Genomic DNA, 144,179 nt, shown 5'->3' on the forward strand with positions numbered 1-144,179 from the left:
GAGGGTCTGGATACTTTAGTCCTTTAGCAAATCAATTAAATGGGCAGAGGCTAGATACAGCTTCCTCTGTTGATACACTGAGGGATCTGACCCTTACAGGGAAGCTACCTTCCACCTCCAGCTTAGCCTCAACAGGGTGTTCAGAAAACTACAACACCAGCAGTTTGCCGCCGTATGGGCCTCTCATAGCCCTCTGATAGCCCTCGTCTAATGACCTCCCATAATGGAGGCTGCAGCACGCTGAGACCAGCGCGGTTACAAACACCCCTTAGTATTGGCCTCGCTCCCAACCCGACGACCTTGTCTCGCTAGCCACCTCAACCCATGCAACACACTCCCGGTGGCATTGCTCTGTGGGCTGAGTGGCTAGATGTCATAGTGTTTGTGAAGGTGGATCTGTATGGGCACCCAGTTCTGGCCAGCCACTCTACTCCTTAATGTCAAAGGGTGTGGCAGTACCCAAGAAGTAGGGGCAATGCCTGTGTGTAAATTCTCCAAGTGGTGATTCTAGTCATCTACTTTCTGGGGGCAGCCCCAGTTCACGTTCATAAACATGACTTAAATAAATCATCATTAAGAATGTTTTTTTTAAGTGTCAGCCTACAAATACCTTTGCATTTTTAAATTGGTGTAAAGAATGACTCCAGGGCAAAATACTTTGCAGAATGGGTTAAGAATAGCTAACATTCACACACAGACAATGAATATTACATAAATAATATCCAGCATACGTGATACTGTTCAAATAAAATATTCTATGATTGCAGAAACGATCAGAGTGATAAAGTGAGAAGAAAACCCAACACAAGTTTATAAAAAAAGCTGAATTGTAGTTTTATTTGTCACTGCTGATAATCAGCAGTCTGAACTGTTCAGCTCTGCGAGTGGTGCCTGTTAATGGCACAGCATGACAAATGGACCACAGTTACTCATCCATCAAACCATGTGAGCAGGCGTCTGTAAGCCACCATACACGCAGACACTCGTGGCCCTCAGGCTTGTTAGTGGAACTGTACTGTGGCATGGGAAACAGAACCAGGTGTCACCTCACTGTAAAGTTATGCTAATTAGCCCAGCAATAAAAACAGTCAGGCTAATTAACGAAGAAAAGGCATATAAAAGGAAGGAATGTCAAATAGAAGCGGAGGAGGGAACTCAAACGGCGGCTCACAAAAGGAAGGAATGTCCGAGACCAAACACCAGCTGAGTGTGTGCTGAACTGCTGAACGCGCTCCTGTTGGTCTTTAGGTTTCTGTCTTTTTTTCTTCTTTTTTTCTTGCAGAGAGGTTGGGGGAAATGGGGATGTGGGGTTAAGGTGCACTTCCATGTGGTCTCTGGGGTTTGTTTCCTCATTAATGCCTGTCATGGCAAACAGATTATTCATTTTCTTCCTCAACATTAGTTAAATTATAAATGAATCTACAAGACACTTAAGGGACAACAAATGATCCCAAGATATATAAAAATGAATTTAAAGAATACAAAACAAAATTTAAATAAAAATAAAATTACAACAGTAATTTGAGACTTTTCCCCTTATTTTTTAAAAGCACCTTTTCCCCATAATTTGATCTAAATTTGATTTGTGCCAGGATAAAACTGGATAAAACTAAGATGCTAATGTGCATGTAACCACTGACAAGCAGATATACAATGCTAAAAAAAAAAAAAAATTAACAATGTTAAATATTGGTAATTAAATGGATCATGCTCAGCATTACACATCATGTAGATCATGTGAAATAAAAATAAAAAATCCTGCAGGTCACAGCAGCATTCATCTTCAGCTTTATTTCAGTCAGCATATGTTCTTCCAGGTCTGCGGTGGGTCTGTCACACTATAAAGCAGCAGCGCAGCTATGTGTGGTGGTGGTACGCGTCTGTGCAGGAAGCTCCCTGCAACAAAACCTTAAACCGAACAAACCCAGCTGCAACAATGTGAAGCAGTAAAACGGACTAGAAAACGAAAAACAGGTAGAACTTCTGGACTCCAGCACACGTGTGCAGTACAAGCATTTATAACAGCAGCGTAAAGGACCCACACACGGGTGAACAACTGCAATTAAGATGACTGATTGTATGTGTGTGTTCCAAAGGGAAAAACTGGACACATGATACCTCAGAAATCAATATATTTTCCCATAAAATGAACAACCATATGGTATCTTTTCACAGGTCACGTAGTTTCAATACATCTTTAAAATTAATGTTCCTAGACCAGTGATTTTCCAAATCGTTTGACCTGTTTCTCTATGAAATGAGGGAATATCAAAGGTTATAACTACAACCCACATGCAACTTTGTAAACTGTAAACAGGTCTGTTTCATTTGGTAGATGAAGAGGTAAAACTGCCTCGTATTTAGCATTAAAATAAATTTATTAGAAAAACGTTGAAAAAACAAATGTTTTCAAAGCTTATTTTTAGTCTTGGTTATCGCAACCAGTCAGATTTCAATCTAATCCAACCAAACTACTAAGGCTCATCACCACCACCAGCAAATTCTAAGATTAAATTAGATTAGACGTTATTAATCCCACAGTGGGGAAATTTAACCATCACAGCAGCATATACACAGTATGAACAAATTTACAAATACGCATACAATAAACAAAATAAGATAGATAAAAAAATAATTATTTTTGAAAAAAATAAGAGCAATAAAAGAATAAATATACACACACAGACAATATACACAAAAATAAATAAAATAAAATAAAGATAGATAAATACGGCTTGGATGATGAATGGAAAGAGTGAAATTTAAAGTAAAATCAGGATCAATACATCTCAGTGAGGTGATGGCGGATTCAGTCGGATTCAATCTGTCTCGTGATGCATCTGTGGTAATCTTCAACTCTGGTGAATTTTAACTTGGCGAATTCATGCAGCTGACAAACTAAGATCTTGCTATAGAATCGAGGGGACCAACTCCTGCTCTGTGGCATCAACCGGTCCACGAAAAAAACAAAGTGGATAGTTATGAAACAGTACAAATTTATATAGCTAGAGGAGAATTAGCAAAGCTTGCTTGACAACTGAAACTTTCAAGCTTACAAGCTTTGTGAGTTAAAACTTTCAACGGTATTAGCTCACCATATAGTTTACAAACTACTCTAACGAGTAACGACATGCAGATTAACACAGTTTTGACACTTTCTGGTCTTTAGACAGGACAATAATATTTTCCAATGTTTAGAGTGAGATAAAATACATCAGGGAATTTGTAGGTAACATAATGTTGTTTTTGTAAAGACACATTTCGATGAGAGCTTCCCACAAGTCTAATAATACAATGTGTGACAGAAAAAAAGGTTTGATTATTCTTTTAAACTATGCTAGAGCTTGTATTTGAAATTATTTAAATAGACACACCTGCACTCAGTTGCCATGGTTGCAGTGGTTTGCCTGCAGGTGTTGCCTTCATATGAAGCTGTGTGTTTCCTGCTCTGTAAGCCAGTGAGTGTGTTGGTGATTTATAGGACTTCCTTCAGCGCCCTAATAAACAATCACAACCATCTGGTATGAGATTACTATGCTCTTACAAGCAAATCGTATGCTGAGCAAAATGTAGGAAAACCTTTTATTTACAATCCCTTAAACGGCGGCGCTTTGAATGTGTTTCATGGTGTATTGGCGTCTGCAGGATGTTGAGTGCTGCTGGGAAGCAACATGTGATTCAACCAGAAAACACTGCAAATTGGATGAGAGCCGTTTTTACAATGAGCACCATCCGCTCTCTTTTTCATGTTGACTTTTTCCAATGCTTCCTCCAGCCCGGGAGGACCGTGGAGTTGTTTAAGATGTAAGAAGAGTTTAGTCTTTTTATTGTAGAGAAAATAACTGAAGTAAAAACCCAAACAAACATTAGTCCTAATGAGGCCTAAAACGGTTAAAGACAGAACAAACACAACTGTTGAAAATGGAGCTGGGAGTGCGGTGATGTCATTGCTAGTTTAGGATAGCTGAGCTTTTAAATACATGGCTGCACTGCTTCAGCTGACTGGAATTTGTGCTCTTTTGTCAAATTTGCATTAAGTGTGACTCCTTAATTATACACCAACTGATTCCCACAGGTCAGATATATGTGTGTAGCTACTAGCTACACAATGTAAAACATCTCTCTCACCGAACAATATGTGCTGTGTCCTACAGTAAAAGACAGAATCAGGCAGATTGTTGCACTGGAATTAAGAAACATGACACTTTTGTCTGTTTTAAAAGAACAGACGTTGTGGTGTAGAAATGGTTTGTGAATGTTTGCACATTTGATTTGTGTTCAAACATTGTACAGTCAGACAAAACCCTGTGTAAAACTATTGTTTCGTTGCCAAAATCCAGTTCCTAAATGAGCCACTGCCTCATCAGTTCAGTGCTTTTTTCAGTATCTTGACATTTCCAGACCCCTCACCAGCAACCACTAAATATTTAAACAGTCTACAACATTTTACATCCGTGCTGTATTTGTAAAAGGTTGATACTTCAGACAATCAGTTGTAATTTAATACACATCCCTACAGAGTTTGAGTCTGGAAATTTCAACTCAAGTATGTTTGTTCATTCCCTCAGGAGAGGAAACTTGTGACCTGATGTTCCAGAAGCTTAAAGTGCACCTCAAGTTGAAACCTACGAAGACAGAAGAAACCACACCACAAACTTGGACAGAGTGACCATGTGACCATCATTGTAAATACTGAAGACAACACACTGAATGGATAAGTAGCCATGACTGGAAGTTCTGGCTGTTGACAACCCTACAAATCCTGCGACGATGCTTATTCTTAAAGATTCTTGTAACAAAAGAAACATGGACGGCAATTGGAGGCGTGTAGTGTTTGTATTCAGGACCATTTTCCCTGAGTTGGAGGATGGAGAGGCCTGCACTGTACAGAGGGTCATGGAGGTGAGGCAACTTTGAAAAATGAAACTAACTTCAGATAAAGCTGGTAATTTAATGGTACGTCATTGGGTATCAGTCCTAAATATCAATACCGTAAACATTTTTGTCAATGTCTTTCAGAGACTTGATCTGAACACCGACGATTAGACTCTTTACCCCCCCCCCCCCCCCCCACACATTCCAGTGTACGACTTTTATCTGATGACTTTTAACACCAACTGAACCAGATGGAAACAGATTCATTCTGCCGTCGCCCCCCTAATCATATTCATACGTGTCACATATGTGCATTGAGGAGAAATGCATACAGTGCATCCGGAAAGTATTCACAGCGCTTCACTTTTTCCACATTTTGTTATCTTACAGCCTTATTCCAAAATGGATTAAATATTTTTTTTTTCCTCAAAATTCGACACACAATACCACATAATGATAACGTGAAAAAAGTTTGTTTACATTTTTGCAAATCTATTAAAAATAAAATGAAAAAAATCATACATAAGTATTCACAGCCTTTGCCATGACACTCAAAATTGAGCTCAGGTGCATCCTGTTTCCACTGATCATCCTTGAGATGTTTCTACAACTTGATTGGAGTCCAACTGTAGTAAATTCAGTTGATTGGACGTTATTTGGAAAGACACACACTGTCTATATAAGGTCCAACAGTTGACAGTGCATGTCAGAGCACAAACCAAGACATGAAGTCCAAAGAATTGTCTGTAGACCTCTGAGACAGGATTGTATCGAGGCACAGATCTGGGGAAGGGTACAGAAAAATGTCTGCAGCATTGAAGGTCCCAATGAGCACAGTGGCCTCCATCATCCGTAAATGGAAGAAGTTTGGAACCACCAGGACTCTTCCTAGAGTCGGCCGCCCGGCCAAACTGAGTGATCGGGGGAGAAGGGCCTTAGCCAGGGAGGTGACCAAGAACCCGATGGTCACTCTGACAGAGCTAAGGAAAAAAATGAGGAAAAAAAAATATTTAATCCATTTTGGAATAAGGCTGTAAGATAACAAAATGTGGAAAAAGTGAAGCGCTGTGAATACTTTCCGGATGCACTGTATGCATTTCTCCTCAATGCACATATGTGACACGTATGAATATGATTAGGGGGGCGACGGCAGAATGAATCTGTTTCCATCTGGTTCAGTTGGTGTTAAAAGTCATCAGATAAAAGTCGTACACTGGAGTGTGGGGGGGGGGGTAAAGAGTCTAATCGTCGGTGTTCAGATCAAGTCTCTGAAAGACATTGACAAAAATGTTTACAGTATTGATATTTAGGACTGATACCCAATGACGTACCATTAAATTACCAGCTTTATCTGAAGTTAGTTTCATTTTTCAAAGTTGCCTCACCTCCATGACCCTCTGTACAGTGCAGGCCTCTCCATCCTCCAACTCAGGGAAAACGGTCCTGAATACAAACACTACACGCCTCCAATTGCCGTCCATGTTTCTTTTGTTACAAGAATCTTTAAGAATAAGCATCGTCGCAGGATTTGTAGGGTTGTCAACAGCCAGAACTTCCAGTCATGGCTACTTATCCATTCAGTGTGTTGTCTTCAGTATTTACAATGATGGTCACATGGTCACTCTGTCCAAGTTTGTGGTGTGGTTTCTTCTGTCTTCGTAGGTTTCAACTTGAGGTGCACTTTAAGCTTCTGGAACATCAGGTCACAAGTTTCCTCTCCTGAGGGAATGAACAAACATACTTGAGTTGAAATTTCCAGACTCAAACTCTGTAGGGATGTGTATTAAATTACAACTGATTGTCTGAAGTATCAACCTTTTACAAATACAGCACGGAGGTAAACTGTTGTTTAAAAAACTAAATATATTTAATCCATCTTGGAATAGCACTGAAACATAACAAAATGTGGAAAAAGTGAAGCGCTGTGAATACTTTCCGGATGCACTGTACTGGACTCCAAGATGGTGCGCTCTCATAATGAAAACTGCTCACGTGGTGCATGTGGCAAAAACATTTCAAAGCTTCCAGATTTCCTTCCGAGTTCCACATTAGTGTTTCACTGCTTTGTCCATTGATGTTATACTGTGATGATGCAAGCTCTGCCCTGTCTAAGCGTGACAGTTACACATTTTCCTGTAGTGGACGAAAATGAAATCTACTGCATGCGTAGAGCTATTTACAGGAACATGAAACTTATAGCTAAAACACATGGTTGGCGTTACTTTTTCAAGTTTTGCTGAAGTGGACTGGATTGTCTATTTCACGCTTTGCCATCATACTGGATTGGATGATGTATTGAAAATATAACTCCCTTTGTAGGTGTTGGGCTGGTTTTACAAATGCGAAACCTCCATAGATTCAAAATTCATATTAGAATAAAAAAACAACACAATAATCTGCCACAAGATTTCAGGTGTGTTGAGAAATCGCAGATTTGGCTGATCAGTCAATAAAGTAAATACCTACCTACCTACCTACCAGCCATCTCAAAAACTTAAGTTTTTGACACTCATGAGCTGATGTTGATCAAGTGATAAAATACTTTCAAAGGTTAATGCTTCCCCCTGCTCTGTGCCTGTCACGATACTGCGCTCCGTTTGTGCGCAACATAAACAGTCTCAGAACGTTCTGATCCATCCTCATACTTCCTTAAAGCACAAAACATATTATTTTTAAGTGAATGAACAACTTACAACCAGCCGCCACAGACTTTATTCCCTGAAGACCAGTGACTGTTCCAGTTGTTGCAGTAGTTGTACTACTTTGTACTAATTACACCTGGGCAGGGGTCGTCTCTGCAGTGACTGGTTGTGTGTTTGTGTGTGTCTGTGTGTGTATGTTAAAGTCCGTGTTGTGGAGCTGGCCTGTCTGTGAGCTGGCTCCTGGGATCCCAGGCAGTTACATTGTTGAGTGTAAGTGTGTATCTACATAAAGTAACTGTGTAAGTGTATGTGTGTGTGTGTTCCTGCATGCCAGGTGGCCTCCTGAGGCTCCGGGCTGGGAGAACACCTGCCTGTGCACCGCCTGCAGCCTCTGTTGTCCCCTGTGTTTCAGCTTGTTGTTGTGTAACAGTTACTGTAACATGCTGCTGAAGGCGGACTAAAACACTGCTACTACTACTTTTACTAGTACCTCTGCCACTACTACTTCGTATAATAATACTATACTAAAGCCTCCATTAATTAGCTCAATTCCAACACATAAAAAAAAATTCCTCTAGAATTTAGTCACCACAGGACAGCGAGCGCCCCTCCTCCAGATCGTGTCAAAGCCTGCCGTTCTGTCACAGCCATGGCATCAGGCGTCTAAGACATACGCACACGGTACCTAATGTCTTATGCATTGTGACAAGCAGGTAGGAAAAGGTCATGTGATGAAGTAAAAAGGGGGAAAGGTCTGTACATGGAGGAGGTTGGGGATGGTTGGATAGAACTAACTCACATGGGAGACAAGAGTTCAAGTCCACGATAGAGCAAAAGTCAACATGGATTTCTTTAAAGTAACCCAAACCAGGATCTTTTCATAACCATGACGACTTTGCTTTAAGAAAAAGCCAGTAGGTTAGGTTAGGTTAGGTTAGGTTAGGTTAGGTTAGGTTAGGTTAGGTTAGGTTAGGTTAGGTTAGGTTAGGTTAGGTTAGGTTAGGTTAGGTAGTTACTTTATTAATCCCCAAGGGAAATTTTTTTCACTACAGCAGCATACAGGAAAGCAATAAAATAATAATAAAAAGCAATAAAATAACAGTAACGAATATATATATATATATATATTAAATATAAAATGCACAGTATATACAGTACAGTATATATATATATATATATATATATATATATGTTATATATAAACAACCAAGAAACACAGACAACAGTGTTATTGTTGTGTGATGGATTTTGCCAGAGGTGAGTTATTGTACAGTCTTATTGCGGTGGGCAGGAATGATCTCCTGTATCTGTCCTTGTGACAGCAGAGCTGGAGGAATCTTTTAGAGAAAGTGCTCCTCTGTCCCTGCAGCAGGTGGTGGAGAGGGTGGTCAGGATTATCCAATATGGATAATAGTTTGTTCAGCGTCCTCCTCTCCACCACCTTTTCCAGGCTGTCCAGTTTGCAGCCAATGATGGAGCCGGCCTTCTTAACCAGTTTGTTAAGTCTGTTGGTGTCGCCGTAGTATTTGACGTACTGAGAACGTACTGGTCAAAGCAGGGGTCAATGTTTTCAACTTCAATGAGAGGATGAACTTTCTTTCTGGTCACTAAAAGAGAGACAAAAAACAAACAAAAAAAAACACCATTAGGGTGAATTGCTAGCCTGGTTTTCTTTGCTTTGAATACAGTCTGGGAACTCTGCCCGTATTAGCGCTTGCACAGCCACTGAAGGGCGGACCAATCAGCGACCAGTGTTGGTGGTTAACCACGTTTGTCCCGCCCCACCTTCACTTGGACGGCTGGTGAAAGTGACCAGACAGCATTAACAGTTTTCAACTCTCGCTAACTGGAAAAATTGCCGGACGTTCAGCGATCAGCGCAGAATAAATGTTCAGCACCTCGTCACACTACTGGGGTTCATTAAACAATTTGAAAAATATGCTGTATTCAGGAAAAAAACACTTTGGTGGACACGTGCTGTTGGAAGTTGCAGCGGTAACAGTTGGAGTGTCGGCCGGTTTCGACACATGCTGATTCGTTAAAATGAACTCGAGGTCTACGCCAAGTAGGATGGAACAACTGCAAACGATTCTCTATGGAGAGTGGCCATGACCCCTTTCCATGTCGGTAAAATCACTTCATGAAAATGGGTCTGCTTTGCACCAGGCTAATGAATTGCAGGAACACCTATCAAATATACTTATGTTCTCATCAAATAGCAATAATGTTAAATGTATGTGCTTGCATCTCTCTTATCTGTCTCTCTTTGACCTATCTCAGCAGTGCATCTCTTGATCTGTATGTTGCATGTTTGGTTCCCAGCTACATCCAGCTCTGTGTTCTGTTCTGTCACTTTGTGCATGACAATGTCAAGACTCTGCCTTTTAGTTTGTTGGGTCTCCTGTTTTATTTTGAAATCACTTGCCTCGTGTCTGTTTGTTTTACTTCCTGCTCTTGTGGGTTTTTTTCCGAGCCAATTCTCGTGCTCACCCGTGTTTCATTATCCCATCAACACTCTGCGTATTCAGCTCCCGATTGTTTGTGCTCATCCCTGTAGGTTCACAGTTATCCAGCCGCTCTCGTTGCCTCATGGATTACTTTAGCCTTTTTAGGCCGTTTTCTTGCTCGCTCCATGTCAAAAGAAATGTGATATAAATACAATTATTAATTATATTTGATAGATGCCGGTGGACAACAGTATTTTATATTTAGAACTGTTTAAGAGGAAATCTGGGGTTGCCATTTTTAGTTTTGTAAAACCAATCTAGAAAACTAACTCACTAGATTTGTGTTTTGGATGCTATGTGCTTGAATGTCATTCGTTGGACATTTCATATACCGTATTTTTCGGACTATAAGGCGCACTTAAAATCCTTAAATTTTCTCAAAAATTGACAGTGTGCCTTATAATCCAGCGTGCCTTATGTATGGTTACTTGTTGTGCTTATTGATCGATTTTATGTGGTACAATGCGCTCAAAAATCTGTCGAAATGTGTAAGTACGACTTTGGTAAGCAACGAAGCCGCTCCGCTCAATGGATATTCGGAGCATTACAGTACGCTGTGTCACGACCTGATCGGCCCCGTAACAGGAATGTAATGTCTAAACTAAAAGTGCATTCATGTAAGGCAGCCCGCGCCCGGAGTTTGATTTACCAGACTGTGTTGTTTTGCTTAATGCGCCTTATAATCCGGTGCGGTTTATGTGTGAACATAGACACGTTAATTCACAGTGCGCCTTATAATCCGGTGCGCCTTATAGTCTGAAAAATACGGTAATTATACACATTATATTTGGTTGTTTTGCTTCACTTATGAGAAAGAGACCTTTATTTCCACATTGTATGAGGCTTGAACATCTAGCCCAGTTGTTAGCGTTGTTGCTTTGGTAATTGTGAGTCCATGAATTTGGGGGAGGCGGAGCATCTGAGGGAGCACCAACGGGAGGGTTGTTTGTTGGGTTATAGGGTTTAAATATGAGTAGTCTTTCGCCCAGAATGGTAGACTCCACCTTTAAACATGTTCCCACCATCCACACCCAAGTCTTCACTATATGTACAACTTGTATTGAGTGTGTTGAATAGAGGGCACATAAACACGTTAATTTCTGGGTGAAATAATTAAAGCTGTAGATATTTTGGCAGGTTATGTATTCATGTGTTGAGGTAAGTGCAAAAAAGCAGTGTGCGGTTTACTCACGTAGCTCTTGGACAGTTTCATTTTTCTCCAGGTAGCTCTCGGAGGAAAAAAGGTTGGAGACCTTTCAATCCATTCTCTTTCCTTTTGGTCTACTTAACAGCATCTGTAAAGCCGTACTGTATTGTACAGTTTGAGACGTGTTCAGGCTCCAAAATGTTTAAAGGTGCTTCAGCCTACAACCATGACATCAACTGATACTAAAAACAGCCACCGCAGCGGGACGTCCTGCTGGCGTCATTTATGCAGAACTTTACAGCAAAGGCTCGGTGATTTAAAATAACAGTTATTATTGGTACATGACACAATACATAACACTGAGATCAATGACAGATGGAATAACATTATTTGGGTGCTGTAATGTAGAGAGGAATAACTAATGATCAATCACAACGTTCTGTACTGAGCTGCAACAAGACGCCATTTTGGAAATATAGATTCTTTTTTTTTTTTTTTTCTGAAGTGTCGGCTCTACCATGCAGACCTGTATGTCTCTGAATAATAGATTCAGCCAGTTTCAGTGGCCTTGAGTCAATCACAGTGCCGTACTCTGTGTTTTCTCTGGCTCAGCTCTCTCCTTTCAGAGATCCAATTCAGCTCTGAGCCAGAGCTGAGAGCGATGAATATGTTCTATTCCACTCAGTCTTTATTTTTAGGTTTGAGTAGACTTACAGATGGCCTACATAAAACTGAATAGGGCTTCATTTTAACAGCAGAGCAGAGAATTGGCCTCCGTGCTATTGTGTGGTCTTTATTATGGGAATACGGGGGAGTTCAGTAATACAGCCTGTCCTTTACTGTCCGCGCACATGGCCAACATGATTTTCCATGATGATTTCTGAAATGAGTTTGTCCTCGGGGTTTGCGGCTGCGCTGCCACGCGGTCGAAGGTCGGCGATTCTGAAGAGGGGCTGCTGATATTAACGTCTCACTCTCCCAAAACGATTCATTTACTGCGGCTCGTAGCCCCTTTCCATCTGCTCCAGCCTTCAGCTAAATTGAAGAGGACAGGAATAAAAGTTTAAAGAGGAAGCGTTGAGAATTAAAGTGGAGGTATTAAGGGGGGCTCTCCCGTGAGATAAAATTAACACATGCCTGACGAGATGTTCTTAAGAACAAGACGACAGGAAAATTAATCAGGAAAATGATGGGTTGTGAATTAGGTGTCGGACTTGTAACCTACAAGTCTGCATGCTGGATATTAAGCACACTCTTGCATCTCATTTCAACCTCACTGCCTGTCAACGTATCCCTCAAACCCTGATTTATTTGATTCTCGAGCACATAACTCCATCCTGAAAACCCACATCTTTCAGCTGTCTGTTATTTTGTCCCCCATTGCCATTCATCTCATCAGACCACATGATATTTTCTTACCTTTAGAAATGGAATGTGTCAGATTAAGTTATAAATTTTCACTGTGACTCTGCTGAGAAACAAGAAAAACGTCACTGTTCCATCTAAAAGCATCAACAACCAATGTTTACATATGCAATCACAGTTTTATGACTGAAGGTGGACCTGGACCCATTCATCATCACATGGCAGTGAAAATGGATTCTGTCTTTTTCTTTCCAAGTCAGGAGGAAGATGTTGAGTGTGTGGATGCACAGCATTTATCTGCAGAGGCTGATGTTGTGCTGACAAGTGTGATTAAGTTTGATATAATGCTCCTGACCAATCAACAACTGCTACTACATGTTTTTACCACTTACTTTATGGTTTTCCTAATAACAATAAAATCTGTAAAATTTGCCTAAAATGCCTTTCCAAGGTGAAGTAAACTGAAAGCTGTTCTTGAACTTTGTAGTGCATGCATGGTCGTGGTCTCTTTTAACCCTCGTCTTGTCCTCGGGTCAAAATGACCCGCAGCTGTGTTCAACCAAGTTCTATTTTATTTCTATATTTTTATATTTTTTTGGGATCATTGGTCATCATTCTTTAAAGAAACCCTCACAGCCTCCTTGTCACCAATGAGCCCAAAAAAATATGAAAATAAAATAGAACTTGGTTGAACACAGCTGCGGGTCATTTTGACCCAAGGACAACACGAGGGTTAAAAGGTGACACTTGTTGCTGTTATGTTTTTTTCTTTTCGTATTCGTGATTTGCACTTCGGGACTGTCAGTTTTTGTTTTTGTGTTTCTTCTTTTTGTATTTGTTATTTGCACTTCGGGACCGTAAGTTTTTGTTGTGTTTTTTTTATTTTTGTATTTGTGTTTTGCACTTCAGGGCTGCTCATTTTTGCGGCTGTGTTTTCTTTTTGTGTTCTGCACCTCAGGACCACAGGTTTTTGGGGAGTTTTTGCAGGGTTTTTTTTGTATGTATGTGTTTTGCACTTAAGGACTGCTAACTTTTGTTGTTGCGTTTTCTTTTTGTTGTTGTGTTTTACACCTCAGTGCCACCATACTTACGTTATAATTTGGTGCTAAATTAACAACAATTTTGAAAACAATATACTCCACTCACCACCTCCAGCGTTGAGGCTCTAAGGGTTCCTGTTCTGTGTCCTACACCCATCTGACACATCCCTCTACGAAGCAACCTCTCATCATCTAACTACCAAAACTTATAAGTCAAACTGCTATTACTTCAAGAAATAGTTTTCTGCTCCTAATGAGCGCCCCTTATTGAAATATAAAACATAAAACAGCCCAAACATGTATGGTTGAAGATATAATTTATATAAAACAGAAGCACATTCCTGTTGGAGATTTTAGGATTTCTCTTTAATTGAACTAAAAGGCCTAAACCATGAAAATCCCACCTGTACCAAATGTACAGTAGATAGAGTTCACATAATTTTGACCATGTTGTGTATCTTTAAAAAACAGAAAAAGAATCCCACTGAAAAACTCCACTTGCAGCTGTTATGTTGATCTTCATTTAAGCTCTCGTTCTGAGACCAAACAAACAGCAACCAGCAGACTGAACTTCCTGCGGCGGACTTTGTCTCAAGGTGGCAGGTTTCTTCACAGCTAAAATAATGAAAGCGACACGCCTCACACCTCCTGCTAAGGCGTCTGCTGTGTGAGGCGAGCTGCAGATGGAGAAGCTGACAGGAAACAGCTTCAAGGCCTTTACTGCTTTAAAGAAAATGATGAAGTGGGCTTCTCATTCAACAACACCCTCAGTCATTGTCTCAGGTGGTTTAATGCAGAACTACACACAGATAATCAGCTGTGAACTCAGGCACATACTGTATCACACTGCTGTCCATTGGAAAATCGTGCATCTCCAAAATAGGTGATTTTAGGAAATATAAACATGTCCCCAGGGTAATAAAACATTTTACAAAGGCCCCGCTCAGACATGTCATTAGTATGCATCTCGGAAAATCTGACCACAAGTGGACAGATCTAGTACGTCCAGACCCAGGGTGTCAAATACGACTGTTTTGTCACAGCCATTGCTGTCAGAGACATATGCGCATGGTATGTTATATCTTATGCACTGTGATGAGGTGGGAGAAAAAAGGTCATATGACAAAATACAAAAGGGGCAAAGTGAGTACAGGGAGGATATCTGGGGTGGTTGGAGGGAACAAATCCAGGACTTCCACCCAGGAGAGTGGTGTCCAAACCATGATAAAGCAAATGTCAATGTGGATTTCTCAAACCATTATCTTTTACTAATCGTAGCCATGTCACTTTTGTTGCCTAAATGTAAGACACACATCGATATGAGACACAAATGGCTTCAATAAATCAACATTATTATTACACACTGGGAAAGAGAACGTGTTCAGTCTGTTCACCTGGCATTATTTTGAATCTCCAAATGCCTCTTGTGATCAGCTCTCACTTTCCTTCTCTATATGCAAATAAACACGTACATCACGTACAGAAACAAGAAAAGAAGAGTGGCAACAACAGGCCTTTAACACAATGAGACATCTTAGCTCATTAGAACCTCAATTTAATGCACATTTAATCTGCCTTTTTATAATGTATTTTATGTTTATGAATGTACAATCACTAGAGTTTGTAATTTGTGACCCAATCAGATTGGTTCATCCTCAGATTATTTAATTGTTAAAAGTTGGTTTTAAAGGGTCGGGCTTCGCATTGCAAAGATTAAATGAACTGTACAAGGGGACAAGTGCTCTTCCAATGTTGTAGGTCTGATGTATGTCAGAAATGATGAAAAAAAATAAAAAATAAAAAAAAGGTTTTGGTGAAATAGGCCTCAGGGTAATAAGCATGTGTTTTTTCAGTAAACAGGTTCTTCAGCTCAGTTAGCAGGTGTCCTACTTTATCTACAGCTCAGCTGCACTCGGCAGAATCACGCATGATGTTTTCTGTATTGGATATCATTTTGCATGGTTTTCATAGAATGTCAGTTGGGTAGGTGGTCCCTTAATGTGGCCCAGGATGCATTTGTATTCACACTGCAAAAAAAAAAAAGACCATATGTGGCTCAGACCATCTCCAAATGTGGTCTGACTAGATCAGATCTCAGTGCGTCCTGTGTGTTTACACCTTTGAGCTGTCCAATTATGATCCCATAAGACGATTGTTAATTCCAGGTGTAAACGGAGCCAAACCCCTGTTGCCTAAAACAAGGTCATTAATTCACAAAAAGTTGATATACTGGAGGTATAACGATGAGTTGTAAAGAAATTATCCCTCATAATCATCAGATTTTCCAGTCTTAAATTGATCCATGTAACAGCGGAGCAAATACAGCGAGTCCGTCTGTAGCTAATCCTGCTGCTGTGAACATATTCCTGGAGTTATCCTCCATAATCATTCAATAAGAGTTTAAACACGAGGAATCCCTTGGCCTTAAAGACTGATTACATCCTCCAGAGAGAACTATAAAACACTGATTGCATGTTTACGTGTTGACGCTTTATTCATCCAGTTCACATAATCTCAGCACAGTGAGAACAGGAGGTGGAAGTGTCTGACAAGTCCCACAACACAGATAGCAGGAGTCTGGTTATCAGTGGGAAGTCCAGTTTGAGACATTCCCCCAATCAAGCATTTGCCAACAGGAGGTAGACAAAATAATGGAAACTGCTCACGGTTAAAGTGCGACAGGTACAAATCTGTCTGTAACGGTAGGTCATCACTGCAATAACAAGTAGCAGCAACATTCTGTAGGCTGTAAAAGAGATCAGCCAATCAGTGATTTGATGAGTTTCCATAACAATGGGAGGCAAGAGCTCAAAAAGGTCAGGATCTCGAAAGTCTGACGTGCAGGTGCATCAGTCAAAAACATTTTAAAGGTGTAAAATGTAAAAGGGAACATTTTGTTTTTCTTTTGTTTTTGATTTCACTTCACATAAAACTACACTGAAAAGGTGAGGACGTGTTTACACACTTTTTCAGTGATTTTTGACTTTGTATGCATAATAATTTCTTTCAAATTTATACTTTGCAAAGGTAAATTTGAAAGTCCTGTTTGTGACAGTTTGCATTTAGTGTAACTTGATTGCAACAGGATGATGAGTTTTTGTTCTACTTTCTGTCTTAAAGTCCTTTTCGTTATTTCTTGGCTCACTTGTCTTTCCTACTCGTAATGCAACAGCAAACTCTTCCTCACTGTGAGTACTTTGTACTTTTGTAACAGTACATTTTGTCTTGTTCACTTTTGAGTTTTAATTTGAATTAAATGGTGACATGTATTCAAAGGGACAGTTCACACATTATTACACGTGAAGTTCAGTGTAGAGGACTTGACAGGTGCACTCAGTACTGAGGAACAAAGACCTGACCTGCTACCCGGATCAGACTGTACTAATTCTACTCATATTAATGAGGTCAGCTATCATTTTACTGTTGTATGTCTCAGGTCTGTGTCAATATGTCCAACATCTCAGGTCATATTATATCTGACACTCACCCTGGGAGAGAATGGTGTGCATAAATTGATTTTATCAATGACTTTGTCTTTGAACCATATAAAATAATGATTTTGTTTTCAGCTGCTTGTTAGTTGATAGAATGAATTGATAGCTCATCCCGCTGCTGGTGTTGGTGTTCTCTCTCTGACCACATTTACAAGTCTGTTACACTCAGAACTAATCGGGTTGGTCCCTCTTGGCTCAGGTTACTCCTTTTTGAACATTCATTCATGCTCTTTGGTTTCGGGAAGTTACCTACAGGTCCATCTCAGATCAGATCCAACATTTTGGACCTGTTGATAACTCAGTGTACAGATCTATGTAAGACTGTGGTCAGCCTGTGAAAATAACTGTGATGTCCTCCAAGACTTTGAAAGGAGCTTTGATGGGTCTAACATTTTAACCCTGATGAAGTCATAATGGTCCTATCATCTTGGCTTGGATTTGGAGACAAATTCATGCACCTGGATCACAAACTGGGAGAATGGAGTTTGAAAAGTGTGGGCATTTTCCTGTCAGGGAAGGTCTCATGAGAGCTGCTTACATTGACTGTGACTACATTTGACTCTTTATCATATAGCTGGTGAAGTTTCTACCTTCACTTGCAATTTTTGTCAATTCTCGCAATTTGACTGCAAAAAAAATCACATAAAACTTTACAAATCAAGCATTTTTTATCACAGCATGCGGCAAAAAAAACCCAACCAACTGCAATCCTGGAGGGACTGATAGGAACCAACACTAAAAAGCTGAAGTGTTCCTTTAAGTGAACGATTTTTTTCACAGCTCCAAATCATTCAATGACGAAATCTTTGAGATATTTCAGCCAGTGATATGCTTTGATTCAAACAGCTCAGCAGCACCTCCGCTCCTGTTGATTTAACTGGTTATTATGTTTGGCCAAAAGAAACCAGCATGTTCTTGACCTTTTTCAGAAAATGTCCCATCATGATTTTGTTCCGAATGCTGCGGAATGCCATCTTAAAGTTTCTGCAGCAGGTTGGTAAAAGGTGCTAAAGTCACTGCAGAGACAAAGGAAGGGAGAGAGAGACTGAGACAGACAGAAATTGAAGCAGACAGCAGGAGAGGCAGAGCGGAGCGAGGAGCAAAAGAGCGTGTGAGAAGGAGTTTTCTTGGCAGAGCTCCCCGAAGTGCTGCACATTCCCGCAAGATTAATTGAAGCTGTTTCTGTTTTTGTTTTTTTCAGACTGTAAATTACCTCCAGATTATAGAGAAACAGCTGTTCACCCACTTCCCCCGGACTCAGCCTGTGTGATTATGCATCGAGTGACAACCAAGACAAACATCGAGCATTCGCTTGAGCTGCTCCGACGAAGCTTTCACGCTTTTTTGATGTTCTTTCCATTTCACACATTTGCCACTCATTTACATATCAGTTAGTAAAACAAATGAGACACGATCAGTACAACGACAGAGAAATATTTATTAAATCTTTTTTTTTTGTTGGTTTTAGTTAGTCATAGCTGCTCCAACACGTGTATTTACAGAGAAATGGCCTTTTTGTAGAAAAGTCTAGTGAGGGATTGAGCAGGAAACAGACTAGTTTAGATGACTACAGGAGAGGATGGGACTCATAGGCACAAGGTACGGTTACAACAAAGTCAAAAGAAATGTGCAGTTTTGTGGCACATCCATGTCTAGTTGGGGAAAGAACACAGTCGTGGCTAAAGTAACAAAAAGCTTCCCAACATTGCGAGCATCCAGGAACACAGTGGCGTTAGCTTCAGGCTACATGGTACCAAAACCAGGTGAAGAAGAAGAAGTCCTGCGAACACATTGCCCTCCCTCCTCGTTTGTTCAAAAAGACATGAAACATCAACATTTGATGTGGAAAACAGACTCTCTTCTTCTGTCACAAACACATCGAGCTTTTACACCAATACAAGTCAATCGCATCAGTCGTTGTTATAGCAACCTCAACCGCAGCTTGGCTCGGAAGCAGCTGAAGATAAAGCGAAAGACCACAAATAAACAACATCCTGCACCTTAAAGACACTTTGGATGCAACAATACAATGAACACGACCGGTTGAACACAAAGAAGAGGAACACAGCTTTTCGAGCTCTCGGAGATCCGTCTGTTCTTTCTTCAGGCCCTTTGATTCATGATTGTAGCCCGACCATACTGCATGTTTGATATGTGCCACACTTGCACAAACATATTTACAGACAGACGGTGCAATGTTGATCCTGTTTAGTTTTTCCTGTTTCATATAAAAGACATATAAAATGAAATTCAGCATTTTTTTTTTTTTGTATCAAACTTTTTTTTTTCTTGCTAAGAACATTAATGTGTCAGTTAAATCGCCCTTCAAAAGAGGTGTGGAAAAAAAGAGAAAGTATCTAACACTGTATGTTTCAACAGACTAACTGTTGGATACACAGTATCCACAAAGCGAACTGATTGGTTTTTCTCATTGTGGTGTGGCTGGAGATGATTTCGGTGACAGCGGGCTTTAAACGTTGACTCAACTAAAATGTACGGAGGCCGGTGGGTGTCAGGAGTAAAACCTTTTCGATTCATGTGCTCAAACTACATAATTTGTGGCCTTACATTAATAAATTATCATCTCAGATTATACATTTGTGGGCCCAGACTAATGAATCTCCTCCAGCTAATAGCGTAATCCTATCATCCTCCGTTCTTGTCTCCCTTGCACTTTCAGCTTGGATTTAATAACATTTTTATTTAGATTTTTCCACTGAGATAAGTGAACTACAACATGCCAATGGCTAAGGGAGAAAATTATGTAATCACAGATCATTTAATACAAATTTGTTTTTCAAAGTAATGAAATAATGTTCTGTCAGAAGTAATTAAGCACCGAGGGAAGAAGGTGATCATTCTACCAAATTGCCAGAAATAAATATCAGTGCTGAATATTGTAATCTGACAGATTTACTTGTAAACTGAGAGCATTAATTACTTTTTAAAGGGGCACTCCACCAATGTTTCTAATCAGGTTCAATAAACCAAACAATCTGAAGGAGTGGAATATATGTTTGGGAGGATCTGATGGAAAGCTATACTAGACATAATAAATCATTGGAGCAGTTCCTGATAAATATTTCTCCTTGACTCATAGCTGACTCTGTACTATGACCAAGTATTAGGGCCACTGTTATGGGAAATAAAAAACTGAAATTTCAATAACAACATTGTCATATACTTTCATTGTTATGGATATCGATGTATAATGGTTTTATTATTATTATTTTTAAATGTACAACTGTCAAACATTGACTTTTTTTTCGTGTAAAATAGAGTTTATTCATGTCTTTTAAAATATTTTGACTTTATTCTCCACGATTTTACTTTTTCTTGCAAGATAAAATTTCACATGCTAATATTTAGAGTTTTTCTCAAAAGATTATAACCATCTGATTATATTCTTACATTACTTTCTTGTAAGGTGTTATTTATTTATCAAATTCTGAAAAATTGTATTTTCAAGTAAGACTCAATGTTCCGACCTAGTGTAACATTTAAAGTTTAGTTCTGTGACTGCTGTTTTAGAATTCAACTTTAGATAGACGTGAAACTTTAGATTCAATCGATTTTTATTTTCTCCACAAAATAACAATCTGATTCCCCATTTGTTTTTTCTCCGAGAGTGGCCCTAATACTCCTTTGCACTGTTCCCGTGAGCAGGTACTACAGGTGTTTGTTTGCAGCAGTAAAACTAGTCGGGCTGTTTCATTTGGCGCCCAGTGAATGTAAATGTAAAGGTGCTTCTGAAAGTGACGGGTGGAGAAGATATGTTCACCACATGTTCCTGCTGGAAAAGCAAAAAAAAGAACAGGACTATTCATCTCAGCAGGAGCACTACATAGCTTCACAACTCACTCTCCGTCTCTTTCCCCTCTCAGGTCCACCACTAGTGGAGTCTCAGTTTGCCCCGAGAGAACAGGACACCTCCCTCTGTTTATTCCACCTCTCTTGGTGGTCGATTTTTCATTCCAGAAATAACCGGTACGCGGGAGCCCCCGGTGTATTTTCTGTACAGACGCCACTTTACACGACATCAAAGAGGGTGACTGAACCACAAAACCAACCGCCCTACATGCAGTACTTCCACCTGCTTTTGTAACTCACTCACTGTCTCACTGAACCATCTTTTATCCACGGAAAACTTTTGCTTTATTCAAGGAAGAGAATTCCCCGATTTTTTTTTTTTTTTTTTACCTCATGTTAGGCATGGACACATCCCTGAACTCTGTAGGAAATTTGCCTCTATTTACAATAGTTGTGTTATGACAGTGATTCACAAAAACAATAGTGTAACAGTCAAACTACATATGTGACATTTGTTAATGACAAATTCGAAACACAAATATTCTACGATCTCTACACCCTGATAGCACATCAGACTTTTTTTCTTCCTGGACTTTGTATTAAAAACAATTAAAATCCACCATCAGCGATCAGTCCAAACAGATACGTAAACTGTGGTTTTTTTTTTGTATAACTGTATCAAATGAACTGTCATGTGAACTAACTTAATGGTTAAGTGTATTTGTTTTTTATTGCCTTTCTACTGTACCTACCGACTAAACCGGAACAGAAAAAAGCACAAAGACTTCACAATAAATAGGAAAATACATTTTGCAAAATACCAAATCCACTTCTACGTGCCGTTCAAATATTTTACTGTACACCCGTGTTGGCTGCTACAATTGAATTACGTGATTTATTTAAAAAAAAAAAAAAAAAAAAAAAAAAAAAATACATTAATCGATCATTAAATCGCTGCTATCCAAACACTAAAAGACGAGTGCTTTTCTTTTTTTTTTTTCGCTCTCAACAAGGGTCCTCGACAGTTTTAGATGATGCTGCTTCCTTTTTAACCTGAGAGGAAGGTTAAGTCCTCAAAGGCCCACCCCGTACCCCCAACAACCTTAACAACAGTCTCCTAGCAACAGCATCCTTCCTTGTTTTTCCTTTCTGTTGGCCCGTATGAGATGCGTCACTCCCGGATCTTCTTTGAAACTTCTTCCACTTTGATGTGGGATTTAATCATGTTTACATGTGAGGGGTTATGTGATGTTCCTGAACACACACAAAATAAAAATGGTACATCTGTAAACTTTTAAGGGAACCTGCTGTGCTTCTTTGCCATTCAAGCTAAAGAGTGTACTGATTGTGTAGATTGTGTTCTGTGTGTTTATATGTTTAAAAAGCATGTTTGTGTGCTTGTCTTCAACACAAATAAATGGTATAATATCTGTATACTGTGAACGGTAGCGAGGCGAACAGGTAAGAGACGTTTTCACCTTCAGGTGCCTCGACGTCAGCACCTGCCAGAAAGTCAAGAATCACACTAGTTGGCATTTTACAAAGTCAAAAAAACAACAAAAGGCTTCTGTGTCGAAGTCCGTTTCTCTCTCTTTTCAACGAGAGATTGTCAGTGTTTCTGTTTTTGAAAAAGTGCTCCTTGAGGGGATGGGTTGCAGGGTAGAGCGGCCTGTGGTCCAATCAGGACAGTCCATTCCTGTGGGGAATTTCTCAGACTGGGCGCTATAAAGACAAGATGGCAGCCAGGAGCATGAGGGCAGAGCTGAGCAGGAGGACTGAGGTCTGGTGCCGACCAACAGAGTTCACGTTCCTTCTCGCTGGCTCTGGTGACTCGTGACTGATGCCATCTGAAGGAAAAGGGATACAAATTTACATCAATAACATGGAAATATATAAAATGAGGTGTTGAATTTGAATTGTCTGTGTGTTAAAACAAAAATGACAGACACTTTTAGAAAGGCCGTTAGTCACACTTAAGTGAACACAGGTAACACATACATATACAACTTCCGTCAGACATACAGGGGCCCCCAAAGGCTTCACTTTAAATCTGTCAGTTGGTTTGTGGTAGACTGAATGATGGCAACTTTGCTCGGGCATACGAACCACCAGAGTAGTTTATCAGTGGAGACATCACGGTCCTTTTTGGGCAACACAGTAATAGTTTTCCCAGGTCCCTTTTGCATATTAAAAAAAACCTGTAAAAGTTGACATTGCGCGTCCTGCTAAAATATATTTATTTGCTTTCTTGCTGAGAGGTAGATGAGAAAAATACTAGTAATAGTAATACTACTAGTTTCATATCTCTAAACATAAGCTATACACCAGGAGGTAATCAGCTTCGCTTTGCAGAAACACTGGGTTTTTTATATGGGGTTATGTGTGCACTGTTTCTTGGTTGCGCACGGTGACTTCCTGGTATTTTCTTGTCATATTGCCTCGCTACTGATGAATATAGGAGGGGATTGGCCATGACTTATAATATTAGCATAACTGATGTAAAATGGTTCAAGCCTGGTTAAATCTGGTACACACTATAATGAAATGAGTCACGTCATGATATTTTTGCTGGAAATAAAGTCGTGATTTTCCTCATGATTCTTCAATTCTTAATCTATTCTTAATGTATATTAATGAATCATGATTTACAAAAGGAAAGAAATCAGCAGATGTAGAAGTCATAGGAAATCTAGATCCAGAATAACCTGTGCTGATCCCACTTTATTCTGTGTCTAACACACGTGACAGATTATATATTCCCACCAACCTCTGGGTTCTAGGGAGTTGTGACTATTGTCGTCAAAGTCGACTCCTTCCTGCACGCTCCCAGAGGTTTTCACACAATTGTCTTTGAAAAACAAAGAGATGTGAAGATTAGACAAGTCAAACGTCACTCGTCCGCAGCCTGATCACAAACTGCTGCACAACAGATCGGAAAACTGGGCAGAGCAGTCAAAACAATCTGCGACTCACTTTGAGGCCTGACGAAGACTTTGAGTCGAAGGCAGCTCCTTCTTCCTTTGTCGTCAGTGATGGAGGCTGTGGACACGTCATACAGAGTTAGGAAACAAAAACACTTCAAACACATTAACCTTCAATGTCACATATCAAAATAATTCCTTCATCCAATCTAGAGCAGCACGTTGAAGGAAAATGTCATTACAAATTAAAATGTCAGTTAAAATGTCACTATTATTACTTCACTTGAATTTTTTAATTTGACAAAAGACATCATTACCCTTTATAATCTAATTGAACAGTTTCAAGAATAAAAGCACCAGAATTTCACACCATCAGGTTTTTTGTTGTTGATTCCAGTAATTCTTACACCGATTGTGAGTAACTTCCCCTCAGACTTCAATATCGGGGTAATAATGGGTATCGAACACTGGTCTTGAATGGGTTTCTGGTTTGTACGAATTAAAAAGCAGTACGTTCCTAACCGGGTCTGGCAAACTCCATTCAGGATTGTTTTCTCGTCGTTGTGTCCCAATGGGTGTAGACCTTGGGTTAATTTTGAAACTACTGGAGCAGCCTTTAACCAATCAGTATTGATGACCATATACCCCATGTTGTGCATCAAAGCTCTACCACCACTGCCGCCCCCCTGGTCCTTGATTGGTCCATGTTTCAAGATGACTGGGCGAATCTTAATGTCATCAGGGTTTTCAGACTATGGTGCTTCTTTAGTGTTTGAAAGTCATTAATTTAACAGTAGACATTTTCAGCTCGCCAACTGTTAAGTAAACCTTTCCCCCATGTCTTTAGCAGAGGGTCTTCATGAATCTTACATTTTTGACCAAAAACCTGACACACATACGTTTTTAAAAATCGGAAAAGGATCTTGCTGGAGTACATTAGAATATACAAGAATAATTAGACTGAACTTGGAGCGTTTTGAACTGATTACACTTATTGGTTACTGGAAACCAGGTGGACCCAAGAAGACCACTAGTCCAGCCATCCTCTAATGATGACGTGTTCGTAAGTGTTCGGACAGATTCCAATAGACAAAAGAGTGGCCTTAATTCTTCATAATTTGATCAATAATCAGTAAATGCTGGAAAATCTAAGTTCAAATCGGTTTCAACATTTTTCCAATTTCACCAGCACTGCTGTCATGTTGGCCTGGGTATCAAACCCCAGTACTTTCTTGGCTTGTCTGACTAAAATGTTTCTGTAGCGCAGAGTATTGAAGTGTATAGAGCTTACGTCAAATGTCTGGTGTAATTGTATTTTGGTAGAGTTTTTGTACCAGTGCTTTTATTTTATATGTAATGAGTTTGGCTTCTTTTGTCACATGAAAAAATGGGTTCTATAAAAAAGAAATGAAAGTAAGCTTTTGAAAAAAACATAGTTTTGGTAACAGTAGAGTAGCTGATAAAACTTCACAATAAAGGTACAGAAAATCAGTGTCAGGCTCAACAGATTCTTGTTTTTTTTCACAGTTAACCTTTAATAGAAAACAACTGATTCAAAGATTTTAATCATCCACCTAAAATAAAATATTTATTTGCTTTCTTTGGAAAAAGTCTGAAAACCTCACAACCACACATGGTTCACGGAGGCCTTTGTATGATCACCTCATCTGCATCTAGAAAGGCAAAAACATTGTGTAGCCTGATTACAGAATAAGTTTTCTGATCCGACCTCTGCCAACCCACTCAACGTTCCCCATTTACATTCACGTCACAACTTCACCTGAGACCTCTTCACTCTCTAAATCTACCTTTCATTCATAAACATCAGCAACGCCGCAGAAACGAACAATCTGACAAGGTCGATTGTTTCTTCATCAGAGGTATTCCACACTTATATTCCTTTGAAATGCAGTCTAAAGAGCTCCATCTCGCTGTCTGAATTTCCCTCTCATCCTGATGTAAAAGCATTTCGGCTCCATATTTTATGACAATGTCACCCTCGTATTTCCAAGTCTAATTTGACCACGGCCACTCATTTCTGCAGATGTGTGGCATACTGTTACATTCACCTACAAAATCTAATTTCCTCTGTTTCCTGATTGTAAAAGGCAACGATTAAAAACATTTTTTGGTGCTGTGATTGTTTTGCAGAGCGAACAAAACTAATTCGTTTTCAAGTAGAGCTGGGGGCCGAGTGCTAACAGAGCGACTGAGGGTTTCTCCAGCTGTGACGAATTACTTGCACTTTTTTCAGGAGTATTTTTATGTTTTGTCCGGCCTCATCTTCATCCCACAATAGATGTTCTCTTTTCTTTTTCTTTCTCTGACATTCGCCTCACATGTCTCAATACCGTGACCTCTTGTCTCAAACTGCTCTTGATCTGACCGCACAAACACACACACAACCTTGAAAGTGTTTGGATATTTGTAACTGTGTGTTGAGTATGATTGCGTGCATGTATGTACGTTGTGGTTTCTCGAGTATGTGCATCTGTGCATGGACGTGTCCACAGTTTGTCCCCAGAGACTCTACTACCCCGTCGCCCAGACGCTCCGTCTGATGGATTCTGGCCGAGCGGTAAATTCCTGATAAAAGTAAACCATGTCAGTGTTTCCACTGTCGCAGATGACTCGGGCTCTTATTTCAAACAGCACTTTATCAGATGCCGTGCAGCTGTGAGAGGAGATAAAAATCATCTTTAAACTTTATCATGAGAGGAATATTGGAAGCTAAGCAGCAGAGGGTGGAAATAAACGAGAGAGAAACGTTGTCAATCATACTGCTTCCGTCTGTGTCAGCGGGTATCAAGTAACTTACCTCACACCCCAATGGTGGCTGGAACACAACCAGACTGAACTGAACTCTGACTGGCCAAACTCTGTCTCTTTATTTATTTCTCTCTCATGCTCCTCTTGTCTACTTTTTGCTTGGCTGTTGTTATCTCGCTGACTTTCTTTGACTCCAATAAAAAAGTGCATTTCTGCACTCTGCACGTCTTCAAGGAGGAAAAGAAGTTCTCCAACTTTCCATTCAGAACATTTGAACAATTTTATGATATTATTCAGATTAGGGCTGCAACATAGAATCATTTTGCATATAAGATCATTTCTAGATTAAACAATCAATTGTTTTGTATAAGGGCACTTTCACACCCACTTTGTTTGCCTCTGACCACAGTCCAGACCAAAGGATGAACATTTTATCCGCCTAAAAGAGGTGGTCTTGGTCCAGATTAAATTGAGCCATGGTTTGGTTTATGTGCAGTCTGAAAACATGTTCTGACCAATTAATGTAATTTGAGGCAGTGTATCATCTCTCAACAAACAATAAATAAAATAGGAAGTAAAATTGGTAGCAGAGGGGGAGAAGAGGAGAGTAATTAAATAAAATGTTGTCCATCAGACAAAGCAAAACGCATAAAATTCAGAAATCTATAACTTTTTTTCTGAGGGGAAAATACGTACGTTGTTTCGCTATAATAATTATAATAATATAGTGGCAACTAAATGAATCTGTTATTAATTTTTCTCCATTCAAACAAAATAAATTCAAGATGATGTTCCACTAACAGTCCACATCCCAAATATATTCAATTTACAATGATGTAAAACACACAGAGGCAGCAGATCTTAACATTTAAGAGGCTGAAGGCTGCATCTTGACTTGATCAATAACTTTTACATTTTTCTGACGAGTAACCATTCGATCATTTGAGCACTCTTGCAGATGTGTTTTTCAAGGTCTGTGTAAAAATCCATAAAATATTCCAAGGGTATATTTACCACAGTCACTAATCAAACAGTAACATACAACAAACTGCAGGTAACCATAGAAACAATACATATGCTTCACACTACATTGCTAATGAATTCAGTGTAGAAATAGACACAATTTAACCCGACTACATAGCATCATACTGACATCGCAGTTATAAGCTGAGACTGGAGAGTGAGAAAACACTGCCGCTCTTTGTTTTCCTTAGTTAAAGGACCACAGTAAGAGCCTCATAATGCACCCTGAGGTGTCATATATCAATAAACTTTGTCCTGCATTGTGTTTTATGTGTTGTGGACAACTTGTTGTTGCTTTGACGTGTTTTTTTTTTTTTTATGTTTTAAAGGTAGAAACAACACAAATTTATTTTTTATTAGTTGTTTTCTCCTTGTTGCAGAATCCTTTCTTCTTTCCTTCTGTTTTTCCATTATTTCTCACTCCTGTGCTTCATCTTTCTCTCACGTTGTGTCACACTGTCCCCCCCCCGCCCCCTCACCCCTCCTCACCCCATACCACCTTCACAGATTCCGACACACACGCAATTACCCAATCGTCTCTCTCCCTTTCTCTCGTGTCTGTCACTGAGGTCAGAGTCTGGGTTTTCTGTCCTCGAGCAATACAGCCGTGCTTCACCATGACTGTAACTCCAGCTCTGCCTGCAACTCTAGACTGCAGCGTTAGTCAGGTCATCCGGACACCGCCTCGCCGTGACGACGAGAAAGCTCCCGCTCACACGCTCAAACACACTTTACACGTTCAGTTATGTGCTGTGAGACTTGTGATTGTCGCATTCGCACAGTCGGCACCGGCAGCACATGTCACAGATCACTAAACAGGCCGGGATGCCGTGTAAGGCTCGGCTTTGGTGTGACCGCGTGGTGAATTAGACAGATCCTGGTAAAAATACTGTGGGATCAGATGTTTTTCTTGTGATGATCGGTTTATCTTGGGGAACAAAGCCTTTTGTCTTTGCTTCTGCCACGAGAAGCTGAAGGGGAACTGTCGGGGCACTGTGCTGCCGGGGTAATGTCATTATCGATGTAGATCTGCGCTGGCTGTACAGAGCGGGACCCGGCGTTTGAAGCACCAGGGCTTTACAGGGAGACAGTCATCTCTCTCACACAGGGAGAGCCAGACTCTCAACTGTCTCCTCTGAAAATTGGATTTCTATCCCCTGAGATTAGGATCAGGCTTCCCCCGCTCTACTGCGGCTCTATTAGAAAAACATGCCGCCCTCTGAGGCCAAGAGAAGCTCACAGCACAGACCTGGGCATCATCTCGGTGACCTTTGACCTTCTGGGACCAGTTGCAATACTGATCCCACACCAGGGCAGCTTTCCCCTCGGTGTCTGTCTGTCTGACACAACAACCCGACTGCAGGTGTCATCCATTTGACGTGGCCCCGCCCCCTCTTCCCCCCACACTCGGGGCTAATGTCGATCACCACAGAGGAGGACAAAGACGTTTCTGTCTTCACTGAGACAAGCAGACATGACCACCCTTTAATATGTCATTTACATACCCACTTAACAGATTCTCCATCCGTGTTATATGTATAACACTGGTATGAACTATCAGCTATTGTTAGGCATTGTTAGAGCAAGACCCCGTCAACACAGAATACGACACTGATACCAGCAGCTGATAAAACAGCGTTTACTGTAAGACGGCTGGCTTTTCTGGATCTGGGAAGAAAAAAAAAACAGCAAAAGTCCATCTGGAAAAATATGTTTCTCATGAGTTAACAGGAAAGTAATAGTTTTTCTGGCATCAGAATTTCAAGGCTTGCAGACAAATTTTAAAGTCATTGGAGTTTTGGTACATACAAGTCTCCATTTAAGTTTTTAGTTTTTTTGGGGGATTGAATGGACATCATTAAAATATTTAGTTCTATCATAAAAAAAGTCAAAGGTACAAGCCTGTGGACATCTTGTTGTAGACCTTTTGGAAACACAACATTCAGTCAGCAAGCTTTTTTTTTAAGCTTTAGCCTCTGAGCTTACAGTTCTGTTTTGTTTATTTTTCTGGCTCCAAATTTCTTTTGTTCACTCTAATCGCTTTCAGTCTCACTGGCAGAAGACGTGAAAAGCTCTAATAAACTGATTTTACACGACCTCCCCTGCAAACAGCAGAACAAGTGTAGAAGCATTTAGAAGCTAAAGAGAAAGATAACTCCCTCTGAGCTTGGTGGGAACCAAAATCAGAGCACTCTGCTGTTTTCTCTTAGTCCTGAGAATAGGTGCAGTGCTGTCAGAGGGCAAGAAAATTACTTTTATTTTCCCCCAAACTCAAACATTCTCATTCTATTTATTCGATCCTGTTGACCCTATTAAAGTTACTGAATTACAGTTATTACAAACTCCACACTTCCTGTGTCTGTTTCGAATCAAAAGCCATCTAGCTTTACAGTCGACAGAAACCTTTAATTTCTTAACAAGGCTTTTACTCTGAAACATTTGCAGGAACATGTGACTTAAATCGGGCAACAACACTTTAGGTGAACAGTCCAGAACAGCTGTTGAAAATAGCGTGATTATATTGTTGACTTCTCAAATATGATATTAAAAATAAAGGAAGACACAAACTATATCTTAAGATGCTATTTTCTATTAATTAGTTATGCATTTTTATTATTATTATACCGGGAGATATACATTTTTCTATGTTGAGGAACATGGAGGAACATTAAAAGTAAACAAAACCTCTGAAACCTGCATCTTCCCCGGCGACATGAAATGCTCTGACTATATGGCCTTGGTATGTTCCTGGAGGTGTCTTTGCCATTTGTTATTTAATCCCGTGATCAGACCCCGTGTTCTTAGAGAAAAAAAACACAGATCCGACAGATGAGTCATGAATTTGAGTCAGCCACAGATAGTCCATATGGCCTGAAACTGCTCAAAGCCATATGGATTGTCTCCCTGCCTTTCTTTGGACCATCAATCATCATCAAAGTCTACAAGAACCTCGCCAATGGAACAAATGAAGCTGAATTAGGCAATCTATGACTTTTGTTATCGACATCCAAGGACTTGCAACAACATCAACAATTGTCTGGGAGATCTATCATTAGACCGCAATTTCCCTAAACAATACAGCCACGTTTTTTTGCCACAGAGTCGAGCAGACGAGCCAATTCACACAGAGATCCAAGAAAAACATCTAGAGACGGGTAATACATCATAGTACGAAATACTGCAATAAAAATACAGATTGAGACTTAGTTAGACTCGCAGGAGGACAATCTTGATGATGTTGTGATCCCACAAGCTCACAGGAACGTCATCCAAGATGAGTGAGGAGTACATTTAAGAAGCGTTCAAACCCTTTAATGAAAAACTTTGACATGTGTTTGGACTGTTTGCTATGACATTTGAAATTTAGCTCAGGTGCCTCCCAATTTATCTTGATAATCTTTTAAATATTTCTACACTCTGCTTACATGTGGGCTACATGTAGTACATTCAGCTGATTAGACCTGATTTGAAAAGTCACACAATACGTATCAGAGCAAAGCCATGAGTTCGAAGGCATTACCTGCAGAACTCAGAGACAGGAATGGGTCGAGGCACGGAGCTGGGGAAGACCACAGACAAATCGGATATATTGAAGGTTCAAGTTGCCTCCATAATTCTTTCGTGAATGAAGTTTGGAACTGTCAGAAGTCAGGAATCATCATTTAAATCATTGACCGGCCAACAGATACCAAAGCTCTGAGATTGATCAGATCAAAGCCAAATGTGTGATTTTCAGTCAGCTTTTTCAAACACCTGTTCTGGGTCTGGAGGCAACAAAGCTGCACCAGCACGGCAGGGGACGTATGTGTGAAAAAAATAACTTTTAACCCATTCTCTATGGGACAGTTATCTTTATGTTCTTTGTTCTCCTGCCCAAACAGTACCACCTTTCCACTGACTCTGAAGTTCCTACCTGACGTGAACGGTCATTGTCAGCTAAATACTGCAAATCTAGAGTGGCGCACACGTTGTCTCATTTAGCTCATCCCTTCTGCCCCCGCAGGGCGGCGACTTCACTTATGAAAACATGCAGCTTGTTTTCACGAGTCTTCTCACGAGGAGCAGAAAGCTGAGATGAGCCAATCAGCAACAAAAGACATTCCAGGCAAGACCTCAACAGTGGAGATGTTTTGCTCCCTCTGGCTCATGTCTTGGCTTAGCTTTCAGTTCAAGGCCTTACAAAACAAAATCTGAACACTGCTGCTGTCTTTTCACAACTGTCCAATATGACAATGATGTTGATCTACTGACGAAACTTCCTAGTTGGAGCTTCATATTGTTGTAAACACTTTGTACTTGTGCTCAGACCTGAGTTTCAGCATGGATACAAAAACAATACTTTCTTGGTGCCTACCATAAGGAAATTGGAATTTATTTTTTTGCAGGAGCCTTTTTTCATTCAACAATAGAAGCCAAAGTTTTGAAATAATAAATGTTGCTTAAACACATGCAGCCATACAAGAATGTAGCTAAAATAACGAGATCTTAAATTGGCAAACTTCTTGCTAAAACAGTGGGAAAAAGTGAAAGGACTCCAAATCTGACCAATTCTTCAATGCCAACATTCAGACTGAGGTAAGCGGTACTCACAGATATAATAATACTCTCTGCCGGGGCGGAACTCAAAGCCCAAGGAGAAGGGAGTAAAGAGCTGGAACTTCTCGGAGAACTTGAGTGGTCCGTTCGGCGACAGCGGCCGGTTGCACTCCCAGCGTTTGAAGCCCTTGGCGGTGTGGTCGCAGGAGCTGTAGCCGTCGTAGTTCACCATGTAGAGGACGTAGCGCTCGGCGCGGTCGTCAGAGACCGGGCTGACGTAGTGCGGACAATAGACGTCAAGGTAGTCGTTGATGCAGACGTCGATGTGGTAATCGCCCCGGTAAAATCTAGACGGAAAGAGAGAAAAAAATATATACATTAATATATTGTAAGTGTTTATGTTTCTAAGTGTTTGAAAATTTTATTGCAGTTGTTAGAATTGCATTTATCATTTTTTTTTTCTGCAGGTGACATGAGAAACATATTCCCACCAACGGTTTTACACTATTCCAAGGACTGACGGTAATGCATCAGTAAAGGCAGAAGAGACTGTTAGCAATGAAAACACAGACGTAAACAATGCAGGTTTCAATGCAGAAATAAATGCATTTTGGTGACACACTAACGGTGAACAAAAATGGTTTACAAAAATCAAGACATGGCAACTGACTGGAATCCAACATGAGGTTTGTAGCTCTGAAAGCTACATGACTAAAATCCTGTTTGCATCTACACCAAAGAAGCATGTGACCACTTACAAGACTGCATTCCATTGTGTTCACGGTCAGCAGCGAGGGCAGTTTTGTGTGTCAGCAATAATAGTAACATTGAATATTCTACTATTGGTTTAAGGTGATTGCTCTGCATGTTTACATGTAAAAACAATTGCCAAGACACCATCATGTACAAAACATGTTCACTGGTGATGACCTTTCTAATGATTTGTTTACCCGATGAAGATATGCTGAGTGTGCATGTTCTGCAGCAGCCCGCTTCGTGTTGTTCTCACTTTTAAGATTCAGATGCCCTGAAGCAGTGCTTTGCTAAAGGGTACATCAGGAGCAGCTATGTAAATGTGCAGGAAGTTCTTCATTGATTTGTTTGGGGAGTCTCTCGCCATCATGTCCGGCGATGATGCGTTTTCCAAAGATGGAATGAATACTGCAACACCCTGACGACAAGAGATGATACTTGAGGTAACTCAGCAAGGCCACAGCTGAATAAAAAGTTACCATATGTGCTCGGAAACGAAGGTCGGGCTGTGAAAGTCGCATCCAGGCTACGGCTGCTCTGGTTTTGTTTACAGGATCTCATCACGTCAGTCTCAATCATCCTGAGCCTTTTGTGAAACTCAACCGAGTCCCCCTGAAGCACACCAGCCTAAGCAGAAACCTCTCACGACCTACGCTAGTCAGTCCAAAGCCATATATCAATGTTAGCGCTCAGCAGCGATGACTTATGCTGGTGCTGAAATTAAAGTCCCTGAGTGTTACAGGGCTAATCCCCTGGTTAGCATGTGCCGTTAGCAGCTTTAAGAGGATCCCTCTGTAGAATGAGATTTTCATTAGCCCAATATGACAGCTTGATGTAGAAGCCCCTTGTGGAATCTGTGAGTCAGGGAAAATGAGGCCTGTTCTCAAGCCTCGCCTTGAAACTGCCCTGAGATTTTTTTTTTTTTGCCTGGTGTTTACTGTAAACCAAGCGGACAGGAGAAAGGGGGAGAAAAAGTGCAACGGCGAGATATGCCAGGTATTCATTCCTGAGGAGAGTGATTGGAAACACATATTCCCATAGGCGCCGTATAAGGTTGCATTTGTGAGGCTTTTAGCGCAGACAGATTAGGCTTGGACAGCCGGCTGCTTGTGTCTCTGTAGCTGCTAATGGCCCGCGGTTCAGTATCACTGACATACTGCGGATGTCTTCAATACTCCACCTCTGTTCATTGACACAGTGAGGGCCATCAGGGGAGACGGGGCCAAGGACCGTGTTGGAGCATGCGGCAGGCTCATGATCCGATACGGGTGAACTCGCCGGATCTCCACAGGGGGTTCTGCTCTGAATTCTAACTGGGCTGACCACAGATCTGATATTAATCCGACTTCTGCTCCTTGCTGAGGGACAATCAGCTGATCTGAAGCCAGGTGGGGCCGAAAGGGAGGGGTCGGGGTGCAGCTGTTGCTGCTGACATGTACATGTCCGGGAGGCATGAGTAGCATAAAGGGAGGTGTGTGCTCACCGCGGCCTGCTGGGGGTATCAGGTTGTCGTTACACGGATTATAAATGTGCTGCAGGATTAGTGTCCATCCTACCGGGTTTGTGAGGGCCGCAAATGAGCGGATGTGTGTGTTTGCACGATAGCGGGGCGTGTGGGTGTCGTGCGGCATCATCAGCTATATTCTAATCTTTTTCTCTCTCTAATTATAGTCTGGTCAAATGTGAAATCAAAGCCCTTGTTTTCTTTCCTAGTTTTTTTTTCTCTCCCCTCCAGCACCAGCTGAGCGCTTTGGCTCCAGGCAGGCCCAGCATGGCCCCTCTTTGCCTCGGTTTCAGTGTGGCTTGCTGATATTATGACTACCGGGGTCAGCCAGCTCCACAGTATCATGTCCTCAGCCACAGGCACTGTGGGAGAACCTGCTTTGTCCTCCTGTGTCTTTACTAAGCTGTAAATGTTAGCAGCAGCCTCGTAAGTATCAGTGGCTGTCAATTAAACGTGACCCAGGAGTAACAGCTAAGATTAGTCCGGATTAAGAAGAGTTTCTAACTAATGCCTTTGTGAGAGAAAGGTGGGAAAAAGTTTGTGAAAGTTACGGTGACACCACTCAGACCTGGATATTTGTATTCAGATACGTCCAGACGTGTGTATGTGGAGTCGGGCAGCGTTTACTCCGAACATCAACAAGCATCTCCAAATGAGTCTCCAGTGACTGATTAGATTTCACCTCTGCACTTATTGGAAAGAAATACGTACTATCATCACTCCCTCACTGTTTCGGGGCAAGAAAATCAAAACAATAAGTCACTGCTGCAGTCGTTAACTCAGCTTTTTAGATTCAGCTGTTTTTCAAAAAATCGTGGAAGAAGTAAATAAGTTGTTAGATACTGGAGCTACTTTCTACCAAAGAAACAGTTATTATACAGAAATAGTGGCACTTTCGATGCAAAGACAGGTTGCTCTCGTACTCTGAAAGCTTTAAACACTGAACACATCACCTCAAAATCTGTGCAAACAAAACCAAAACTATTTGCACTGACGGATTCCACAAGACGTATATGAGAGAATAAGAAAAACATAACCAGGGAGAGCAATAAAGACAAAACTTAATATAAACTCAAGAAAGAAGAATTTAAGAAGAGGTTTAAGAAAGAGAAGTGAAGTCAGTGAAAGATCTACAAAAACAATAATGTGAAATATTACAATATTGTTAGTTTTATTTCAACAACATATTTTGATGGGATTCTGTGATTCTTTGATAAACTGGTGTATTTCAATTTTATAAGAGCTGCTCACATTGCATTCTGATTATTGTGATTTTCTTTCTGAACCTCTTCATGCATGTGATACAGCTGTAATTTAACCGATAAAACCACAGCATTGCAGTTACATGTTTGCACAAAAGACTCGCGCCATAATAAATTACAACTTCACAGCACCATGTCAGCGAAACAATGTAACAAAAAGAAATAGGCAGAGTATGAAAATGTACTTCAGTCATCATAACCACACTGACAGAAAAGAATCGTCTCTCATGACAAGTTTCAAGTGCTGCTGAGTTGTATTTCAACTGTTGGTCATGCTGTCTGAATCCCGTCCAAACCTTCCAGCCATAACGGATGAGTACAGACATTTTACTATACAGAATAATAAAGGAAAAAAATATGAAATGTTCAGAATTAATAAAGAGAAATGTGGGGAAATGTTGGTTGTAGTGTGACAAAAGCAAGAAATACAGTCCCAACATTCCCCAGACACATGGGAGTGGGTGTTGTTGCAGCACCGTCTCTACCGCAGGTATCACTGAAGGCGACGGGTCTCGGTGTGGAATCCCTTCAACAACAACGGCGGCTCATATGCACGACACATGATTGACAGAGGTCAGTGAAACCATTCACAATAACTTGCAGCATCCCTGTCTGTCTGCAAATTCTGTGATTCTTATTCATGTCTTGGGTACTTTATTTTCGCCGTCTCTTCACGGTCAGACCATCAGACGTGGAATTGAATTGCAGGGTCAAACATGGCCGAACACGTGCAGCGGAGAGGCTGCGTGTGGATTGTAGGTGTTTACTGGAAAACGCTCAGTGAGAGTAGCAGGAGCGACAACAGACGAGCCAGATGTTTGCCAGATGGAGAATATAAGGAGGTTCTTGAGTGGCACAAGGGAAATATTAGTAAGAACACAGATTTGTAAACACAAAGCCTGACTTAAGATGTGGAGAAATAGATGATGCCTTTTGGTTTCTCCTTTTAAGCTAAATACTTTCTCCTGCTGATCTCTACTCTGATCTCTTCACTGAGACTATGAAAGCATCCGTCATCCCACTGTGGGCTGGACTGAAGCGTGAGAAAGAAACCTTTGTTCGTTTACCCAGCCTATAAACCTTCAACGGAATTTGCAATTTTCTTCATTTTCATTAACAGCAAGATTTATTAATGTTTTTTTCTAAATGCCTTTGTTGTTATAGGCTATTTAGTGAGTCCTTAAGCCCCCACCCTGGGCCGTTGTTCGGAGCTGCGGGAGGTGGCGAAGCCTGATCGAGAGTTTGGTGGTTTGATAGCGGGAGCCTGAGAACGATCAGACTTTGGCAAAAAAATAAAATAAAACGTGGTTCTACAGTTCAGTGTCAGTTATAAATGTGTCACAATGAGCCACTAACAAAATAAAAGCACCTCAGTCCATTTGTCTTGGGGATTAATGATCCCTGATTGGCTGAATTACTCAAAGCCAGTTAGAGGGGCTTATCAATGAATCAGTAACCGGAGCTCTTGACAAACCACACTATGGATAATCCCTCTTTTCAGTCAGCTCCCACACTTGTTTGCTTTCTTTATCCCCATCTGTTGTGCTGCTGTTATTCTGAGGCCTGGCACAGGTAAAACACGGCACAGCCAGTTCGACACAGAGAGGTTGGAGATGGAGAGGAGAGAGCGGGAGTGAGAGGAAGAGACAGAAAATAATGTTTGTTATTCTCTATTTGTGGTTTAATTTGATTTTTTTGCAAGTTGCCTCTGGTTATTAACAAGTGTTTATAAACCCAATACAACTCACTGAACTCTGTAAGAACTTTGTCTTTCTTTGCTCTCTATTTGGTTCCAGATTACAAAGCTCTTTCAAGGAAGTGTAAATAAACCGTAACACTTTTGTTTCCAACACAACGCTTTAAATAATGTTTCAAACCTTCTTCAAGCTGTCAGGAATTACATTCTTCTGGAAACAAAATTCTGCATGTATTTACTTTTTCATTGTATTGGCATGAATAAAAAAGGGAAGGCAAACACGTCTGGTTTAGCTTCATCAGGAAGTCACATGTTGTCATATTTAAACATTTTGAGTCGGAAATGCACTGGCATCGGCTTAAGTAAAGACATTTACAGAGCTGATTTAAAAAATAATAGCTTATGTCAAAAGTTTTTTAACTACTTTTAAAAAATGTAAACAGAAATAAATAGGTAAATTACTGTAAAATGCACGGTTTGTAAGTGAATGGGATCAAACATGATTTCATAATACAAGTGGGTGTTTAGCTGATATCTGAAACTGTCCAATGTAAAATCACCCAAAGTTTCTAAAAACACACAAATAGTAAAAATACCAAGTACAGCACCTCAGTGTTCTCAACATAGCTACAACCCTGAATGAAAATACGTTTTAAGTGTTCTAGCCTTTCAGAAATTCACAGATGATTAAAAAAAAAAGAAGTTCTGAGAGGCAAAGATAGGAGGAGCGAAGACGAAGGAAAAGAGAAAACAAGACAACAAGGAGGGAGCGAGTTAAAAAAGGAAAAGGAGCCAAATGAAGGGATGAGGAGGAGGAGGAGGAGGAGGAGGAGGAAGAAGAGGAGAGTAGAGCACAAGATGGTAGAAGAAAATAGAGAGAAAAAGAAGATGGGAGCAGAGAAAGGACAATAAAAGTGAGAACAATGAGAGGAATGTAGTGGACGAGAGAGTAAACTGGAGGAGTGACCAAAGAAACAGAAGGGAGAAGAGGCGGGAAAAAAAGAGGAAGAAAAGAGAAGAGTGGAGGACTGTAAGGTGGAAAAAAACAAGAGAAGCGAGCAAAAGGGAGAAAAATTATGCACAAATAAAGAAAGGGAGAGAATGAGAGAGCAGCAAAAAATGGAAGATGAAGAATGTGGAACCAACAAGAGGATAGAAGAAGGTAAAAAAGGAGGAAAGGAGGATAAAGCCCTCCTGTTGTTTTGGTCATGAACACAGTCGGGTCAGTCGAGGGGCAGCTTCCCAGGGTTATTCCACAAAGAGAGAAAAGAAGAGATGCTTTCAGCCCACATGAAGCACACATGAAGCTCCTGTTGTAACACGCGTACACACACACACACACACACACACACACACACACGCACGCACGCACGCACACACACACACACACACACACACACACATATATAGTGATAATGTCTGCACTGAAAGATGCAAACACACAAACCACAGACTGCATACTTCATGCTGCTTCTATATCAAGCCTCTCAATTTCCACAAACACACAATCAGAGCGTGTAGTTCCCCATCACAGCCTCTAGGGGGAACTCTTAATGGGGCCACAGAGGGGTGATCAGGTACTGCTCATGTGATGTGATGTCACCAGATGGGGTCTGTCTATGCTGGTGGCCTCAGGGTCGGGAGGTCTCCATCACCCTCCCTCCACCTGTCCCATCATTCATAGCTCTCCGCCGCTGGCAAGTTAAAGCCATTATTAGTTAGTTTGCTAATTATATACACACATCTGTCGGTGGACTCACAAACACGCACATACATACAGAGCGCATTTTAAACACATAATGTGTCTGCCAGAGGGCTCGGTCCGGCCGGGCGCTGACAGCAGAGGGATGGGAAAAAATGGAGCCTGTAAAGTAGAGACAGTTCTCTGTTGCAGTTTTTTTCTCCTGCTGGGAACAAAACCAGAGGTGGTGAATAATTGGCCTCAGATTGAAAACACATTTGCTGCTTGTGGGGAAGGCCCCTCGAATAGTTAAAAAACACAACAGAGGCTGGAGGGGGCGAGAGGAAGCCGAGTCAGGAAGAATGAGAGCAGACGGTGTGTTTATGGACGCTGGTGGTCCTGACTGTGCCAATCGCTAACGCGTCCTTCGGTGCAGCTGCAGTCGCTCTGCTGCCAGGCAGACAGACACACAGAGAAGGTGTTATACAAAGCCTCATGTATATTCTAATCTCTATCTGTTTGCAAATACGGGTCCTGTTGTCTGTGTACCTTGTGTGCCAGTACAAACTGAGAGAACTACAAACTGCCAGAAGTGATGCTGATACCAAAATTATGCCTTTTGTTTTCTAGAAGTTCAGAAATGCTGAATGTTGGTTCAACACAAGCACTCTGGGAAAACTTTAGTTTTCAGGTTCAAAACTTCCTAGAAAGAACCGCCTATCTTCGTTTGAAAGAAAACCTGTTCCATCCCAGCAGGAGTCACGCCTACATTTCCATTATACAACACAATGTCTGGAGTCTTTCATTAGCTCTCTCCTTTCCTGGTTAATGACAACTTCTTTACTGTTTAACACTCCAAATTTATAATTCAGGTGTTTTGCAGAGTCTAAGATTACCCTGGTGACATCACTATGATATCATCAGGGTAATTTTCACTTTACAAAGCACTGACAGAAGCGACAGAAGATGTTGTACAACTGTTTTAATGCCAAGTACATTGATTTTCATGTGTACAAGAAGTTAAGTGTCCCTTTTTATGCAAGTAATTATTAATATTGGATATGTAATTACTCACTATACATTGTAGGTTGAATTGTATTAGACCAATCTATGCATGTTCAGCTGATCCACTCTTCACTGAATGAGACATGTACAATGCATACAATTGAACAGAAATGTTTTTTGTTTTTTTATCTTGAGCATTACATTAGTTTCCTCATTTACATCACTTAGGCCAAAAGTGGAAGACAACGTTCAGAAAAGTCACGGAGAGACATCTTACTTTACGACTATTAAATAAATGACACAAAAGAACATGGCAGGAAAACAGACTGAGAGACTTGATTTGAGTGACCTGACCGTTTAAGATGAATATTTCTGCTGTCAAACAAACTGAGTGAGACAAGTGATTCTCCTCCCGTCTTCCATGGATGAGGCAGGTTAATTACTGCCAACGCTATTCTGGCGTCAAAGAGGTCAAAGCAGCAACAGCAGCATGGGGTTCGTGTCAGTCAACACACACACACACACACACACACACACACACACACACACACACACACACACACACACACACACACACACACACACACACAAACGCCCACAAACACACAGCAGGGCTCTGTCATTCAGCCCGCGTAAAACCCCAAGGGGCCGACAGAGCGACTCATAAACCCACTTCGTTCTAAAGATGGTTGTTCAGGTTGCCATGACGGCAGTTTACAACAACACAATGTTACAACCACAGATTCAGTGCTTTTGACAAACACATACCTGGGAGTACATGCAGGCACGCACACACAGACACACAACCACTTCCAATGCCACATGACTCCAGGAGGCCGACAGCAGGTCCGGTTAAAATAACCTCACCAACACATGTCCCATCAGCACCTGCTGGAGAGGACTGAGGAACAATCTGCAGGACACTACAGACCGCGATGATGTGTTTAACTATGAGTGTATTTACATGCGAGTCTGGTGGTGATCGTGCAGCACATTGAATGAACACGGTCGCTCCTGCAGAGCACGGTGTGACCTCAGAGAGCGGCTCAACATCCCAGGATGCCTCCCGTCAGACGAGCTGCTCGCCGCGCTCGGCTGATATCGATCTGACACTTTAGACTCTGAGCTGAGGTCAGGGGTTAGTGACAGCCCATTATTCAGCCCGAGAGCCAGTGTTTGGTCCGTGTCTGAGGCCAGGGGATGGTCTGACCTCGCTGTCGTTCATCTTCGGAGCTGCTGAGCGATGGAAGGTTACGTTTAAAAAGTCTCTTAAAAAAAACTCAAATCCCCATGAAATGCTGTATGCTTCACTCACTGCCGTAGTTTCTGCATGTGACCTGGATTCCTGCCGTCTCTCAGCCTTCCTCCTCAGGGGGCATCTCATCATCCTCTTTTTGATTGTTGGTTTTACTGTACTTATAAACTCATTTGATTGTTATTACTTTTTTGTTTCTTTCATTTATTGTCTTTCTTTTAATTACCGAAAACTACCCAAATAAGCTGCCCAAATATTTGTTTTTAAATAACTTGATTGTTTTAAACTTTAGTGGACGATGTAGATAACAATCTTTAATCACAATATAGGTCTTTTTGTTTCACCTTTCATTTTATTAATCAGTTTTGTGATACCATTGAAAAAAGTTAAAAAAAAAAAACTGATGGAAAAATCTCTTTTGGCTAATCCAGCAAAACACAGCTGATGTAAAAAAAACAAAACATAAAAATCCAATCAAATAATCGGACAAAAAAAACAACAATAAAGTTAGAGGTGGACATAAAAAGTTGGACACATTTGCAGTCATGCAACAGTTGATTTCCTGTAAATTTGGGACATTGTTAATTTTTTTTTTTTTATTGTACTCTATTAATCCCCGAGGGGAAATTCTTTTGCTACAGCAGCATCCCGGGAGGGAGCTGCTGCAACAGGCTGCCACGACCGCGGCGCCAACTAACCTGAGGTGCATGTTTTGGGTGTTGGGAGGAAGCTGGAGAACCCGGAGAGAACCCACGCAAGCACATGGAGAACATGAAAACTCCGCACAGAAAGGCCCAGGACCGGATTCGAACGCGGAACCCTCTTTGCTGTGAGGGGACAATGCTAACCACTGCACCACCGTGCCTCCCAGAAAATACACCGAAAACTACACAGAAAATAAAAACTTAAAGTGTCAAAAAGACTGACATGATTTTTCTCCATCTGCTTTTCTTGTTATTGTTTTTCTAACTCTTTTGAACAAATATATTTTTATGCCGTTATTTCTGTAGTCTGCAGATTTTTTTCCTGCCATCTTTCTGTACTGTTGCTATAATCAAGGGTAAAGGGCCAAACACAGTGAGACAGACATAAACAGCGGATGCTTGCAGTACGTCCCTGTAGGCAGATGAGCTCCCACACATGGTTCCTTTGTGCATTCGTAAACATGTGCTGATGATGAATTTCACGCCTCATATGCAAAAACATAAAAGTCAACACATGTAGCTAAAGTCAGAAAAACCCTAACTTATTTTGCTATGCAATTCAAATTCTTTCCTTTTCTAATTTTATTTATTCAATGCAGCACATGTGTGATGTACACTGAGCTGTAGATGTGGACCACATGAGCACCACATGAGCACATGTCATGTGTCTATTTAATTATTTATTGACTGAAACAACTTTTGAATATAAAAAAGGAGTACAAGTTGAAATACACTGAGAGACACACACACACACACACACACACACACACACACACACACACAGAGAGTGACTTAAACCCAGATGTGAGTTAGCCTGAGCAGGAGTGGATTCTGCAGGAAGGCCCCACCTGAAGCGTGTTTGAGTAACACGGCCCTGATCCTCACACGGCAGGACCGATACTCTGACCTCTGACCTCCCTCCCCTGGGGCGATCCTAGCCCCCCTGTGCAGGCCTATCACTTTACTGCACCCCAGGGAGCCGTGGCCCCGCCCGCCCCGGGCCCAACACACTCTGAACCCACAACCCGGGGCCGGGAAGGAGGGGCAGAGGGGTGAGGGGGGGGGCAACAGTGAAGAGAGGAACCCACAACGTCTGGACTCAATCACACGCCCATGACATGCCTGCAAAGCTTTCACACACACCACCACCACTGCATGCACACATACACACACCAACACCAGCACTTATCCACCAGTGAGGTCTCACACACATCAAAGTGCGGTGCAGCTAACTTGGTTGAGTAATAGGCGTTCTGTGGGGAGATGGTGAAACGCTAAAAACTTAGGCTCGGAAAAATTTTTTGTGTTCAAGGTTCTGAGAAGAGTGGGTGGAGAAGGGGGAGGGATAAAAATGGTTTGTATTCAGAGAAAGGAAAAAAATAGAAGTGGCAAAGTGAAAGATTGACTAGTGAAAGAGGAAGCCAAAACTGACGTGAGAAAAATGTAAGGGACGTGAAGGAGGGAGCGGGGAGAGAGCACATCCCTGATTTAAAACTCCCACAGGTCCTGTACACCAGCTAGGAGGTCTGTGTGTGAGCGGGCTTCTTTCTCAGTTTATTTGTTTGGCCCAATTTCACATACAATGTCTCAACGGGTTGTACAGGCCCAAAGCATTGACGGTTCCCATCCCTGAACAACCTTTTGAATGAGACAGACTGAAGAGAGAAATGATTGCAGTCCCTTCATGCAGCGCTGCGACACTCAGGAGAAAAAACACATTTTATGTATTTCAATGAAAAAGTGCACCTCAGAGCGTTCTCTCTTTTTTTTTTACCTCGATAATTTTTCTGATTGTTATGATTATGATGTTGCAGCGCTACCGCAGGACTCCGCATGACAAAAGTTGAAAACATGGTAATGCTTTATCTTACCGGTCCCACATTTTCCAGCTAATTTCTTGGAAACTTCTCAGAAATCTCAGAAACCAGCCGGCATTTCGATGGAAATTAGAATACTTACTATGAAATGTGCAGCAAACAGAAAAAGCTACACAACAGTTCAATTTTAAAAAAAGGACATTTTCTTATCACCGTTGTTATCCATCCAAGTATCCTCGAAAGACAGAAACAAAGATTGGATACGGTAGATGTGCTACACGGATTCACTTTATTTTAGTCAGTCAGTATATATTTCTGAGGTCCCGTTGAAATGAATCAGGGGTCCGACATGATGCTAGACCGAACGCAGTGAAAATATGGGAACAAGATGAATGAAAAACAAAAAGTGAAGAGAAAGTGATGACGATCTATAGTAATTGTTCACACATTGTGAGCTGCTTCAGTTTAGGATTGCAAATAAATCAAGATATAAGAAACTGAGCTGAATAATTAGTTCAGTTGTAGTGTGAGTTGTAGAATGTCAAACCCAATTATTTCAGGAAAGGGTAATTATGTAGTTCAAAAGTCGAATCAACACTTGTTCAGTCAGATTGCCAAATGTTAACTATTAGTTTTGTGAGACGCAACAGAAGTTTAACCATCTGAATGTAGTTAAAATATATATTTTTTCTCCATAAACAATAACATTTTCTTTAGCTCAATTCATATCAATTTAATTAATATACAGTGACATCAATTATTCCCCCACACAGATCAGATCATTAATTACTTTCATTGAAATAATTCCCTAACTTTACATTGGTAAAATCTAGATGTCCAATAGATTTATTTTATTTATTCTTACTTTAATTTGACATTTTCATAATTTTTGACATTCATTTTGTCGTGTTATCTAAAGAGTTTTTCCTGAGGTTTCTGGAGGACTAATATTCAGAAAATATTCATAATTTAGAATTTTCCTGTGAAAACGAAAATTCAGTTAACTTGAAATTTTCATTAACTCAATATTTTCATTAACTTATTGATATATTTCTGCAGTAAGGTTTACAGTGTAGCGGCTGTGATAAGTACAGCAGTTTCACACATACTAATACTAGTGTTGTAAAACTAATGTAAAAGTTGAACATGTCCATCGTAAAGGATGGCGGTGGGAGAACCAGTTAGGGGACACAACAGGCCCAGAAAAAACAGCACATGTAACATCATGTAAGGGCTAAACATAGAAGCACCCTCTGAGTGCCCGGCATGCCAACGCAGAGCTGCACCACCTGGCCCCCTCAATCTGCCCCCGCCTCTTTCCCTTGACACAGAATGTCTGTCAGAGTCTTGTCCATCAGAGTCCATCTCAGATCTACGCATGCCGTCTTAAGAGAGCGCCGGCTCGGATTCACATTCGCCGCCTTCAGAAGTGCCGGACTCAGTTTCGCCAGCTCCACCTTAAAGAGGCTGTATTTCATATTCACACCCGCTGTAGCATTCCAGTGTCAGCGCCGGCGGAGGCCATGTTCCTCATTCACATATTCGGCGCAGTGAGAGTCGTACACTCAGTGAGGTAATGGCCCGTCGTTTGGGACTTCCACTGGGCAAATTTCAATGCATATAAAACGGTTTCCCACAGCTACGGAACATAAATGGAGGTGAGAAGTGCTCACAAAATTCAACAACCACATGTGAATATATACCTATTGATGCGCATGCACACAGAGACTGCAGGAGCTAAAAGTTTAGAGAGCCGTTTTTATGACCGGGAAGAAGAATAACAAACACACCCTTTCAACAAACCTTCAGCCATACAGGTCAATCATTCTGTATCTAATCTAAAAAAGCATCGTATTTGTTTTACCATTCAAGATGACAAAAGTGATATGATGAAAAGAGACAAATAAAGACAAAAATGAAACTTTTTCCAGGCATCGTTCTGTCAATAGTTCTCATCAGGATATTTTATTTGGAAAAAAGTAGTTCCAGTCCAATCTGTGTGAGCATATAGTGTACGGTGGATTATCCAGAGAAACTGCGATATTTTTCCATTGTTTTTGAGATTTTCAAATAAATGTTTTGCACTACAAATGAAGCCAGGTTCACCTCTTTGATGTTTGGGTCGAGACAAATGTCTCAAAAGCAGAAGAAATACAACTACCAGAACTGTCTTTTTAGCTAGAACCACAGCAGGTAAGAGAAAACATGTCTCTTTGTTATGTGGGTGAAAAAACTGTTGAATGATTTTGAATATTTCACTAATTTGGAACCGGATCCAAAATACAGCCCGCTCCGAGAACCGAGCACCACAGTTAAATACTGTTGGGTAGAAAGCGGCAATGTGGCTAACTTTGGGAGCCTAAAGCAGGGCGTACCAACAAAAAACCTCCCTAGATAAATAAGTTAAGAACAAAATAACACACATCCGCCCACATTTACACGCACTTTGCAGACACAGCTCGTATTATTCTGGGCAAAAGGCCGCAGAGAGCACCAGAAATGTGGCCCGGGACGAAGCAGACCGGTCCGATACGGTGCGCTGGCCAAAAAAAATATCACCAGCTGCTATCCAACTGCTGATCAGTATTAAACCAAACCAAGCCCACTCTGGCCCAAAACATGCCTCTCAGATGTTAGAATAAACTCACATCCAAGAAATATGTGCACGTCTTCCTCAAATCTTTGGCAACACCTTCATCAGATCTCTCTCTGGTCTACTCTCTGAACTTCACAACTGACCCCAGATCAGCTATCAGTGCGTTTCTCATTGCGATGAGCGTCGCTTCGGCTGAATCCAGTGCGGTTGTGAAACGGCCAGATAGGAACCACATGTCAGCAGCTGCACGTCCGTTTGAGGAAGGATTTACTGCGTCTATGTGATGATGGAGTGGGCCATAAAGGAGAGATAGAGACCCTGTTGATAGATCGCCTCACCGCGGGCCAGCTTCCATCTCTGAGAACACAAGCAGACGGCTTCTTCACCTCCACACTTTGCCGAAGGGAAGGAGACATAAGACAGATGTGTATCTCTTTTTCGGACAATCTCACCGTTAAAAATGTCCTTTTTTCTTTCCGTCCACGTTCCACCTCTGTGTTTCTACATGTACAGTATGTGCCTGGGTTAAATTAGGCATTTGACGGCAACCAAATCCTCCCCTGCGCAGGTCATTATTGCTGTATTTTAGGGAGCAGACTGCAGTGATTAGCCTCAGCCTCTGAACCGTGGGCCACCTCATTTAACACACCACTTGGATATAATTGTTATTGGAGTGGAGATACTAGCCTGCTGTTCAGACTTCAACAGGCAACAACTCTCTTTCTCTCCACTGTCTCACTCTGACACTTGCCAGCTTCCTGCACTGGTTCGATGATGAGAGGAAGAAAAAAAGAAAAGTCAAGATTTGGCCGAGCGCAAACTGAAATGAATGATTGAAGTTGAATAAGTTGAAGAGTTGATCGGTTGGACGCTAAAACATGGAGAAAGAGATATTGGTGCAGGTAACTTCTGTGATTTGAACGTCAAAGTGTTTGTGTAAAGTTGTGAAGGTTGTTTTTTTTTTTTTATGTCTGGCCTAAATGTAACAGATATTATAAAAGCATTTACATTAAGTTATAATCCTGAAGACCTTCATTCAAACCAGGTTTGAGATACTTATTACTGTATGACACATTATTAATAAGCCAATCACTGTATTCATGTATTTACCTTTCTGCATTATTATTGTCAGTTTTGAGAGAAACTGAGAACCATCAGCTCCTGGGTGTGGTGCTGCACTTAATGGCATCCTCTGCTTTTAGAAACAATTGACCAATCACATATTTGTTGGGAGAGATTAAGAAAGGAGACTTGATCTCTTTGTTTCTCGACCTAACTACAGCGGTCAAAAACAGCAACAATAAAACAGCTACAGTGTTTGTGAGATCGATTGCTGTAAACTGACCTGTGTCAGCATTAAAGGGGGTTAGGTTGGCTGTGCCTGCCAATCACTATTGTAGCTTCCAGGATAAATCAAAAACGACATCAGCAGGACGTCACTGATCGGTTAGGCCTACACAAAACAAAATAACCCCTCTCTCAAACTTAAATTGACTAACATGTACAAGATGTCAGGTTGGATGAAAGAAGTGAAACTAAAAGACACAAAGTCTGATTATCAAGCAGCAACCAGCCAAGGAGTTCACAAGAAAGTAGACATGTAAGTGCTGGACCTGATCCGGAAAAACAAAAGTCAGAGCCATGAGTATAGAAGACGAAGTGTAGCTGTTGATGACTGTCATCTTTTACCTTCTATATTAAAACAACGTGCCACAATAGATTTAATTTATTTAGCGGTATTGCAAATAGATACAGAAAGTTTGGTTTTCCTGTTGAATTTCTGTAGAGTAGCTCTTCAAGATCAACAAACACTTTTTTTCCCAATTGTAAATCTGAAGCTTGCTCTCACCTGCAAAACACTCGATTCACTGCGATTCCGTGTGTAACTCAGGTATTCATTTTGATTAAGCGTAACAGCACAGGTCTCTGAACCTTCTGATCCACCCTCGTAAATAACCTAGAAAACGAATCCTTTTTGAAATTCTACTTAGCCTGGTGTCAAGCAATGTCATATTGTAGGTTACGTTGTTCAACAAAATTTCTGAGATTTTCAACATGAACATTAGTCTGTCTGTTTCATATGATCATGGAGGCAGCAAAACATATGTACTGTATATTATTAGTGGCATACCCATCATGATATCATGATATAAATTTTATTACGCCTCGCAATCCAAAAATGATCACATCAGTGCTTCCTCATGGAAGTAGTTTCACAGTCAAAGAGACAAAGGAAGAGGTGAGAGTGAAAAAAGAGGGGGGAAGAATGAAGGGAGAAAATTGAAAATGAAAGATTTAAAAGAGGAAAGAGCTCAAACGGGAATAGAAACACATTGAATGGGAGTCTTGGGGTGGAGGGTTGGATAAATATACTCCACTGAATGATAGGCATTCTCCTCTCATCTCCCCCCGGGGAGACGGAGAGAGCAGAGCACGGCTGGACCTGCCATCTTAACCCTTCCTCTCTGCTCATTTTACACGACCGTCCCGTTCTTTATCTCTCCGCTTGCTCTTCTTTCACTCCCGCTCAGGGCTGCCATCTTAACCCTGCATCTCTAATCGTTTTAATACAACCCCTAACCCTGCGTCTCCTCCTCCCTCTCCCTGCCCTTTCACTGCTATTAGAAGCTCGCTCTCTCCTGTCCTAAATGGCATGTGACCGCCATTATCGCCTTGTGGAAAGAGCGCCGTCATCAAGTGTGCCATCATTTTCATCCATAACCATTAGGGAATGTTGTAAAAAGATACGACCACTCACATGGTGTCTTCAAATAATGGACTGTAGGCACACAGTTGGACTGTAGCTGCTCGCCAGCACCAGCAGACGGTGTCATTACATTTTACGACTTTGAGTACTTTGGCCCTTAATGTACATCCTTCCTCCCAGATTAGTGGTGGGCGAGACCATCCGGTTATCAAAACAGCCACAGGTTTGATCTGTGTACCAATTACCAGAGCTTCAAGCAGAGTTTTTGAGCTCAATCAATGCTGCTGTTATTTGACCGGGGAGTGGTGGGAACTCAATGAGCTGATGTCCTGTTTTATTAAGGTCAAATCTTGATGTTGTACTTTTGTCAACCTGCCAACACCAATTCAGTTACAGAAATGTGATAAATACAAATAAATGCTTCTAATTGATGTGTTCAAGTAGTAGTGGTTACATAGAATTCACTCAGTGTGATACAGAGTAGAGATGATAAACCCCGGGGCGATCTTTTACCGACGGCATGTGGCAGACATGACGCTCTGAATGTGGTGCTAAGAGCACGATACTAACATGCAAATAGAGACAGTGCTAACTGGTGATGTTTAGCAGGTGTAATCAAACACTGTTCACCATCACGCTATGTTGCTCATTAAAATGTTCAGGGAGCTGCACAATCAGGGGAAATTAAAGTTAAGGTTAAGCTACTCTGCCATTTTCCTTAGGTCTTATTGTAGGCTAATGGTCAGTCCACAATAACACACACAGCCCACAGCAATTGTGCTGCTTGGACTTGTGCAGGTTTGTGATGTCACTAAGTCACGCTCATGTCACCGAGCATGGCCCACGGCCCAAACTATTTTGTGGACGGAAATACAGAGAGGTCATTCCTTGTAGCTGGTGAGCTACAACACTGAAGAAAACCTGTTGTTAGCCTTGGCATGCGGCACTCAGAATCAGCCAATCAGAAGAGATACTCACTGCTATCAGTGCGCCTCAAAGACATAGACATATAGAGAAATAGAGAAACTATATTGTGATGGGTTTTGGTACTTAAAACTGCAAATAAAATACCAGAAAAGTGAAAAATATGGATCCTTTAAAGCCACAAATGTCAACCTTGATATGTGCTGCGGTCGGTAGCATTAATCCTCTTGGGACCATGAAAGTCTGGACAAGATTGAATGGATTACCATTCTATTGCACTTTAGCATCTATACACTAATGTCACTTTATTTTAATTACAACTTCCATTTGAGAGGGGATATTAAGAACATTAAAAGTTAACTTTGAGTGTTCTTCATAGTTCTTATGTTTGAGGATGAATTAATTAGGATGGATGTCAGTACGATTTTGTTTTCATGGTGCTGAACCATAGCTTTGGTCTTTGAAGCCTACATTATGTGACACATACATGTCAGTTTTGTTAGGGTTAGGACAGTTTCTGCTGCAGGTGGGAATTTTAGTGTAAGGCAAAACACTCAAACAACACCTCAGTTGAATGTGAATTCAGTGAATCCACAATTAAAATCTGAAAGTTAAAGATAACACTGAAAAGTAAATGCGAGTGTGGAGTAACACTCCAACATAATCTGGAAAAGATCAGAATATCTGCTGCTTTTTCAGGTATACATGCAGGCAAAACCCAGAGCCACTGAGGCCAGTGTGTCACGTGCTACTTGAACCTGTGATATTTAGAATTTAAGTGAACAGAAATCACCACATGAACCACAGTTGTGTGCATGGAAGAGGGCCAGAGTTTAAAATCACTCAGAAACAGCATCGGTCAACACACATACACACACATACTGCACTCAGCACTCAGTAAGGAAACACACACAGAGTACTTCACGGGCTCAACACTTCTCAGATAGTGTTTACCCTCCCAACAACAGCCAATTACATGGACAGGGAGGCTTTCAGCAACTGCAGCAGAGCCACTGTAATCACACACACTCAAACATGTGGACATATTTAATGTTATTCTACACGAACACTGTTTGGGTTCAATTAAATCAAATCAAAGCGAAGAACATTACTCACTGTAGAAATAAATACACTGTTGAAACCATTTGTCAGCAGAGACTTAATTGTTAAACACCCTGAACTCCGTCAGTGCTGTCATTTCTCAAACCTACTATTTGCTCTTATTTTCACACTATTTGTAATGAACATTAATTAAAACTATCATACAAACAGGGTTGGGAGTGAAGCCATACTAACTCCAGGGTAAAAACTTGCTGTAGGCTGTTCCTCCCACTCTCAATGGATTATTTGTCTTATATAAATAAAATCGAATTCAATCGAATATCATATTTCTAAATAAATTCACAGTTGATTGATCCCTACCTGAAGTTCTGTGTTCTCCTATTATAATGAGTATTTACCTTTTTGTGTAATTTTACTTTTGAAGACTTAATTTGAAAATTCAACAGTTCGCTTTTTCACTTAAGTTTGTTTTCACTGATACTTACTACATTGTTCCTTGGCAGCTGTTTTGGCTTACAGACCCATAACATGAAGAGATGTTGATATTCATTCATGATCAGCAGAGAGCAGAATGTTGAGCAGAGACATGACAGTACTCAATAATAGGGATAACTAGTATAAAAATGTGTACAAAAAAAATGCATTTCTTATCCCTTTAATTATCTTGCGACCCCCTTAAATTGTTCTTTGGACCCATCAGGAGGTCCTGACCATCAGTTTGGGTACTCGAGTACTTGGTTATATCAGCTCTACCAAAAGACAGACAACTGCTGATCCGGTTCTAGCGACTAATTGAATAATCGCGGTTTGTGTTGATCGGTATATTATATTTCAGCTTAATCTAGTTAGAACTATGTGGTAGCAGCCAAGTCATAACTGAAACTCTACAATTGTAAACTTTTATAAAAGAACTTTAAAAAAAAAGCATTAATCTATCTAACTAATATATTGAAAAACTAAAATAGAAGAAAAGTTCAGAGACATTTAATTGAGTTCATTTGATTGTGATGAGTTCATGAACCCTTTGTTTGCCGGTAAAATAATTTCACATTTCTGCATGTTCTGTCGATCTGCTGCACAACCACTTGTAGCTCTAAATGACAATCATTATTTTGACCAAAGCTCCTGAACATTGTCTCTATTCTTCCTATAATTGGTACTTACTCACATCATCGTTAATAAAGGCCAGATTTAATAAGAAAATATAGGAAACTTCAGAACCATCTTATTGGTCCTTCATCCACAGATCAAACTCTTCCATCTTTCCTGGTAACACAGTAACTACTAACTAATAGTCCATTCCCCATTTAAAAAGAGCTTAAAATCACTAATTGTCCAAAGATTTCTTGGTTGACCGAACATCCTGATGACCAATTAGCTGAGTAATGAACATAACGGCAGAAGCCTCTCAGTTCAGTCCAAATGAACTCCTTTATATTTTTCAGGTTTAAAGCACTGTTTTTGTATCACAAAGGAACAATGCAGTCTGCATTCACATGAAGCTGAGCGTTGCTATTGTAGGCTGAGGTCATCCACGTGGGAAGTTTTGTGCCTCGAGTAGAGACATCACCTCGCACATTCAACCTGTCCGATCGCAGAACCGTTTCATCACAGTGGAGAAGAGGTCTCAATTTAACACCTACAGGTCACAGAGTGCACCTTCCCTCTGTCATTAGGCGCTAGCTGAGCCTAACCCAGGGAGTAACCCGAGCCCGGCCCTGCAGGCCGCTAATCCGCCCCAACAAAGCCTTTTTGCTGCTCTGACAGCCTGAGCGATCATCACACAGGTAATGCAAACTGCTCCGACCCGACCACTGTTCACACAGGTGGCTTTACTGAGAGTGTTCCGTGTGTTTGAGTAGGTGTGTGTTTGTGTGCGGACACATTTGATAAACAGTGTGTACCCTGCCTGCCTTTTTTGTCGTATGGACGAGTGTGTGACATGTCCGGACCTGTTGGGTTTCTAACGACACGAGACGGTACGACGGAGCGGCCGAGGAAGACAGACTGATTAGGTCGACTTTTCTCACGGCAGGTAAATTCTCAAATCCCCATAATCCCTCAAACGATTAAACTCCAGACAGGAGTGACAGCACACACAGAGGCACCACAATCCACAGCAAAACAGCTTATTAATGAAACACGACATCTTATTTGTATAAGAAGTTATGGATTTCATGAATGCTGAATGTTTCCTATTGGTTGGCAGATGTCCATTACAATTAAACAGGTCAATTGATCAATGATGTCATTATTATTGTAAAAGCAGGCTGCATGCACAGGACACCTTCAATCTTCCCTGCCTCTTTAAGAAGTATTGATTGTCTGCTGCTGCAAGAAAACAATAGAAATCAGTCCAGCACCTTATAGTCTGATGCCTGACAAAGTCTATTCAAATCTTGTCAGTAAACCAAACAAAAAAAGGGGATGTTCAAGTGAACATAACCATAGAAACAATACTGATGCTTCATGCTATGTTAAGCATTACCACCACTAACGTAACCATGGGATACACTGATGACAGACAAGGCTGCTGATTTTCCTGAAAAGCCACAGTGGCGCTCCAAAAAGATGAAAAATGTAGAATTTGACCAATTCTTTGATAAGAAGAAACATGTTTCTACCTTCATTTTCTCTGTTCTTCCTTTGGTACATGTGCATGGTACAAGCTAGATAATGCGCTGGGAGGCGTTCTGATACAGAATACAATGAAGCGAAGGAGGATGGTTTACATCCACCTCAACACCCCCTTAATATCTCATCTTGAAACATCTGGTTGGTTATTGACTACTTAATTAGTCTAACAAAATTATATTTTATTATTATTTATCATAGGCAGTTATTTCAGTCAGTATAACCATGTCGTTTTTCATGCATATACGAGGTAAGACACTGACACAGTAAGCTGTGGTGGACTGATGGGTGTATTAGAAGCTCTGGCCTGATACCAGATTGAGTTTCTTTGACACTAATTGTCTTCAGTTATTTGCCATGCAGCAGCCATGAAGGTTTATGGACTTTTAAGTCTACCCAAGGAAATATTTTAGTATTTTGGACATGAACTTGGGTGGCACTTGCATTTGAACAGCAATAAAGTAAATACATTCCATCCCTAATAAATAATAATTGAGACATTTAAGGATAAACAGGCAACAGGGCATCTGTTGTGACATAAATAGAAAGTGAAAGGATTTTTGTTCAGCTGGCTGGTTGAGCTTCTCGAGGAGACGCAGGTTAGCCAGAGGCAAACAAACCAAGAAAACAACAAGAGTCGCCTTCAACAAGCTAGAGAGAGCAATTCTTTCATTCCTGACTCATACAGACACACACACACACACACACACACACACACACACACACACACACACACACACACACACACACACACACACACACACACACACACACACACACACACACACACTGTGTCTGCTGCATTCCTGTGTGCCTTCTGGCTCTCGTCCCACCACACTTGTCACCGGACAGCGCAGGGCCCTGCAGTGTGTGCCGGGCCGCCTGAAGAGGCTCTCACAGGCCTGTTAGCATGCAGATGGTGTCAGGTGACGAGAGCCGGAGCTGCAGGACACAGATGGAGGCCCGTGGCTGCTGCAGCCTCAAGATCCAAGAGTTTGCTTGAAAAATGCTTCACCAACCTTTTGCAGGGAAAACGACATCACTTAAGCTTGACACCGAACTGCTCTTCACTAAATATCCGACTCTCTAATTATAACATTAATACAACATTTTTTTTCTTGAAATTACAGTGCAAGTTCTATATTTTACCCAGACAATTTTAGATATTTCAGGCAAATCAAATTAAGAATTAAGAATTTTTAAAAACTTAAAAAATATTGTTTAATATTTTTTAATATTTTTTTTTTTTACAAAAAACACATAACCAGGAAGGACTGATTGGCAATGATCCCCAAAATGTTATCATTAAAGTATAATGAACAAAATATATCTGGTGTAGGATATTTACAGTTAAATTTTTGAAATACCATTTTTTTTTTTAAAATATCAAATTTATGATTATTACATCTTAAAATCATAAAAAAGAACATTAAAAAGAAAGCTGTGCTTGCTCTTTACGCTATGCTAGAGTCAGATCTGTGTCCTAAGCGGCACCACAGTCAGAATTTTTCTTTAGATTTAAAAAAAAAAAAAGTTGTATATTGTACCTTCAGAATTGGCCCCTAATTCAGGGTTTTATAAGGATGTTTGGGCGTTAAGCGTCTTGTGTTTCACAAGTAATAAAATGTATTCAGACTGTTTAACAGCAGCACAGACAAACACACGTGGTGACATCTGGGTGGACAAAGCCAAAGTCGGACAGACGAACACAGCAGTCGTCGTGGTGATGTGTGTGTTGGGGAGGTTGGGGGTCTTAATTGGAAGAAACATTATTGCTCTTTTTGGCTCAGCGGCAGATGTGAAGCAGGTCTCTGACAGACAGCACATGAGGGGGATGTAAATGACCTTCATGACCTTTTTCACCTATCAGACCAGGATCTCTTTGTCTTGTCTTTTCATCACTGCTCATGACTTGAAACAAGACAACCACCTGTCAGTTTCAGGACATGTTTTCTTGTCATTTATTTCATTTTCCACAGCCCACCCAGTCCTGATTGACATCGAAAACAGCACGTTTTTCAGTCATTTGAATAAAATATACTGATTTGACCCGAGTTGTTATCAGTAGGAACAGAGCCATCAGTGACAGCTTCTTAGCTCAATGGCATTTAGAAAACAACAATGGACATCAGAAAATTTGATATTTTTACATGTTTGAGGGGGTTGAAAAATAAGCCGAGGAAATATTTGATCTACCCTGAACTGCTAGCTGTAGCTAGTTTCAGAATAGAATTGCTGCCCACACCTTAAATCTTCTGTGATTTCTGATCTAATGGTAATTGACTAGTACTTCCACGAGAAGATGAACCAACAGAACAATCAAAGTTTTGTAGTCAGGTTTAAGACCGGAGGTATCATCTATCAGGTTGGTATCACACCAAAACGTGCAATACACCTGTCAGTCCACTAGAGGATATTGTGTCCGTGTGACCTTTTCGACTGGGCTTATAAAGTACACGCATGTATGACCAGGAAGGTTTGGGCTGGTTGAATTGATCAGACACAGGACTTTCACTCAGGAGACAATGGCTCCAGTTGGTGAGAAAGTGACATCGATTTCATAGAAGAAACAGTTTTTTTGCCTGAACACAGCTGCACAGGTCCGAATCAACTTACACAGTAAATAACTACTCTTAAATCAACATGCTTTAAGAGTGTGATTTAAGAGTTCTTTTCACTAATCGAGCGATATGGTAATCCTCAAGAATTCGCAAAGACTGAGGTTCAACTCTGGTTCTGAGCCCCAGTTCTTCACTCAAGGGCAGTGGCAGCTGCACCTGGCATCCAAACTCGTTTTGAGCACGGAAACGAAATGCATCCGTAACAGTCTCAAAATGTACGGAGAGTTGGTATCAAACACATTCTTAGATATTGTTTTGGCACCAATACAAAGCCAGTGGTCTACGTGGTCTATGAAATTATAGTCATATCACGTATTTCAATATCAAACTTCCTTTTGAAAGTCTTGCACCTGTTCTTGAGTGTTTAGCCTCCGTTGCTTTCCAAGTCTTGTACTCGCTCTCAGATGGCTTCCCCTGCCGAGCTGCGGTGCAAACAGAGGAGGACCGGAGAGGGATAGGCAGAGACCCCACTGAAGGGTCACAAACTAGCTGTGCTCACTTGACTTCATGTCAGTCCACAGAAGAACAGAGGGAGGGAGGAGAAGAACTGCAGGCGATAATAGGCAAGGGAGTAGACGTAATTTACTTTTTGGTGGTTAATGCGCACAAACACCTGTCAGCTCTTGTCAACTAAAATATGTATACAATCTGTAATAATCACTAAATCCACAGTTACAGAATATTGAATAATTATATGCAGCAGTGTATGTATAGTCTACTCTGCATGGTACAGTATTTCTTGTCGTGTCTTTGTATGTTGTACGTGAGGTCCTATTTATGTTTTACCATATGTTTCAGTGTAAATTGTTGTCATAAAGTCCCTGCGGCGGCGTCATTAAAACAAATTCGCTCCTATTTAATGTTGCCGGGTGATTAATGGATTCTTGGTGGTCATTAAATGCTCGCTTGTCAAACAGTTTGTATGCATTTCACTGTTCTCAAATGTAATGAAGATCAAATAAGATCACAACAAGGATGATTAAAAGAGGAAAACTAATTACATATTAATAACTGCTAATGAATCGTTGACACGTCTTTCATTCTGGAATTCTCTATGGCTTCCTCTTATACTGTATTTGTCTATGTAAAGAGGAAATTCACCCGTTTGAGATAAATATTCACCTCTGTGTTTCCTCTCTTTGCACCAGTGATCCGACACCGGAGATGAGAGCTCATACTCATTCACACACACCTCCAGGCTGCTCTGCTTCTCATTAACACTGCACTGAAGTTCATATATGTATGCATACAAAGGCATGCACGCACATCCTGGCACAGTTGCACACGCACACACACACACACACACACACACACACACACACACACACACACTGAAAGCTTGCGAGTTGTAAATGAGGCTTCTTTCAGCGGAATCAGTCGGCATGCACATGTTCCAATATTTGACACAATTCTTTGCTCTTGACACACACACATCACAGAAGGCTGCGTTCAATCACTCACTAACCTACACTCACAAACACTCGTGGGCTCTGCCAGCGCTGCCTCCGGGCCTCTCGTCATGACTGAAGCACTCAGTGCCTAGATGAGAGCATCGGGGTGGCCCGGCGGTCAGCGGCACCGGTCCACAAATGACATGTCACAGATTCGGTGCCAGCAACGGCCGATATGAGCATCTGTGGCCGCGTTAAGTGGACGGTGTTGACAGTGATGCTGCACAATAGGATGATATTACAGTCGATGAGTTTTTAAATGGTCCCGAGAGGATTTCTCAGCACAGAGAGTCTGTTTGTCTGAAGGTTGCTGCGGATGGTGGTAAAAGACATGTGCCGAAAAGAAAAGACCACAGTGAGTAAAAACCACTGATTCAGCACCATATGAATTCTGATGTCAGGACTGATTTGAAGAGGTATTGAAAAGAATCAAAGACTTCAAGGACGGGGGAATAACCAAACAAGCATATAGCGGAATTTTAGACGGATGCCTGAAAGCGTCTCCCCTACCCAGATCGATATTCACAGCATGAATATATGGGTCTGCTCTCACTCAAGAGGTAATCCTCTCCAGTAGTTGCATTGTACTGAGCGTAGATCTCAGGTTTATTTTGAAACTATTAGAGCAGCCTTTGACCAATCAACATTGACCATCGTGTGTGCCCAAACTCTACCACTGCTGTAACTTCTAGAAGAAAACAATTGACTTCAACACCATCGCACTCAGCCACGCCCACTGATCACTGCTTGGTCCGACCTTCAGAGTGGCTGAGCAAAGATTAATGTGAACGGGGTTTCAACGCTAAAATCACAGTGAAGGAAACTTAAATTGGAAGTAATCGTCTGACGGATACATGTTTGGTCTCCTCACTGTTTGACCAACTTTGGGACGCTACATCACTGCATGATTTGAAAAGGCCAGTCCTGTATGTGATGTCATTAATGGTAAAAGAGGAAGGGGCGGAGCCATCGTTATTGATTCATATGTTGATAACTTTTTCATTAATTATATAGTCAATAAAGTCAGTCAAAAATGATGAATTGAGATCTTTTGTTCAACAAACTGACCAAAATCCCAAAGTATGAAAGTTCAGGAAAAGCATGTACGTGGACTTTGAGTTGGAAGTATTTACTGTTGTTTGTATAAACTATGTATGTATTAGATTATATTTTGTCCAGTATGTTTGTCCCACCAAATATACTCACTGCTGAAAAGGGCTTTTACTGTAAGCACAATTACTCCTTCCTCACTAAAAACTTCACCAACTTCTGAACAGTATTTAATTTTGGAAGTTTAACCGCTCGGAACAAGCTGTCTCCAACTTTCCATTGGGTTTGTGTACATGTAATTTGGCTGTTGGACCATAATTAGCTTCCACACTAGTTGTGAGTAATCCCTTCTAATGCTGTAAGTATTGAACTGATTTTTCCAAAATAAAAAGAGGATCAGTGTATGTTTCCATCTAATAACTTTATGGGAATGTACATCTGCTGAGAGGATGTGACATAATTACACAAACTGCTTGTATCACGTGCTTCCAATTAGATCATAAGCAAATAACTTGTTTTGTTTTTTTATTTTCAATGTAAAACCAGAAAATGCAAATATGGAATGTACATTGTAAATTTAGTCTTCTAGTACTGTATACGTCAAAGACCTTTTTTTCAATGGGGTTTGGCCTTTTCTAGAATCTATTTTGGGTGTTTTGGGCCAGCCTAAAGGGCAGAAACTAGCTGAACCATCTTTAATATAAGCTGTGAAGTGCCAGCTTCAGTTTCCAGTCAGCTCCAAATCGCCAGAATGCCAGGCACAAGTTTTTTTTTTTCTTTCTTTTTTAGTGTGACAGCTGCGATAAGCCCTACTGTACTCCTAAGAATAAAGACCGATGGCTGGTTTCAGGCAAAGGAGGAGGGGGAACTGGTGAGGGATGATGGGTGGCTGGGAGGGTGAGAGTCACAGAGGCGGAGCTTCATGGCCCTTCACTGCGACTCTAATCCGACTGGGCTCAGGAGAAGGTGTCGGCATGGAGAGGGGACCTGTCAGCACCCACAGACACCTTCCCTTCTCCCTTTATCCTTCCCCTCCCTCCATCCCCTCTTTCTCTTTCCTTCCACCACAGCATTCCTCAGATAAATGGCAGGTAGAGAGGAAGAGGCGGAAGGGAGAAAGTTGAAGGGGCAGCTGTGGCTCAGGGCAGCGGAGGCGCACTGGGTAAAGCCCACCACTGATAAGCGTATCTCCCTCCCTCATGTGTGCCAGACAAAACCCATTTGTTTCTCATCTGTTCCCCTGATTTGGGCCTGACAGCTTGGGGTGAGCTATGGAGGACCAACGACAGAGTGATGGAGGAGAAGATGAGGGAAAAGAAGACAGACAGAGGAAAAGAAAAAGAAAAGAAAAGGAAAACATGTCTTTCACTTCACTAGACTTTGTGGTTTGGCACCCTGGCAGTGTCTTTCTCTCTGTCTGTTACACACAGATACACAGGTACCAGACATTGCTGACAGGATAAACCTGTGATAACAGTTTTTTTTTTTTTGCTTTTTGGTGGCAGCTGAATCAAGCTGTGAACACAACACTAACCTACTATCACCTTTTAAACTGATATGATGTTCACACCTTAGTATGCCACATTAAACTGCCAGCAAACAGTTTCCTATTTCCACATTCAGCAGTTCTAAGCAACATTCAAATCTTGTTTAGTCCGATATTCGTTCTTCTTTCAGCCTCATTTTTGGTCGTCACAAATTCCTGAGTAAATTTAAAACTGTAAATGTGCCACTTTCTACATCAGCCAGCAGATAACTTTACCATTTGGTAGATGGTGTGCAGTGAGGTTCTAAGACCTTTTTTCACTGCTTTATAGCTACTGCTACCAAATGAAGAAAAGTTGAGCGACATAAAACCAAAACAATGAGCTGAAAGATGCAAAAATGGTCTGAGGTTCGTGATAATTCTCTGTAGATTATTTACTATGAGTAACACCACATTACACATTTGATATATTTTGAGTAGAACAATGTCCCTAATAATCATATGCATTATATACCATCCAGACACATTTTCAAACATTTAAAAAAAAAAACATAGTTTTGAATGATATGTCCAGTATGTTTGTCCTAAAATAAATTCAGCTTTCTTTGAGTGTAAATCTCATGGAAAATCTTGTGTAGATGAAAGTTCTTCATCAAACAGCAGCCCTCCACAGAAGGCATGTGGTGCAGCTGTGACTAACCAGCTGTCGCAAAAGAGCAGGACGGACGTCATTCTAATAATTTACAGAAGCGACTGCAGAGAATGAGGCCTAACGAGGAGGAAAGAAGTGTGTGGTCCCGCATAGCTCAACTGGCAGAACATGGCACCGCCGCCGCCAGGGTGGCAGTGGTGAGGAGGGGCTGGTGCTGCACTCCCAGTGGAGCCAACAATGCTAAAAATGTATGCACGCATGGTACAGTGAGGCACTTTGGATAAAAGCGCTCGCTAAATGGCGCAGGAGAACAAAAGGGAAGACGAGACAGGCGGAGAACACGTCTGCTGTAAGTAAAAAGACTCCCTCTCTTTTTCTCACTCCGTGTTATTCCCTTCATTTTGCTTTGTGTGAATGTAGGTCTCTCATCCCTCATAATCCCTTCCCCAAACACAGATGAGTAAGTCTTGACACACAGCTACATTGCCAGGCTCGGCCCTGCCTGCCGGGGATTTACTACCTAAATAAACACTCCACACACACACACACACACACACACACACACACACACACACACACACACACACAAAGGCACACACTCGCATAAAAAAATAAATTGAAGCAATACATTGACTCTGTCATGTGTCACTAGGGCGGGGTGATGGAAATCGTTGGATACCTGAGATATTGGTACAGATAGCAGGACAACAGTTTTAGTGATTCTTTCGAGTAATAACCACTTGTTTTTCTGCAAATCACAAGTGTTCTGAAATGATAAATGGCGTCTGGATACTTGGTTTGATCAGCTCAGTTGCTAACGAGTATATTATTCAACCTCATCTCAGCCTACAAAAACATCAAGGGTAGCAGGCTTCTCAATTTTAGCCCAGATTAAGTTCAAATATAAGGTAAATGATTATATAGTTGTAGCTCATTAATAATTCCATTCGATGGCTGCGGTGCAATTTTGAGTGTCTCGTGTTTAATGCGCTCTCTGTCAGCTGGTGTCTTCAATAAGACCAAACTGACTCCTCATTAGAGGAACAACGCCGCTCATCATGTCACATGAATTGTAGGATAATCTCTTGTTAAACTTTCATGCATATCATATCAATATTTTATGCTGCTCATTAGTTCTGCCTCTGGACATCCAATATTTGGAGCGAGTCATTATGGCTTTGTGAAAAATAAGATGTTAATGTAGCCTGGACTGGATTCAGGTTACAGACTGTGAACAAGTTATTAGGCTGTAACACAAAGTTGCTATATTTTGGCCACCTCGACCGTCAAAAGCTGATAGCACACCAACAAGTTGAGGTTATTTGTAGCTTTAGTTTTTTGCAAATGATTAAAGCTAAATCTAATTAAATTTGGTGAGAGGATTTAGATTTGATTAGTGGAAACTCATACTTAAACGTGTAAACCTCAGTTATACAAAGAATACATCAAAATAGGTCACAAATCTGACCAGAGATTCGATTCCACTTGTTTGATTTTCACAGGTTCGGATAATTGGTGCCATATAGACACATTATTTCGTGCTATAAACACACCAAGGTTCAATAACCTCCATTATTAACAGATGAAATAGCTGTTGGCAGAAAATGTGTATTCACTCCAGCTCTCCTCCAACTTCAGCAGCCTTCACCTGAGATGTGCCACACTGCCTGAAAGAATTTAATTAGCATCGGTCTCAGCGGAGATTTTTAGTGGCGCATCAGCTCAATGCTTGTCCAGAGGCCAACATTAATTCTGGGGAGAGACCCAGTATAAAACAAAGTTAAAATCTCATCTAAGACAATATAAAGTTTTATGTTCCCCCTAATGTGATACACAGAGCCGCAGAGACCAATGGCTCCCGCGAGGTTTCCCTCACAATCCTACTTCCTTCTCTCGGCTCAGCCTCTTCCCTCTAATGACCGCGCCGCTTGCTGGCACACGGCCCGCGTCGATCTCTGGCCGCCCATCTGGACCGTGTGTTGTCTGCGTGGGTTTGTGACGAGCCCATGACGGCTGTGCACGGAGGGATACGTGTGTGCACGGAGGGATACGTGTGTGCACGGAGGGATACGTGTGTGCACGGAGGGATACGTGTGTGCGTGTTGCATGTTTTTTCCCGACACACCTGCTCCACATGCAGGCGGAGCGCGGCCCGTTAGCTCCACTCGACACATCGTGTTGTACTGTTAGCCAGCGTGGCGTGGCTAATCCGGAGCATTCGGGGTTAGCCGGAGGCTACGGCGCCGCTGTCGTTCCACTCCGTGTGAACGGGATGAGAATGTGGCACAGATGTTTGCCGTGTCGGATACATGTCACCATATCGGAGAATAATGATTTTGTTTGACATGCTATTGTTGATACACTGTCCATTTGTTCTGTGCCGTGGTGCTGGCAGGGTTATATTTCATAGCGTGCAAAAGAAACGCCTGCTCGCTCAATGTCAAGGTTCTCACGTACGCACATACGACGACTCAGCGAACGAGCAAAGGAGAACAACGTTCCCACTAAAGTTACCATCAGTTAACAGTCAAACAAATCAAACAGGATTTGCTGTCGTTACGATCTCCAAAAACGAACACAATCGTTATAAAAAAAATGTAGGTGCAGGATTATTTATGGCTGCAAGCATCGCTGCTTCTGTGGATGATTTGATCTTTGGTTGAGTTTCATGTGTTTAACTTCTCGTGCATATCATGATTTCCTTGTTAGTTTCTAAACCTCTACAGTTGTTCAAACCGCTGCGCACACACTGAGTCAGCATGACGACAACTTCCTATTTTTTTTTCTTCAAATTCAGCATTTTTTGTTGTGTTTTTTTGAAATGGAAGATTGATGTTCAAACTTTACTGTAATCAGCTTATATGTACTTAATAGTGATCTTTGATAATAGTGATGTTATAATTATTTCTAATTATGTGTCAGAATTAGGTGGTAGTGTTTGAGGGGAAAAGGATTAGCTGCAAATAGTTGACCAGCTGAAATAATGAACCGCTGCTCATCTAAAAAAAAAATATAAAAACTATGAAGAATCATGATCCTGTGGCTATTTGGGTCAATTCCTCACGCCTGCAGTTTAATCAGACGTAGCAGGGTAAGGATTATGTCTATAATGGACAGTAAAATTTAAGCCCCTCTTCATTTCAGCTGAGACAAAATGAAGATTATTCTGTTTGCCTTCATCCATTATACCCCATGACTTAAGGGCAACACACACCGGCAGCGTCAAACATGAATCACAGCACCAGAGCCTGGTGTTTTTAAGCCCACTCACCATCAGGTGTCATCGTGGGCTGACATGCGACAATGTCACCCTGACACAAGGCGGTGATCTGGAAAAACAACAATTTGATCACATTTGGCATGTTCTTGACTACTTCTTCTGTCTGCAGTGCACATTCGCTGTGTGCTGGAGGGCGTCAAATGACACGGTTGGTGTGTGTTGCCCTTTAGGTACTGGCATGCTTTTAAAGTCTTTTAGGAACTGTAGTTGTTGAATGCTGACAAAATCCATGTTTTGGTTGTTTTCTTGCTTTGAATGAAAAATAAAAAAAATTCCTGGGGAAAAGTGTTAACTTGGTTTCTACCAAGAGACGTGTTTTAAGAGCTGGTCAGAAAACCTCACAAACATGTTTCATTTTTTCAGAAATAAAAATGCCTTTACAATTGTTTTATTTGAGATGTTAGCCAGGGAAGTGGTGGGAAGGTGTTATAGTCAGTTAGGAGGTACATTTTGTTTAGAGTCTTGATCAAGGACGCTGACACATGCATACCGACCTTTGCAGAAATCAAACCACATGACATTGAAGACAGCAATCAGGCCATCCCAACACTCCTTACATAAGCCTCCAACCTGCAGCTCTCACAGCTCTCCAAGAATAAAACGTACAAACAACTTAAGCAGGAAGACAATGAAGCCATAACTCTTCCTCCCTGAAAGGATGGTTATTATGACAGCGGGCCCATTAGCTAAATGGAGAAAGAGCATGTGCAGCATGTAGCTCTGGCTATATAAATCGGCATCCCTCGCCCTGACCTCCAGCAGTCACTCGGAGGAGGAGGAGGAGTCAACCTGGGATAATTCCAGACACCCCATGATGGCGCTCCTTGGGTCGGGTCACCGTAAATCTCACGCTGATCAAGACCAAGTGACACCCGGGGACGTCCCTTTTCTCCACGGCAACACAGTGTCAGCGGTCACGAGGGACGTCAAGGACTTTGCCGTAACTAAAATGTGCTTAGCTGGGCAGCTGGTGGTCGGGACGCGACCGGAGTCACGTGTCCGCACTTTAAGTTTTTCCAGTCAGGATATTTATGTGTGTCTCTGCAGGCCTTCAGCACAGAGAGAGAAAGGAATTAACTGTGGCCAATAGCCCTGTTAGCTAATGAGTCACACGTGCATCGAGGTTACAGAATGACTTCCCCTGCGTGCTTTAAAGCAGATGAGGGCTGGAACCGCACGGTCGCGCAGCAAAAAAAAAAAAACAGACCTAATTTAAGGTCTTCTCCTGTGGTGGAGAAGTGTTGAGCGAAAATAACGGTCTTGAATCAAACGCTTCAGCAGGCTTCACCCAGCTCTGGGAAACTACACCTCAAAAATCCTCAAATAACGGCAATGAGCTTCATACCAACGACACGAGCCGGGCGTTAACAGACAACATATCCCGGCAGAGTGGTGACGAGAGCTGATGTGATCCGTTTCTGTCAGAAAGGTGTGAATTTAAAGGGCTTCAGAGAGCGAGAGGCAGCAGATGCTCTGATGTGTTTATTATAATCAGCTCGGACTCGTTTTAGCTTTATTTATGAGATTTTTGGCAAAAATCCTTTATTTGCTTCATGAGCAGAGTTGTAATTATTCACCATTAAGGATTTTATATAAACTCACTAAAACATCATTCAACTCACAATGTGATCCATGCTGCCTTTCATATTTTTGTGTTTACCAGGTTCTCAGGAGCGGCCCCATTATGTTGTATTCACGACCTCAAAATGTTCTAAAAGTTCTGACTTCACAAGTTTTTGCTAACATTTTTTTAAATGTTGAAGGCCTTGGAGGTTTATATACTGAAGTTAATATATTGTAATTTTAGTTGTAAAAATGTTGTAATTTAATTTAAAGTCTGCGGACAATGTTGATGTTCCCAACGGCACATATTTTTCCTGTCATTATACCTTCGTATTTTGTATTTAAAATGTGCGTGTACAGCATAGTTTATAGTTGTGTGTGTGTCACAGATACAAGTTGAACAAGGAAAAAACAATTATGTCAAACATACCAATGAATGCAATATTGACTGTTTGAAATGAATGGGTTTGGTATTACACACTCAAATCAGCACATCGAGATGAGTCAGTACTTTTCACACACCCATTAATCATGTTCCTCATCCTCTTGATTGACTCCAACATTTCAGGTTGCCGGTGCAAAGCAGCTTGTCATGAGGTGGAATGTGAAATGAAGGCATATTAAATCCGCCTCAATGCATCATGTCTACACGGGAGTGGCGTGAGCAGCATGTTAGTGTTGAGTGTGTGTCTTCACAGGGTGCGTTCAGGCACAGTATTGAGCTGCGGGGTCACCTGTGTTTTGGCAGCGCTCGGAGCCCAACACACAATAACTGCAGTTACGCACATATTCAAGTAAAAGAGATATGGCTTCAGATGGAAATTTCAAAGTGGGCCAACTCTCACCACATTTGCACTACAGTACTACTGACCTGTTCAGGTCCACATGACTAAACCAGCACAAAAATCTATCACCGCGGCAGGCTCTCCTCTGTGAGTGACCGTGGGTCAATGCTGGGACCATCCCACCAGAGCTGCATCGATATCAGCTGTCTGGACGCGTCACCACACACTGGCAGGAATCCTGTCCTTTCGAAGAGTGTCACTGACGGATGTATTGAACTGTTTGGGAGCGTTTCCCCGGATCTGCTTTGTTTGTTTGTGTGTGTGTGTGTGTGTGTGTGTGTGTGTGTGTGTGTGTGTGTGTGTGTGTGTGTGTGTGTGTGTGTGTGTGTGTGCGTGCATTTGTGTATTGACGATCTCAAGAGCAGAAAGGGAGGATGGGATGTAGGAGGAGGAAGAGACGCAGTGATAAGGTCAGGCCCCATTACATCTCTGTGCTGATAAAGCAGGACACACTCACACACACACTCAGCCAGCCATACCACAACATCAAAGACTGATAACACACCTCAGTGTTATCTTCCTGTGGCTTTGTCTCTCTGTACAACACCACATACACTCTTTTACTTTTCTCTTCTTCTCAGTGGAGCGGGGCAGTCTGGGGTTTCAGTAGGGTGAATCCAGCTTTAAGTGTTTACGGGCGATCGAATACGCGCGTCATTCTGATGAAACGTTTTGCTCAAAAACAAGATCAATCGACATGAAAAACAAGTTAATTTATCAACTGAAAAAGCAGAATTATACCAAGGTCAGCACAAAAATAAGATAGCTGTTCCATCCAAGCAACTATTCATTTTTGTTATGCAAATCAACTCTTAAATGTACCCCAAGATAAACACTAAAGAAAATACCAAGAACATTACAGTCAGACTGTTCCGTGGTGGAAACCCAGCAAATGAAACACCGAAAAGGTAAACTAAACATTCTTGGGTATTCTTACAAAAGCGAAATCCAGACAATCATCTTATCCCTCATCCACTACAAAGCCCATTCAGCCAGCTCTTTCATCTGCGCAAACAGGGCAGGGGGGAACAGAAAACATTTTGATTAAGTCAAAGTTAATCTTCCAACAGTTTGAACTCGCCGAGCTTTGTTTCGAAGGGAGCCGTCGGAAAGTCTCACAAAAACAAAAAATGTGTTGTTATGGTGTCCCTCGGGGTTGGAAAATTTATTTTGATGCAGTTGCATATCAAAGGCTCATATTTCTCTTTTCTTTTCAAGTTTTTATTTTCCTTAACACACATTTCTTGCACTTAAGAGGCTTTTCAAAATTCAACTCAATGATAGATGATAATATAAAATGACATTATAAATTTAGTCTTAACCATACACTGTAGAAACCTGCATTTTTATCTACACATTTAAAATTAAACATACTATTGTTAAACAACTAAATTCCTGAGACTACGTAGCAAGGATTTTTTGTGTTTTTGCAGGTTACATGTACAGAATATGTATCTTCAGTCTTGTGTTCAGTTGTCATCACATCTCTGCAACAACAAGACAGCAAATTCCTCCTAACGTAACTTATATTTCCTTGTGAATGTCAAGTTTAGAACCACGAAAGAAAAAAAAAAAAGAATCATGAAATCTGTGCACTTATCACTATTGACACAGAAGAGATTATCTTTTAACCTGCCTAGAAGAAAAAAGTAGAAATAATCAGTGAGAGACACATTTAAATGCCACTGTTATCTGAGTAACTCAAGCGTTTTCTCATATAAAAGTTGAGAGAGACCTTCAGTTACCTTTGGGAAACCAGACCCTGAGCTGCATGATATAAAAAGGCCCTAAACCCGTTGATGAGGGCATAAAGTTAGTTATTAAAGTGCATAAAGTAAACAGTCAGGCTGAACTCGACTCCCTCGCCCTGGGCTGGCACACTGGGCAGCAGCGCCACCCGATCCTGGAGCCGCGGGGCCTCGCCGCCGTAAATCAAGAGGCATCCGAGACGCTGAGCTCGCGAATGAGACGAAGACGAGACCACAACCAGACAGACAGGAACGCTGATGTGTGTCACTGATAACACACACTCATACAGAGGAGACACATGCACACACGTGCACACATGCGCACGCGCGCGCACACACACACACACACACACACACACACACACACACACACACACACACACACACACACACACACACACACACACTACATTTCCCACTCGGCTCACAATGGAGCCCCACACAGCAGCCGAACAAGAGGAGATCACAGGACAACTGACATAGTTGTGTACACACTAATTAGGCACACTGGAACAGCCACAATGGGCTTTTTCATGGCCTGCATACACAAATCATACACACTCTTTCTCTTGCTCTCTCTCTCAGACACACACACACACACACACACACACACACACACACACACACACACACACACACACACACACACACACACACACACACAGGATGGGTATCAGGATTGGGATCTCTGCCATGTTTGCTATGATACCCTCTTTGATCTGGGGTGAGAAGTTCCCTGCCCCTGATAATAAAAAAAAGAAAGGAGACAGCCGGGTTTTTTTGAGAGGGTGGCAGCGTTTGTTGGGAGTGTTTGACAGTCGCAGTGTGAATGGAGGATGCTGTGTTTTGTTCCGGCTCCGTATGAACAGACGTTTTGTTTGCCAGATGACATTTAGACAATGGCTGCAGGACGGGTGTGTGTTGGTGGAGGCGGGTGGGGGGGGGGGGCATTGTGTGAGTGACGTCCGAAGCTTTTTGTGGACTCCTGAAGAACAGAGGGTCAGCGGGTCGAGACCAGCTGACCTCTGCTGACATCGAGGCACAAAATAACAGGAACCAATAATGCCTTGATGTTACTTTTCCACTTAATGCTTTGTTATTTGACATCAGCATCATGTTGCCATCAATCATATTTCCTGCTGCCACTGCTGCTCTTACCCTCGAAAGCCTCCCTACTTATGTGCATCATTTGATTTAAGAGAGCTTAGTCTTCCTGTACAGCCGACTGTTTCTCTACTAGAAGTCTTTCTGAGGTAAATGGCTCAAATACAAAGAAGGGTTGATACATTTTGAAAACTGATCCAGTTTACAGAGAATTGTTACAGAATTTGCTGTTAAATATCCAGTTGGGGACATTGTTTGTTTAAAGACCTTTTTATTTTATTTTACAACTTTAAATTTGACAAAGCAGGATGCTTCAGAAGCCATCAGTTGCACAAAAGGAGGTCCATTCAATTAAAGCACTTTTGTGTTTTGGAAGTTGTGGTTGAATTTGGTATAATCTTATTTAAAGGAATAATTCAATATTTTGCAACTTACTTGTCATCCTTTTAATGTAGAGAGCGAAATAAAAAGATCAGACAGACTTTTATGTCTGTATGGTTAATATTATGTGAAGGGTCTTGTCACTACCGTGAGGTTGCCAGGCAACCAGCGCAGCCTCGAGGAAATCACGGCACCCAACCAAGAAATAGCTCAGCACATAACCCTGCATTAAAGCAAAAGGCTGTTGTTTTCATTATTTGTTTTTGGACATATGAAATAAACATGATATCAGATATTAATTAGAGCACTTCAGAGACTTTGCTGAAGAAGCCAGGCTAGTTGTTACTTCTTTTTACCAGTTTTTATGATAAGCTAAGTTAACAAGCTGCAGGAAGTTAATTTAATTTATATTTAAAATGCAGAAATGAAAGTGTCACACAGCAAGAAAGCAAATTAGGGTTTCCTCCAAGATGTTTCCTGTCCTTTAATTCTTTGTGTTTTTTTTACATTACACATTTTGATGTTGTAGTGTATCCCCAATTCTTCAAAACATAAAAACAATGTTGGTCCACCTTTTATTTTTTTACAGCTAATTTCTGTCTTCTTTTCTCTCAAAATGCTTATTGTGGTTATGATGATCATTGGTTAGTAGTTGGTTAGTATGACCTCCTAAACTGGGATGAAACCAATATTTTCCCCCCCTATGTGCGATAAGGCAAAGCGTGCAAAATCAAAAATCGAACGTGTGCCTGAGTTAATATTCAGGTCTACTTCTGACATCTTGCTGTGAAGAACTTCTTGGGATTCAAAGATGATATGGCTGCGAAGAAGAACACACTTTGCCAGTGTACTTTTATCACAGTTGCAGCACTGCAGGGAGACGTCACAAAATTCACACTACACAACGGCTTGAAACATCACCACAAAAGCGAGAACAAAAGTGTCAGAAAAAATCTTCGATCCCGAACAGAGGACAGGTATCACTGCATTATCAAACCTGACAAACTCACAGTCCTAAGAATAGGACAGAAGAAAAGAAATTCTCAAAATTAAAAATTGTGGGAAACAAATCGTTATCTGAAAATAGGGTTTCTCATTTTAACCAGCATCATAAAAACACTAGCAGGTGCAATCACCCACATTCACCAAACCAATGACAGTCCACACATCATCCACTCACACTGAAGAGTCTAACGCTTGTGTGTGCACACAGGAGTGTCTCCGGCTGTGTGTGTTGAGTGACTTCCTGCCGGCTGTTTGTCCTCTTATCTCCGAGCCAGAGGCTGATCACCGTGATAAATAAACACACAAGAGGTCATTACACACACGTGTGGAAACATGCAGGTAACTGCAATCAGATCAGTTTTGGTATGTCTCGGCTATTCGCCACAGGTGGGGACTCAGGTAGGACCGGCGCTGATATCAACAAACGCACTTCAGAGCCGGAGTCGTCCAGCACGCACGGAGCCAGAGGCCGAGCAGCATGGGTGAGGAGGCAGCAGACGAGAGATTAGGCCGCGACTCGGTGCACATGGCGGGACCTCGGACTCTCTCTGCTGAGAGCGGCTCAGAGTCGCCGAAGAAACTGTTGACACAGTTTGAGACGGAGATGAAGATGAATATCTGAGTGGATTCAATCTGCTCTGCTCCCTGCAGGTGGTGCTCTACCTGTGTGCCCCCGCCCCCGCCCCCACCCCTACCCCCACCACCCACCCCCACCCCCTCCCTCCAGTCACTACATGTAGAGGGAAACTTGTCAGGAGAAATCAAGTTAAAGATTCAGAGAAATAGTACCATTAGAAACAATAATAGCTCATCAGAACAGATTTCAATAACTGTGTGAGAGCTTTATACAACTACCTCTTTCACTTACATATGAACAACCGGTATGAGTGGCTTCCAGTCGAGACTGTTTGAAACATAACAACTCGTCAGGTAAACTAGTTATTTTCTAGCATCATGTGATGGATTTCCTTTACAAACAGATTGTTATATCAGGTTTAGGCATTGGGCTAATATTAAGGAGTGCGATTTATTCACTCCGATCACGTCTTTTCTTTCTTGATGCAGCAGGTTTGTTGGATCAGGCGTTAAAAAAAAAAATCAGCAATCTGTATTTTAATGAAACACCACACATGTAGTAGTTTGTGTTTTTTAAATGTGAAAATGTATTCGTAAATTGAACATTCCGGGGGTTTTGTACCGTTGGTGTCATGCATGGGTAGATTCATCAATAATGGAAACAGTTATTAGTTGTGGCCCTACTTCAGAGTAAGTCAGATTTATTTTTATGTGATTACAACTCTAGCAGTTTCTGTGCTCTGACTTCTCTCTTTATTCTTTTATTCTTACACCCTCTTTCCCTAATGGAGAAAAGTTAAACCCAGTCCATGAAGGGCAGAGGGAGGCCATCACACCACCCTAACTTAACTTGGCCTTTATCCCCCATGATTTAAACACCTCATCAAGCTGGCCTTACACCTCCCCCAGAAATAGCCACTTTCCATAGATAGTAAATAAAACAAACAGTTGCGTTCCTGTCTGCCTCCACTGCGGCCCGCTGCGGACTATCAGCTGCTCCGCGGCAGCGGTTAAAGGGAATCACATGTTTGGCCTGACATGAGAAAGCTCTGTCAAATGAGGAGAAAGAAAGACATTGAGAAATAAGTGTGTGAATAAGTGAGAAGAGGAGTGACTGGTTTTACTGGTTGCCTTCCAGCCTGACTTTGACTTCCAGCTCCGTACGCTCTGACCAGCTCGGTGAGGTAAAGAGAAACAGATTTTTATGGGAGGTTTTACTGTGTGTAAAATATTGGGTGATGATAAGGTTTTGTGCGGTTGCAAACCTGAGGAAAAAAACAGAAGAAAAGCGCCTCGGTTTCATTTTTGGGGTTCGTTTTCCCATCAATTTCACTCGAGTCTCTAAAAGGTCCATTAAGGCGAGTCGAGTAGAACAGCGACAGAGGGCAACCTGACATCCATCACCTCTGCCGCTTCACAGCCTGGCAACACACCCCAAAGAAAGCCAATGAAAGAAAAGTTGGTGAAGTTGTGTGTGTTGGTGTGCGCACAAGCAAAGCGCCTTCTTTTGTGTACAATCCTATCAATGTCACAAAGGTTACGCTCCCTCAAGATAACCCGCCGAGATCGCTGTGTGCTCCGGCTGATTTTTTTTCACTCCTCTCTTTTTGTGATTAGGTGTCAGCAGAATTTCCTTGGTGCGCAGACGACGGCTTTCATGTCGGGGGTTTCTCATGGTCTCATGGCCTATCAAGCCGACCATTCAAACACCATGCAAAGAGGTTGCAAAGCAAAGTACACAATGTCTGTTTGTAGTCTGGTCGCACAAACACAAATCCATATTTATCTAAGCACAACGACGTTCACTCCTGCACTTTCTGATTTCTGACAGCCATTTATTTTAGGTGCTATAAAGCTTGGACCATAATGGGATATAACAAGTGCAAACGTTTTTTTTTTTTTTTTTTTTACTTACAATAGTCACTATCTTGGAAAAGTTTCATTAAAAGTCTGAGAAATTAGCTTGAATAGAGAAAACACTGATAAAATCATGATCCTGTTGCCTTTGAGCCCAAAGACCTCGAGATCCTCTGATTGAAAACATAGCTACATGTTTTTTGGGGAGAGGAATGTAGCAGAAAAAACTTTGAGTCGGCACAGATGTGGCAGCACTGGCAGAATACTGTTTGGCAGAGAACACAGAGTCTCTGGAAATGAGATTTGTTCCTCAGCCACCACTTGGGTGGACTGTGGTTTGGTTGCTACTTTTCTTTTTTTACATAAACTTGTCATTTAGTCTCGTAAACATCCAGAAAAGACCGATGGCTTTGCAGGACTCTTGATACTGGGTTCACTTATAATCACTGGTGTTGTTTAAGGAGCATTTCATTTACTTCTATATTTCAGCGTGTTGTGATGTTAAGAAAGTGACAGGCATTCTCCATCGAGATCAATCTGGGATTCTGCAGGGTTGTTTACTGCTAATAAAATCAGAGCTCTTACAAATTAAATATAAAGTTCTCTCAATTTTGTGTTGAATTTTTTAATAATAAAATAAAAAAAGTTTAGACTTCTGTAATTCTAGCAAATCCTTTAATAAAGATTTTTCTTAGAGTGCTATTAAATAGCACAAGCTGCAGGTTTATCAAAGATGATTAAAAAGGGCAATACAAATATTTAAATTCTCATCACCGTAGCCGTAGAAAGAAGAAATAGAAACACAAACTGTAAAAATTAGATCTCATATGTGCGCTGAAGGGCTTGAAGTTGAGATATGTAAGTAAAAATCACAGTCTATGCAGGTGACCCAAGTTTCTTCAAAATGAGTCTGTTTCTTTGTGAGATCTACTCAAAGATATTCTGGTCAGAAACGTAATTTGTCAGAAACCAAATTTGACCTGTATTAATGTATTACCATCTATATGACATATGGTAACATTTGCTTTACCCTTAATTCATTTATTGACTCAGCTTTAATTTTTTGCATTCTGGAAACCTCCTCAGCTCCACCCAAAAAAATACAATGTCATCATCTGCATAAAAGTAGAGCCTGACACATTGCATTGATTTTTGATATTTTACAATTCATTAGTAAAAAAAAAAAATTCTTAAATTGTTCTTATGTTCTGATTTTGGTACTGTAGGTCATATATTTAAGTTAACTGGATTTGTAGATGTTGGAGACTGTGACAATAGGTTTTTGAATGTTGATTCAATTCTACTTTCTAACAAAAAAAAAAAAAAAAAAGATTCAGAAAATGCTCTTAACTTCCCGGAGTTATATAATCATGCTTCAACATCATATATATATATATATATATATATATATATATATATATATATATATATATAAAAAAGCTGTAAATTGTGTTGGTGAATGATAAACCATCAAACTGTACAGTTCCTGGTTAGTTTTAAATCTTCTAATTTTTATCCTATCACAACACCAGCACAGACCATTGTGTTTTTTTAATGCAGTGCTGTTGTGGGTCTGAGCACACACAATCCTGTAATGTTTGTCGTATTCTGGCTGAGGCCTAAAATGTAAATTTAAATGTGATTTACCATGGGAACTTTGTGGCATTCTTCTTGTTTTGGAGGACTGTGAAAAGAACCAGACTTGAGCCTGCTGAAAGGAACAGTGAGGTCTAACAGCCAAGAATCGGCTGCAGTGAAGCTGAATTGAGAGCGACATATAAATCTTAGCTTTTTTAGAAAGCAACATCAACATGCGATCACTCACACACACATGCGAACACACACATGCAATGGTTAATGGTTAATGGTTCGTCCCGGGCCAGCTGGGAGCCAGGACGCTCAAACTGGCCTCTAAGAAGGTTTTAATGAAGAGGAGTTCACAAAAAAACTAATTTACACATGGAAGACAGTGGAGAGACACTGTAAGGTGTCCTGTAACTGAACACTGGCCTGCCAGCCAGCCAGCCAGTGTGTGAGCATGTGTGAAAGAGAGAAGAGGTAGATGGCGAAACACAATGAGGGAGGGAGTGAGAGAGAGAGAGAGAGAGAGAGAGAGAGAGAGAGAGAGAGAGAGAGAGAGAGAGAGAGAGAGAGAGAGAGAGCAGCACAAGTGTCAAATCCAAACAGCCATTCGGTGCGAACACACCTTAGGCAGACATGTCAGAGGGGAACAGGGGAGGAAGGAGGACGGGGTGAAGAATGTGGGAGAGCGCTAAGAGCAGAGTGTAAATGGACTGAGTGAGGCGAATAGACTTAACTAGCAGTGAAGGAGAGCAGCTCATCTCATGGCTGGAGGAGTGTGGAGCAGCGGGAGCAGAGGGAGGGAGAGGGAGAGAGACGAGGATGGAAGAAGACGTGGAGGGGGGTGTTTCAAGGAGTGTGATGTCAGACGCTGGGAGGCCCCGACTACAAAGCTGACCCCAGACTGCCGAGGCCTTCTTGGTCCTAATCTTGCCAGTGGTGCGGCTATACTCAGACACAGACTGGGGAATATTTATCCATCCTACCTGTTAGAAGCTAATCTGCTTTTTGACTGACATAAGTCAAAACAGGACTAGAAAAGGCAAAGACAAGTACACACTTCTATTATCAAGTAATTTATAAGACCAAGTGAGCTTGCTTACAATTATTGATTAGTACATAATTCTAAGGTATACCTAAGACATATATTATAAATTTACTTTATAATTTACTTTAATAACGAACGAAACTTAAGACCGAACACACTCATTCATATGTTAAGTTATACCAGGACCCAACACTCCGCCAAGAACCAAATCTTAATGTAGTAAGAGCCTACCATCAGTTGATTTCTTAAGACTAACTGTTATTGAAGGTGAGGGACAATTATGGTGGGGGTAACACTTAGTGAATTATTCCTGGCATTTGGTTCCTACTTCAGGGCCATTAATTTATATTATTCCTCACACTTTCATCGACGCTGACATAAGTTAATGGTGGAATGCATACTCCTCGTTACCCACCATGCCGAGCGTTCTTTCCATAGGACAAGTGAGAAATACATTAGTACAAGTAGAAGAAGTGGCCTATTTCACTAGAAGAAATGTCAAGAAACTTGTTGCCAAAATAAATAAATACAACTCAACGCTCACACGTGTCGTCATTTCAGAGGCATAACTTGATGCCCATCAGACACAGCAAATGTATTATACAGACTGTAGACGTAGTCAAAAAGACATGACGTGATTGAATGTGCTCTACTTTGCCTGTGACTGTACCTCAGCGGTACATTGATTTGGACTAAAGTGTCCACTGAAGGACAACTTGTTTTTTTTGGTGCAAAGACACTCCGGCATAGAAGAACAGGACAGGAAACAGGAAACATAATGGTCTGTGCTGGTGTTGTGTATCCTGACGTGTCAATGTGTGTTAACTAACAGCAGCATGCATCAAAACACTGCAAACTTACAGTACAACAGTAGTAATCCACAATATAGGATATCATACAGTAGTATACAGTAGTGTAACTTACAAATAACAGTGGTCAGGGGTGTTTTCACCAGCGTCATATGTTTCCATCAGTGTTACCTTTAATACAACTGCTAATTTAACAGGAGTTAAAGATCCCACTCAGTTTGTTTCTATCTGGTTTAACCAGTGGGCAAGTAGTTACGCGTCTGGCTTATGCTCGGTATCGTTCATAGATTTTCAGCACTGATAGTACATTGACTTCAATACCAGTTCCTGAAAAAAAATGTAAACCAATTTTATAAAAACAATTAAATTCAAATGTTATGTCCCCTACACGTAAGCAAACTATTACTAGATACTATGATTTACATATGTTTCCTGAGCACCTAACGTGGAAGCTTTTGCCAGATGCTACAATTGTAGCTCGCACACGGAGAAGCCTCCTTTCACTGCACACAACTTCCACAGATATGTTGCAAAAAATGTGTTTGAAGAGAGTAAAATAAGGTGTTTTAATGTAATAAAATGTATTTTATCTCCCCAAGAGGACTGCCCAAGGAGTGCTTACATATATATGAAATAAATGGGTCACTGACACCGATAAGATTTACTCCTGTGGGAAAGTCATGTGTTCTAAAACCAGCATGGTGTGGTGTAGATTTAGCCTATTGGCAATTTGGTACCAAATGACAAGGCATTTTTTTGAAGCAGATAGTATCAGAGTAATTCACTTTGTGCCATAAAAGTATCGAAGATCAGTACACAGCAGGACATCTGAGAAGATTAAAACACCTTGTTTTGGCTACTTTTCTATCTACATGATGACACAACATGGGGTGATGTAAACTATCTGGGAACAATGTGTGAATGATCCCATGTAGGGCGCGCTGCGAGGCCAAAAATATATTGATTAATCGAATTATTAAAAATGCGCATTCGTACCCCCCACGTCATGAAAATGGATTGTCATTTTAATTTGTGCATGTTTTGCCAACATGGTGAACACGCAAAAAAGTTTGAACTAACGAGCTAGACTGTCAAGAGTTAATGCTGATGAATGTTTAGCACTTAGAAAGTGAAACCTTTTAGGGCTGCATGTGCTCTAAGAGCAGCACTGGTACACTGAGAGTGAGACATAAAACACTACGTACTGTGCTAAATATTGCAAAATATAGCTGTAAAAAAATGACTTCAGACAAATATCATTTTGCCAGCAGAAATTCATGATCGACACGTTTATTTAAAGCAGTTGGAGTCACAACATAACGTCTGAGTGGTCACTACATGATTAACAGGGCCAGAAAACACATTTCTCCCTTCCAGATTTTCTCATTTCTTGCTGCGCTTATGGGAATCACGGCTAGTTTTGCCCCTTCAGGCCTATAAACATTATATTCAAAATGATTAATCTGAGAAAGGAAAATCACTCTGTACCTAATACAAACTGGATTCAACTTGATGAGGTGTCACAAGCCAAAAAATATTGGGAACCACTTATTTTCGAGTAATAAATCACTGAATATGGAGAGATCGATGTGAGTACGTTCTTCAGTGGAGTGAAGCCAAGGTTTTGGATTTGAGCTTATGTTGCTAGAACATCATCAGGGCTTGCATTACTTTTTGTAACTAAGGGAATAAAACTGAGAACAGGTCTCGGCCCTGTTGGAGCTCATTAAAATGTTGAACAGTCTTTCACACCCATCATTGACATATTTGGGTGTTTAGTTCTTTGGAACATCAGAGGCCTGTTTTAGGAATTCCAAGGCCGAAGTGATGACCAAACAATAAAATGTGAAACTCCGCTGCCACTTGTTTATTTATTTCCTTCTCTGGGTTTTTCCGTCATGCGCCGGCTCAGTCAGCACAAGCTAACTGTAGGCCAAGGCCAAACACCCTCAGGGAGCGACCTCTTCCTCGACACCACCGCCACATGATGCGGCTTCTTTCTGCCTCCCACTTAACCCTCACCACACACACAAATATGCTTCCTGCTGGCCAAAGACACAAAACAGACAAAATAAAAATGCCGAGCTGAAGAAGAATTGCGAATAAATACTCAGACGTAGAACAAAAATTATGCCGATGCTGAAGCCAAGCAGGCTGAAGCAATGCTGGCGATGCACCAACACACACACACACACACACACACACACACACACACACGCACACACACTTAGGTCTGCAGCAGAGCGAGGTGTCAGAGCCCGTTAGAGGCCTTTGGCTGGACGCAGATCCAGAACAAGCTGGACAAAAGCGTTGCCTGTCTCCCCTCATTAAGTGATTTAAGATCCCGTGTTCCCCCGACTCCTTTCATCGCTGTCCAAAGTGAACACACTTAAAAAGCCCAACAAGAATGCCAGGGCCCGCTGACATGAATGGGGTGAAGAGGGGCAGGAAAGCCAAGTTCATGGCGGAGGACCAGGGTCTAAAGCTGAGCTACGCTAGCCATGCCTATTAGCCTGCACGCAGATGTAGAGGGGTGTGTGTGTGTGTGTGTGTGTGTGTGGGGGGGGGGTCATCTAGCTTGAATAAACCGGGGTGCGAGCGAGGCTTGGCCCGGTGGGAAACAGCCGCCACTTAATCCATTAACAGTTCTTCCTCCACAGAAGAAGCAACGTTTTTCCCATGAAGGTTTAGTTTAGTAGAAATGTGCCGTTTCCACATTCCTGGCTAACAAGGCGGTGCAATCTGGGGGAGGAGGGAGCCGATGGAAAGATGGAGGAGCTGGATGGAACATCGGAGCCGCGTCCAAAATCAACCTCATGGGAGCGCCGGCTTGGTTGAGTGGTGTCATAATTATGAGCGATTAAAGCAGACTATCATATATCACACAGTTACCAGGGTTCCCGATGAATACCCCATTACTGCCCGGGATCCAGGTTTGGACTAGATTTGTCTGGATGTTTCAAAGGTTTTAGCAGCTGCTGCAGAAGCATCACTATCTTTGCAAGTCGAGGTATTCTATTGAGCCCTACACTTTTGTTTTGTTAAAACAAGTGAACACATATATCAGAAATAAACGTCTGTATCTTAAAATCAAAACTGAACAGGAAGCAGTAGATTATTGTCATTGGACCCCAAAAGAAGTGAGTCTGACTGTTTTACTTATTTCGAGAATTAAGTATCAATATCTGAAAAAAGACACAGAAGGAAGCTTAAAAACATGAATAAGATACTAAAGGAAACGCACCAAAAATCTTCTTTTCATATCATTGTGTTAAGGCCTAAAAGTGTTGATTACTATTAAAGTTAAAACAAGAATTTTATTATTTCAAAAAAGACATTTCAATTATGGGGATCAATATCTTAAAACAGAAGACGGAACTAAGTGTCAGCATTCCAGAAAAAAGGCAGACAATGCAATCCATCTTATAAAGTTTTTTTGTTTTGTTTTAATTAATCACCGATGTAAACCTTTTTTTGTTAATATATGTGAAAAAAAAATGATGAAGTTTCCAGATATCAGCCTTAAAAACGTTGCAAAGAACACAGGAAGTAAGCAGCTGTTAGCAGCAGTAGATCGTTATCATGCTAATATCATAGGAACAATAAAAAACATGTAATGCTGTGAAAAAGTTTACAAAAAGATCGTGGTTTGGTACTCACAAAAGTAATGTGATGTATGTTACATGAATTAAATAGGTTACATAAGTTAAAGAAGTTATGCAAACTGAATATGTTACCTAATTCATGCACATAAGCTAAAATAAGTTCATGTTAACTCAGGACACAAACAACAGTCTCCCGGGGAAGATTTCAGTTTTTGAACCATCGAACTACCTACAACCTCCTCATTTGCTCCTGTCATAATTACTGCGGCTAGTAGTGGTCGAATAGTAGAAGCAGTTCGCCCATTCCTAAGCATAAATATGGGAATGATGATAACTGATGAGGACCATGTATTGCGTTGATAACATCTGTATTGTGTGAGCAGTTTCTTGTCATTTTTGTCAATTGCTGACCCCTAGAATAATCTTTCTTTGAAACACGTAATAATCTCGGTGTGTGTTTTTCTTGTTTTTAATGGCACCTCCTTAAGACTAGACATGATAAAGCTGTTTATAAATAAAGAAAAGAAAATCCCAATTTTATCCATTATATTCATCAAATTAATCCTGAAATATTGTTTCATCAAAACAAGCATAAAAACAACGTTGTAGTTCCAGAATAGCAAGAAAGCCTTTTATTTTAACACAATCAAAACTTCCAGGTACATATCAAAGTGTAAAATCCTTGATAAGACAAGGATCTTTTTGTCTGTGTGTGTTTTGGGGTGAATTGCTGGCACTCATACACACATACACACACTTATAAACATACCACACAGCTTCAATTAATACCTGAAAGGCAGCAAGTATAAAAGGAGGCTCCTGTGGGTCATTATCTCATCTGTTAGCATTGAGATTATAGCTGAGAGCACCTCCTCAGATCCATCACCGTGCATGATCTGTACTTAAGAAACGACTTTCTGCAGCCACTTTGATGAAGGCAGAAATGTGTTTGATGTCGGTCAACTCTGAGAGATGTGACGGGCAGAGGAGAACCCCTAACTGAGCTGACGTCAAGACAGCTACAATTCTGGCTTGTCTGCCGCTGCAGAGCTGCAACACGGAGATACTGGCAGGAAGGAAAGTCTTCAATATGTCTGTTAAAGAAAAGAGCATAATTGGAGAGTGAGTGTGGTCTGAAGTAGACAGTATACAGAGAATGCAGAAAATGCACTATTTGGAATCGGAGGAGAAAAAAAAAAAAAACAACTTTGAGCAGCCAAGGTCCAATTAGTGTGGTGTACGATGTGGGATCCAAACATTTGTTTACAAGAGGCAGTTTTTTTTTCCACAGCTTTCTCTCAGAATCGAGGGACACTGGTCAGATTCCATGGCGGCTCCACAACAGAGTGGGTGTGGCCACACCGCACAAACCTCTGGGCCTTTTGACATTACACTGCGCAACCATGAGGTCAGAGGAAGGCTCTTTCTTCCTTGGCACAAAGGAGTGATTTTTCACTCTCCCCGTGAGAACAGCGGCGAATAATGAACTCTCGGGCCCCTGGTATCACGTTCGGTTTCACACGCGTCAACTCCATTCTGGAGCGGAACAAAAGGGCAGTAGGAGAAACATTTGTGGGGAGGGAACAGTGTGCTCAGGGCATGCAGGGTGAGTTTGATGCATTTTAAGATTTATTTTTTTTATGGCAATGATACTCTTGAGATTAGGAGGAAATTGTTTTTTCATATACATGTGCAAAATCCTTCTCATAGCAGGATCTGATGTCTTTGCAGGCTTTGCTGAACCCGCAACTTATGGCAGCAATATAGTCTAAGTAAAATCAAAGCTGCTCAAGCTGGAGCTGCTGTCCAGCATTTGTACAACACAGTGATTTGAGCAAATGCCTAGATCTTAGACAAATCTTATTTAAATCTTTGCATTGAAGATGCAGTCTGCTCGCTCAGTCTGGTATCAAATGCGAGTCCACAATCAATCAGATGCATCTTGGAAATCAGGGAAAGAATACACACAGCTAATGTAAGAGGATCTGATTTGACTCCATTTCACCTCGGATCTCACTGCACGTCTCCACCCACACTGCTTCGGTGAAATACCTCTCACCACAACTCAAAGTGAATATTCTCCTCTTACAGCGAGCAGTTCCCAACATGCTTCTTGTGGCAGGAATGTGAAGTTTAGTCAGATTTCAGCCTGTTTTTTTGCCATAATTTAAAATTCATGTTGAGATTTTAAAAAAAAAGGCAGAAAAAAAATGTGTTCTGCCAAAAGAACGTTGCAGTTAAAGTCAGCGAAACAAGCTGAAAATAAATGTTCTGCTTTTCAAACATCACCAATTAAAGCCAGTGTTGCATTTATGATTGCAAACTGGCCGTTCTTTGACCAGAGCTAACTGTTAGCACTGTTAGCACCACGCAAGTGTATTTGTTTCATGTTAGACTGCTGCAGTGCGAGAGGGAAAACAGCACCATCAAGGTCATAGAGGCAACATAGTCCCACATATGTTGTATCTTAAAAAACAGTTAAGTGATGCCAGCGAACTCGACACACCTGGTGTTTATCAGCTGCGTTTCCTGAGTCTTCCTGCCCTGCATGATAGTTTCAAAGTAACAGTGAAAGGTTCAAATAGGAAATCTGTTTGTGGAGTAACTCTATTCTTATCCACTCCAAATACCAGCCTATCTTTTTTAAACTTTTTTTTATTACACCGTGTTGTCACTTTCTCTGTCTACATGAAACAAATGCTTTTAGACTCCAGCCTATTTGAAATAATTTACAGTTTTGTTTTTGGACTCAAAAAAGAAAGTGCAGACGCCTCACCTACTCCGGTTATATAGACATGAAATTGTCTAAATTTGAAGGAGAAATTATTGGAAAAATAAATTATCCCCCCAAAATACACATCTAATCAGTGGAGCAGAAATTTAAGGCGCTCAAGACAGAACAGGGAATAAAACCTGAGACGTCCATATAAACCAGCACCGGCACCCGGCCACCCCGCTCTGTGTCATCTGCTCTGCTAAACTATGAAGTATTTGGGAATGGCCAGACGGATTAGGCTGCAGTTATTCTGACATGAAAAGCTGCACTTCATTCAAAAGCTCTCATGGCTGATTAATCACAAATTATGATCAAACAGCTGACTTGCAGGATCAACATATGACACCCTGCTCACAAGTCTGCATGTGTTTGCCTCGGTGTGCGGACACGCATGGGTTCTGTGTGTTTGTGTGCGATCACCGTCTCCCCAACGTCTGCAGACTCATTTTCCACAGCAGACGAAATGTGTGTCTGCACCCGCAGAGTGCACCACCTAATTAAAGTCAGCAGTGTCCTGACTTTCATCTGTGCAGCATCTGAAACTTTTCTGTGCAGGATCAAAACCGGATAGATATTCAGATATTTATTTATTTAAATATATTTATTCAATCGAAGATCTGGTTCAAAACTGGACCACATTTTGAATGAGCCGTGAAAACATGCGTGTCGTCTGGAGGCTGATCGAGCACTCAAATTGGTGAAAAAGTGGAGAAAGGTGGGTTTACGATAACCTCAACTGACAACGTCCACTGGGTCTTTGCTGCACACATGGAGGAAGTGACTCCAAGTCAATCCTTGCTGAGAGCTGAGGAGTCAGCTGAGCAGCCGGGGGAAAAGATGGATTTCTTTAGGGGGTAGAACAAAGCTGTGAAGTCTGAGAAGGTTTAATCATCCTCATATCTGATAGCAGAGCAGCAGCAGCTGGATGACAAACATCTGGACGCCAGGGTTAGCGGAGATGGATGGAGCCCCTCAGCCAGCGGGGGGGCTGTGAACGTATTGACGACCTGAACTGTTTCTCACTCAATTGTTCTTAAAATACATTTTTAAAGATATAGGGTTGATTGAACTGTAATTTAATAGTTTAGGAAGAGTTTTAAAATATTATATTTTTGGTCCTAATTGTGATTTCCTGGTGCAATATTAATGTCGTTTTGGGCAAAGAACAACCAATTTTGAAGGAGTCAGCACTATGACCTTTGGTTTTACACAAAGTATAAAAAAGATTAGAAAACCATTAACGCATATGTTTAATGTTAACAATTAAACAAATGAACTACACCGAATTTTGGGGTTTTGTAATGGTGTAAAAAATGTTGCGATTCATCATTATTAACCAAAAATGTTATGGGCCTTAATGAAAATCTTGTTGTTTTCTATGACAAAAAATTGGGATTGGGATTCTGTGTGACGTGTTGGGATTATAACAACACAATTTGGTTTTACCATAACTAATATGATTTTTTTTTGCCTTTTTTGGAACACTACACCAAATTTTGGGGTAATTCGTGCAACATCTTCCTTTATCACTACAAGAAAATGTGTATGTACCCTAAAAGCAATTTTTTTTTTTTTACTTTCAAGGACACGACCACCTTTTGGGAATTGCCTTGTTAGCAATTATAATAAATTGGCGACCCCTTTGCAAATTTGGGGAACATGACAAACAGCCGATTGCACATATCACAAATAGCTAACTTTTCGGACACTACACCAGATTTGGATCTTTTGCATTCACTGTGACAAATTTTGGGATTACGCCAAAAGTAATTTTGAGCCTAATTTGGAGTTAGTTGCACTACGCACTGGGATCCTAACACTATAAACATCATAACTAACGTGTTTTTTGTAACACTACACTAAGTATGTGTTTAGAATGTATGATATCCTATATTGTGGATTACCAGAAGGCGTTTGTATTGGCCCATTAAAAAATGTTGATGTAAAAATGTGCCTTTACGGGTCAAAATTTAGGACATCTGGCAATATAATCAATATCGAGAGGTTGATAAACAGTGTTGGACAATATAACATTTAACAATACCAGTTTTTATATATATAAATATATAATTGTTATTTAATTAGTTTCCATGGTAAAGAAATATTGTTCTTATATATTAGTTTGTTGCAATATTATTATTGTTTAATTTCAAACAGAATTTTAATCAGCAATTGAAGTTGTCATAAATTTAATTGTAAAAAAAAAAGAAGACAGAAATGAAGAGCAGTGGAAGAGATGATGAGCAAGTGAGGGTGCATGAAACAGAGAACGCAAACTCAGCTCCGTGTCACCTTCTGACATTTATACTGCAACTGTTTCCTTGCCACAGTACATAGAGACCGTACAGATAGTTGTTGGCATTTCAGTCTACGTCTCCCAGAAAGCAGCAGGCTGCTGCAGCATGAATTCAACATGCTGCATTAAGAGCTTTTCTCCCTTCAGGCAACTGTAATTCTGGGTTATTTCGACCCTGGTGTATCTGGCACAGTTTTGGTTATCTTTGCTCAAAGGGCCAATGAAACCACAGCTGCTCCATGGCTCATTGGCTGCTGAGGGGTTATGAGTTAATCCTGATTGGTGACTTTCTGAGAGAACACACCCATGTTTTTTTTTTTTTTTAGTTTTTTGGTATGGGGGTGCTTGGATCAAATTAGCATATTTATCCATTTTCATTGCAGTGTGGAGGATATCTAACCTAATTTTGGAATATTTTTGGGCTCCAAGTGACAAATATGCGATATCACCAAATGTAAAAAAAAGACCTCTGAGCTTGTGCTCTGGCCTCCAGAGTTGCTCTTGGAATCTTAATTCTACGCGGGAATAATCATCAAAACCATTTTAACAATCTTGAAACAAACTTTATACCAGCACACAATAGTAAATATCTTTGCTGTAGGTTGAAGTAATCAGAAAATAATCATTTCTGATTGGAAAAGTCAAGAAGTGTGCCAAACAGGCGTACTGCACCACAGCACCACTTCTCCCACTACACTGCTGGGTTGCTGGGCAAAATTTAGAACGGGCCTGCCTCCATACAGGAGTGGCTTGGTGGATGGTAAATGTGTGTGACGTCTTAGCCGGCGTGTTTCTCTAACCCCCCTGTGTATCGCGTGTCTAGACCTCACCAGCACTACTTCTGGAAAGATCATGTGACCCTCAAGGAGCATAGGACTTCAACAGCCACACATCAAGTCCATTTATTTTTTCTTCGTTTTCGATCAATTCTTCCCCTTTATTTCAGCCTAAAATCACACAGGCTCAAATAAGTAAAACTAAGGGAAAGTGACAGAAGTGGAACCCAGCGGCAACGACACATGGCTGCATTAGAGCGAGGTTCAACCTGCTAATACCAGCTCGCCTTTGAAAATGTTCAAAGACTTCCCCCCCTTAATTTAGGTGAATAACCAGTCATAAGACTTAAATATCAGATTTATTTTCAAAACAAGGCAGCGGAACGCTTCACTGATTATCAAAGAGATTGAGACAGATATGAAATCTGTACATTTTAACACAATCTCAAGATTTAATTCCTTTTAGGTTGAAGTGCAGATGTATTATGCAGTGAAGTTGTAGTAGAATTACAAGTTACATATTATTGCAAAATAATACATGTACTTTTATACATCTATTGCTGTATTTTGTGCAAAACATAAACTATATATGTTTTGTATTTCAATCCCAAATACATTTGATCCAAAATTATGTTCATGAAAAAAATTTAAGAAATAGTTTTAAATAAATTGCAGTTAAAAAAAATGTTTTAAACATTAGTATCATAAAAATATCTTTCAGTTCATGAATCGAGGACATTTTTCAAATTGTGTAAAAGGCATGACATGAATAATAATACAATGTCTATGTAGATGTAGATAAAGTTTATCTGATTATTGATTAAAAAATGTACTTGTGGAGGATTTTAACATCACTGATGCAACTACTCAGCAATAAATTGGAACAACAGCTATTTCCATTTGTTTTTCTCTGTGATGGACATATTGTAACACCTACCATACAAAAATCACACTCCATTACAGAGATATTAATTCAAAAGCATCAAATTGTAGTTGGAAAAAAAAATCCATTCAGGAAAAGAAAAAAATAATTAGTGAACTTTTGGTGACCAGGCTTTTGCTACTTACAAAAGTCCACTAAAACTTAATAGTCACCTTCATCCAGAGACAGAAATATGAGCACGGAGCCATAAATACTTCTGATGGAAACCTAAGTAGCCGGCACACTCAGGAAACAAATAAAACATCTTTATGAGCAGGATTTTATGATCTTAATAGGCACACTCCCGGTCCAGTGGCCTCTAAGTGCTCCGCTGGACAGGTCTGTGTTTCAGAGCCGACTTCAGACACCAGCTACTGTCTGCAGAGCCACGTACGAAACTCTGCACAACTTACTGTTTTCATTACGCTGGATAATTTAAAGAACACTTTCTCTGCCTGTGAAATTGCAATAAATCCCCATTAGCCGTGACCAATTTTGCACATTAAGACAAAGAATATGAAACTAATTGATACACAGCAAACACAGTATGTCATATTGTCGGTGTAATAGAAGATAAGGTGAAGGAAACAAGAAACATAGGTTTTTAAACAGAATCTTTGATTTGAATGTGGTGATTAAACTGCATTAATGTCCATATTTTCCAGTTCATTTCATTCTAAAACCACATTTTCTTTTTAAGAAAAAATTAATTTGGTAAAGAGGTGATTTTTTTTTTTCACTGTACAGTACAGTAATTAGTTTTAAGTATTTTGTGGTTGTACCTACATTTAAAAGAGGTTTTTCTGAAAAGTGGGTGAAGTGATCACCACTACTGTCAGGTTTCCTGTAGGATTCTCTTTTTTTTTCTTTTTCTTTTATAAAAAAAAATATTAGTACTCAACAGTGAACAATTCAATATGAGTATAATGAGATTTATGATAGTTTATGGTGCATTAAATACAAAATATTGGCAGAATACTAACACATAAATGTTTGAACTTTTAATGTCTTGTAACCTTTTTTTTTTTTTTAACCCTAAACGTATCTTCTTGGTTCCAGAAAAGAATGTGAAGCTGCTTTTATTTTGTTAGCAACACTCAATCAATTTTTTGTGTAACTTTTCTTTTTGCTTAATAACTTCATGACATTAACACAAAGTGAAATTAAGTGAGGTAGAGGGCAAGACATATCTCTTTCTCTGCGTTATATTTCTTCCCTCAGAGTTCGTCGGGCTCTTTGAAGCCGGACGGGGCAGGTTATCTGAGACCTTGTTTCTTTTGTTCAACAGACAATGCAGGCTAGTTGGGCCATTAGTTTCTCTTTGTAGGTGCTCGTCTAGGTGTTATATCCACCCTGTCCCTGCTGATACCGCAAAGACAACCTAAAGAAAGCACCATGGGGACAAAGAAAGCCTTCTGGGGACGGAAAATACCTTTCCAGGCATTCCTTTCCAGTCAAAGTGGAATCGCAGCTAAAATGCAAATCATCTTAATAAAACATCAGATTCAACTTGAGGATATAAATCTACAGAAAAGAAGGTAATAGCAGCTGGCAAAAGACTAATAACAATCTCCTCTGATTCAAGAGAACGTAGTACTCTGCTCAAGTGGTGAAATCTCATTGGCGCAGAAAAGGAGAGCTGCGATTGGCTGAGGAGGGTAAATATTCTGTGTCGACTCAGCGCTGGGACCTGTTACGCCAGATGCCCTCCTCTCGTCCCCTGCAATGTTTGCAGCTCCACGCACGCGATCCCTCGCTCCGCTTGGCTGCACCCTCTCATCGCATTACTTCTGCTATTCTAACTCCTCCATCAATTATGCACTAGAATAACTCAGGGCCCTGATGGAGCCAAGACATAAAAGGGGATCATCAGCACGAGCGCTCGCAGCGTCTGCCTGCGTGTTCCCACCGTGCTGCTGCTGCGACCAGTGATATGAGCGCCAAGGTACCAACTCACACAGGGCAGCAGCGGTGGCAAACACCAACGGATGGTGCATAGAACAAACACGGCTTGTACGATCATTGTTGTGTTAGTAGGTCAATCAGGCAGATGACATTGGAAAAAAGGTGCAAGTTCAACAAAGTCATAAAGCCTTATTTCGAGATGAGTAAAAGTTGCATGCAAAATGTGCTTATTGATGATGAAACTTGTTTCACGGTAACTGATCTAGATTCGGTGTTTATTTTTCAGAGGGAAGGTTTGGGTTAGCGTGGTCAAGAAACACGTCTGTAAAGCAGATTATTTGGTTGCCACATTACAAGAAGCTCTTAAGAAATGAAAAAACATGTTATATGCCTTTACCTATTTTAAATGTTTTATTTGGGATTACTTTTATAGCTCACATCAAGTCTTTTTGACGAGATTCAAGGTCAGAAAGTGTTTTGCAGTGGCTTGATGTTCAGGAATTTTGTCAGAGACATTGTGCCTCGCAGGATTTCTGTTCGATACCATTTTGTGCTCCTCCTTCATTGGCCCACATTCAGCCTTTATCAGCCTTCCATGCTAAACGATCAAATTGAAATAGTATTTAGGTAAAAATGTTCAAATTCTACACCTAATTGATGTTTAAGTAGGATGATCAGCGTTATCTCTGCCAATGCAACATTTTCCATTTGTGAAATAATGTTCTAGCTCTAAAATCCAGATTTTCTGCAAGCAAGAGGTTAAAAAAAACTGGCGGATCAGAAAAAGTTATTTTCATTTTCAACAGAATTTAACAGAAAATGTTCTGCAGGTCTCTGCAGTGGGAGAAAGAAAATGTTACCGAAATATATATAATTTGACAAAATATTGTAAATGAGCGTATCTTCCTCTAAAGCTTGTAATTTGTAAATTTCGCTGACAGATTTGTTGCTCCTTTTTTTAGTAAAGTCTGACTTTAAGGGCTCAGTAACAGACACAAAAGACTTCAGAAGGAGGAGGTGTTTTCCAGTAGTTGCGTGTCGGATCAGAAAAGATCAGAAACTGCTCATGTGACATCCCAGGATTCGTAACCTACTTTTATTCCCTGAAACAAAATGGAGTCGAATTTGGAAAATGGCTGCCTGTGCTCCTCGCTCCGCCACACACCACAGAAAAAAGGCAAAAAGAAGAAGTCAGTCACGTTTATGGAAAATATACAGATCTTGGCAGTCTGAGAGTTCAATTAATGGCCCTGCAACTCAAATTGTACGATGATAAAATACCAAAAACAATTTAATCACGGTCATTCATCACCAAAGTAGCACAGGCCAGGAAAGGATTTGTGAGGGAAAAAAAAAGAAAAGCCGACATAATGGCGACCCCGCCATTAAAGTCGTGGCGGTTCTGACCTGGATTTCTCCTGGTTGCGTGTGAAGGTTTGTCCAGATCTATCGTGAGATCACAAACAGCTTTTTTAATATTTCATTGGTCCCAAAGCACCAAGTGCGCTGAAATCCAACAGGAGGAAACACTTTGAGTTTCAACAGGCCAGAGAGCCACACGAAAGGTCCCGCAAAGTCACACCAAGTTCACGAAGCATCGTTTGTTCTTCACATACAGATAAATAACATTCAGCCTTTCAGTATTTTTCACCACGGGAGACTGAAAACAGAAAAACAAGCTCAAATTCCTTCACTGTTGTGGTATGAAAATCACAGTTCCCAACCATCATCAGATAAACCCTCATACCCAAGTGATTACATGAGACATTTGAACCCGGGAAAGGAAAGCGATTAGCCATCAGCAGAAAGGCATATTTTGCTTCATCAGAGATGTTCTGGTTTGTCTTTGTGGCTAAAAGAAAAAAATGTCTACTGTACGTGTAGCTCAGAGGCTTCATCACTCTGTGAATCACACATGATTCATGAAACTGACTGGAAAAGTAATACGCTCACACATCAGCTTCATCTGAATTCTTCCAAGATACACAAAAAGCTAAAAGTCAGCAGCCATCAGGGAATATTGTCCCAATGAGGAGGAACACGCAGTTTTTGTTTCAGGCCTCCCTCCAAAGCCGCATTGACCCAAATGTAGTTCCAGAAACATTTACTTGGAGGTTTGGCCACTGCTGTCAAAATGATCACATTTGCTTTTGATCAAGTATGCATTTCAAGCCAGTTTACATTTCAGCTGTAACTGTGTATGATTTGAACCTTCTGATGTGCCAATTTTCTCATTACCTCCATTTGTCTGAAACCAGAACAGACAGCAAAGCCTTTCCTGTCACCTTACATAATAAAATTGCTGACATCACAGCGAACAAGTCAACCTTTTAACTTTGGCAAATTAAACGTAGTGATTAGTACAAAAGACTAATTCACTTAAATAATCTACAAATAAGAGAGATCTGGAACATCTGCTTCTGAAGTCTTCCAGCTTTCACTCAAACTCGATGAATGAACTCATCTTTGACATTTAATTTACCTCAAAAAATAAAGTGAAATGCACCTTTAACTTCAACACTGCAAAAATGTTTCTCTTGTCAAGTCGTATTGTTGATTGTAACTCATAAAAGCACAGAGGAAAAATACCCAGTCAAATGACATAACCTTAAACTATTTGCAATACAAATGAATGTGCTTCAAGATTTTCTGAAAAAACAATGTAGAGTGAGAACAAATGCAGCAGTAGAAACAAGCAAAAAAGTCCTTCTTCAATCAATTTTATGAAATTAATTTTAACAAAAAGAAAATGATGTTACACAACGATACAAATATTTATTATTTTGCAGCTTAGAGCTGGACAATATAACCCAGGTTTTAGCGACTATTCTACAAATGTACTCGAAATGCCTCACAGGAAAGTTATTAGACGTTAGCTAGGCAGCTGTGCACAGAGAAGCCTCCAGTCACAGCCGCACACACAACTGGGACAGGTGTGGTCAAAAACAGAAGCAAGTAAAATAAGGTGTTTCAATTTCAGATTTATTTAAGGTGAAACCAAGTGATTTAATTTACCTGCCCGATTAGTGCCTATGTATGTTAAACCATAATGGCTCACGGTCGCTGATGACATTTACTCCTCAGGTATTGAAATTTGGCACCGAATCACAAGGTATTTTTTTTAATATCTGATAGAACCAAATTGGTCTGTGCCATAAAAATATCGTCGTTCTGTAGCCCTACATACGACAGGAGAAAATGCATGAAACCAGTGGACTTGTATTGGGAATGGGTTGAAATAATGCTTCTGCACAAGGAAAACGGGAGCATGAAATGATTTTCTTTTAAACTTGCCATTTGTAAATTGTTTCACAGGAAACCTTTAAAACAACAAGCAGGTCTTGACAAACCATCTTGACTAATGTTTAGTAGTCACTGGGATGGCTGAGCACCTACCCGGCTATCTTTGATACTTTGTGATGCCCTGCAAACAGCAGCAGCCGGGCCCAGTCTGTTAGCAGCTTAGTGGCTCTTTAGGACCTTTTTGGAAGCACTTTTTTAGAAGCTTTACTGCAGTCATTAGGAGCTAAGGCTGATTAATGTGAATGGTCAGGCAGGGCCTGGCTTTCTGAGGGAAGAACAGAGAGGGGTGAAGGGTCCCACAGGAAGTGTTTTGTGTCTCCACACAAAGGGAAGGCTGACCTCTTAAGCCCCTTAGAGCCTCTTTGCTAATACCCTCACCGGTGCCTACAAAGACACAGAGGATGCCATTTCACCACTCACATTTAAACAGCATACACAAGAAAGAGCCCCACCAAGATTAAAACGGCAGAAAAGTGAACCTCTGTGCAGCGGAGTGAGACTGTGTGAGATTAAGCCTGAAGAGTCCCCCACTAATACATTGACTGCCGCGCATATCAAACAGAAGAAGCCAAACTCACACAGTATCTGATCTTTACACAATGGCTCTTATCAAGTTATTTTATCTACTGGTGAGTCATAAATAAAGTTTTATTCTTATACTACAGAAAGAATCTGGTACTGCAGAATATTTTTTTTTAAACCTGTTCACAATACCTGTCGCTGTTACTGAAATTAGATTAGATCTTAGATTTAAGGATTGATTTCCCACTTACTGTTCCATCTTCTTTTAAAATAAAGGTTGAGATATGATCTCCTGCCCCTGTGACATGCCTTAATCTGTCTACTTCCAAGATACGAAACATTAGTTCATCAGACCACGTTGATTTGTAGAGCATAAAGGAAAGGATCACACGGTCGTAGATGATTTTTCACTTATTTTAAGCATAATATTTCTAGAACAATATTTATTTTATAGGGATTCTAGTGTTGCGTTTATTCTCGTCCCTTTTTTCTGACAGTGTTTTAGAAAATTCCTGAAATGATGGATGTTTTGCTCCAATTCAAGATTATATCCATTCTAGTGAAGCAATTTACTTTTTTCAAGACGTTGACACTTAATTCTCGAAAATTCCTGACAAAAGTTGACTTACATTGGGCTATGTATATGGTTGTTTCATTTATTTCTAAAGAATTATTTTTGGGTCAAGAGCCATTTTTTTAAGGTTTCTGGTGCTGCTGTATTCTTGTTTTTGTAAAAATAGTAACACCCCTCCCACCCCCAAAAAATTTAAATAAAAAAAACCTTTAGCAACTTGATGTATTGAAAACAGTTTGAAGTTATTGTTCTGCAAATATTTTCTATTACTGTTACATTTTCAATATCAAGTGACATTTTTTTCTTAATTGTTGTACATTTATTTACCTTACTCTGTCTTTTTTTCAGATAATGACACTCAGTTTTAGAAAATGATTGAAACAAGTTGACATGCGTCTCTGTGCAGATTTTTTTCGCTTGTGCAAATTCACTGTGATTTTTCTTTACTGTAGAGAAGTAAATTAAATTCATCCTGTATTCTTTTCAAGATACTCAATCTTAGAAAATTCTTAAAACAATTAGACTGGAATATGATTGAACTAACCAGCAATTTGTTCTCAGCAACATTTTATGTATGAAGAGCCACAGTATTTTCATGGATAGTAACGATGTAATCTGCCTTATTCTTGTTTTTGCAAGATACAAAGACTCTAGCTGATTTGTATTGGAAACTAGATGAGAGGATCATACTGCATTTTCACTTCTAAGTTTAATATTCTAAATTCAAGGACATTTCTTCTGGACTGATTCTAGAAAATTCTTGAAACAAGCTAACTACTCTTGGAACCTGGTTGGAGTAACCATGGTGCACTGGCAGCCTTATTGTTCATATTTCAGGAAAACAAGACTTTAAGTCTCAAAAATGTATAATAGAAGACTAGAAAATGATGGAAATTGTTATGATTAAAAAGTACTAGCAAAAGACCATACATTTACAGTTTCTTGTGAAAGCAGTTAATCTGCTGTGTCACAACTTGGGAGAAATATTGCTATAAACCAATAAACCCGTCATACTTATTAGTAATCTCTCGTCACCAGTTTCTGTCAATCATTCCCTGGAAGCCTAAGGCCCCTGCATTATTAGTCAAAGCGTAAAGGGAGAGCCAGGGCAGCTTCTCTCTGCAGGCAGGGTCGTAGACAGCATGAGGACTGACGGGTGTCTCCACAGGACAACTTCCCCCCCTCTGCAGAAAGCCGAAACTCTCAGCTTAATTGACCTGAGGGTTTGGTCTTCTTAAGTACATTCTGTAAGGTACAACTGATTAAAGTACACAGAGTGGGAGGAAATTGACATGATATTAGTAACTGAATATGGGAGATTTCCTATCCTAGATGTGGCGCTCTTTCATTTCATGCACTGAGAGGCTGAGGAGCTGCGAGGAGGCCTAATGCTCCTGCACTTTGTAATAAAATAGAAGGTAAATCTCAGATAAGATGCCTCTCATGCTCAGCTCATTGATAGCTTCTGAAGCCTCCGGTGCAGGAAATCACATTCACTCAGCTCTCTTTGATGCCTTTTGAGATTGACACTTCCTCAGGGTGGAAACACTGGTTCTGACCCCACCCTGGGACTCCGCGGCCTGGACACTGCTACACCGTTGTAGCCTCTGGCCTCTGCTGCGGAAGTTTCTCTCACCCCCACAAGTGTGTTGTCCCTCCTGTTACAATCCCCCTGCCCCACCTAAAATAACATGTGCACATTCTCCGCAACCACCTCTCCCTCGCCCGTCTCCTCCTTCTTCTCTCATTCTGTCTCTGCATAGCTAAAAAACGGCTACGGGCCGCTGAGTACGAGCGGAACAATAGCGGCCTTTCAGGCGGTCTGTGCCGGCGCTGGGAGAGGGCTGCGGTCCTGAGACCCAGTCAATATTTGGACGTGGTTGCCTTTTTGTGTCCGTTTTTAATCCAAGCGGAACCGAGCGGCAGGGAGCCGGGAAAAGGCTGAGAGGGGAAAGCGAGGGTAAACACTGGAAACAATGCAAATGGGGCAACTCACAATGCCACAGGGAAACTATCACAACATCAGCTCGCCACCAAGTGAAAAATGTAGTATTGTTTCTTTAAGTGGAGATTAAAAAGAGAGCAGTGTAAGAAAAGTAAATAGCGGAGGTCATTCTGCTATGCACGAGGGTTTTTCTGAGGTATTACTTCCACCACAAATAACCAGGCATGTCCAAAGACTGAGGGAAAAACACAATTTGGATCATCAGAGAGGTCTTGTATGTAAATACTTCTACCAAAGATGAAAACAGACCCGTGAAAAGATTCTTTGATTGTCTTATGGAGAAATATGTTGCATCTGCTGTGGGAAGCTTTGGATGGGCATTATCGGGGGATTAAAGGAAACCCCTGGGGTGACGGTGCTCTCCCTGAATGCTGGAATCCCTCTCTCCCCAGCTGTCAGGTCGTTAGTCCCACCCAATGAGCTTCTTCGATGAGGAGGGGTATCAGTTTCCATGGCGTCGAGGACACAAACAGCTAGGGAGATTAGGGACGGAACTCGGCCCTGATTCTTCGTTGATCCCACCTATCAGCAACAAATAAACACCTTGGGCAAAGGCAGCGCCTGCGTGCGGACCATATGGACCCGGGTGGGCTTTAATGAAGCAGCTAAATAGCTGGTGAGCAGGGAATTCACTAATAGCTCCTTGTCAGAGCAGCAGTAACTACCCGACTCTTACACTTTCTTCCATCATTTGGTTACTGACACAGCCGGCGAAGCTGACAGGGAACATCTGTGGCTCATTTTTCTTACATGAGCTTCTCCACCAGGAAATGCTGCAGCTTTTGTTTTACAGGTTTTGATCTATTGTTGTGATCGGGATGTTTTTATCTGGGTGAAACTCTCTTACAGAGCCTACCGAATACAGGTTATAAGGTGTAACTCTGACTGTTTAAAATGTTTTACAGGGCACATTAAATTCACTTTTTTTTCATATTGTATGAAGTGTTGATAGTATGTAACTGATGGCTTTATCGATAGCTAACACAACAGCTAATACTTAATTAGTATGTGATTAATGAAGATGATGTGTATTAACAACATTTAACGGCATGCTTTTTAAAAGTTTATAAATTATATTCTATGTTAACTGATGGTTAATAAAGGAATAATTAATGCTTTATTATTATTATTTAATAACCATTTACAACTTGTTAACTGTTTTGTCCTCCTCATCGTTCCTCGTCAGTATGACCAGAGTGACGGTGAAGCCGCCGTTGTTCTTCATCACCGTATCTGAAACCAAACCTACAACAAGCTTTGTAATTACACTTCTACAGATGTATTTGTTAAAATTCTTGTGTTTCTGGGGATTCTTTGATTGTCAGTTTCTCACTTTCTAATAAGCCTTTGTGTCTGTGATTATAAATGTTAGTATCTCTGTAATTGAGGGTCTTTTCACTTAAATATGTCAAGTCTCCAGTGCTGCTGGCCTTTTTTACAACCTTGAACTGTTGAAATGATCACTTGAGGGGACGAATTATGAAAAACATATAAACGTATACAACCATTTATAAAGTTTAAAAAAGTGGAACCGAGTCCTTATGATTTATAAACTTGTGACACTGCTAATAATACTTTGGAGATATGATCAGTGAATTGTAGAGCCTTTACGCATCCCTCTTTAATTACAATATCGGAAACCACAACCAGAAAGAGTCAAACAACACACATACCTACATCCTTTTCACAGATTTCTGTGCTATTGTTGATATTTTTTGGGGGGGGTTAAATCCAGATTAGGAGCATCCCCACACTTTCCAAAGAAGCGTAGCAGCCATGTGCACAGCTTGCGCACAGACACACACACACACAACACCCCCAGGCAAATGGAGCGATTCTGCGTAGACAGAACAACGCAAAAGATTTTACTGCAGCCGCGACACCAAGCAAATTACAGCTGACTGACAAATACCAAAATGACACAATTATCTGAAGTCTCTTTAGTTCTTTTTGGAGGATTTGGTATCAAAAACAACAAGGAGTCATTATATCAATTTTATATGAGCAGTTTCTTTTGAACAAGCCTCCCTGATACTGGAGTTTTTTTGAATTTCATTAAGTAGCTTACACTATCACAGCTCCTCGCTGTCACTATGGCAGCTTTTCAAACTCCAGGCGAGGATGAACCATCCTCAGGGCTGTAAATCCCTCCTCCACCGCTCCAAGTCCTGCTCATCTCAGACTAATCAGCATCAAGCATCAGCGCCATAAAATTTTACTCTGAGATGAGATCACCGCAAACACGAACACACGTTTATCTAAATTACAAAAAGGCTCCTTTCAGCTCCTTTGGAACAATAGAAAAACATGAAAATGTCAATGCATTTCCATTTTTCACGACTCACTTCCCATTTCAATTCCAGAGCTCCTGTAGGGGATTTCATGAATGGCTGAGTATGGACTGCTGCTCCGGATGCCATTTTTCCCCACTTTGGTCAAATATGTAGCAGAGAAGGCAGAAGAGGGGGGTAAGAAAGCTCATCTGGAAGTTGGGACTGTACCGCAGCAGGTTCCCAGGGCTCCAATACTGAGCATAGTTACATTAAACAGCGGGGATCCAGGGCCCGGCGGGCTTGTATGGAATACTGTTAGGTTCTGCTGCGGGTCAGGGGGGGCCCCCAGCCTGTAAGCATCGTCCTCTCTTACATTATACAGCCCGGGTCAGGTTTAGATTAAAGTCATGAATGAGAAAAGGAGACATTCATTTAGAGTTACTCATTTATTTAGCCTCCATTCTGGCGAGACAAAGCCCAGGCGGGGTGCCGTGGCGGGGCCGTCATCGGGCCCCATGGCCGGCGGTACTGCCCCGGTTTTGACCCTGACAACGGTCCCCTCTGTGCTGCTTAACCCACAACTTGCCTGGTTACTACCGAGTGTGTGACCTCAGCATGTGTGGATATCTCACAAGACTGAGCCCCACGCTGTGCCTTGGCCGCTGCTGAAATACCCCTGTGTACCCCCTTATTGTCTGCCCCAGCGTGGGCCGGGAGGGGGGCAGAGAGGGCGGAGGGGACACTTGGACGGGGGAGCATGGCAACCAAGAAACCAGACTTGGGAACTGGGAACTGCTTGAAGGCCAAGAGGGAAAAAAAAAAAACAACCTGCAGTCAGGGAGTGGGACAGAAAGCGCTTATCAGACTCAGATATCTTTCTGTTAGCAGAACAGGAACTCCATCGGCTGTCTTTGATGTCCCCATCACATTTGCATTTGTATCATCAACATCCTTTCAGTTCAGCTCCTCTATTCCAAACTCTCTGAACACACTTTGCCTCCGGGTCACCATTACAAAGACCCACAGCACCCTTGATGTGTGTTTTGACTATGACGCCCAACAAACCAGTTTCTTGTCGCTGAGCAAATGTCGATGTAAAAGGACAAACTTTGACTCATGCCGAAAGTGCAGCCTGCTAATACAAGAGCGAAGAGAAAATATTCCTGTCCGACTGAAACAAAGTGACACACACTCATTATATCACTATGTGCTCAAGTGCCAAGAGTGAGGCACTGAGTCACCAGGGGAGGTGCCCAGGCACACACAGGAGGACGTTTAGCAGGAGAAATGTCACATTAGTATCCAAACAGGCATCTGAGCTCATATCCAAAAGTTGTTGGCAAAAACTAATCAGGAAGGAAAGTTTGTAACTGTCAATCAACACAACAACTTAAAAATGAGCATCACTTTCAGAGCAAAGCAGTGTGTTACTCTAACAGCCGAATTAATAATCAACCACATAAACCAGAAGAGGACACAGAATATCTACAAACTCTCACAGGATGAGTCTCAGTTTGGCACAAACACCGTTCTGTCATTTCTAATCAATGACAGCAGATTGACTCAGCATTATATTAAAGCAGTGAAAGCAGCAGGCACAGCTCCCCGTATTACATTTCTAACAGCACTTGTTAACACTTCTGTATTTAATTTTCAAACTCAATGTGGAGCAAACAGTGAGCACTGATGTGTAATAGCGCGTAACGATGCGTATTAGCGGACAGTCTGTGTGAAAACGTCCTCGTGTTCCGCTGAGATTTATGCTGTTAAATGTGCACAGTGGACAAAGACGATTCAGATATGAAGGACATTTAAACTGTAAATCCATCCATGGGGTCAAAAAATAGAAGGCTGCAGCAAGGTGTGAAACAGGAGTCAATTTGTCAACCTTGTGTTTGCAGAAGAAGCCTTAATGATGAAGGTAATTCAAAGCAAATGTTTTATCATGATATGCATTGTTACAAATTGGTGTAATAACAGATTAGCTTTTAAACTGAAAGTATCAAATGTTGTGTTTTGCTTCCTAAAGTGGATTACTTTGATTAATTTAAGCACTTGTAAGTCTACAAACGGAGCACCGAGTGCACCGACAGGAATATACAGAGCATTAAGTCAACCAACTGCTGCAAACCGGTCAGAGAGCAGCTGCGAGCGGGCAACGTCAAGGCTGTAGTGAGCCGCCTCATGCGGGCGCAGGGAGCTTCTGTATGCCGGTGCGTCCCTACGGGAAAGCGGGTGTGCGGGTTACTTACTTGGGGTTGGTTCGGTTCCAGAAGACGGCGTATCGGTCGGACACCACCTTGGAAGCCGGGTCCTGGCCGTACACACACATCCCAATGATGAGGATGAGGAAGAAGATCATTTCCACCTGCAGCATATTTGCTCTGGAACTCCGATGAAGAAAATTTGATGTGAAGTCCCTCCTGGTTCGGGTTAAAATGTTCTGATGAACGTGGTGCTGAAATGATGTGATGACCAGGGATGACAGCCCACTTCGCGCTTTTTATTCTCTCCTTTAACAGAATTAAACCTTCAATGTCTTTGTCTTCTTTTAAAGCAGCAAGTTCAGTCTGCGAATATGAACAGTCAGTTCATTTCCTCTGCACTGAACTCCTCATTCACTTTTATAAAATAACAGATCGACTTCAAGATAAAGAACCTCTCAATATTTCTGCTGAAGCCACGAACAGTCTTCCGTCGGCTCAACTCCGCTCCGCGCAACGAACAGTTTCTCCAACTCGCAGTGAATGTTTCAAAGAGGAGGCAACGCTGCAGGGAAACAATGTAAAAGACAATAAATGTCCCTCGGTGCAGAAATGAAAAGAGCAGAGACACAGTCTTCGTGCCGTCCGTCTTTCTCTAGGATCTCTCCTCCTGTCCGCTGCGGATCACCAACAAGACTCAAACCGGCAGCTTCAGCTGCAGCTGAACCCGTAGTTTCCCGAACACTCCGGTCCTGCCGAACAGCAACGCATGCAGTGAAACAAACCTCTCCGCCAGTCGTAAACGCACACAATCTAAGGGTCGGATGTCCCCTGGTGAGCGGCTCCGCCACGTAACCGAGTGCGCACGAGAAGCGGTGTTATGGATCTGGTAGAAGCAAACCAAGTCGGCAACGCTCTGGCTCCTGCTGCCATGCTCTCCGTGACTAACCCCCCTCCCCTCTAGCCCCAACGCCACCCCCCATCCCCCGCTTCATCCCTCCTACTGTGCCAGCCGGGGAACACTGGAAAAAATGTTCGTCTTGACAGTTGAAGCGTTTTGTCTCACAGACTGTTGAATCTTCTGGAGGTTTTTGTTTGTTTTTTTTCCTAAAAGGAAATGAAGAAAAATGCAACATGGATTCAAGAACTTTGCTTTATTTTCACTTTATGATGGAAATCTTCTCAAAGCAGATCAGTAGCTTAAACTTTGAAAAGACGATAGAATGTCGCCAATTCACGGGGAGAACAGTTGGTGTGTTCACTGCTTGGGCAGGATGTCCTAATCAAGTTACATGTGGGATTTTGAGTGCAGCCGCCGCAGCGATGTTTGTTGTTGCAGATATTTCTTGCAGTGTACAGTTTCACGGTTGCGCGCAGCCTCATTGGCTTGGATTTTGAATGACGGGCGTTTCGCTTACAAAAACAACATCCCTCCTCCAGGGGGGCATTTGTGCTTCCCAGACCTGCAGACAGATCTCAGATCATTTCAGAAAACAGGCGACGCAACAGGCCACTTTCACCGGCTCAACTTTATTTCCATTACAGTCGTCGAATCTGTGTAAGTTGCACTTTCTGCTTAAAACGCCTCAAGTTTTAGTTAAATGCGACATAACCAACTTTCAACTGTTTTCACTGCACATATATTTTCAATCACTGTAATGAATTTAAAGACGCTATAATTTTGTTAACAAGTGAACTCCTCCTCTGGTGTTCTCTCTTTTCTCTAAACAGGCTTCAAAAAAGTTTCCACTTGCCTGAAACCAGTAAAAGGATTCTCAAGTATCTCTGTGAGCAGAGTTTTCACTTGTTTGGGGAAACACTTTTTTTTTTTTTTTTTTCTCTCCATTCTGCTGTAAGGTTTACTGTCAGTAGCCCACGGATGAAAATCGGATTTTATTTCTATCTTGTGATTTCCATTGTCCACACATTCATAGAACAGACATGACACAACTTTGCTCCTCAAGGGTTTCAGTGCTGTAGATGAACAGCGTGCTGCGCAGTGGTTTGGGTTCATGACTCAATGCGCCACGTAGTGGTGAACATTGGAAAACCTCCACGAACTGTCAGGATTCAGTCTTTTTTTCAGGAATTCAATCCTCTGCTCATTAAAGAAGAGGTCATATTAACATTTTGTCTGCTGGATGAGTTTAGAGGACAACATCACCAGGTGGAGTTGTAAGCTTGTCCATTTGGGAGTCAGAGACAGACAGAGCTCAGCCTGGTAGTTGAACTAATCCTCCTTACAACAGTACCACCGAGGAAGATCGTCTGAGGGCCGCCGGGCTCGACAGGAGGATTGTAAACTTCACTGAGACACTAAACAGTCATCACATTGTGGCTTCTGTTCACAAATAGCCTGATTTATTCCACCTGAAAAGGACCACTGAACTCCATCTCACCTGGTTCAAAGTTTCTCTCCACCTGTTTAGCCCCTGATTGCCACAGGGTGTAAAGTTATTTCAAAACTACTGGATTGCTCAGAGTACAAAATGAAATTGCTTCTCTAAAAGCAACAGTTAAATGGATGAGATGAGATATTTTTACGCATTATGTTTTGTTTTGTTTTTTCAGCTTTGAGGTGAGCAACTGCAAAATGAAGTGAAATAGAAAAAGCATTAGGTAGATATCACAACAAACACCTTAAATATATATCAAATCAAATGCTTGTCTATGTGGGACCGGAGCAGCAAAGTGGTAAGAGGTTCACTCTGCTGCCTCAGAGAAAGATAACTTTAGTGAGTTTGTATCCAACAAGGACCTTAGTAAAAATGTTATCATACACTGTATTCTCCTAGCACTCGGTTTGCATGTTCATCTCAGGTAGCTAAGTTCTGGCATCTGCTGTTTTGAGCTGTGAAAACTATTATACGATCTTTTGCCTTACAAAGTATAAAATTTGGCCTAAAAAAACAAAAGCAGTGATTTCTACGTAGTTGAATAATCTATAGAAACAGTAAGACTCACTCCAGTCCAAACTTCTGGCACCATTAATTACACATTATCTGTTGTCCCATTGGATCAGTAGTAACCTCTGCTGCATATTCGTTTGCAGAACTGCTGACAACATAACCTCCCAGTTTGAAAGAAAATGCTGCTCTGCACTTAAACCGGCACCCAGGTGCTGTGAAATGTTCCTCTGACAGAGAGTCTGTAAACAAACTTCTTCATCATTGTGTCTGCATTTATTTTTAGTAACAGGGCGGCAACAAGACTCTCACGAGGAAAAACAGGGTAAAAACAGCTCTACCCACTTTTGCATTGAGCGTACTGAGAACAAAATATGTAACACTCTCATTTACAGTCAGTTTTAATATTCAGTTTAACTGAATCTAACTCAGTGCAGCGTTAGGAGAGTTTTTCATTGAGGAACGCAAGACAGTAAAACTGTAGTTTTAACAAGTCTGGCAGATTGTTGATCCTGAGGTCTGAAACCCCGACCAACACCTGCACGTTTTGTTAAGAATACTTTTCCATAATAACTCAGTTCAAATTTCCTTTATGAAGTAAAATTTCCTGAAAATAAGCCTGACCTACTGAAACACCAGAAACACCTGCTGATACATGAACTCACCCAAAAACAACAAAATAAAAATTAAAACGCTATGACATGCACCTGCTGTACACCATTACTCCACAAATCGCTGGTGAGCGAGCCGAACCCAAACTCATGTGGGCTTTGTTTACAGTCAAACCACCTCACACTGTGTTTGTTTGGGTGTTGTGGTTGAGGCCATTGTGTTCTTGCATGCATGTGTCTTACAAACTCATCAATGTGTTAATGTGCATACACAAACCGGCAGGTCGAGTTATTTGCGTGCGCTTGCCAGCTTGAGTGTATGCTTCTTTTCTGTGTGTGTGTGTGTGTGTGTGTGTGTGTGTGTGTGTGTGTGTGTGTGTGTGTGTGTGTGTGTGTGTACACCAGGCTGATGATCCACCTCACCCAGGCAGACTAATCCATGAGCTATAATCACCTCATCTCCCCAGCTAAAGTGCCTGTCCTACTTCATTTATGGCTGATATACGTCTGTGTTCCCCAAGACAATGGAGTCATTATAAATTAGGGTCAGTGGGGCTGCCAGCGCAACGCACAGCATCCTAATGTTTCGCATGGCCTTATGAGTGGACTGTCACACACACACAGAAGAATGAGATTTCTGTGAAGTGTATATAAAATTACACACAGTTTTACCACAGGAAACTGAATCACGCTCTATGGCGAGACGAGCGGGAGCTGTAGATTGTTCTTTTTTTGTTGTTATTGCTGTTGTTCTTGAATGCAATCTGCAATAAAGCAGCACCATCAAAGTGCCACTGAGCGTTTATGTTGTGACACAGGCATCGCAGCCCTCCAGTCCTCTTCCATTAGCAGCTGGTAAACACACTGTTCTGCTCTGTAAAGAAAAATCCATTTCAATATTCCTATCTTTCAACTAAAGAACTAAACAAATCACTGATTTTATTCCCACAAGTTAAATATCAGCTATAATCGTTTGAGCATTTTTACGTTTAATTAATTAATTTGGGCTTTTTCAAGACTCCACGAAAGATTTGTTTGTGCTTCATTCACCAAGTCCAATTTCATATTAATGTGATTTGTAAAAGTGAAGTAAAAAGCAGTAGAGACTGTTGTCCAGCACCAACAATGTAGTTTTTGTTGTTTAGTGCTTGAATAAAAAGTGTGGACAAAAGTTCAGTCAGTTTTGCAGTTTAACCTTTTGGTTTTTATCAGAAATAATTTCAAAACTATACTATGTTTTATTAAATAGTTTTACACCTATAGATTGTGTATAGAAGTAGAAATAGTCTTCGATCTGGAAAGTAAAGCCAAGGTAGATGTGTCTTAAAGTGCAATACCACTGACAACCACTCGGGAAATGATGTGGTGGGCCTTCTGAAAAGAATTACATCATTAATTAGATATTTGACCTCAAAGAGAATTATTTTTGGGTGACTGTCCTGGTTTGATTGACAGTACAGTCAGTCAGGTTACCGCTATAAGTGGACGGGCATACTGTTCTTAGGTTCTCAGACAGATCCACCCCTCGCTCCTCTCCAGCTCATTCAAGTGTGGTCACTTCTAACTCCAAAAAGCCAGTATGGCGGCGGCAGCCAAAAAGCCAAACATGAGCTTTGAAAACAACAGTTCACAAACCAATCAGTGGGTTGCTGACTGTTCCCACCACTAAATACTGGTACTCATTAGAATAATTGTAGGAGAAAATAAAAGGCATGTGTCCGCTCCAGACTAATGACTTGTTTTGTTCAACCATGTTCGAAGGCAGAAACGGTTCCACTTAAAAGACTTCAAACCCGTCCTACTTCCACACCTTGGTTAAGTTTAGGGAAAGGTTGTGGTCCTAGTTTTAAAAAGCAACAATGGTTACTTTTTTAATATTCAACCAAATCTACAGCACAATGTTTCCCAGCCTTGACCACAGAGGCTTTGGAACATACGGTAAACCCAACCACATGTATAACACAAGACACAAACTCCATCCTCTGGTGTCAAAGTTCCTCATAAATTCACCATTAAAGACACAACATTTTCCAGTGAATGGTATCCATCAGCTTTTATGGCTTTCCATGGCGAGATCCCTTACCTATTTCAGACTAATCTCAAATCTCAATCAACGTTGAGCTGCATATGAGCTCTTGACCGAACTATGAAACAACCCACAGCTGCCTGAGAAACACTTAATAGCCAAGTGTCCAATTACTTTTGAATCCTTGCAATTTGAGCACAATGTGCTTAAAGTGCTCCTGCAGTTTTTTTGTATTTTTTCCGATTTATGTCAAGCCTACTCAAATTAAAGCTGAGACTTAGCATTTACATGTATCTGTTATATCAGTGCAAACTGAATGTGCTGAAGTATAGAGCCTGAGGAACAAAACAAAACAAAAATTGCCCAAACAATTATGGCCTGGACAGCTACGAACTATTGATCTATAAATACATGAATGCACTGTTACTGACAGCTACTTGAGAGGACTGGTTATCAGTTTGTACTTATTCTATGAAAATTATACTCTTATACTCGTCACACTCTCTTTAAAGGGACTTACAAAAACATATTTTTTTTTTATATTTTACCCTAATAAAAAGGAAACTGATGCCACACCGAAGCGGTTAGATCTTTGGGGAGTTAAATGTAGGTTAAATGTCAAGGTTAAAGGTTACATCTGCTCTGACTCTGTTTAATACAGGGCAGCTTCTGGTGCATATCAGATGCAAACACTACAGTCATACATACCAAGGCAATTTCTTGGAGATACAGTTTTAATTTAAAACAAATCAAAGCTTATTGTCTTCCTGCTGAAAGTCCAGAGTGTGTTCTGGTAACCTGCCCAAACTGCAAATTAATGCCCACTGGTGTTTATGGTCACTTAACATTCTGCAAGCTCTGCTCTGCTAGGTTTCAAAAGGGTTTTATGAAAAAATTGTAAAGGTCAGCAATAATTATTGGAATAAATTGTGTGTTAGATACAGACTGATGAGTCATGTACTTCCCTTTCTATCCATTTCTCCACTTCCTTTTCCTTTCATCTCTTTTCTCTTTTCCTGGTTTCCAACTGCTTGTAATGCTATCTCCATCCCCTCATGGTAAAGTAAATGTTTATCTCTCCCCCAAGGGAGCTGTTTATTCCTCTGTCTCTCCTTCTTCATCGCTCATTCAAAAACTCCAGGGTGAGCCTCCCCAGCCGGCCTTGCATGCGGCTCCATACAGGATTTAGATGTTCAGGTTAGAAGAAGAATAGCCTTTAATAAAACATTTGACCATGGTGAAAAAATATACAAATTAAGGTGAAATAGGAGTTGAGAGAGGGGGGTGGTGGGGTGTTAGGAAGATGCCTGATGACAGGTTGACTCAGACCCAGAAAGATGTGGGAGGTCTGAGTTATTCCTGTTGAATCTGCACTTGTAGGTCTGTGTGTGGCACCTGGTTGAACTCTTTTGTATACATGACCTCTGCAAACACAAATACACAAACTCACACTTGCACACAAAAGCCTGAGAGTGTGTAAACTCACACAAACACACACACACACACACACACACACACACACACGCACGCACCTCATGTTTTTATGGAGAAAAAAAACTGTTTTCATAGTGATGTTTCCCTGCATGTAGGTAAGTAATGTCTGTGACCCGTGGAGACTGCCCTGCTTAAAGTCATTCAGACAGAGGGCTGCTGACACAAGAATGTTAACTATGTTGGTGGGGGGAGGTTCTCACCAGATTTGTACATTTATACCAGTGCTGTGCACAGAGGGTGATGGAGGGGCGGTGCCTCTTCTTTGTAGCCTCTATATACCCGGCATATATCTTTGTCTCAGCAGGATAACTCATGCTTCATATTTGCCTTGTTGTTACACCAAAGGAGTATGTCTGTGGCCCGAACACACCTCACATAAACCAGTGTGCTTGATCAGTTCACCCATGTCCCTTTGTTTAGTGCAAAGCGCCTTCTCTTTGGATAAAAGTGCCCCTGTAATCAACAAATATATATTGAATGCATCTAAGTCTGACTCAAGCGTGTTTCTGGCCGATAGGTGCCTTTCCAGGTAATCTAAATGCCCATTTGGTTAAGGCATATGACGTACCACTTGACGAAGTTGCCCTACTTGTCAGCTCAAGGGCCTTTGGTTAACCAAAGTACCCCTATTTTCAACCAAGGTGCCCTCATGTTTGACCAACGTGTCTTTCTGGTCACCCATAGCGTACATACAGTTTCGGCAAAAGACTTGGCCAGGTCAAATTGCCCCGTGGATCACTAACATGTCACTAAGATCCCCTCTGGTTGAATAAAGGGTTCAAGTGGTCAACCTGCACATTCTTTTGTGTTCTCCTCAGCCTACATGCCCTTGTGGTGGACCAACGTGTCCCACTGGTTGACCAACATGCCCATCAGGTCAAGCATATTTCATGCGGCTGACAAGAGGGCCTCCAAGGGCCCTACTGATTGGCTGTAATTCCCTTTTGATTAAAAAACAAAAACAAAACATATGTCTATAAAGTGTCCCTATATGGTTTAATGAAGGGACCCTGTAATCCCCCTTTGATGGCCTTCATGTCAAACCAAACGGCCTTTGGTTAACCCAAATGCTTCAGTGGTCACCCAAGTATATCTTTGTTCAACCAAAGTGCACCACTGGCTCTTCAGTCATTGTCCTTAATCTCAGAGCCCCTAAAACCTTCTTGTCTTATCAGCCCAAGAACCCCTCTGCATGGTTGATCAAAATGAACAAAATGGGCATCTGTTCAACAACATTGATCACTAATGTGCCCTTCTGGTCAAGCAAAATGCTCATGTGATGGACGAGAATGCCCCCACGCACCTTTGTGGTCAATTCAAACACTACTCAGGTCAACCAACAACTTCTGGTCGACCAATGGAGAACGCAAGTGCTCCCGTGATCAAGTGAGCCCAGGGATACCTGTGGTAGAAAGTCATTCTCTGCTTAATCGCAGTGCCAACCCTGTCCACCAAAGTAACTTCCTGTTCAAGTGTCCCAGCAGTTGACTAACCAGCCCTTTGGTACAACATCTCTTTGACTAAAGCTGCTAATGAGTCCAAGCATCCTAATGTCTGACCAACATTGATACCTAATTCCCCACTAGTCAACCAAAGTGCCAGGGCCAGGTCAAGACCCCTTTTTTGAAACTATGCTGTGCACATCTCAAATACCTTTTTCATGTGAGCTTGTGGGAAAAACAGACTCGAGACTTCAAAACAGCATTTCACAAACCAATGGATGATGTCATATAACTTCTAAACCTGTGAGAAGAGGATGAGGAGCCCCTCTTTCTTTATATCCTTGGCCCTGAAAGACTCTAAACATGACACTGACCATACAGTTCATGTAAGCAGGACTAAACCAGGAAGAGTCACAGCTGTGGATTTCAACTCCAAAGACAAAATGAGAGAGTCTCATCCGGATCGAAGAAAATTGGCCTTGGGGAGTCACATACTGCGGAGTTGGAGGTCCAGCGCTGGTCTGCACATTGATCCACCCTCATTGCCCTTTCAATCAATCAACTCACTCCCACTCTCATAACACAATTTTGTTAGCCTGAAATTAGCTTATTTCTAAAGCCGCAGGAGTCTAGATTAGATTTGGGAAGAGGAACAAAGACAGAATGGAAAATTGTTTGAGAGATTTCCATATATTAAATTGTATTTGTGTCTATCTGGCCAGGTCTAAGCCCCCTCTTGAAAAACAGAAAAACATTTTGTACAGCACAGTAAGTGGAAAATATAAACAAAAATGGCCCTTTGAAGTGTCTGTTTGAGATCATTTCTATCAAAGTGATTAATTATACACACCACACTTACACCTTTTATTTCATGCGATGAAAAAGGTCTGAAAATGAGTTTTGCCAGCTTTTATTCATTAGCCTTTGATCTGAGGCAGTCCAAGCTGAAGTGGGTACTTGATCATGAACAGGACATTGGGGAGCAGTGAATCGGACCGGTAAAACAAAATAGCTCCATGCACGGTAAAATTGATCTGAAGATAATGATCGAGAGGACTCATCAGATCATGTGTCTGTGTGGGATGAATGTGTGTGTGTGTGTGTGTGTGTGTGTGTGTGTGTGTGTGTGTGTGTGTGTGTGTGTGTGTGTGTGTGTGTGTGTTAAGGGTCAAGATTTCGACCTGATACTGACCTGGAAGGGAGGGGGATCAGGAGCTGTGGCGAGGCAGGAGGGAATACATTGTCTGGCTCGGCTTCCGACAGATATCTGATCACCTTCTAGGAAGGTCTGTGTGAAAATGAAACAGACAATTTTCAATAAAGATGATGGCCTCTAATACTGGTTTTGAAAATAAATGATATGTGCTTGAGTCAGCTTAAGGAAGAGCCCCCCCCCCAAATTGAAATGGAAATATCTAATAATTTCTGGAGTGATTCCAGTGTAGAGCAGCAAAGACACTTAATAGCACAAATAAACTATTGAGTTACAGCGTTGATGTAACATTTCTACATAAATAATATTAGATTCAAGCATAACGAGGACCGTTATTGGGAAGCAACTGAATGAACTTAAGAATCAGGCTGCAACTAAATATTTTTCTAATTGATTAATCGAACTGCTTATTTTCTCAGTTAATCATTCAGTTTATAAAGGATTAGAGGATAATGGAGAAATCTGAGTTTTCTGGGGCTCAGGTTCACAAATTCAACCAGCTCGTTCGGTTTAACAATCGAAAACAGTGTTCAGTATCATAAAGATAACAAAAAACCCAGGTGGTATTAATTTTATTATTTTTGCTTAAAAATAATTGATCATATATCACCACACCATCTTTTTATTTGCTTATTGAAATGTACACAAAATAAGAGGTACCATCTGTCCAAATCTCAATAATACAGCTTACAGTGATATTTTGGTCAATATATGAAACCAAATTTCTGTTTCAACAAGTCAAACGTGCATAAAGCCAGGTCCAAAGTGATTGTCGGAGTTTGGTGTGGAGGAAGTTAACTGGCCTGAGAGGAGCCCAGACATCAACGCAATCCAACACCTTTGGGATGAAGTGGAACACCAACTGCAAAAAACAGACGTGGAATAAGATTTTCAACAATCACATATGTGCACAAGTTTGACCATAAAGTGTGCAATTCGGTCCTGAAGCAGCAATGACTCTTGCACCTGAGGAGAAACCAGTGCCAAGAGCTGATATAAGAGCTGTCTGATCTTTTCTGTTATGTCAGCGGCCCGGTTTCAAACAGGACTAAAAAGGCTTGAAGTTTACATCTAAAAACCCAAAAGCAGCCCAGTTGATGTTAAACAGGAGTGTACACACACTGCATGTTGCCTCAAGGTAGAGTATATCTCGACATAAAATGTTAATGTAGTATCTATAATATAAAGATGATTCATATAAGAATGTTTCTGCCATGTTAAATTTGATCAGTTGCTAAATACCTCGGAGTGCTAAATACCATTAAATGAGATACAACAATGTGTTCAGTTCGTATCACTCCCCTCGGATTTGATTAGATTACAACATTTAGACCTGACAAAGACCCTAATGTGGATTGCAGTGTGATTTAATTAAATCCATGGAGCACCAAATACGAGCTGTCAGGCCCACTCTTCCTCATTTGTATATCTCTGGCTTTCAAAGTTTGGCCCAGCACCAAGAATTCCCGCACAGCATCCTGCGAGCAACCAAATCATCGTGAAACTGTCAAACAGCCAACAGGAAGCAGCTGCCAGGCGGAGCATCGGTGGCATTTCAGCGATTGGCGGGACATGTGGTAACACCAGTATGTGGGAGACATCGGCAATGTCACTCCAAAGATCACCTGAAAGCAGTCATCAACATTTAGTGACATTTCTGTGTTTTGTGTAAAAATAAATGGATTTCTGACAAGTGGAAAAATGAAGCCAGAAAAAAACAGAGGGCTGGTAAATACACAAATATGAAAAATTCATGAGGAAATATTACTTTTTTGAATTATATTTCATGGTGCCTGGACCATTAAAAATAAAAAATAATGTCAAGTTATCTTCTTGACTAAACTTTTCCATTTCATTTTAATTCTGCTCTTTTTCCAATGGAAGTTTTCTCATTTTAGGACAAAACTTTTGATATAACGGCATATTTAAACATCCTCTCACTGAGCTAAATCTAAAGTATCACTGCTCCGTGTTGGGGGTGCGTGCATAACTCGTTCTGTAGATGTTATTTTATTGCACTGCGGCCGCTTTACAACTCTGTGCTCCTCCTAATTAGCAGACAGCCTGCGGAGAAGTATGGGGCTGAGGTGACTCTGCATTGGCTGTGGCTGGTAATGATGGATCACAGGCGTCTCTGCCAGCCCAGCAGAGCAGCACAGCCAGCACTCAGTGGAGAGGGAGCTGCAAAACATCTGCATGTTAGCCACTAAATCCATCATGCAGTGAGTCGATGAGATGAAACAATAGAATTTAAGTGTTTCTGTCCATTGAATGTTTCATTAAATATGGTTCAGAACATTGTGAACATGTGGGTGCAGTTAATTATGCTATGGCAGTGTTTTGGCAAGATTTGTACGGACATGTTGATGCCTTATTTGTTTATCAATAAACTGAATGTCTATTACATTGAATACCCACTGAATGTGAGGCAATGCAAACTTTTCTCTGGTTAATTTTCTGTGGAATACAAGCAAACCACTTCACGAAGCGTTGAGCAGCAGCCTGTTCTCATTCCCAGGGCGCCAAATATTGAAGATTTTTCAAAGCCATTGGCGTCAGAGAGATGCACAGGAGGTGTCCTTTGGCGTCGGCTGAAAGAGAAACAAAATCCACATATAGGGAGGAGATTGGGGTGGTTGGAGGGAACAAATGCAGGATTTTTACTCAGGAGGCGATGAGGAAGCAAAAGTCAACATGAATTTAATTTAAGGTACGTAAGTATGTTGTGACTTAGTTACATACGTTACATGATGTACATAACATTACGACTCATTAAAGGGGCAATATATAGGTAAGATATTTATTTTAAAACATTCAAATTTAACTAAAATCATCAGGAGAATGTGTTACAATAGCAGTGCGACATTTTATCAATAATATCTATGTATTGTGCTAGCCCCACCCGTCCTGTCTTGTAATACCACAATGTACCACAAGATGGAATAACAAGTCACAGTACTGAGAGAAAACATAATTAGTGTATGCTAAGATTCAAATTTCTTGTTATTATGAATCAAACTGTAAACAATGACCAAACAGAAGGAAAACAGTGGAGTTACATTCCACCTCTGGAGACAGCTCTTGAATGGGAGTCTATGGCGCCAGAGGCTTTTAAGAGCCAACCTCGGGCGGCAGTTTGTGGTATTGCAGCTTATGGCACTTCTGCATCAGCCTAATTTTTTTGAGCTGGAAGCTACGTCCACTTATACAGTCAACGGTATCTCTGAGATGCCACTGGGCTGTGACCTAACGGCAGTATTTCTCACCCTGGGAAGAAAACGTGTGGCAATTCTGACAATGCAGGACTGACTGCGAAATGAAATATGGTAGGCACCAAAAGTTGAAAAACTATAAGAATTTACCTGCAGTGGATGAAGATCTGTGGAGGAGAGGTCCATTATTGTAGTTTTTGGGATCCTTTGTATGTCCCTTGTGTCACAGTTGACAGCTGCTCAACACAAAGTCACAAAAACTGTTTTGAGAACATTTTAGAACGTTTATGTACACAATGTGTGCTAGCTGTTAGTTTGCAAACTGGTTTGGTTCTTTACTAAAAAAAAAAATCAATGAACAAAACCTTTTTAGTTCCATGTCACCAAACTTTCTGTTAAGTCTTCGCTGTGATCTTGTAAAACTGAACACTTTTGAACAGGTACTTAAACTATGTTGGCTTCTCACAATTACGTAATGTTCTCAGCAGCCGGTGTAATGTTACATTATATAATTATAAAAAATGAAGTGCCCTTAATGGAAATTAAAGCACTCAAGTATTTTTTGACCTCTTTTGGAGAATTCTAATTGACTGCCTGTAATCAAGTCACATTACTTCCAAGAATGATATAATTTTCTCAAGTGGCCTCTTTTTCTGCTTTACAAAGGTAATATATCATCACTGATACGTGCACAAAAATGCCCTGATTAGACAAACTTAGACAATCCCAGCCGACTGTACACATGCAAGGGAGAATTCAGTGTACATTGATGTGGCGGTTGATGGCAGAGCTTGTCACAGCAAACATAAAACACATTTATCTGAGTGACAGAGAAGAGATATAAGGAGGAGGCAATCACAAAGCAAATAGCTAAACTCCCAAGGGAAACATTTCAACATCTCTTCAAAACATAAAAAACAACCAGCTGTGAAAAGATGTGACAAAAGTAGGTGTGATTTTGAAATCAAATAAGGATAGAAGCGGGACAGTAAAATAAGGAAGCTCAGTTATGTGTAGTGTTTGCCTTATCCTTCACCGATATGAAGTCAGCTTCTGGCATCAGCAAAAACTGAGGACCACAAACTTGTTCATATTTGGCTGATTTTTGGGACCATTTTCAGAATATTTTTGAATGTGATGGCAATTTTACATGTCACTGTTTGAATAGAAGCTGGGTGATGGTCTCTCAGGACAGGTTCTTAAGATGTGTTGTCTGCCCACGTTGAAAATCAAACTGTTTAGAGTCATCCTGAATGGCCATACAAGAAGGTGGAGGGGAAAACTGGCTGTCATTGCGATGGGGAAGTAGGGGGGAGATGCAATATCACTGAAAAACAGGTATAACAACATTCATTTTTCGAAAATCTCTGCTGGGAGACAGGTGGGGATGTGAAATTGTTGCTTTTAGAAAATTGCAGAAAATGGATGACATTGGAAAAGTGTGGGTGTGTAGAATATTTTTACATCTATATCATAAAAAGTCTTTGTACTTTACTCTTCTAAGTAGAAGGAATGTCTCTATTCAGACAACAATCACCTGGATTACTCTGACACTGAAGAGAAAGTCTGAATCTGATCACTATGAGAAAAGATCTTCTAAAGCTTAAGGATTTCTCAACTGATTTATGGACATCTGTCCTTGAAGGACACCAGAGACTCAGACAGTGCAGTACAGAATGAATCCTGCTGGTTGCAACAAGGTGTGTCTGATGTGATGGCTGTTGTCGAGGAGATTTATGATTTAATAAAAAGTCTTTTCCCCACGCAATGTGGGGCAACAGAAGGACAAAAAAAAAGTAGTACCTAGATTAATATTCAGGAAAGCTAACAATCTAATACAATAAAAGACAGAATTAATGAGGGAATTCACTGTGAGAAGCTGGGTGAGCATCCCTCCTGCTCTCAATGGTCATTAATTAAGTCTTCAGTGATCTTTACTTTTAAACTTGATGCTCCCTATCGCGTTCCGGGTGGCAAGGCTTCTTTATTTATTCCCCTGTGTTTTAGGGCACTTTACAAGGCAAGAGAAATACTTTATTTCATGTATTACACCGTTAAAGGTCATACATATGTACCGGAGTAAATCATAGTTGTTGTTTTTTTAGCCTTTGCTCAAGGACACTTCAACAGTGAGTGACAGATTGATTGCTATAAAGATGAAATGTGTGATTTTCAAGTCGCAGGACACCCTCAGTAGCTCTCAGATCACTCGGCTGTCACACATGGACACCTCGGTCTCATTCATTGTCTTTATTTCCCTGCACTAAAGCTTATCCCTCACCAGTCTCCTTGAAGACAGATTTAGCCTCCAAAGGTGATGTATTTGTTTAGTTAATCTCCTTTACAATCCCGAAAGCTCTCGCTGGTGAATCGTCAGCGAGGATTATTGGGTAAATCTGTGAGGGGCTGCTTGGCGTGGAAGCAGAGGTCACATTTTTTCAGTAAGAGGAGTCTCTTGACAACAATTGCTGTGATTTTATTGAACTAGATGATTGCAGCCAAGAGTTAAAGAATTTCTCACTTGGTCTCAAGAAAGCAAGCGTCTTTCAACAATGTACAGTCGTCGATCTGAAAACAATATTTGTGTCTGATCCCCTGAGAAACCAACTCTTTGACATTTACCTGACAGCAGAAATACACAAAGTGAGTAAATTCCTCACTATCTCTGGTTTTTGTCTCACACTGGATGCAGCAGAAGTGATTCATAGTGAAGCTGAATGGGTGCTGGCAGTGATAGCTCAAAGTAATCAGCATTTGGCGGCTTTGAGGTGCCTGGTTATTGTAACCTTGTCATGGAAAAACAAAGGATCCTCACGATGGATTGAACAAAGTTGGGTTACAGAGAAAACAAGTCAGTGTACCCCATCGACAAAAGCAGGCTGGTTTCGTAACAACATCTGCAGCATTTCCAAAAGTTGTTCCACTTCCGGAGTGATCAGGTAAATTGGTGATGATGATGATTACACTTAAGGTCTTTATTGTCACCTCTGTGGAAACAAAGGATCAAGTTTCCTGTTTCTTCCTAAATTCCTCTAAACCACATGTGTATAGACTTACTTTATGCATAAGCTGTGATACCTTGTACCTGGAATTGAAAAGATTGAATGATTGATTTTTTTTATATACATTGTAAAAGTTGCAATGTTAACTGCATCAAAGGGTAGTCAGTCAAAATATTGTAACTTATTAGTATAACTGTCCGTCTACAGATTTGACCATAAAACATGAATTCCAGTGTCAAACATCACAATTATTTGTCTATCATTGAGTGATATTGAATTAATAACCTTGAAGGTGTTCATTTAACAAAAGTCTGTTTAGTCACTTTTAATCACTAAATGAGGTAAGATGATGGTAATTGAATTGTGCCTGTGCCCCACTGATGAGAGCACTTATATCTGCAATAGTATATATGAACGAGCTGAGAGTGGCATTCCTAGGAAAAATCTCAAGCAGCGCAACAGGCTTGCTTTGCACCTCATTTGTTTGTGAAGTGGCGCCATGCACTGAAAGCTGTAATCCTGTACACACTATGCATATCATTTATTTTATGATTTAGTTGTTTTTTTTTACATCAATTTTCAAAAATACAATTATGCAGCCTAATCTATTGTGTGTTTGAAATATGTTACAACCAGTAATATGTACAAAATATGATTGAAATAACTGATCTGCACACAGTATATACTTCATCTACATAGCCCCTCCACCAGCAGCAGGTGTTAATAGTACCAAAAAAGAAGGCTTACATTTAACCCAGTGTACCATCATATAGGCAATGAATTATCAGAAATCCAAGTTAAAGATGTTTGAACTGGGTTATCACCCTCCGAGCCTCAAAAGTCAGATCTGGTTCTTGTCAGCTTTAGAGGAAAAATAGATTGAATACCTCTGTAAGACAATACATAAATAAACGAGTTGCTTACAAACACAGTGCATTTGGGGCTTTGCAAGATTATTTTTGATGGAAAAAAAAAGATCACCCAAAGATAAGACATGACAAAATGCAGTGACGAAATGAACACTTTCAGAGCTGTCACTTTTTTTGACTGTCCACAGCAGAAAAACTGATAGTGCCCATCAATTGTTCCGACACTTAAGCCAATACATTTTCCCTGACAAGTGATGTGCGATCAATAAGTGCTGTCTCTCAAATGTAAAAGTGGAAGTAGATTGTTATCCTGCTTCAAAATGTCATCGGATGGCATTTTTGACTTTGAAACCTGAAGCTGTGGTTCACAACCAAGTTAACTTTGGTTTCTTTTAACCATGCCAATGAAAGTGGTTTTAGGCACTGATGGTCGTATGAATTGTTTTTGTATGCAGTCACATGGATGATTCGGGAATAGGTGAATGAGGATTTGATGTTCATGAGGTAAAAACTTAAAAGAAATCATACAAAGTAAGACGAGTAACAGTTGTGAATTGCTTTTGTGGCCATGTGGTGTTTATGCAGAACTTGTAAGACCTTGAAAACTTTCAATTCAAGAAAAGTGCTAAAATAGCCAAACTGTAGCTCACATCCTTTCATCTGTCAGAATAATTATGTGATTTTCTCTCAAACATTAAGAAACAGTTCTGAACAATAGTGTGTCCTTGAGAGTCTATTTCTGCTGCGAAACAACAACTTCACTCGCAGAGCCATTATCTTTGTATTACCGCTGCCTGTTTTTGCCACTTTATGAATATTGTTTGTATTTCCGTTTGGTCAATGAATAAAATTATAATAAGCAGTTTGTTGGTTTCTTTGCCTTCTGACGAACTGTAATGGAACCCAACTGTTCTGATCTTCATCAGGCTCATGAGTACAAGTTTTTTTCTGAAACATTATGTCTTCATCACTGTGTGTGCATGGATGTGGATGTGGTCATGAATACTTACATTTATTGTTTTCTTATGATAATATGGTCATTACATTGTCTCCTTGGCTCTTCTGAGTGCTTACACATCTATCTGTTATTACAGATGATCATGATAATACTGATCCCAAAGTGGAAATGATTCTTTACTTGCTCCCATCGACAGTCAGGTCAAAGCGCTGTGTCAGCATCTATACAACCCGGAATCACAGCAAAACATGAAATAGACCTTCCGGTCCACTACAGCAAAGCCTGAAATAGCCACCCTTTGCCTGTCTTGGCGTAAAATTTTCCTGTAGTGGAAAAAAAATGAAACCTACTGCATGCATACAGACATGTGATTTACAGATTTGCGGTTTGTGACAAAAAACATGGTTGGGTTTAGGAAAAATACAACATGGTTGGGGTTTGGAAAAGGAACATGATTGGTGTTACAAAAACAACAGGATTGGGATTAGGAAAGAAAAAACAATTCTGGAACAATTTTGTCACCTCCTGAAATAGAACCTCTGCCTCCTGCATAGCAGTCTACTGCCAAAAAAATGCCCGTTGTACCTGGTCACACTATCCTTTGTTACATTACTTTTACGTGTGTGTAAGTTTCACGCTCACAAAATGTGAAATTGGCTGGAGAGACCAAAGCGTGGCTATCTCACACTTTGCCGTGATACTGGATTGACGTATAGGTGGGCCTCAATGCGACATCAAATAATTGATCCAGTAGTCCCTGTGCATTGACTAACAGGACCACTTCTGCTACTAGTGTGACAAAACCTGTTGTTATTACTCGAAGACAGTTACTGGCATAAGTATTAGGCTACAAGTAGTAATGGTGGCACATGCTCTCTCAGTGTTTTCTTTTGTCTCTTGAGTGCCGCTTGTGTGTATGTGGCTGCCTTCATGAATGAATCCCAGCATGTTCTCACAACCTCGTATTAGCGTGTCATCCTGTTAGCTGCAGCTTTAATTCAACAAAGAGTCAAAAAATAAGAAGTCACTGGTTCAGACATGAATCATCCCATCTGTCTTTGCCTCTGTGACTCCACAGCATTCTGAGGAGCCTTTTATATAACCACTTTCTCCTCAACCATCTTCCTGTGTATGTGACAGATAAGGGGGAGCAGATGAAAGATGATGATGATTAAAATAATACGCCTCTTATCGTGGCGCAGAAAGCCTCTCCGTGCCCACTGAAGAGGCCGTTTCAGACGGTCGATATTGCCTCTGTGTTAAAAATGAAAAGTATTGATCTCTTTTACCTCAAGCCGCTCAGCTGATTGAGCCTAAGAAAATCTGTATCAGCTGCCAACCCTCACAAGCGGGCATGAAAACCAGACAAAACACACCTTAGAGTTCATCTGAAGGAGCCGTATTTCCTGTCAATATGATTTCAGGGAGGACAGCTGAGTCGCTTGTCCCGTCCAGTCCTGTAAGTCACACTGATAACAGCTTTATCTCTGCGATGCCCCTGTCCTCCATCACACCTGGACATCTTCCAGCTTTCAGATAGACCCGAATGTGTTTGGGGAGGCCAGATGTGACCCCTTGTTTACACTTCCATGTCTAACCGGAGCTGGTGAGGTGTCTAAATTGAAGCAAAGGGCGCTCACTCCCTCAGTAATCAGTCTGGGAAACAGCCGCGGGCTATCAGAGTCAGCCCAGACATAGCTTGTCATTGAGCAAAAGGTAACATGGTGACAGACTGAGGTCTGTGTTCAGCAGCACTACAGTCCCTTTCATAAAAGCCTGCTCACTGAGCTCACCGCTGGATGATTAGATTAGTGTGACCTGTAATCAAATCACAGGGTTCCATGACACACACACACACACACACACACACACACACACACACACACACACACACACACACACACACACACACACAAACAAACACACCGCAGTTCCTGCCCATCTTTCCATGTCACAACATCACATGCACATACCAACACACTCAGATATGTGGGATTAATCTGGAGCAAGAACACAAACACTGATCTCCTGAGTGAATCTTTCCCATCACTGTGTCCACATGTGTTTACCGGAATGCACGATAATGAGAGAAGTGGAAAATGAGACAGAGGCAGAGATCACCTGCTCCATTCTGATGAGGGACATTGATTGCAGAATGTTATTTTCAATCTGTAACCGGGTGACTGGGTTTAAACAAACAGCGAGGCTTCCAAAACATCAATGTCTAAATCACACAATATGAATGAAAAATAGCTCTGATATATGCAGGTCCACCACACTGCTTTAGCAAGGTAAAAAAGATATACTGTATAGAGGACAGTGTACCTGCAATGTTGCCTCTAACCACCTGTGGCAGCACTGAGCACACGGTGGTAGGGGCTGCGTTGGTGTGCAAGAAAGAAATCCTGCGGCATCGTCATAAACTGATCATGAAAATAGACATCACCTCCAGGTCTGAAAAGTGAAGCCAATACGGAAATACCTTAAAGTGCAATACCACTAAGGGCCACTTAGGGTCTGACTCCAAAAAAAACATCCGGGTCCAATTCAAAAAGCGTCACTACATGTTTTCACGTTATTATGGTGTCACTCCCAACCAGTGTTCTGGCAGTTCATCTGAAAATAATTACATCATTTACTCTGAGATTGCATATTTGGGGGTGTGTCTGCTTTGATTGACAGGCCTGGGGTGCAGTCATGTTTTTGGTATAGGTGAGTGAGTGTAGGGTCCTCGCAATTCAGTCAGATTGAGTCGTATCCACCGCTCGTTCCTCCCCAGCTCATTCAAGTGGCTCCAAAACACCAAGGTTGAAATGCGAGACTCGAGGTTTCAAGGCTACAAGTTTGAAAGCATCACTTAACTTTGAACAACTAACCCATAATTTGCTCTCAATTTAAATTTTTCTGAAAATTGTTTTTTTCTCTCCTGTGTTCATACATTTCGGTTGATTTTTCAAAGAAAAGCTCTCTGAATTTGACATCTGATTGTTCAGCTTCCAAAATCCAGATAAGGAAAGAGAAAAGCTGAGACAAAAGTAAATGTGCTTTCCTGAGTTGCCTTCAGTGGTGGTGTGAGGGTGGGAAGAGATTCAGCAGGTTTGTGGTGATTTTGTTTGCCCTGGGTTTTGCTTTTCAGGATTCTCAGCCATCCATTTGGAGAGTGTTGGGGTCAGCGTGAAAAAAAGATCAGCAGACAGTATTCAGAGTAAAAAAAAAGCTTCTATAGAATTCCTGTGAGTCAAACAGAGACAGTAATGTGTAGTAAAGGTGTAACTACATCATTACTATGATCATGTCTCTTTCAAGGAAACTTTGACTTTATATTGGAGGTTTATATTAGTCTTAAGAGAGACTCCACCATACCAAAACAATGTATACACATATGTAGCAGTGAGTATATGACAAATTAACTGTGGCTTACAGTCTTGAAATAGCACTAGCATAAAAATCTGTAAAGCATTGAGATTAATGCAAAAAATGTAATTAGACCCTCTTAAATGAAATATATATGGTTTCTGAAAGTTTAATCCATGATGATCTGTCATGGACTCGCACTCTTTTACACCTCATAACACACAGGGTTGTGAGGGAGTGAAAATAAGCGGGCACTTTCAATGACGATATTCAGGCAAGCAGAATTACCTTGAGTTCAAAAAGTATGTCTATTTCCCGTTGATTCTGTGAGATTTCACAAAGCTGCCATGCTTCTAAAGGCCCTTGTAGTTCTCAAACGAACAAGGCCACATAGTGTATAGTCAGACTAAAGGCAAGCTATGAATATTTCCCACGTTTTTGCTGCAGGGGGCAACTGTTGCAAACAGAGAGGAAGAAACGGCTGTGAATCACTCGCAGCAGTTCCAGTCCAATGCAATTGTATATTGAATGAGAAGCCGATAATTAGGGTTTATTACTATTGATTACAGAAATGATCTTGTCTTTTTGTTTTGAAATTTCTTATTATACATGAAACCTTCTTCATTAAGCATGGGGCTCAGTTCCTTCTCAGACATGTGCACCTCATCAAAACAACTCAGCATCAGGGGGTATTTATAATATGGACACTTCATGCAAATACAAATCAACTGCATCTTGGCTCATTAACATCTGCAGCAATCAATCTGATTTTATTTGCAGCACTTTTCCTACAAAAAAAAAATGAACAAAAAAACCAAAACATAAAAAACGTTCCCCCACTCTCACAAACACAGACACACATATGTACACCCACTTCCTGTCAGGATATGCGCTGTGAGCAGACCCAAATTCAGCACGAACAACAGCAGGACTTCAGGTAAGAATATTTACAAAACACAGGATATCAGGTGGATTGGCTGTATGGTTCCTTTGGACCGAAACAGCACGTCAGGCAGGTTCAACTGTGTGGCGCCCGTGGCCCAACACAGGACAGCAGGCAGGTTCAACTGTGTGGCGCCCGTGGCCCAACACAGGACAGCAGGCAGGTTCGACTGTGTGGTGCCCATGGCCCGACACAGGACAGCAGGCAGGTTCAACTGTGTGGCGCCCGTGGCCCAACACAGGACAGCAGGCAGGTTCGACTGTGTGGTTCCCTTGGACTGACACAGGACAGCAGGCAGGATCACAGGATCTCAGACAGGCAGGCATGCTGGTAGGAACTACGGCAGGTGGGAGACAGACAGGAGGGTCAGAACCGGAATTGCAAACATATGCAAACTGACTGAGGGAACCACAGCATGGTACCAGGTGAGGGTATTGTACAGAGTGATGCAGGTGGAGTGCAGGACCAGGGTTCATATACTGCCAGGTGGTGATTACTGGAATGTGAGACAGCTGTGCTGACCTGATTAGGTGTGAAATGTGGGAGGTGTCTGGAGGTGAGCAGTGAAGAGTCCACGCCCTCCAGACATAGACCAAAACAAAAACAAATGACAGACAAAACAGAGACAGACACAGAGACAGACAGGAAATCCTGACACTTCCCAATGCATGCACAAGCAATAGTTGACTAGATCATGAATAAAAACAAAAACATAGGAACACTGTCACACAGATTGATGATGAGGCAACACCAGAGGCACCTTAAAAGTTCAATAAAATCATTCAGGACGTGATGAGTCTGCATACAGACGGGAGGTTGAACATCTGGCTCTCTGGTGCAGTCAGAACCACCTGGAGCTGAATCCGCTCAAGACTGTGGAGATGACAGTGGACTTCAGGAGGAGCCCCCAACACTGCCCCACCATCACCATCCTCAACAACATGTCTGCTGTGGAAACCTTCAGGTTTCTGGGATCCTCAATCTCCCAGAACCTGAAGTGGGAGTCCAACATTAACTCCATCATCAAGAAAGCCCAGCAGCGAATGTACTTCCTGCGGCAGCTCAGGAAGCTCAACGTGCCCCAGGAGCTGATCCAGTGCCCCAGGAGCTGATCCAGTTTTACGCAGCCATAATCCAGTCTGTTCTCTGCACCTCCATCACCGTCTGGTTTGGCTCGGCCACCAAGCAGGAAAGGAACAGACTACAAAGGACAGTCAGGACTGCAGAGAAAACCATCGGTACCGACCTGCCCACCATTCAGGATTTATACACATCAAGAGTCAGGAAATGGGCCTGTAGCATCTCTGGAGATCCATCCCACCCTGGACACCCTCTGTTTCAGCTCCTCTCCTCTGGTAGGCGCTACAAAGCACTGTGCGCCAAAACCACCAGTAACGGGAACAGTTTTTATCCACAGGCTGTCAATCTGCTAAACAGTTAAAATGTTTTACATCACTGGACCTTTTTGCACTACACCCAACTGCATCAGCACAATTTGCACTACAGTATGTGCAATTGCACCATTGTTTTAGGTGTATATATGTATATATGCATTCATTTCTATTCTGTAAATATGTCTATTTATGCTTTATATATATATATATATATATATATATATATATATATATATATATATATGTTTGTGGTTTTTTTGTGTTTTTTTTGGACGCTGAGAGCGAACCTAAAACCGGAGTCAAATTCCTTGTATGTGTCAACATACATGGCCAATAAAGCGATTGTGATTGTGATTGTGATTCTGAACTAAAAAGAATAAATAAGTAGAAAAATAAGTAAATAAAGTAAATGTAATTCAGTTAAAAGTTAAACAAATCACTAAAATAGAGAACAATCATATACCAACTAGTAAAACAGACTAAAATGTATAAATGGATCATTAAATAAATAAAGTAAATGAAATTCAGTTAAAACTTAAATGAAATAGAAAAACTAAAATGTAAAAATAAATAGACAAATAAAACAAAATACAATTGAACACCAGGCTAAAAAAGTTTGTCTTGTGTTTACTTCTAAAAAAAAAATCAACAACCTGGTAAATATTTGCAGGAAAAAACAGGCTTTAACGTCTGAAAATGACTGTTTAAAAACAGACTGAGAACATGCAACAAAGTTTTTAAACAGCCATTTTCACAGATGTTAAATTATTACTGTCTGTGATGCATGTAGTTTAATTAAGTACGAGAAAGGGAAGAGAAGCAGGAGAGAGGATGAGTGAAGGAAGGAGGAGCAGCAAAGAGAGAGTAAGAAGAGGGGGAAGGAGAAGGCACAGAACAAGGAAACAAAAGAGGAGAAGATTAAACTGTGTAAGAAGAGAAGCATCAGGAAATAGAAAAGACAGGTTTGGTGACATTTGAGACAGGTAGTGGGGGAGATATTAATGCAGGAGGAAAAAATATATGTAAGAGTAAGAGGGGTAGGCCACGAACACGAGAATGAAAAACAAGAGCGTGGTGGCAAAAGGAAAGTACCCAAGTAAGAGGAAGTGAGGGAGGAAAGAAAAGAAGAATGAAGAGGAGACGAATGACAAGGAGTAGGAGGAGGGTTTGATTGGTGCTCAGGCTCCAGGCTGCATCGGCAGCCCTGCCTGCAGGTCGGGGAGGCCACAGCTGAATCCACAGATGCACTTCAGTCAGTAGGATCCTGACGGTGACCTCCTCCCTAAAAGAGGAGGTGATTTATCACAGAGGCCATAAATCATCATGTCTGACCTCCCCTGCACAGAGCTCACGCCCTGAACTGTTTACTCTGCCGCCCACGTTATCCATTATGTGGCAACTGTCGGATCCAACAGCCGCACACACACTGATGATACAGTGGTCCGAGTCGCCCTGGGAGTAGAGATGGACTGCTCCAAGTGGCACACTCTCTAAAAAGTCAAACACAAAAACACAAACATGCAATCACACAAACAAGATTTTCTCCTTTGGAAGTTTGGGTGATCTCTGATTTTCTGTTGAGCTTTGAGGACTATCACTTGAAATTCTTGAGAACTAAAACTGCCACAGTGAAAAAAAAATGAACAGCAGAATCTGCATTTTGACAGTGGGAACAGGTGATGAAATATCACACAACTGACACAACAAAATGATAATTGATTGTTGAGATTGTTGTGATTTTAAAGTTAGTCTGGAAGTTCAGAGGTCTGAGAGGACAGGGCACCTGATATTACTGTTATCACTGTTGAATAGGTGCTTATCATCTCAATTCTGCCCCAATTATATTACATTACATTACATTTTCATAATTATTATTATACATAATCATATGTGCTCATATCGAGGCCAACAAACCTATGAAGCAAACTGCACCCACTAATAGACTAGAGTTACAACCCTTAACTTCTGCAGTTAAAACAGGAGCAAAGGAAAAAGTCAGGTGATGCATGAAGACAGACAAAAGACCTCGGTTAGAGGGGTAACATGAATCAAACTCAGGACTTTCACCCAGGAGATTGCTGTTTGTGTCCCCTTCATGTACTGTGAGAAAACAAAAGTCCACGATGACTTATTTTAGATCACATATAAGCTAACTTAATAAATATGTCATATATATATATATATATATATATATATATATATATAATGTATACCCTGATTTTATGCACTTGCCACTTGATACCTATTTCGACCCAAAACATAATCCTCTACAAAACCTAACCAAGCACTATCGATGCGTAATCCTCACCAAACTGTGACCATGTCACAATGTTAACGGTTACCGTGACGACAAAGGTCTGCTATGTCTGTCATTGGTACTGTCCAATGCTCATGTATGCTGTTGATAACAACCTCCTCAACCCTCCAGAGAGTTTTAATATTTCCATACCAGCCCAAATATTCAGAACAGATCTGTGATGGAGTGGGGGACTTTAAAATAAAGGCACAAAACTTTCCAAAATTACAATTAGAAACATTGTTGAGAGTTCAAAAGAGTTTTGGGGGAAACACAGTTGCTTTGGATTGTGTACTCTATCAAAGTTTTGCTTCACCAGTTCCCATTCTGCTGTGGATATTTAAAGAGGTGGATCAAGGTGGACAGTCAGCAGTATTAGCAGGTGCAGATAGAGGTATTTCTGATCTGGATTCAAGTTGAACAAAACCACTTGTGTTGCAATTTGGGAAAGATTTTGGTTTGGTTAAATATGAATGAAAAAGTAAACCACCAACCAACAAAAGACCAACATCTTCCTGAATTTAATCAAATGCTTACATAATTATAAAAATATATTTTCATGCTATCGGGACTTTACATGGTCCAGGGTGCATCATGGGCTGGTGACAGTTCCGGGAAACATTTCCATGTACAGTACATAGAAGTCATGTGGCAACACCTTAGGAACATTTTTCCTGTCGTTCAGGTCAGAGGACCTGGTTGTCACCTATTCGGCTCATTGCAGCTGTTGACATATAAACACTCAGCCGAGTTCAGTGTCTCTGGTTTGATATTCAGTTGCTCTTATTCAGACGCTCAGTCCTTTCTGTCATCGCTGCTTCTGGTTTCAATTAGGAAAAGTCCTGTCTGTATGCACTATTAAGTTTAACTGTGTCTGCTGCTGCTACAATCACAGGGGGTATATTTCTGTGCCAGTGTCATGACATGCAGATCCTACACTAAACGGAAGACCACATAGCACAGTCATGCCTCACAGCTGTGTTAGATTCTTGATTAAATCATCCACTTCTGACGTGTTATAACATTAAAACAGTAGACAGTGTAAAATGAGATTTTACAGAGCAAATAGAAACTATCCCTCATCTTCATTTTAGCCTGCTGTGTGCAGTCTCAAATATCCAAGGGTTTCACCAGAGGAGAGATGATATCATCATGGCCCTCCTGCAGACCTCAGAGGAAGTAATGGAACCCCATATGACCTGCAGCACCTCCTGGTGCCTGAACATCAGCAGCACAGGGTGGTGGGAGTCACAGGGTAATGAACGGTAATCAAATAATCACAATGAGATACTTGGAATCCAGTTAGATCATACCAGCACTGACAGTAGCCACATACACATGGAGAAAATTAAATCATAGCCACACCAGGTTGGGAAACTACATGTAAGGGAGCATTTAGCCATGAACGCATATTAATGATTCACAGAAAAGGAAAAGTACCGAGACCTCACGTGAAGTAACAAAAACTGTTTAAGTTTGGCAGAAATGAGTGAGTTAGAAAAGTCCCATCACCATTTGTAGGAAACTGATTAAGAAATAAAGCTGTGTAGGTTGTCAGTTTATGTAATTCTGAAAAGCTGCACTCAAATAACAGTAAATTCTACAGTCATCTTCCCTTTACATTTTAATGTCTTTCTTTTCAGCTTCTTAAGCCCTTGGCTATAATTTGGATCTAACTAACAACCTTGGGCTCTGTAAAGAAGGAATAGTTGGACGAATTTTGAAATGTATTAAGTCTCCCTATTTACATCAAAATGTTGGAGTGAGATTTGAAAAAGTACTACAAATCAAAATTTGTAACCAATGTTATATTAAGGAGTCAGGAGACACTCATTTCATTGAATCAACTGAAGGCTACTCTATCAAGTTAGATGCAATAGAGAAGTACAACTTAATCTATTTCAGTCATAGTACAAATTCTTTATTTAATCCATCTGGAGAGCCAATCCTCTTAAACTGTAGCTGTACGGTGACATCTCCATAACAGATACAAAAGTTGACAACTGAGACATGACAGGAAACAAGGAGAGAAAAACTAGGAAAGACAAATAGGAAGGGTCCTGGCTAGAATTCAAGTCACATTGCAATTCATGGGGGATATGAAGATATATATATGCCAAACAACCGCCAAACTGGTGGCAACGTAATGCACCAGCAAGCAAACAGCTCTGAAGCAGCAGCATGTCATTTTTCCTGCACTTTATATTTTACATTTACATTACAATCGTGGATCAAAATGTTCAGAGACTACTCCTGCTGCACGCAAAGATTTCATATGCATGGGCATAAGTCCATCTGTCCACATAGGACAAGAAGAAGGTACATCAGGTCAGGACCTGGAGGTCAGACCTTCAATGCCAAATTGTTCTGTGAATTTCTGAGGCATCTGAGGGAAAACATCCGGTGCAAACGACCTGAACTGTGGCGTGATGGCAGTTGGGTTATCCAACATGACAAGTTTTTCGCCTACAACAATGCAATCGTCACTTGCCACCACCCCTACTCACCAGATTTTACTTCTTCCTGTTCCCCAAAAATCTGATACAAAATTTGAATTTCTGTTCAAGGTTGAGGTTGAGGAGGAATTGCAGATGTGCCAGACCAGTGGTCACAAAAAAATGTGTAACTCAAGTGTTGATGTTGATCAAGTGACGAAACTTTGAATACTTACTCACGAAGGTCATAACTTTCCCCTGCTCCTCACATGTCAAGGTGCATTGTTGGGCAGTTTCAGAACGTTTTGATCCATCCTTTAGTAGTAGTGTTGGACTCACCAACTCAAGAATGTCAAGATTCTACCTGTCCAAGTGATACTGAAGGTAAATACCAGGGGCCTGCTTCACAAAACCTAGATAAGGGATTAAGCTGGGCTTAATTAATCCTGGTGCATTTCAGTCAGTGTTTACTCTGATCAGAAACCAGTTTCTTACAGTCATTCCCTGTCAAAGGGAAGTTTTGCCATAAAATAAATAATAAAAGAAGTTTCCCTTTATAAAGACTACTGTTTATATTATTACTTGAGGTTTGGTTGATATTTTATTGCAGTTACTTACATGATTATAAATGGACAATAAAGTTGCACAGGTGTTTTGAATTAAGCCATGAAGGCAATAAAGTATTAAAACATGAGAGTTTCTCCATTTACAATTGTGTGCCCTTGATGATGTCAGGATAAAACACATACAGGCTTTCTGATGGAAAAAGGTGTTTCGGGACAAGTCGGATCCCTCGGCTTTTCTTCATGACTGCCTGCATTAGTTAATTACACCTGGCTTGAACTAACTGCACATGATCAGCCATGCTTGGCAATTGTGAAACAGATGAAGCCAGGATACACTGACTGGGCTAGGTCAAGCCTGCCTTTAAACCGTTACCCTAGCTCTCTTAACTCTGCTTTTGTGAAACAAGCCCCTGGTATATTTAACCGTATAAACAAATAGACCATGAAGACCTTTGAAATCTTTGCTAGAGAACCAAAATAACTGATCAACTTTTAGAGGATAGATATGAACACCACATTTAACTGAAATCTGATAGGTGATTGTCCTGATTTCCTGCTCTATATCAAAGTGACACTTGTGGCCCTGCCACAACAACAACAACAACAACAAATGTAAGACTTAATTTTTAAAGGGAAAGAGACATTTGTTGTAATTTTGGTCTCATCATTACGGCATTACTACCACACTCCCAACTACTTTTGTTTAGTAAAATGTGGTTATTCGCTCACAGCAAGTCCCCCAGTGCACAGTTAAATTCCCAAAATGCAGTGTATTGTGTAATGTCATGTCACCTTATCCAGCATCACAGGAGTTTGTGGTGCTAACTTCTCCCAGAGCACGTGAGGAGTCCACATTCCACATGCTGAGCTCTCCTCGGACATCCAGACAGGGGTCCTCATTAGTAATGACCTGCCTGTTAATAGCTCTTAATTTCACATGAGCGTGGCGACCTTTACCACGTCGGGTTCAGAGGTCGGGGCCTCGCTCTCGTTAGCTCCGTGAGAGGACGCTGGTTACATTTTATATCCTAGTGATTGAACCCGAAGCTGTGGCTTGTCCTCATTTCAAAAGAGCCTTTTCTCCCTGTGAGTTTACCCAACCCTAACACTCAGTTCTGTTTAGAGCTAAAGAGCTTCCAGAGGGAGGGATGTGACCCCACGCCTAAGCCGAACGCTTTAGAGAAGATGACACACTGCTTTCGTTCTTTCTTTTTTTTACTAATTTATTTATTCCCTTCATTAACCCTTTTACGCCCACCCCATTGGAGACAGCATCCTTTGGGCCACGTTATCTGTTCGTGCTTCAGGGACCAGCCCGTCAATTTAGTCCAGACTGAGTTATTTTGACAGCTGGTAGATCAACTGCCATGAAATTTTCACAATGGCCAAGTTTTAAATTTGAATTAATTTCCAGAAAATCAGACAAAAAAAAAAGTGAATTAATGCACGCTGTCATGGGTATAACAAATTGTGGAGGGAAACGTACTTACTGATCTGGCTCAACAGTCTGTGGACAGAGGGTTCTGTGCTGTAGTCTCTTGAGGCAATTTTGTAATATTCGGGCTATACAAACAAAACTGACTTGACCTGACTTGAATCATGCTCCCCAGAGGATGAATCCTAACTCTGTTTTCGGTCTCCACCAGCTCTTAAGAGACACATCTGGCTCTTTAGCTGTTAAATGCTGCATTATGTTCAGCAGCTAATGACTTCTGCCTGCTGATAGATCTTCAACACTGAAAACAGCTCCCTGCTGTGGTGAGGATGAACCAACCAAACAACCAACAGTGAAGTTGTGGGGCAGAAAATGCAGCTGAAAGTAGCTTTAAAGCTGTGTAGACCTGATGGTAACACAGAACTGGAAAGCAACTCTGTGGGTTCACAACAAGTGTCTGGTTACACATTTGTCATTTGATCTGCAGTTATTATGAATAAATATATTAATAAAAGCCACACTGTCTTTTTTTAAATAAGTTGGCAGAATCAAATTCATAATAATAAAGGTTTTTGAATTGCAAAAGGAAAAAAACACAACAGGGCAAATTACTGGTGGTGCATCATTAAATTGTATGTTTTGTGGTCAGCGAATCCTACTTCCATGAATTCATTCCCCACCTTTTCAATGTACCAGAGAGATTTTATTGCAAATATTTGGATTTCCTTATAGAAATAGATCACTTTTTCTGCCACTGACTAAAAGCAGAGTTTTGCAGTTTCTTTTTTTTTTTTTTTCATTACAGAAATCATATTTTTAGCCCAGAGAAAACATAACTATACAGACTTAGGCAGGCAAATTCCTAAAGTCAAGGCGGGATGAACCCTTCATCCCTGAGGTGAACATTTTGATTGCATTATACTGCCGCTTGTGTGTCAGTGGCTTTTAAGAAAGTTCTGAGAGAGTATTCTTTGGATGATACTCCTGTCGGGATTTTTCCACATGATGTCATCACACGGCTCATGGGTGTAACTACAGAATCTGCGAAGGTGGAGATCAGGCCAAACAGGGCTTTTCACATCCAAAAAGTACAAAGAATGTAAATGCAAAGATTTTGTTACCAAAAACAAGCAAGCAGGAGGGCACAGGGTTCTGTAAAATAAACCCTTCCTTGGAATTTATTAATGTTTCTGCTGTGATTTGATCAAATAAATGGCAGATTAAGTTCAGCAGGGAGAGAATCGAGACTGTCGAAAGTCCAACTCAGTCAAAGCTGATTATAATGCTCTTTTTCAAAGTGAGTTTGTCTTTAGCATGACAGGTCAACAGATACGAATATGAAAAGCAGCAGGGAAATAAAATACAGTATTGTACACTACACAAATCCTACAGTTTTGTCTTAGACTACAGTACAGTGCATGCACAGTAAATGCTTTTACTCCACTACATTTCAGAAGGAAGTATTGCACTTGTATTTTAGTCAGTACTTATACTTACCTAATACTATACCTAAAATGGTTAGCTTGTAAAAGTTCAGTTCATTTCAGTCTTTATCGTCCCACTTGGGAAATTTAGCTTGCAGCTCATTAAAACAGACTCATCAACTGTAAAACAAGCAGTAAAAGCTGTAATTGTTAACAATAGGTAACAAAAGATTAAAACCGGTAAAAAACAACTACGTTAAAAAAGCCAACAGTATAAGAAAGACATCTACAGAGGGTGCAAATTAATTGCTGGAGTGACTATTAAGTGAATTTATTGTACATAGTAAAAAGGGATGTTATGCACCTGGCCCTGGGGAGTCAATACTTCTGCCCTGCCGCTCTAACTAATTAGGATAGTATAACAGTAGAAGTTATGTTTGTTTTTTATTTCGTGATTTTTTTTTTTCCCACTAAAAATGAACACCGGCCTCCCATCTGCATGAATCATATTACAGTTCCAGTTGTGGGTAAACCAAGCACAATGACATGCACAGATCAGGGGAAGTTATAACCTTCATGAGTAAGTATTTCAAGTTATTTTGCTTGGCCACCTGCGTGACACACGTTCTTGTACTTGTCCATTTGCGATTACACCATGCACCTGAAACTTAAGAAGAATTTTATGTCAAATTTTTGTGGACAAAAAAGAAAGAAAGAAGTCACAAGAAGCCAAATGCGGTGACAAAGGGGGTGGAGAGCAACAAATGTGTTGTAGAGAGCATGCGCATTGTTATTTGAACCCAAGTGCCATCGCTCCACAGTTCAGGTTGTTTGCACCGAATGTTCTCTCACGACGTCAGAACGTCGCAGAACTCGGTGTTGATATTCTGACCCTGGGAGATCAATTCATGGAGCTTAACTCAAATATTTTGATGTGCGCTCTCTGCTCAAGTCCGCAGAGAAATTGCATCCATACCGCTGCTCACAAAAACTCAGTAACTCAAGTGCTGTTTTTGATTAAGCAACATACCTTTCCATACTTACTCACAAAGGTTACAGCTTCCCCCTACTCCGTGCACGTCATGGTGCTGCTGAGTCTGGCATCATCAGTCTTTGTGAAACTGTCAAATGTTTCTCAGCTTTTGAGATAAATACGTTTCTATTACATCATAGGAATATGTAATATTTGGGATTTCAGCAAAGTTTAATGATTTATCAGCTCCCATGAAACTTTACCATATTATAAATGCTTGTAACCGTTTCTTCTTCATTTGTGAACAGCGCTCACTTTGACCCTGTCCTATTCAAACCATAATAAAGAAGTAGTGAAATATGATTCACAGTTTGCTTCAAAATACCACCTGGATTGTGTTTCATTAACATATGAAGAAAATATTTGTTTAAACCACAAGATGTTAGCTTGGTTTAGCATAAGGAAACGGTGGGGAAAACTGACAAAATATGCCTATCAACACCTCCAGAGCTCACTTATTAACACATTACATCTAGATTTGGAGCTGTGTGTGTTGGCCTGTGACTAGGCAGCCAAGAAACAGTCTGATTACATGATTCATTGCACACTCTGTTTAACTACATACAGATGTTTACATTTCTAGCAATTGACATTTTATGTATTCATAGCTTATAAATGTGAAAGCAGCTGAACATATTGTGAAGAAAAACTAGCAAACATTTGGAATTGTTCTTAAAAACGAATATATTATCAAAAGTGTTCATAGTTTTAAGATAGTGTATTTGTAAAGAAAAACAAAATGTATATATATATAAAAAAAATAAACAGTACATCATTTCTAAAATATGTACCGTTATTGTCTTGTTCAATGGAGTGAATCATACAACATAGTTTTTAACAACGTTATTCTGTGAGGGCAGAGTTTCAGTTAATTTTGTTGTTACAAACATCCATGTGATTTTGACTGAGGTTTGTTTGTGGATAAGAGCCCAGAAGGTCTGGTTTAAATTAAAATCTCTGTGACTGGTAATAGAAGCAAAGACTAAAAAGGAGATGGACATTGGGTAGATGATGTCGAACTGCTCACAAAAAAAAAAAGCAATGATACGTGATCACCTAGGGGCCCATCAACAAAGATGTCAGCCGTGGCAAACATATTGAGTTGTCTACCAAGACCTCAAGATAAACAAAGGCTAACGCGTGCGCGCGCGCGCACACACACACACACACACACACACACACACACACACACACACACACACACACACACACACACACACACACACACACACACACAATGAGACCTCATTGGACTGGGAATTGATGCTGACAGTGGATGTGTGTCTCCACTGGTGGTGTGAAGAGACCTGTTCAAAGACTGATAGAGAACATGGTTTTGCATATTCACAGCGGATATTAGCCGGAGCCTGCTAACACCTCAGCACAGCAGGCATACAACACCGCTAATGATTTTTGCACATGCAAGTGGTAAAATCCTTGAACAAGGTGGCAAAAAATATTGATTGTAGTTAATGCTGAATGCATCAGATATTATGTTTTCTTCAAACGTTTTTCAAGATGAAAAAGGTAATTGGATAATTTCCAATTAATGAGATGGCGATGGCCTTTAAATATATGGGATTGGTGATATCAGACTTATAGTTAAGATAAATAGGTAACAAGTTCAGAGGAAGGGTGAACTGTAACATTGAGATTCACCATTTCCAATTAAATAACTGATGCTATTCTCTCAGATCAAACTAATGGCTGATATTTCTAAAATCATTCCTGTACTTCTTCCTCAATGATGTAAATCATACATATCTCTTATTATTAATATCAAGAAACAGTTTATTATCTTACAAACAGGAGACCCAAAGAATCTGTCCATTCATTTGTCCAACATGTTGATCAAAGCAACCTGAACGACTGGTCAGATTAAAACCCTGCCTCCTTTATTATTTATTATTGAAATAATTGTATTGGCTTCTTCCAAAATGCCTTCTTTTGCGATATATAATAATAATATGATTACTATAACATTATTAAACTTTTTATAGTTACATGTTCGTACTTGATTGTTGAAGTTTTTGTTCCTGTTAAAAGGGAGTTATTTTCCCTCCAACTGTCACTCATAGGAATTGTTGAATTGTTGGGTTTCTCTCTATAATGCTGTTGTAGGTTCTGTTATGGGCCCTGAGATTACTTCTGCTGTGATTTGATGTTATATTAAATACAATCAAAGTGAACTGATAAAGTTTGGTAAAAGATTGTGGCTCGGCTCCAAATTTAAAATACCGACTGATACAGGCACAAAGGAGTTCTTCAACCGACTCATTGTGCACTGTTGAACTTTGCATTGTCTGCCTGACAGTAAGAGGTCTTACGAAGAGCACAGAATAGGATGGAAGGCAGAGGATTCTCTTTACCTGTGTATGTACGTGTAAGTACTGATGTACCAGAGAGATGTCTCTGACCGATAATCTTCTGAACAAAATGCCTCAACTCTGATTTTCATGACCCAAACCTTGCAGTCATTTCACGCACAATAATCACACACAAAAGCTAGCTGACAAAACATAAACATGAATACTTGTTTGACTCCATACAAACACAATCTACATAAAAACTACTTATACTGGAGGAGCCGAGAACAAAACATCTATGACTATTACAAGTTAAAGTGCTGTCAGTGTGAACACCAACATACATCTAGATCATCTAATAGAACCTTTTGCATGTGTGTACTGAATGCCTGCTGTGTTGCTAAAGACCAAGGGTTTGAATAGACACTCATGCATTTAAAAGTTAACTTGGCTGAACTTAATGATAATTGCACAACATTAAAACAAGACAAAAATCCCAAACAATAAAAATGGAAAATAAGACAGTATAAGGCATAAAGCATAAAGGCAGTAAAGTAAATTCTTTCCATCTGAGACCAATGAGAGCATTCAGTTACCCTTCATTATGTTCTAATGATTAAACCTACCCTTCATCTACTGGCAGCACAATAAAAACACATTTCTATCCTTTTAGTAGGACTTGAAGTATTTCCAACCATTATGCAAAACAGTGTCAGTGAGGTCTTTAAATGAAGTAGAAACATCATATGACTGATTTCAGCTGTGATGCTGGGAAATACCTAAGCAAAGAAAAGCAGAAAGCACATGAGCTCGGGAATTCTTTGAGACTTGGAACAAAGGCTTTAGGACTTACTGTCGGCACAAAACACCACCACAAATCCATCCGTCTTCACTAGGTGTTCATCAGAGTTTTACTTCAAACAGCTTTCTTAAGTAGGAAAATGGCAATTGAGGATAATTCACTTGCTTCTTCTGTAAATCAGCTGATATTTAACTATGTGAAGCTGTCATTGAGAGGCTGTGGAAAAACAAATAGACACACCATACCCGTATTTGTACGCAGATGCAAAGCACAAAGGCAAATGGAAAACACACACACAGACACAACTAATTACTGATCAGTATTGTGAGTCCAAAGGAGCCTGCAGTCATTGGGCAGGTCTGTGTGTCATGGACAATATTAAAGTTATTATGATTAACCAAGTACAATATAAACTAGACAAACAAAACAGTCAAAAAGTTTTATAATTGTTTAGCAGACTTAACACGAGATATTTATCTGTCAAGCAAACTAAAGATTAATCTAAATAATAATAATAATAAATGAATAATGAAGATTTATTTTCATTAATAGACATTACACGTTATATTTTTGGTGAACTGAACAAGAACTGAACTACTTCTAAGACCATGAGTCCCATGCTTGTAGTGCTGCTGGGTTGCACCAGAACCAACACTACTTGTTTTCTCCAAATGAGGAATTAAAATGTTCACAGTTACCCTGTTAAAACATAATTAAAATGTTTTAAGTGCTTGGAGATCCAATCATCTTTAAAGTGTATATCATGTAAGATAGCTAATGAAAACAAATGGAATTGTTAAAGTTGTCATATTGACATTTAAGATCTATTGATTAATTCACAATGTCAACTAAAAGCCTCGTTTTGATCCACTACTGTTTGCCCTGTTAAAATGACTGCATCACGTGTTGAAACAAACTCAACACTTTTCACATTAAACGCTCTCTAGCATTTCAGTAGCCAGAAAACCTTAATTTTCCATGCTTTTATTGTGAAACATTTCAACATTATGTTGTCGTATGTACTAAATTACAGCAGTTCAAATATACATTATTCACCATTGTATGTAAGCTTGCCATCGCAGAAAGAGTGGTTACACAACCTTAGAAACAGCAACAACTTAAAAATGCACGTGAGTCTTTGCGTGCATGTCCACATGTATTCGTACGTGTGCATGACAGGTATATCAACAAACAGCACAAAACCCATATGGAGCATGTCTTGCTCTTGTCATAGAGAAAACACTGCAACACTTGGAGACAAAAACAGGAAACCAAATGACTGTTAATTCAGTAAAAGCAATAATATAATGACTGCAAAAAATCAAAACTGAGTGAGTTTCTCCAATATCACCTCTATATCTAAAGCCAGGCACACACGTCTACATACACACCCTTGGATCAATACATTTGAAGCTTTTTAAACCAGCAAGGCAATCGACCATAAAGCATTTGATTCAGACCCCCTGAAACAGCTACATTTAAAGGCTAAACCACCACAAGGGTCAACTGACTGTCATTGTTACAGACAGCATGTGCCCTTGATTATTGTGGTATAATATCGTAACGTCACAAGATGTTAATTATTGTTCATCACTTTCTAAATGCAACCCTTTACACAGTCTTGGCATCTTGAGATATCTCAGAGGTTAAAAGTCATAAGTTATTGATACACATGAGCTTCACTATACTTCAAGATGTTGTTAATAAAATGACATGATGAGTTGATGACAAAATGGTAGGTCAGAATAACATAACATAAGAACACAGTGAGGGTATTTCAAAGTCCTGCAGGAGAGAATGTGTTCATGTCTGTGATTGACGACTCTTCAAACACCTGCACAGTTACATGATAACTTGCCCGTAACAAACACTATCAGCACAGCATAGGCAAAGAAGCTATTTATTGCGTGTGTGTGTGTGCGTGTGTGTGTATTTCTAAATGCACATGCATGTCCAGCATCGATGTAAGACTAATGAGGGAAGAGCTACAGGAATATAACACTCTTCTCTGGCTACAGAAATGATGCTGTGTGTATACAGTACATGTACTTGCGTGTACTTGTCCAGGTGTGTGTGTGTGTGTGTCCATGCACGTGTGTAATGAATGACCTCCACCTCAAGGCTCTCAGCATATTTTCTTGTCTTTCTGCTCGGGGATTTGGAGCAGGCTTTGTTAAGTCTGTTCCAATGTTGCTCACATGCCTCTTGCCTGGGACTATCCTCGGGCTAGCTTGCATTTAAATCAGGGTGGGTACATACCCATCCACTGGTGTCTATCCCAATGATCCCTGCAGTGCACCCACCACCCTCCTGTACACCAGCTACAACCTCACATTTCAGCTTCAGGAATGGTTTTCAATTGCTGATCATTTATCATCCAACCAATACGTTTATGTTCACAATGAGTCAAAAGTGTCAGCTTTACAGAGCTTTTAAGCATCTTTAACATCGTGCATTTGGTTTTGAAGGCATATTTACAGTTCATTCTCAATGCTCTCATCAACAAAGTTTCCAGCAGCAGGCAGCAGCTGTTTTTAGTGAACACGCACTAAACCTTCTAACTGCCCAACACCAGACCGACTCATTTAAAAACTTAAGGAGCCTCCAAAAGGTCACAGTGGGATTTTATTTTTCTGCATTACTGTGGTGTTACCTTATAAAAAGTTTTACATTACTTTACATTAAAAATGTTACACTGTAAACTGCAAAAGTCAGTGCACCCTCAGCTGTGACTGTACTCAGACACAAGTCTGTCCTATTGCACAAAGAAGGAGAACAGCGAGTTCAACCAGCCCTCTCACTGACCGCTGCCAAGGCTGATAGAGACAGGCTGTGATTATGACTGCAGCTATGGGATAACATAGTTGTCACTGTTATTGTGGCTGTGATGCATCGGTTTCTAACGTCTGTAACACTGAATATGCAGTAACCGTGTCTGTGCAGTAAATTAAGTGGCTGTGCTGGCTCGTTGAAGCTACTGCATTCCTATATATTGGTAACACATCCGGTTCGGATAGCACTACATCAAGACATATTCATAGCACCCTAGAATTAACCACCTTCGCAGCCCAAAGTCCAAGCAGTAACCACATCCAGCCATAGCTTCATCCATCAGAGCAGCTGCAGCTGTACTCACAGCCAGTGGCTGCAAACTGTCAGAGATCAGCCTTAAATATAATCAATGAATGGATCATGTAAAGTGTCACATCATCTCTTCCTTCGGGTGTATTTGTTTGCAACAGTGGAATAAAACAACACACAAACTGTACATATGGATCAGGGGGAACAAAAAAGTAATTGTCGCCTCAGCTCCTCCCATGCACCACCTTTTTGCCCCGTTTTGGATTAGTAGAGAGTAAAGCAGACTCGGCCACTGCTAAGATGGCGAAAACCAGACTGACCCAAAATTGAGCTTGTAAAACAGATTTTCCGGAAACCCAGTGAGTGACATCACTATTTCATATGCAGGCAATGGACATGGAGCATTTAGCAGCCTACAAATTTTAAGGTGGCTATGGAAAAAAAAATGGGGTGTGGATATGCACTGGCAAATTTGGAGTTTAATCTTAATATTTCTAAACAACATTAGTCACTATATAAATCACGTGCAAAAAAACACATGCCATGTCTTTCTTTCTTTTGTCTTTTCAGACAAATTGAATGACTTGATGCCGTATACCGACAGGTGTTTCTATTAGTTTGTCCACTACATTCATATAACTGCCATAAAACAGTACCAGTAACATCCTACAGAAAGATACAACAGAACATGATAACCTGCATAAAGGATTTATTACAGGACTGTTGAATTGGACAACATAAGTTTTATTTAGACGGTAATAAACTGTTAACTGAGTGAAGACTGGAGCATTTAACAACTAAATAAGCAGCTATTATACTTCTACATCTATATCTACACAAAGACGGGTTTCATACAAGTCGAAAGCATGCCAAAAACTCAACCAACATTCCGACAGCCCAAAACAGAAAGGAAAAAATTATGAGATCAAAACCCAGCTGAGGAGAGAGTGAACATTGGATTTACATTTGTCTGGTTGCCAAAAACAACAAACGTTGCTACAAGTTTAAAATGTATAAATCGGCATATGTTTGCAAACTTAACCATAATTGTGATATAAGTCAGCAAAAAAAAATAGAAGAATGTGAATTTAAAGCATCTTCTTTGTACCCACCTTATAATATACACCATCAGATCCCACAATTTCCTCTACAGCTGCAAATGCACTGTGCAACGCCCTACACAAACACAGATACTGTACAAATGTTTATATTTAGACTAATATCCTCAGTCTCTGCTTCATAAATATATCATTTTGCACCATGAGATCCTGTTGTCCTTCTATTTTTTGTGTCATTATTATATTCTGTGAAGCCCTATAAGGTTTCAGGTCTCTGCCAATACAAACTCTTAAACAGTTATTGGTGGCTAAAGTGATTCCGATCACCATGATATCATGTTCCCTTGAGACGAAGGAGATTATGATCTTTTATTTTTGGTCTCTTTGTTTTATTATCTGGGGTTCTTTTCATTATTAGAAGCACTGACTGCTAAAACACACGGTGTGCTGAAAGCGATATGTTGGTTGGGGAATTTTACTTTTGCCCTCAACACCCCGAGCTATACAAACTTCTGGCTGCCTAGCTTAAGTCTTTGCATTTAGTGTAGGATTAACATTTGTTTTAATGAGTGCAGGATTGGAGGGTTGATCATCTGCTCAAAATGAGTGAGGAACACAAAGATGTACAGTGGCAAGAAAAAAAATCCTTTGCAAGTGTCTACCTTTATGTAGAGGTTTGTCGTTGGGATGGATGGATGGATGGATGGATGGATGCTTTATTAATCCCCAAGGGAAAAACATTTAAATTCCCTTGCTAAAACCAGTATCTGGTGTGTCCCTTCTGTGCCATAAACATGGCACGGCAACATGGTGGACTATGTGGAAGAGGACCTGCTCCCTATGTCGATATCATTCTAAGATAATATAAACACAATAACTATTTGTTTAAGTTATTATACACTAATGAAAGCTTCAATCAATTTCATATTACATTTCTGCCAGTAGATCCACCCAAATCCTCCATACTGAACATTTAAAACACGGCCAGATCTTCATCTGAGAGACTCTTATTAAGAAACACTATTCATTGTAATTAATAACACACAGATCATTGTTCTGACCATGTTGAATACATCATTCATTCAATGCTAATTGGAGTCAGGAGTTAGAGAACCAAGAGACCTATTAATAAAACAAGGTGTGGGTTGGAGCTGCTTTGATGTAGTAAAATCACTTCACAATTGTTCACTGAAACATCTGTTGATGTGAACAATCCCTAGCAAAAAAGAGATCCAAGAACACTTACCACAAAGTATTGTCTTGATGGTAAACTGGGAGCTGTTCCACAATGATCTCAAAGACTTTAGATCTTGACACAGTAAGACAAACTGTCAGTTTAGTTATGTAGTTAAGTACTCTCCCTCTATGTGGGTGTTCAGCTGAGAAGACTCCAAAGTACAGCTAAAGGCTTCAGGGACTCTTTGGAGCTCGTGCTGCCAGAGGAAAGGTCATGGAATCACTACAGTCGATAAGATTAATTCTCTGAGGACGATGGATGTCTCCACTAAACTTAATGGCAATCCATTTAACAGTGGTTTAGAAATTTAAATCTGGCCCAAAATGATGGACAGGGACTTACCAACCAACCGTCATTGTCATCCCGAGCACGGTTTTATAAGCATAGAGATAGTGTTGCTTCAGGTGCCAGTGAGACAGTGACATGTGATCCAGGAAGGCTAAAACAATGCACTGCTGTTCAAAACGCCACAAGTAAAGATTTTACAGCTGGTAATAAATTTAACCTATGTTGCAACAATCACCAGATAAACAGCAGCTTTACATCATTCACATTACAAAGTAATCAAGCAGGAATGTGCGCTTGCACATATTTGATTGGCCAACTCAGTATGTGGTTGGATGGTGTTCCATTGTGTTGCAGCAAAAGCCACCCACTGTGTCAGGGAAACACACTGTGCCAACTCAGTGCTCTCATTGAAATGATTAAGGGATCTGCATTTTTTCATGCTGGGCTAATGTTAGCTCTCTGAGAAGTTTGCATTGACAGCATCACTCTACTGTCTCCAGGCAGCATGTCGAGCTAACAAACATTATGTGCCTTCAAACCCTCTGAAAGTAGTTACTTAAATGTTATTGCCACAACCAAAAGTGTGACAGACACCTTTCAGATATGACTTTATACACACTCTACCTTGTTATACTGCTGTGGCATTTAGCTCACATGGTTGGTTATTTTGCAAAGCCACAGGAACATGTCAGATTCAGTGTGTAACTCAAGGACACATACAACACTGTGATTTTGGAGCGATGGGATGCTCTCTCAAACTACCAGGACACCCTCATGCACAGTTTTGGCAGCCAAGTCTCAATTCTCTACTGATGACACTGCGTTCTTGACCCAATGGTCATGTCCTTGTTGATGTTCAGTGTGAGCCATGTTTGCAGTGTTCCTTTGTTTTAGAGTGAATACTACGTCCACATATGAAATGACCTTCAGATGATTATGATCTTTGGCCCTCTGTCCTAGCCAGTCTATAGGTCATTTTTTGGGGCCTCTTTATTCTCCCTTGGGTGCCCCGACCCTTAATTGTGACTCCACTGGCCTTTCTGTCCCTAAAGCCCCTGCAAGGCAAGGCAATCTAACCCTGCACAGGAAACCAGTCAGCCTGTTATTGCTGGCAGCCAATGGAGTGGCCATGTTTTAATATTTATCCACCAAACCCCTCATACCACATAAATCAGGGGTGCAGAGGGGCAATACCAGACCTTACCCACTGTTAACAAAACCACAAACGTCCTTGGGCAGGAAGAAAAGGTAAATAGTAGAGCAGATTGGCTAGAAGAAGGGATCAGCAGTGCCTACACAGAAACTGAGCCGGTACATCCATAAACGAGGAGAGAGAAATGCTGAACTTTCCACTGCAAGGGAATTAAAAAGAAAAATGTTCTGGTCTTGATTTAAACTAATCAGAATCACATTTAATTTAAGTCCAAAGCATAATAAATTACAACACTTTGTTCTCATGACTGTGTTGTACAAGTACCCATAGCTGACTATATATACAACACTGTATAACTCATAAACATTAGTGTATGCATACTTACAGATGTGTCAGGCTCAGAAGAAAAGTGTTTTTTCTTGGAGATAATTCTATCTGTTCATTTATTTGGGGGATTTTATGGCATTTCAGTTGTCATATGACATACAGCATAACTAATGTGTTTCTGTGTAGATTCCTCGTGAGCCTCACATAGTTTACATAATCACATTTCACCAGAGAGGCTGAACTGAACTGGCAGCCAGGAGAAACATTCCCAAAGGACATTTGAGATTCGGCTTTTAGTTCATGGAAACTGAGGCTTGGAACCGCACCTGTGAACGTCCGGCCGTCACAGCAACACAGGATGGTAACACAGTGAAGCTGCAGTGAAATAAAACTTCATTAATGAGACATGATTATCTGTGATGTACTCTCACCCAACGCCGTAGCGTCATCAGACTCCCAAACGTGAAACTCGCAGCTGGATTCTGTCTGCCGCTTCTACAGCCGAAGCCAAACTCCAGAGCAGGGGCGTTGTTAATCCTTCTGGGCTAACAAACTGGCTCTTATCTCTCCTCCGAGGATTCAACTTGTCAGATCTCACAGATAGTGCTCATGCAGTGAAATGGTACAGTGCACACCGTTTAAACACATGAACCCATTAGCGTGTCATGTTGGAACTTTGGAGGTCCCTGGGTCCTATAAACTCAGTTTCAGCCGGGCGTAGGGATCAGCAGCCCTGGAAGCCTAAACCACCACTCTGACATGGATCCTGTCACCAGCTAATATGTCAGTCATCGTTTTTTTTTTTTTTTATCTCGCACTTAACACAAGGGAAAACACTCAAGCACCTCTGACAGACCCTTGAGAAAATTATTTTTTTTCCATGCAGAAACAGTCAGACCTGTAGTTCGGTGTGACGCCAGACTATTGGAGAATCCCCAGAAGCATATAAATATTATGTTACACATCATAATTGATAAAGGGTACTGGCTTCATGCGTTTTCAGTTTTGCTCAAATATAGGTCGTAATTTTGCTGAGGAGCAGGGCCGTTATGTGAGGAAACACGGTGCACATTTCCCTCGTTAACTCTCCGATGGGTGAAAACCAGGACATTCACGCACGCCTTAGTCAATGGTAAAATGCAAAGCTGCTTGTAGGTGTCCTTAAGGCCAGGTGTCACGGGGAGTATCGGGTGTCTGGTACGCTGCACATGCTCAGCCCTCCTCGCTTTTATAGAAAGCCCAGATGTTTATTGGAAGATTTATTAGCAGCTGAAATGTGGTGTGGAGCTCCGACTGTGAGGCAGACCGTAGCTTTTAGCCTGACACCCTGTTATTGCAGGTTGCTAATTCTTTCAGGAGCTTGCAGT

At 40.8% G+C, this 144,179-nt stretch overlaps 1 protein-coding gene across 1 annotated transcript; it reads right to left on the reverse strand.

The window, feature by feature from the left end:
• Nucleotides 1–18,496: 18,496 nt before the first annotated feature.
• Nucleotides 18,497–100,872, reverse strand: LOC138205217 (ephrin-A5b-like). The gene is made up of 5 exons (XM_069160981.1): nt 99,996–100,872; nt 32,184–32,476; nt 23,854–23,919; nt 23,648–23,728; nt 18,497–22,727 (listed from the first exon to the last, which is right to left on the reverse strand). Exons 1-5 carry the CDS (start codon nt 100,118–100,120, stop codon nt 22,603–22,605), a joined length of 690 nt encoding a protein of 229 aa, XP_069017082.1. The 5' UTR covers nt 100,121–100,872; the 3' UTR covers nt 18,497–22,602.
• Nucleotides 100,873–144,179: the final 43,307 nt, after the last annotated feature.

This window comes from Embiotoca jacksoni, unplaced genomic scaffold (genome assembly GCF_022577435.1).
Source record: "Embiotoca jacksoni isolate LCO1_2020_lvr unplaced genomic scaffold, fEmbJac1.0.p SCAF_10, whole genome shotgun sequence".
NCBI lineage: Eukaryota > Metazoa > Chordata > Actinopteri > Embiotocidae > Embiotoca > Embiotoca jacksoni.

What these genes read in the sequence shown, in the direction of transcription:
- LOC138205217 (XM_069160981.1), bottom strand. Translation starts at nt 100,120, where the DNA reads ATGCTGCAGGTGGAAATGATCTTCTTCCTCATCCTCATCATTGGGATG. An exon ending in TGGAACCGAACCAACCCCAA is followed by an intron (nt 32,477 to 99,995) that starts GTAAGTAACCCG and finishes CTTTCCGTCTAG; the next exon opens with ATTTTACCGGGGCGATTACC. An exon ending in CAACTCCCTAGAACCCAGAG is followed by an intron (nt 22,728 to 23,647) that starts GTTGGTGGGAAT and finishes CTTTTCCTTCAG; the next exon opens with ATGGCATCAGTCACGAGTCA.